The following is a 144179-nucleotide window of genomic DNA, read 5'->3' on the forward strand; positions in this document are numbered from 1 at the left end:
ACAGTCACTGCAAGCTCACTAACACCAGTGCTACTCCTCCCCAAAGAACCACCAACCAGCACCATGACCCAGATCCAAGCAGCACAAAGCAAGAGGACCCCACCTCCATTCCAGCAAAGCAATCCCTGCACTCCTGCTCTGATCTGCAGCTTGATTCTTCCCACCGTGTTGGGCAGGGGCTCCAGAAGCAGCTGCAGCTGGAGCTTTGGAAGCAGCCACTGGAGCTTCCTGCCGCTGTTGCCTGCTGCCCCCAGAGCTGGGGCAGACTGAGCACTTCTTTCACCCAGATCCATCAATTTTCCCACTGACCTGCTCAGTTGTCTTTGTTGTTTGTGGGTTGAGAAGTCTGGTAACTATCACAGCTCAATGATTCAGGGCCCTGAGGCCTGCTCTGCCTGGTCTATGCTGGGCTGTACTCTTGCTCCCAGTACGGTGCAATAGACCCTTCCCAGCAACCATCCACGCTGCCTTGGGCTAGAGACTTGTTTCCCTCTGTTATTGCCTGCGTTCTGTTGCTCTAGAATTTGTTTAGAGTCATTTTTACAGATGTTTGGAGGGATATGGGGGAGAGCTTAAGCAAGTCCCTGTTTTCCAGTTGCCATCTTGGCTTTCCCCACCATAACTTATTGTTCATATTGGGTAAGGTATCAATAATGATGTTGAATTTGTAACCCTAGATGGCAGAATGATGACAATACCCTCGAGAGTAATAGGTAAGTTCAGAGAAGGGGTGGGTTTAGGGAAAAATATGAATTCTATATTGAACATTCTGAGTGTGACGTGCCTAGGGGATATCTAATTCAAAATGTCTAGTAAGCAATTAGAGATGCAATGTTAGAGTCTAGGAGAGAAACTAAGGTTGCCAATATTTATTTGAAAATCATCTGCATAAAGATGATAATTGAATCCATGGCTGCTGATGAGGTGACCAAATGAGAGAGCCCAGAAAGGAAAAAGAAGAGGGTTCAAGACAGTCTTGGTAGGAAGGCAACCAAAAGAAAGTAATGTCATCAAAACCCAGAGAGCAGAGAGGATCCAAGAGGAGAAAGTGGTCAACAGATGCTCAGATAGGCTAAAAAGGATAAGCACTGAGGAAAAGACATTAGATTTGGCAGTTAGGAGATCACTGGTAATTATGAAAAGAATGGTATCAGTTGATGGATGAGATAAGAAGTCAGATTGCTGAGGGTTAAGAAAAGTGTTAGAAGAGAGGAAATGGAAGAAAAGAATGTAGATGGCTTTTTCAAAGAGTTTGACTGAGAAGGAGAGGAGAGAAATGAACTAATTTTAAATGAAATGAATTACTGAATGACTAACCTAGCTAAGTTTGGAATGGTCCATCACCAAAAAGGATGGGCACCAAATGATGAAGGATTTTTATCGAAGGAGACTCATGAAGACTGACTACTAAGTTATGAAGAGACTGTGATCTCCTCTTGTGGAGGAAACACATATGGATGAAATCTTGGATCCTTAAAGCATTGGAGTAAATACATAGGGAGCAGTAGATTCTGACAGTAAATGATGGATTCTGTACTGCTAGTTTGCTAGGCAAGAATTCATGAACACAACCTTGAAACATTAACATCTCTGAGGCTTCATGATTGAGAATAGAAACAAATTTGAAACTATAATTTAATCCCATTAGATTATACATATATATGTATTCAACATGTTAGCCATCCTTTCATTAATATGTACATACACAAACACATATGAATTGTATTTATATGTGTGTATTCATATACATATGTGAGTATATATATACATGTATGTATTATTTTAACTATATATACCTATATGTATATGTATATTATGTAAATACAAATATACTGAGAGAATGACCGTATTTGAACCTGAAAAGTTCTTGACTGGCTAAATGGTGGATTAAATGGTGAATTAAATCTAGAAGACAAAATTCAGTAAAGATCAATGTAAGATTTTGAAATTGGTTTCAAAAAATCACCTGGCCAAAAACAGATTATGGAGACTGTGACTATACAGAATTCTATGTGAAAAAAAGCCTTTGGTCTTTTAGGGGCTTGCCAGCTCAATGTGAGTCAAAGACAATGTAATAGCTGGGGGTGGGTGGGAAAGGTGGGGGCGATATTGTGATTTTATTTTGCCTTTGTAGAACTACAGTACCCCAAAAGAATGAAGTAGAAGTAAGGTTATAGACTAACAGCCACATACCACATCTGGAGACTGAGTTGATCTCTCGGCATATCATTTTAGGGAGAACATTAGCAAGCTCAAGTATATCTAGAAAAGGGTAACCAAAGGGCAGGATGAACCTACATTCTAATCATGTAATTACAAATGCCTCTTTTCTTCTTTTTCAATATTTTTCAGTCATGTCTGACTCTTCCTGACCCCATTTGGGGTTTTCTTGGCAAAGGTCCAGGAATGGTTTGCCATTTTCTTCTCCACCTCCTTTAATTTTTTTTTGGAGGGGGGAAGGCAGGGCAATTGGGGTTAAATGACTTGCCCAAGGTCACCCAGTGTCTGAGTCTGGATTTGAACTCAGTTCCTCCTGACTCCAGGGCTAGTGCTCTACTCACTGCACCACCTAGCTGCCCCAATTTTTTAAAAATTTTTTTTGGAAGGGTACCTCCTATACAGATGAAGAAACTGACACAAACAGGGTTAAGTGACTTGCCCAGGGTCACACAGCTAGTAAGTGTCTGAGGCTAGATTTGAACTCAGGAAAAATGAGTCTTCCTGACTGTAGACCTGGCACTCTAACCACTGTGCCACCTAGCTGCCTCCTAGTGCCTTCAGGATATTTCTAACTGGAATATATATACATACATATTAATTAACTTTGGGGAAACAAAGTAGCATAAGATACAACTCTGGCGATTAAGATATTTATAATCTATTTTGGGAAAAAAAAAAACTTTTAAAAGCTTTCTTTCTCTTTCTTTCTTTCTTTCTCCATTCACAAACAGCAAAAAAACAGACCTTAGAGTTGGGCATTAGGGAGTCTGGATGATAATCCAAATTCTGTGACTACCCAGAAGTAATCATTAAGCAAGTCACTTCTCAAGCATCAGTCTTCTCCATCAAAGGGGGAAAATCATAGAGTCAAAGAGTCAGATAAGGAAACCAGAGAAGGAAATTTCCACTGATTGGGGAAAAGTGGTAAAACAGTCATAGATCAACAGGAGAGGGTGCTGTTGCCACTGCCAAAGTCAAAATTTGCAATGGGGAGTGAGCTCCTCAGCTGTTTCAGGCCCAAAGTCACAAACAGTGGCCAGGGTGGGGGATAGGGGTGACTATGATCCTATATACCCCTGAGAAACGACCTCTGCACTTGATGTTGCTGATTCTTACCTCACAGAAGATAAGCCCAGACCTTCACATTTTGAAATCTATGATGATGCTGGCATTAATGAGGAGAAGGAGGAGGAGAAGGAGGAGGAGGGGGAGGAGGAGGAGGAGGGGAAGAGGGGAGAGGAGGGAAGGAAAGAGGAGGGAAAAGGGGGAGGGGGGAGGAGGAGGAGGAGGAAGATAACTAGCATTTATATAGCAATTAAATTTTGCGAAGTGCTTTACAAATGTAGGGTTTCCCAAAAGTCCTTTCTGCTGCCTCTGCTCCTGATGGCCCCCATGGAGTTGAGACTTGGGAGTGTTTGCATAGGAAATATGAACATGGGGGCCATGTGGTGGGAGGAGGATGGATGGAAAAGGAGAGCACAAGCACCTTTGCAGTCTGAATGCAAGTGAAATCAGCCTATACCTGTGAGTGATACCATCCTCACTTCCCTTCTCTGCACCTTAGCATTCTCATCATTAAAATGAGTGGGTTGGACTAGATGAGCCAGCTGAGCTGCTAGTGCTCCTGTTTGTAATAATCATAACAATTCATTCAGTTGGAAAGAGCTCTGGACTGGCAGTTCAAAGACCTGAATGTCAGCTCAGACATTAACTCTCCATGTGTAACTAACAGGTGGCTTCCTTCCTCAAAGCCTTAGCTTCTTCGTTTGTAAAACAGGGATAAGGACCATCCAGCTCTAATAGAAGGAACGATAATGGCAGCTTGTTAGGACTGGACTCGGTGTTGGGAAGAGCAGCCTCAATGACATGGACAAGTCATTTAATCTACCTGGACTTCAGACCCCTTCTTATAAAATAAGGAATTAGATAGTTTCTAGGGGCCAACTTTGGATCTCGATTTCAACTCAAATTCCTCCTCTCACACTTCTTTGCTGGGTGAGCCTAGGTAAACCATTTCCTGAGCCACAGATATTTCTCCAAAACTATCTAATAATATGTCAAATTGCTTGTCTTCTCAGTGAGGGGGAGGGCAGGGAGGAAGAGAGAGAATATGGAACTTGAAAAAAAAAAGTTAAAATTGTTTTTACATGTAATAGAGGAAAAATAAAACGTTAAATTTGAAACTATCTACTACACTAAAAAAAAGTTGAATAGAGGGAGATCCCATGCCTATGAAATCATTGATCTTTAGTGGATGGATGTAATCCTATCACTTAGGGTTGTTGGAGGGGGAAGCATTTTGTAAACCCTAAAATACTACTAAAATGTTAGTTATTAATTATAAGTCCCTAACACAAGGCACTACAGTGTTAGAAAGGGAATTTTGTGTTATTTTGCCATCTAGCCAGGAAATAAATGCAAGCAAGCTTCAACAGGCTTATTCTGGAATTATTATGCATAGGGAATGTTGCCAGCTTGGGGTAAAGGGTGGAGACTTAGGTGTAGCCTGAGAAATGCCAGCATTCGCTGTATTCTCCATGTGGTTTCAGGCAAGAGTAAAGACTTAGAGGAGAATACCAGGCAGAACTTCCTTTTTGAGGTTGCCCAATATCCATTCATCAATCCCATATTTTCCAAACAGAGAAGCAGCCTCCATTAGCCTATAGCCTGGAGGTATTTTCTTGTCAGTGTAGCTTCAAATACAATATTGAGGATACAGGCCTAGGCCTTAAGGCTATGTCTGCATAATATATGGAGAAATATAAGCCTGGCCAAGTATTTGGTTAATCTGATCAATTTTGATGACCAAACTAGATAACCTGAAACCCAGCAAAACCAGTTTGGTAAACTCATGCAGTGTTAGATGCCTACCTTTTGGCTAATGGGGTTATTAGTCACTGAAAGGCAATTTCCTTTTTTGGAAAAGGAGAGGGTTAGGCAGGATCATCCATAGAGTCCCTTCCAGCTTTAAATTCTAGAGCATTGTACTGGAAATCATGAGACCTAGATCTTAAAACTGGCAATGCTGCTAGTTGTACCATCTTGGGCAAGTCACTCCAAATCATAGACCTCAGAGATTAAGTCATAGTATCATAGATTTATCATAAGGTCATAGATCTCAGAAGTCTTATAGTACAACTCCATAATTCTGATAGATGAGAAAACTGGTAGTGCCTATCAGGGTTAACATCTGAAGTTGAGTCATCTGATCCCAAATCTTGTACATTTTCCTCTGCCCTAGATATAATCTCTTCATTTTACAAACTAGGGGAAGATGGGCAGAATAATGAAATAAGTAACGTATACTGGGTCACACAGTTACTTTACTTCTATGGTAATGGATGCCTACCTTATATTTATATTGAATGCAGTTTGTATGTAAATATGTGTATGTAAATATATAATATGTGTATATATGTATATGTACATGTATGTGTGTATGTGTATGTTCAATGAGGGTAGATTATACATAATATAACATATAGATAAACATAATATATAGAGAGATTATATGATATATATGTATATTATATATAATCTACCCTGATTAAATATAAACTCCTTGTGGACAGGGACAATTTCATTAATTTCATTTCTGTCTCTTTGTTCCCACTTCCTAAAAAGGTACCTGGCATAGAGCATATGCTTAATACATCTTTGTCGTTCGATTAATTAATTGGTCATGTGATATTATGACTCCAAGTATAGTACTCTTTTAACCAAACAATCAATAAAGTCAAAAAAAAGAAAAAAAACACATACCTTAAGGGGATATCACATATAATGGACAGAACTCAGAATTAGCAATCTGGAACTTATGCCTGAGTTTGAACCCTGGCTTTACCACTCACTATCTGTATGACCTTGGGCAAGACTCTGAGCCTTCCGTGACCTTAGTTCTCTCATTTGTAAAATGAAGTAATTGGTTCTGATGCTTCACCTCACACTCAGCAAATTGGCAAAGATTGCAAAACATGAGAACAGGTAATGTTAGAGAAAGGTGTGGAAAGGCAGGAACATTAATACATTGTAAAAGCTGTGAATAAATGCAACCATTCTGGAAAGCAATTTGAAATAATGCAATTAAAGTAGCTGAAATGTCCATACCTTTTTATCGAGAGATTTTCCTTATAGGCATTTGTCCTAAGGTCAGTGATAAAATTTTAAAAAAATTGCATATATGCCAAAATATTTATAGCAGTATTTGTGTGTTAGCAAAGAATTGGAAACAAAGTACACAACTATCAATTGGGGAATGCCTAAGCAAATTGTTCTTTGTGAATATAATAACATATTACTATCATATAGGAAATGGTGAACATGGTCAATATAGATAAGTATGAAAAGACTAAAATGAACTCATGCAAAGTAAACAGTAGGAAAAACAATATATGCAATGACCAAGTCAACATAAATGGAAAGAACAGTGACCACAAAATGATAGCAAATGATAATTATAAAATTATAAAGAACAAAGTTGACCTCAAAAGTTGTTGTTTTTTGTCTTTTCTGGAAGAGGGTCATGACTTTGCAAGCAAATTGGATTTAAGTGAGAGAGGGCTGTGCAAAGTCACCAGCCTCACTTTCTCCTCTGGAGCCATCTAGGTCCAGTGGCAAGATATAGATCAAGATAAGTAAAAATGGCCCTGGAGGTAATAGGAGACCAAGGCCCCTTTAAGCTAAGGTCTTTAACAGATCTCAGTTTGCCTGAGGCACAGCCCATTCAGTGATTAAGGCTAAATAAGAAATGAGGCAAAGAATGGACTCAGTTACCTGGTAAAAAAATAATCAATCTGGGAGGAGGAGACCCTCAAGGTTTCTGGCCCAAATAGAAACAATTGCTATTTACATTCGCTTTGGGCAATCAGGGCCCAAACAATGACCCCAAGGGCTTAGGCTGGGACCCACTACAGGCCAATCAGTGAGAGCCAGAATAATTTGGGTTTAAGACATGGTCCTTAAGAAAGAAATCTATCCCTTAAACCGCAACTTAATCTTGCAAGATTTCAGTGATCAAAATTTACATTCCTGGCCCCAAAGGAGAGATATGAGAAGACACCTTCACCCCTTCTTTGTAGAGAATGGAGGGGGGTGGGGTCCCCCCGGTTTGATAGGTGTGGATTAGAACATAGAACATCATATTGCATAGTAGATGTTTTTATGTACTTATAAGACTTGCTTTTTTTTTTCTTTTTTACCTCTTTCAGCTCAATGCTTTGTTCTAAGGGCTGGCCCTCCGAGAGGAGGGTGAGGAAGTTTATATTCAGAAACCTAAATAATGTAAAAACAAAAGATATCAACACAAAGCTACTTTAAAAGAAGCAAAAGAACATCTTTAAAACTTTTTTTAATTTTTTTTTTTAAATGAGGGACATTGGACTAAAAGACCGCTAAGGTCATTTTCAGCTCCCTATATATGCTGCTATAGCGAGCAGTACCAATTAATAAAATAGCGAAAGGTAACAGCTCTTTTTAAAAACATGTCCATAGATGTGAAAATTGTGATTAGATAAAGTTGCCCTCAACTCATCAGAACAGAGAAAGAAAAACTAGTTCTCACCCACATGCTTGTTTGGAAAGGTGTATTTTGATTTACCTGAGGCTACAAGGATTCCTAAAGTGGAAAAAAAAAAAAAACTGGCGTGGAGAGAGTTGGAGCAGCCCAAGCCTTCTCCTAGTGGAAAGGGTTCATTGGATGGCAGCAATATCTGCCACCTAGTGTTCCCTGATGAAGCTACAACTCAACAGACTTGGAGGAAATGGTGTCTAAGTAGGGAAAGGTTTGGGGGCCATGGGTTAGTCATCCTGAAGGATCTGAATCAACAATTGAGCTCCATCAGTCCTAATGAAATAGAGACTAATTGTTTGGAAACTACTTTATCAACTCAACACATATTTTTAAAATCATTTATTTCTAATACCTTAAAGAAAAGGAATATTGTTATATACTGTTTCTACATGAAGTGGTAAAAGAAAAATGAACCTCACATCAGAATATTAGAATTTGTCAATATAAATGGAAAGAATAAAAAAACAAGACTGAAGCAGATACAATTATAATGAGCAAATGACCTTGAGGAAGAAATAAGAGGATGTATCTCCCTCCATCCTTGGGAGAGTTGGGAGACCTTTACTGTGGAATCCCACATATATTGGTTGATGCATTGGTTAGTTTTACTAAATTGCTTTTCTTCTTTCTCTTTTTTTATTCTTTGTTGCAAGGATAGATAACTTACATAGGGGTAGAGGGGTATATTTAAAAATGAAGGTGATGTAAAATTAAAAGATATCAATAGAATTTTTAACATGTATATTTTATTTTTATTATATAATTTTTTGACATTTTTTTAAAATTTTGAGTTCTGAATTCTGTCCCTCTCTCCAACCTCTCTCCCACCCTTTGAGAAGGCAACAATATGTTACCCATTATACATATGAAGTCATGCAAAACATATTTCTATATTAGCCATGTTTTTAAACAGCAAGAAAAATGAAGTGAAAAGCAACGAGCTTCAATCTGCACTCAGAGTTCATCAGTTCTCTGTCTGGAAGTAGATTGCATTTTTCATCATGAGTACTTTGGAATTGTCATGGATCATTGTATCAATAATGATTTTTAAAAGACCTAGATTTGAACCCTACTTCTGTTACGAATTTGCCACAATGAGGTCACTACAACTCTGGGACACAGTTTCTTCATTGGTAAAATAAGAGAAGGGCTACTATATGATGGCTCAGGTCCTTCCCATCCCAAATGCTCTGTGAGTTTTGCCATTTTCGGAGAGTCATTGATCTAGAACTGAAAGGTCATTAGAGGCCATTGAATCTAACCCACACATTTTACAGATAAGGCCACTGAGGCTCAGAGAGTTTCAGTGACTTGGCCCAGGTTGCAAAAGTAAAATAAAAGAGCTGGAATTTGAACCCAAATCCTCTGACTGCAAATTCAGATTACCTTGTTTAAAGTAGAAGACAGTACCTAGCACAGAGCAGGATAGGTATAGAATTGAATTAAAGGCATACTGTCTCTAATAGTGGCTATTTATGGAGGACTTTAACATTTGCGAAACATTGTTCATACACTATGTCATTTGATCCCCACAACGATCCTGTGAGGTTGGTTCTTCGAGTATAATTATCTTCATTTTACTGATGAAGAAACAGGATGAGAGAAATTAAGTCACTTGTCCATGATCGCACAGCTACCAAGTCTTAGAGGCAGAATTAGAACCCAGATTTTTCCATTTCCCAAGTTCTTCCTTATTTCCACTTTAACATGCTTCCTTCTTTCCTCAAGGTATTTATTGTTAACATGGAAGCAGAAGAAAAGAAACAGAACATTCACAAATGAGAGGAAGTGTGGTTCAGGCAAAGAGAAGTGGGATGGGTACATTAAGACATGGGTTCAAATTCTGACTCTGACACCAATTCTATGATCTTGGGGAGGTCACTTGTCACCTCTGGGCATCCGTTTCCTCATCTATAAAAGCATAAGGTTAGATTAGATGATATTGAAAGTCCCTTACCGCTCTAACCATTGATGTCCTAAGGTCCCTTTCAGGTCTGGCTCTATGGTTCTTTCTGTTTTTAACTGCGGTCAACAGAGTCCCATCCTCTTTCCTTCAGATTCTATAGATGACAGGCCTGCTTTAAAAAGTAATGATAATTAAGTAGGACTAAATGCGGTAGTTGTAGCAGCAAAACTTGTAAAAACCAGTATAAACTAGCTGAAGATGGTGCTAAAAAAAAGAATAGAATGTTAAATGTTCCATGAGAGTTGACTAATTTGTTACATTTTAAAATTTGATATTGCCTTCTTCTATCTGTATTAAGAATAAAAGTTTATGATTTCTTTCTTAAAAATAAGTGACTCTATATGTTCTCTTTTATGACTTTTCAGAGATAAGCATTTATTTTCATAGTAACAAAAGAAATAAAAAATGTTCGTCCAACTACCATTGCCCAGGGAATATAATTCCCATCTTTATTCGCTTTTCTGGTGCCTGACTAGGAAGAATGATATTTGTATTGTACTCTTTTAGGTTGGAAAATGATGTTTTCTATTATGCTATGAGGATATAGTTGACTTAGAAAACATGTACAAATGAATATTCTTACTATAATAAAATTATTGTGCCTAACCAACATTCTTTCCCCCACCAATCTATATTATAAAGATATTTGCATAGAGAGGTCAATGAACTGTGTTTCAGCCTGCAAAAGGCCAAAATAAAGTTTATTATGTATTAGAAATACATTTTCCAACCTTTACTATAAATAGAATTTAGTATATATACATATATATATATTTTTTCTTATAATGAGGTTCCTTGCTGGCAGTATCATATGCAGACTCCTTAGCCTAGTATTTAAGGTCCTCCACAGTTTGGCTTCAAACAATAAACATTTGCTAAGTGCCTGCTACATGCCATACGCTCTGTTAAGTAGTGCTGAGAATACCAAAAAGAAAAAAAAAAAGATAGGCCCTGCCCTCAATGAGTTTATGATCTAATGGATTTAAAATAACTGTTATAGTACCCACACCAGGTTACTTCTCTAATTCTAACTTCTAGGTATAGTTAAAATGGCTAGATGAGGACTCAGAAGCAGAGATTAGAGCCCAACCCTTGATTTTTAAAAACATGAATATGGAGTCTAGAGAACATGGTACAGTGGAAAGAGGAGACAGATCTGGTTTCAAATCCCTCTTCTGTTACTTAGTAGGGTGTAACCTTGGGCAATTCATTTATCCTCTCAAGTATAGATAGGATCTAAGGGCCCTTACAGCTAAAAATCTATGGTCTATATTTTAAGGGACTTGCCCAAGGCTACAAAGGTAACAAGAGAAAGTGAGATTTCAAATAGATTTCAGAGTATGGTGACAGCAAACGGAACCCTATTTTCATTGTGCCAAACTTCTGGTTCTGATCCACACTGTTCATGTGACTTTAAAAAGTTTACTTTCCCTCCCTCTAGGCCTCAGTTCCATCATCTATAAAATGGAGTTTGGAGGGGATGATAAAATGAACCTAGATGATAAGGTACATCCTTGCCCTATAACAAAATAAATTATTGCAGCAAGGTCCCTCTTAATGAAAATAATGATTCCTATAATCGCATGTATTTGAATTTGTATTATCTGAAGTTATCATTCTGAAAAAAAAATGGAAATTAGTTGCAGCCCCATAGAAATCTGCTGTACAAAATCAAATATGCAACTATTTTAATGAGACCTAGATATAAAGCTTTATGCAGCCATGAAGTAAAGATTTTGACTTTTTGAGTGTCTCTTCCCAAAGTGGATGGTATCCCCTGCCTCCCCCTTTACCTCCCCCCTCCCACACCCAGTAATAACAAAAATAGCTCACATTTTGTAGTTAAAATACTTTCCTCTAAACAATCTTATGAGGTAACTCATCTAAGTATTATTCATAGCATTTTACAAATGAGGAAATCGAGGGTGAAGTCACATAATCAGTGAGCAGGGAAGCTAAGATCCCAGTTTAGGTCTGGACATTAGGTCTAACAGCCTGTTCCATTTTAGCACAGTCTCCTCCCTGTCAAAATCTTTATTCACATCTGAGTATAATTTGCTAAATTATAGCAGCTTAAAGGGCCACTCCTCTGAGAGGATCCGGTATTTTATTAGGGATGGAACAAAATCTTAAACAAAGAAATGAATTACTATCTGGAAGTGATCTAGGCATCTGGTTCTTTCCATAGTCAAAGAAGTTTTCATATAGCAATTAAAGCTTACAAAGCTCTTTAAACACATTATCTCATTCAGTAATCACAATTAAATTATTTCCATTTAAAAGCTAAGGCAACTGAGCCTCAGAAAGGTTAATTGAATTGACAGTGGTCATACTGAGAAGCTAAATTTCAGAGAGACAGTTTGATTCTAGGGGTCCCACAGAGCAGAGCAGCTAGGCAGCACCATAGTGCATAGAGTGCTGGGCCTGGAGTCAGGAAGACTCATTTTGCTGAGTTCAAATCTGGCCTCAGACACTTACTAGCTGTGTGGCCCTGGGTAAGTCATTTAACCCTGTTTGCCTCAGTTTCCTAATCTGTAAAATGAGCTGGAGAACAAAATGGCAAACCACTCCAGCATCTTTGCTAAGAGTCAGACAGAATTAAAATAACACAACAACAACAAAACAGTCTGACACATAAAATTTTAAGTTTATGTAGTATTTACATATATAGTTCAATTTGATATTCAAATAATAATTGATATTCAGTGAGATAGATTCAACAATTTAACAGACTAATAACACTCAACTGTACAAAAACCTTGTGCTATATTGATAAAAAGAGAAAATGTGCCCCAATAACTATCCTGCAAGGCACTTTCAATAAACACAAACATAGATGAGTATTATAGAAAGTAAAGAGTAATGGGCAAAAAAGAGATCAGACAAAATTCTCTAGGAACATTTGCAGAAGGAGATATTCAATTTAATTAGAACAGTTTTTCCCTCTATCAGTGAAAATCACAGAACTTCCATGATTCAGCAGATCATCTCTAGGAGTTGAAAGAATTTGAATCCTACCTCAGGCACTCACTAGCTGTGTGATGCTGAGCAAGGCACTGGGACTCTCTTAGCCTGAGTTTCTTCAACTGTAAAATTCTAAGATCAAATGAGATGACACAGTATAAATCACTTTGCATACCCCAAAGCATTACGTATTCTTGTTAGTGAAGCTCGCTGAACTGAACAAGGGAGGTCCTCAGACAACACACCACACAAGTCTACCACTCAGCCTTTATTCAAAGGAATTCCAACTTTGTAAGACCTGGCAGAATTTGCGATTCCCTAACAAAGTCTTCATTAGTCCAAAATCACTTCCATGACACTACGAGCCATCAGGGCAGGACTTCAGAGCAACAGTTAAATCCTAGTTTTGTAGACAAAGAAAGTGAGTCTCAGAGAGGTAGCCTGCCCAAAGTCACATAGCTAGTAAGTAGAAAACTTGGGACTAAGAACCAAATCTTCCCATTCCAGAGTCAGATGTTCTCTCCACCACATCAAAACTCCCTTCCCTAAAATGAGGCATTTAGAGGTAAAGGGAGTTACCCAAGTAGAAGTAGGAAGTTACTTGTGAAACCATGATTCAAGTTAAGCCAAACATCCTGAATTTCCAGTTCAGTTCTCTTTGTGCAGTAGATTATGCAGCCTTTCAAATATGAAAATGAATTCTGTGGGTGAAAGGCAATCATTCACCTAGGGGGCTGGTTCTCAGCTTCCTCAGCATACCTGCCTGGAGTTGATCTGAGCAGGAAGCCTACAAAGAAAGAGTCAAGTGGCACTGCAGTGTGGAACAAGCTGAGCTACCCTCAAACCACTTAGCACATGGCTAAATTAAGTCCTCCACACACTATGAGAATCCCTCCCTGACTCTTTGGCATGCCCAGTAATCAGATTCTAGAACCTGTTTGTGAGGTACACCCTGGCTCATGATTTTTTTTTTGTCCCTGAGGAATGAAGCCAGTGACACAAGTTCAATTAAAATGTGCAAATTATTATGTGCAAAATATCTCTCATGTGCTCATAGGTCATAATATACTTACATGAGAGGGAAATAACTAAGAAGAGGGGTAAGCATTAAAGGAAAGAGATGAAAATAGACAGAGAAGGATAGTGGTATAGACCAAAGCATTGGAACTGGCATCAGTACAGCTGGATTTGAGTCCTGCCTTTTAATCAGTTATCAGTTAGTTGCAGTGGCCTCTGTATACCTTGTTAATATATTTTATCCCAAATGTCTTCATGTAATTTTAAGCTATGAAAACTTCAGATCATTATTGCCAGAGATAGTTTTGCAAGTAGGTAAAATTAGGTAGTTGTTTACATAATACAATTTGAGGAGAAGGCCTCTTTAATCCCTAGGCCTTGGCAGGGAAGGGGTGTCCATCAGGAATGCAGCCAACACATTCTTCAGACTAAAGGAAATCAATAGTGCCCAAGGGAAAAAACCCTTAATGGGAAAGAGTATGTTGTCCAAGTCATGATCAGTGTGTAAACCAGTTGTAAGACCAGATCAAGCCAGAGTCCATTAAAATACAAAATCCAAAGGGAAGGTGAGAACAGAATTTGTAGCAGCTGTCCCAAAGCTGGATTGGTCAGCACAGAATCTATGGGGACAAATGGTCTAGAGAGCAGGAGATACTGGTAAGATGACAATTTGTCCCATTAGACTTCGTTTACCCAAAGAAATAAGCATGGTTCAGTAAAGGGGAAACTAAGTTTGGAACTGAAAGACCTGCGTTTGAAACATGACTCTGCTATTTCCTGCCTCTGTGACTTGAGGTAATTCATTTACTGCTAAAACTTCAATTTCCTTAACTGTAAAAGGGGCTGAATAGATGTAGATGGTCTCTAAGATCCTGTCTAGCTCCTATTGCCTTAGGACAGCATGCATTTATGGTAAGAGCATGGTGACCTGGCCCAGTGTTCCAATGACATCATCTTCCTGTTCCTTTGTACCACCATTGTTATGAGAATGAATAGAGACTTTAAGTCTCCTATGTGCCTTTTTCAACCATCACCACTTCTTGTGGTGCCTGAAATCTCACCATTAAGGTTTCAGAAGCAGGAAAGATAAGTACTCATCTTCTTTTTAAATTGAATTATTTTTATTTTTAACAAAATAATAATTTCCCAACATACTCCCACCAAATGAATTCTTTATTGTTAAGAAAACATTAAGTGAAATTCAACCAACAAAGCAGTTTCATTTTATAATGTATACAGCATTTGGCACCCATGGTCCTCCACTTCTCTACTAAAACAAAGTGTGAAAAGCATTCAGCTACATTCCCCTAAGATGAGGAATGTGAAGTAAGCATGGAATAGGACAGCAATGAAGTACTAATTAACAGAGGGTTACTTAGAGAAGTATCTTACAGGCAGCACAAGGGTTAATTTTATCTAAAGTGGCTAACATTGTTCTTTAGGGATTTGGTGGAAGACAATAAAACTGCAAGAGAGTGAGTCAATGGATGAATGAGAGAAACAAACGCTTATTAAATGCTTACCATGTGCCAAGAGCTGTGTCAAATTCCAAGGATACAAATATAAACATTTAAGACTGTCTCTACTCTCAGGAAGTTTATGTAGGTCCTGGCATACACTAAGCACTATATAAATGTTAGCTGTTGTGATTACTATTATGATCATATTCTGATAGGGAAAAATGAAAACTATTAATAATGGAGTAGGGGCTAAAGGGTGTTGTTTAGGTCAGGGATGCTGTAGGGTTACGGCTACTGATTGACACATCCCTTCTCAGAATGGTAATGTGGATGTGATTACTGTTGACAGAGCAAGAAGAAAGAGTGTGGTAGAGGAGTGCTTAGTCAGGGTGGAGGCTTCAGAATGACAAGGATCAGTAGCATGATGGGTGTGAGGTGGGCTAGGCATGATGAAGGATAACCAATCAGAGCCCAGGACTTGGGGAAGAAGACAAAGCTGGTAGGAGCATGGCATGAAGAAGACTGGGGAGCCATTGAGGAGTGTGAGTGTGCCTGGGTTGAGGCATCCCACAAAAGTGGACCAATGTGGTCACTGTGCTCCTTGAGATCCTGAAGACCTTACCTTCTGGGTAAGTTCTAGTGCTTTGCAAAGGATGTTTGAGTATTATTTCAATGCATATTTCCAAAGGGATGGCTATGGAAACATAGCTTGTCTATCTAGGGCCACGAAAACATCACTGTGAGCCAGTCAAGGATGCAGACTTAGCTATCTACTACTATTCTGAAAGTACACCAAATTTGGAGTCAAGATAGTTGAGGCTTGATTTCCAGGCCTGATGCTACATGGCGTTAGTCAAATCATTTCTCTCTAGGCCTCAGTACACATCTTCAGGAAATGGGGAGGTTACACTTTAGAATTTCTTAACCTGGGATCCATGAAGTGGCTGTTGTCTTAATATATATTTTGAAAATTACATTTCAATGTAAAAGAAGTTAAGAACTTCTCAACTAAATGATCTCTAGCTATGAATCATATGAATCTTTATGTATGACCACTTTAGAGACTTATCTAGTCCTCTGACGCAGAAATCAATTCCATTTGTTCATGAAGACTATCCCAGCTTTTAAAATCTTCTGCTAAAATGAAAATATTACCAACTTAAATCATATTAGGTTCACACTGTAAGAGCAGAATAGAAGTTGACACCTGGCTGGAAGACACGTAAGAGCAAGGGAACAAAAGGAAAAGGAGAGCTAGAAATGGAAAGGGAGAGGGCACAAGGGACGAACTTTACATCATGTTAGAGGGCTTTTGGAGGGCCCATCTGAATGATGCCAGCTCCTCTCTGTGTGCAGCAATGCCATGTCCTATGCCCCTGAACACCCATAAAAATACAGAAACATAGAATGTCGAAGGTGGAAAGTCCCTAGAGGTCATACAGCTCAACTTCCTTATACCACAGACAAGGAAACTGAGTTTTATGGATCAGATTACAAAATTCCTAAGCTCATTCAGTCAGATACACAGAGATACAGCACATAAAAATAACAGAATCACAGAAATTCCAGCTGGTAAAAACCTTAGAGTCTAGCTAACCACTCCATTTTACAGATAAATAAAAATAGTAGTGGTTCATATTTATGTAAAAATTCAATGCTGGCATGGTGATATATGTGTGTGCATACACATATATATACATATATATATATATACTTATATATACGTGTGTGTGTGTGTCTGTGTGTTATGTAAGTGTGAATATATACACATTTTATTTATACATACAGGGTATCTCAAAAATCTTCATGCTTTAGTAGCTTAAAAAATAAATTTAAAAATCTTTGAAACCACAGCTCAGATGAGGAAGACAGGGCAACTATTATCCCTGTTTTACAAATGAGAAAGCTGAAGTCCAAATAGCACCTGCCAATAATAGCACCTACCTCTCAGAGTTATTGTGAGATCAAATGAAAGAATATTTGTAAAGCTTAGCACTGTCCTCGGCACACACTAGGTGCTTAATAAATGTCTGTTCTTTTCTGTCTTCTCTATCTCAACTAGCCTTCCCAAATTCCAAGCATCTTTATGTTCATCCCAGTTTCTCAAAGAGAATGAAAGGCCGTTGTGGTGGAGTAGGAAGAGCCCAGGACTTAAGAGTCAGAAGGCCTGAGTTTGAATCTCAGCTCCTCTATTCACTAACTTTGTGACCTTGGAGGTGACATTTAAATTCTCTGGGCCTCATTTTCTTTAGGTACAAAATGGCAGGGAGTAGAAGGGATGAGCTCAAAGGTACCTTCCAGCTCTAATGTATTGTAATGCTATGAAAGATACTATTTGATACACATTTGATATGGGAAAGCCAAGAGACCTTTCTAACTTTAGCAAGTCTGCTGTATATAAAAATAGCATGGCTGGAACAAATATAAAGTTAGAGACATCGGCTTATCCCCTGAGCCCAGAGTCTAGTCTGTAAACCATCACAAATGACAAGAAAGCTTCAAATGATTTTGATGCCATCATACGTCTTCCCAGGGCTGATAAGCAGTGGCTCATGGTCATTAACCAAAGGGCTGACAGCATGTGGAGTCAGCGGTTAAGGGATGGACATTTTAAGCTGATATTTTAAGCTACAGTCAACAAGGTTTTCTTTGAATATGAAGGAACTGATGATCAGGTTCATGGGTGGGGGAAAAATATCTCTGTTGGAAAAAAATAAAATCCCGAGTTCAACATCACCATTGATGTCCGTAACTACAGAAATGCTCGTCCTACTTACACTGACACAGAGAGTGTTTTGTACGGTGTCGAGTCATAGAGGAGTAAAGACCAGGGGTCTAGTCCTAGTTCTATAACTAACTAGCTTTGTGACCTTGAATGTGTCACTCTGACTCCAAGTTTTCTCCTCTGTAAAGTTAGGGAGTTGGACTATACCAGAGGTTCTTGATGTTTTTTTGTTTTGTTTTTTTTTGTCTCACAGACCCCTTTGGCAGTTTAGAAGCTACTCATTGTTTTAAATCCATGATTTAAGGAAAGGATAAAATTCAATCAGAGGTTAATAATAGGTGTGGTTTTTTTTTCAAATCCAAATTAATGAGCCCTTAATATCTAGTCTTGGAACCCTTATCAGTGGATACCAGGCTAAGAACCCCTAAATAAGATTATCTTTAAGAACCCTTCAACCTTTAACAACCTAAGATTCTATGAAAGACTCTCCCTGGCAAAGACTCTAGTATAGGCAAATCCATCTTGAATCTATCAGTTAATCAAACTCTAAATGAGTTCTTATGTATGTCTATGAGAAGGAGGCAGGCATGTGTTTTCTGAGCTTCATGCAGAAATGTATTTCCACTAACTGACCTCTATAGCTTGAGCCCCTCACTTCTGTCAGATCTCAGTACTGCTCTTCTCTCCCCTAGGGCTTGCTTGTCTCTGAGAGAAACTTGGCTATAGAATATGTTTTGTCAGATGGTTGACGGCAGCAAGGCCCATTTTGCTTATGGACTGAGAAGGCAACTGCTTACACAATGTGATTTCTGGGTCTAAGAGGATGACTTCCTTTAAATACATACACACATACACACACACACATACATATATATATATATACACACATATATACATATGTATGTGTGTATATTTATATACATACATACAAATATATATAGATTATTTATATGTGTGTGTCTCACACACACACATATATATATGTGTGTGTGTATACACATTTTCCTCACAGTTTTTCGATCTAATACTTGAAATTTTCAGATAAGTGGTTGTCCAGCCTCTTCTTCAAGACCTGCTGGGACCAGTAAGATAGATATTCTTTCTGCCCTACCTCTAACCCCTTCACATTCCTACCACAGGGAATCCCTTTGCCTTTGTAGATAGCTTTAATTGTAAGGAAATATCTCCCTGTATATAAAGCAAAGCAAAATGTTTAATTTCTCTTCTACATCATGTTCTTTCAAATATTTGAAGAAAGCTATCAGGGTTGCCCTAAGCTTTCTACTATAAATGACTGATACTGGAGCCTTTCCTGGGAACAGATTTTGGATGATGAATCAGAACAAGAATAGAAATCCCTGGGCACTCAAAGCTAGATGCAGAGTCTAGTTGTGCAGGAAAATGGGGTCAGGGAGGAGTGGAGATAAGCTTAGAGAAAAGTATATACGGCTGACCAAATAGTTTTAAATCAGGCCCTAAATACCAGTGAGGTCGATTGGTTGGTTTTTCCACATATTAAACATTGCAGCCTATAACAGGAGAAAACAGAGTGGGAAGTAAGGATCTCTACTTTACATCTGCTGACCTGTCTAGTTTCAAATCCATAGAAACAAGATGCCCCTAGTGTCCCCTCCCCCTTCCTGCCTCCTTTTGTGTATTGTGTGTCCCCCGCCCCAGGGTAAGATTGTAACCTGAAGGTGTGGACTGTCTTTCTTTTTGATAATAATATCCCCAGGGCTTAGTACCATGTCTGGTACCTCAGTAGGCGCTTAATAAATGTTTACTGGATTGACTTATTATTGGATCAGATCTCATGTGTTGGTGCTCTCAAGTAAAGAGAACCAGACTGGGGGGTTCGAAGACATGATGATAGCCTAAGCTATATGACTACCTCGGACTTGGTGAAGTCAGTTAACTTCTCTAGGCCTCCATTTTTCACGTATTCAAGAAGGGAGATGGACTGCATAACCACCAAAGACTTTTCTAGACATGGAAAGGAGTCTGCTCCTGGATGAGTCTAAAAGTAACTGAAGTTCTGAGCGATGATGCTTTCACTCCTAACAGTCTCTCAGTGTGACACCCAAGGATGACTCTCAATGTAAGTGCTGCAGTGTATTATTATGGTAGCCTTTTTAATGATTGTTTGTTATTACATTAAAGCTTTATTTACAATAAAGTCACTACATTATTACAGTAAAGTTTGTTATTAAATTAAAGTTATTACGGTGTTTGTTATTACATTAAAGCTGTTTTCCCACTGAGGAGGCTGAAGCATTTCAAATTGGAAATTGCGAAGTCATTAATTCTCAGGGTTTCTATACCCTGTCTAGTTGATATCTGTAATGTGAATTCAGAAGTTTTTAGAAAGTGAATTAATACTAGGGGGGAAAATATCCTCCCTGAACCCAGAAATAAACTACAATAAAAATTAAATAGGAACAATGTGATCCATAAAGTGTTTTGTATTAAGTAGTTATTCCAAGCTCAGCTACTGTCCTTTGGCCTTCTAGTCATACTAAAATGGGGATGTTTCCCCTTCAAAACCACTAGGACTCTGCTGTGGCTAGTATACAGGAGAAAGGAGATATTTATGTGTGTCTACATGCATGTACACACACACGGAAATATGCATACATATGTACATTCATACAAAAAATATATATAATATAATCATATAATATTTGTAGCTATAGATAATATGTACATACATATATAATGTGCATGTATGTATTATATACATGTATATGTATGTGTGTGTATGTAATTAGGAGACTTTTAGAGTGAGGGAATATTTTTTGTGAGGGGCAACAGGAGAGATGATAGAAAATGAGAAAATCAGGGGATTATCCAAGACCTTGGACAACCAGAAAGTTCTCTTTTATAAAGCCTCACAGAGAACTGCTACAACTATATTTCTAAAGTGTATTTTAATTACCTTAAGTAGTTTTCCAATTTTATTCATTTGTTTGTTTGTTTGTGGTTCACTCTTTTGAAAGGCAGCGTAGCATCCTCGATACAGTAATGGACATGAAGACCTCGGTTCAAATCCTACCTCAGACATAATAGCTGTGTAAGTCTATCCACTGAAATGTTCTTAGTATGCTTCCTCATTTGCAGAATGAGGGTGTGGACTCGATGTCTAAGGTCCTTTCTAGCTCTAAATCTGGGTTCTGTTCCCTTTACTTATTGTCTCTTGTTTGCTAAATTTCATTTGCCTTCTTTGAATTATACGCGGTCATTAAAAAATTTAATTTGTTTATTTTTCCTTAATTTCCTCAGAAGTTATTACTGTTTCTATTATTTTAAAACAACATCATAAAAGAATTTGCTCCTAATGAAAATCTGTGCTGTTTCTCAATACATCTCAAGTTCCCTGAGGCAGCTCAACTGCTTTGTTTGGGGCACTTGTGATATACGGGAAAAGAGTGTTGGATCAGGAGTACAGAGACTGGGTTTGAATCCTGCCATTTGCTAGCTGTGTGACCTTTGACAAATTGGGCCTCAGTTTCCTCATATGTAAAATGATGTTGAGCTAGATGAGTTTCAGACTCTAAGTCTTATGATCCTACATAAAGATCATGAAAGGAAGAAAGGAAGGAAGGAAGGAAGGAAGGAAGGAAGGAAGGAAGGAAGGAAGGAAGGAAGGAAGGAAGGAAGGAAGGAAGGAAGGAAGGAAGGAAAAAAGGAAGGAAGGAAGGAAGGAAGTATTTATTAAGCACTTACATGTGCCAGGTGCTTTGTTTTACAGATTTTATCTTATTTGATCTTCATAATGATCCTAGGTACAGGGGTGGGGAGTATGCCACCTGGAGGCCACATGTGGCCCTCTAGGACCTCAAGTGGGGCCCTTTGACTGAGTCCAAACTTCACAGAACAAATCAAGTTTGGATTCAGTCAAAGGGCAGCACTTGAGGACCTAGAAGGCCACAGGTTCCCCCTGTCTAGGAGGTAGATATTCTTGTTACCCTCATTCTGTGACAAAATTGATGCAGATAGAGGTTAAGTGACTTGCCCAGGGTCACACAACTAGGAAGAGTCTAAGACCAGATTTGAATTCAGGTCTTCCAGACTCTAGGCCTATGGTTCTGTCCACTGCATTCCCTAACTGCCCTTGGCAGTATGAAACCATGATTAAAGAACAAGAACAACTGGGTTCAAGTCCTGCCTCTAACATATACTGACTGTATGACCTTGGCTTGGGTAAGTCACTTAGCTTCTCTGCACTCTAGGCAAGCAAACCTCTAAGACATTAAGTGGCAGAGATGCTGTCTATCCACTTTGGTAGAGAAGAGTTCCCTTACCTGGCAATTCCCTGTGCTAGTCAAATCATAGGTCAACTCCATCCCTACATAAATACAAACTTTTGATGGAGGCATTTTAAACAGACAAATAAATTCAACATAGAGACCCCAATGTTGACCTTTACACTGCCCCTTCCCTGTCATTTAGCAAATAGTACAGTGACAACTGCATGTAGCCACTGAAGTGGCCCAGAGCACAGCATCAGTGACAGCAGGATAAATCTAGCCTTGACAATGATTCCTGGTCACTGTGGCAGAAAGCATTATACAATAAGCCTCACAGATCGTTAAGATGGAGGCCAACATCGGGGGTGAGCAACCTGCAGCCCTTCAGTCAAAGGGCCGCAGTTGAGGACCTAGAGGGCCACATGCGGCCTTGAGGCCACAGAACCCATCCCTGGCCAAGGTTATTAGAATATGTCTGCTAAGGACCCTCTCGTCCATATAGGTACAGCCCTTTGACTTTACAAACTTTTAGTTCCCTATTGTGGTAGACAGCCACATTACGCTGCTAAGAGAAATATGAATAATGATGTACCTTGTGATCTGAATCTGCCTGGCTTCTTAGTACCAGTTAAAGTCACCTGGCCCAGTTTGCCTTCTTACCTCATTCTTTGAAAAGAGATATCTCTAAAAATGTGATTTTTTTTTGGAGAGGGAAGGTACTTCATATTTTAAGAAATAGTTACACGAAAAAGGCCTTTGTCATCTCTCCTGGCTGAAACTATGGTAAGGATTTCATTAACATTCAGCAATTTATTTTATTTCATTTCAATCAACATTGACTGCTGGGTAGCAAGTACTGTGCTTGACATATTAGGACCTGATGACCTTTCAGTATCTGATTCTATTTTGAGACCAGATGTGATTCTCTGATTCCCTACCAGGTATTGAGGGAGATACCAAGACATGAGAGAACAGAGTGTCGTGGAAAGAACAGAGGGATTGGGAGAAAAGAGACCTGATTCGAAGCCCTGGGTTGGACACTTACTTATTACCAATAACAATACTTGCATTATATACTTCACAAGGTTGTTATAAAAACAGTACTTCTTAAGTCTTAAAGAGCTATGAAAATGTGTTATGGTGATGGTGGTGGTGGTAGTGATAATGATGACGATGATGCTTTAGAAGCTTGCTTCTAACAGCAGAAATTACCATAAGCAATAAGGATAAGGCCTGTTTCTCCTACCTGGTAGGGCCTTCCACGCTCGTGTTAACTATATGCACATATTTTATAGGTGCCTATTTAAGTACATGTTGTCTCTTCCGTTAGAATGACTGATTTTTGTGGGAAGAGATGATTTGGTGGGATTTTTTCTTTATGCTCCCAGCATTTATCATGCTTAATAAATGCTTGTTGAATGACTAATATGAAAATATGTTTTCCATGACTACACATGTATAATCTATATTGAATTGCATGCCTTCTCAATGAAGGGGATGGGGAGGAAGGGAGAGAATCTGGAACTCAAAGTTTTAAAAGTGAATGTTAAAAATTGTTTTTACATGTAACTGGAGAAAAAAATAGTAAATATATATGTATATATATATATATATATATATATATATATTTTAAAACTCAACAAATAAACAAACAAACAAATAAATGCTTGTTCGTTGGTTGATTTAATTTCCCAGGGGTGATTATTTCCTTCTGGGAAGATCAAAAAAAAAGCCTCTTGGAGGAAGAAGTTTTTGCATTAGGTTCTTAAGACTAAGTAAATCTTCAAAAAAATAATTAATAGAGGGAAGGCACCAGAATTAAGAGATGATGGAAAAAGCTTCATGTAAAAGGTCAGATTTTAGTTGGGATTTAAAGGAAGACAGGGAGTTTAGTAATCAAAGAGGAAGAGGGAGAGTGTTCCATGAGCGGAGGACAGCCAGAGAAAATGCCCACAGCCAAGGAATGACAACCATCTAATAAAATCAATATGCAAAAGAAACTCCCACTAAAACATATGATAAATGGTAGTCCAGCCGCTGTTTAAAGACCTCCAAAGAGGAGGAACTATCACTTGAATCACTGCATTCCAATTCTGAACAACTCTGTATTTTAGTAAATTGTTTTCTCCCCTCTAAAACCAAACATACATTGACTTCTTGGAAATTTACAGTCAATGCTCCTGGTTCAGACATCTCAGGCTAGACAGATTAAGTCCAAGTCCCTTCTTCATATGACCACTCTTCAAGTACCACTACCATGTCATCCTTGAGTCTTCTCTTTTCCAGGTTAAATATGCCAATTCCTTCAACTGAATTTCATATGGTATGGATCCTGACCATCTTCCTTTGAACATTCTCTGACTTATTAATGTCCTTCTTAAACCGTGGTGACAAGAACTGAATATCATATTTCACATGAGATTTGATTTCCACCGAGTAGAGTGGAATAATCACTTCTCTAATTCTTTCAAGTTATACACCTTCCTAATGCAGCCCAACATGTAAGAAGAATAATTGTAAAATGAATTAATACAGATTTCAGTGGAGAATAAGAAAATACTGTAGAGTAAGGCAATGAATAAATTGTTTGGACAGAAATTATAATCGACTTTGGTGCTATGTGCATCTGTGTTTTCATTCTCAAGCAACAATGGACTGTGAATGCATAAATATTAACAGCAACTGACAAGTCTATGGCTCTTTCAGATTACAATCACATATGCTATCTTATTGGCCACAACAGTCAAGAGATGAGTAGTATAACGTTATCATCCCCAATTTGCAAGTAAGTTAACTAGAGCTCAATGGGTTTGTGATTTTCTTTAAGATGCAGATTTGTCTGTTGGTTATGCCAGAATAAGAAATAAGGTTTTCTAAATCTGAGTCTTGAGATCTTTCCCTTACCTTATCTCTTATGTTTGCTAGCTTTGTCCTTTAGTACAATTAACAAGCCAGGGAAATTGATTTAAATTGCTTTTTACATCTATCTGTACAACAATGCTACTTGCCACTACTGTGACTACATAAGGCCAATAATACAAGCACACAGGAGGGCTGCTAGCACAGGTTCTTGGATCTGCTTTTCTAAGGAAAGCAACTTTAAGGGGTTTACAATCTCACTTTAATCAAACATACATATATCATTCACTTAGTTCACGGGAAAAAGTCAGCACCCTGAACTTCAGAGAAAGTACAAACAGAAATTCCAAGCAGAAATTATATAAACAGAGCAAATAACACAAATCAACAGACAGGCTTCTCTCTGACCATATCAATACATACATAGTTACCAGAAAGAGAAGCACCAACAACTGGGTTTTTCAAAGCCAGGGGGCTCCAATACCTACCAAGAGTCTTGTCTGGTCAAATCACATGACACTCTTCCAGTGAGTAAGCCCCCAAAACAAAACCTCTCCTCCCATAGTTCTGAGAGTTCTAGTTTAAGGGCTATGCTCAGATTATATAGACCCTTTTTCAGGGCTTGAGGGCATCACACCTCCCAAGAGCTTCACACCTCTGGTGACCTAATTCACAAAATGGTATGGGCCTTCCTACAAACAAAGGCAAGATTCAACCCAAGGCACTTGATTGCCTTACTGCTGAGAAGCACTCCAGAACAAAAGACAACAAAAAGTCCCACTTTGCTTGATATTAAACTATCTCATTTCTTCCTTAAAGTCTTTCATGATCATGACCATTGGACATAGTCTTTTCACTCATCTGAACTTCTATGACATTACCATGAAAATGATCTATACCATTCATTTGGCAGCTGCATGCTAGCATATTATGAGGTATCTTTTCATACACATGCTTAAATATGGTTCCCAAAGGATCATAGAATTTTGGGATTGGAAGTCCTAGCATAACTAATTTAATTTCCTCATTTTATAGATATGGAAACAGGATCAGAAAGGGAATGCACGATATGTCCAAGGTCATAGAGGCTACAGAGCCAGGACTGAAAGAATGATAGAGTCATAGGATGTTAGCACTGGGGAGAAGCCTGAAATGATCTACTTCAAGCTCCTCATTTCACAGATGAAGAAACTGAGCCCCAGAAAGTTGAAGTGATTTGCCTAAGGTCACAAAGGTAGTAAGGATGACAGGTGAGATTTGAACCTGGGTCCTCCAACTCTTAAGTTAATGCTCTTTTAAACACTGTACTATTGTTACCTCTCCCATCTTACCTTATTAAGTGAATTGTCAACTCTTTGAGTGTTCAGACTATGTCTTTTGTATCTCTGCTGCTCAGTAGCTAGCACCTAGCTAATCATAATATGAAATATGGACTTCCAGAAGTTGAGCCAAGATGTAGGAGCAGAGTAGCAGTCACCCAAGCTCTCCCAACATTCTTCTCCAAGCTACTTTAAAATAAAATCTCAGAGAGAATTCTAGAGTGGCAGAGTAACAAAAGTCATAGTGAGACACTCTTCTAACCAAAAACAACATAGAAGGTGGTAAAGAGATATCTGTGACCTGGGGGAGGGCTGGGCTGGAACAGGACAGGGCTGGCCCAGAGCACACTTGTGTGAAACACCAGTGGTGGGACTAGGTGGAGAAAAGCAGCAGAATATTCAGGAGCTCCCAAGCCAGAGATGGTAAGGGGACCAGGCAAATGGTCAGAAAGAGATTATAGGATACCCTTGTTCTAGTATTGGATGCAGGACCAGACTCTGTTTGGCAACTTCATTACCTATATCCACTTCTGGGTCAAAGTTCAAGGGCAGAGAGTGGTACTTTGGGTCAGAAGGTAAGGAAGCCCAGAGAAGCAGTCACTTCAGGCCCCAAGGGATGAGGGACACTGAGGAAGAGTATCATTTCCTGTCCCAAGGGAGAAAGGACCATTCCTGGGAAAGGAATAGAGTGCAAACCAAGACAGCAGTGAACAGATGTCTCCCCAGAACTTACCACCTTGGATGCACTGAAAATTTCCAAAACACCAGAATTAGCTCTGAAAATAGCAATTCAGAAAAGCCTCTCTCCTTCCCCATTCTGGGAACAAAGCCCAACATTAACATAAACCTCAAAATCAAGAAGTAGTGTGGGAAAATAAGCAAACAACAACAAAAAAAAACCTGATCATAAGAACTCTATTAAAATTTTAAAAATCTACTGGTCACCATTTAAAAGAGAATGAAAATGAAAACTCCAAGGAATATTATAGCCAAATTCCAGAGCTCCCAATTCAAAGAGAAAATACTTCAAGCAGACAGAAAGAAACTGTTCAAATACCATGGAGCCACAGTCAGGATCACACAAGATTTAGCAGCTATCTTGTTGAAGGAGCAGAAGGCTTGGATTATTATATTCTGTAAGGCAAAAGAGCTAAAATTACAACCAAGAATAACCTACCCAGCAAAATCAGATATAATCTTTCCAGGGAAAAATGGATTTTCAATGAAATAGAGGACTTTTGAGCATTTCTGATGAAATGACCAGAGTTGAATAAAAAATCTGACTTTCAAATACAAGACTCAAAAGAAGCAAAAAAGGTAATTATGAAAGGGAAATCATAATGGACTCAATAAGGTTAAAATGTATACCTTTTATATGAGAAAATGCTACAGATATCTTCTAAGCACTGTATAATTATTAGGGTAGTTAGCAAAATTCTACATAGAAAGAGGATATCAGAATGAGTTTATTATGAGGATAAAATTAAAAAAAATGGATAGTTGAGAAAGTGGGATACACTGAGGGAAGGAAGAAGGGGGAAGGGAGAGGAAGAATGGGGAAAACTAACTCACATAAAAGAGGTACACAAGAAAGAGCTTTTATAGTGTAGGAAATAATCTGTGTGTGGGGGGGGGGCAAAGCTTAAACCTCACACATATAAACAGAAAATATATACGGACGCGCGCTCTCGCTCTCTCTCAAGCTCTCTCTCTCTCTCTCTATTTCTCTCTGTGTGTGTGTGTGTGTGTGTGTGTGTGTGTATGTGTGTGTGTGTATAGATATCAGGGTGTGTGCATTTGTGTTCCCCTGTGTGTGTGTACTCAACTGGTAATAGAAACCTATCTTACCCAACAGGGAAGTAGAAGGGGAAGATGATAAAATAGAGGATTTATTGTTGTTATTGGTCAGTCATCTTCAGTCATGTTCCCGTTTGGGATTTTCTTTATGGCCCCATCTGGGATTTTCTTAGCCAAGATATGAAAATGATTTGCTGTTTTCTTCTCTAGTTCAATTTTAGAGATGAGGAACTGAGGTAAATAGGGTTAAGTGGCTTGTCCAAGGTCACATGGCTAATAAGTGCATGAAGCCAGATTTGAACTCAGGAAGATGAGTCTTCCTGGCTTCAGGCCTGGCACTTTAATCTATGCATGACCTAGCTGTTGAAGATAAATGGGGTTGGAGGGTGGGGGAGTGATAAAAGGCAGTGGTCAGAAGCAAAACAGACTTTTTAAAAATGACATCTTAAAAAGAGAGAAGGATAAGATGAAGAAAATAGGATAGGAGGAAATGTACAGTTAGCAATTCTAACTGTGAATGTGAATGGAATGAATTCACCCATAAAACGGAAGCATATAGCAGAATGGATTAGAAACCTGAAACCAACAATATGGTATTTATAAGAAATACACCTAAAAGAGAGAGACACACACAAAGTTAAAATAAGTGGCTGGAATAGAGTCTATCATGCTTCAACTGAAGTTAAAAAGGTGGAGGCAACAATCATGATTTCGGACAAAGCAAAGCAAAAAATAAACCTAATTAAATGGGATAAGCAGGTAAACTACATTCTGCCAAAAGGAATCATAGGCAATGAGGTAATTTCAGTACTAAACATATATGCACCAAGTGGCAAAGCATCCACATTTTCAAAGGAAATGTTAAATGAATTGTATGAGGAAATAGACATTAAAACTTTACTAGTGGGAGACCTCAACATTCTGCTATCAGAGCTAGATAAATCAAACCATAAAATAAATAAGAAAGAAGTCAAGGAGTTGAATAGAATTTTGGAAAATTTAGATAGACCTCTGGTGGGGGGGGAGTGGAACTGAATGGAAGAGAAAGAAGTATACCTGTTTCTGAGATGCACATGGAACCTTCACAATGATTAACTGTGGGCATAAAAAAAATCTCACAACCAAATGAAGAAAGCAAAAATTTTTAAGGGACCTTTTTCAAAACCATAATGCAATAAAACTTAGTAAAGAACCATGGAAGCAAGGTTAAAAGCTAATTGGAAACTAAATAATTTGATCCTAAAGAATGAGTTGGGTAAATGAACAAATCATAAAAACAACCAACAATTTCATTAAAGAAAATTACCACAATGAAACATGTAAAAATTTGTGGGATACAGCTAAAGCAGTATTTAGGGGGAAATTAATCTTTAAATGAGTATATCAATAAAACAGAGAAAAAGCAGATCAATGAATTGGGTATGTAAATGAAAAAAAAGAAAAAGAAAAAATTTAAAATCCCTAATTAAACACTAAAATAGAAATCCTGAAAAATCAAAGGATAGATTAACTGAATTGTAAGTTAAAAAGATGAATCAGTAAGTAGAACTAGGAGGTGGCTTCATGGGGAAAAAATAAAATAGATAAATTGTTAGTTAATTTGTTTAAAAAAAAAGAAAGAAGAAAACCAAATTATAGTCTCAAAAATTAAAAGGGCAAATGCACCACCAATGAAGATGAAGTTAGAACAATTATCAGGAGTTCTTTTGCCCAATTATATGCCAGTAAAGCTGACAATCTAAGTGAAATGGAAGAATATTTACAAAAATATATAAATTGTCCATGTTAAAAGAAGAGGAATTAGAATGCTTAAATAACTGTATCTTAAAAAAAGAAATTGAATATGACATCAATGACCTCCCTAAGGAAAAATCCCCAGGATTTTTCACAAATGGATTCAAAAGTGAATTCTACCAAATAGTTAAAGAACAACTAATCTCAGCACTACATAAATGATTTGGAAAAAAATAGATAAAAAAGGAGTCCTACCAAATTCTTTCTAAACCAGCAAGAGCAAAAACCAGAGAAAGAAAACTGTAGACTGATTTCCTTAATTGAATATGGATGCAAAATTTTTAAATTAAATATTAGCAAAGAGATTAAGGCAATATACCACAAAGATCATATACTATGACCATGTGGGATTTATAAGAGGAATGCAGGACTGGTTCAATATTAGGAAAACTTTCAGCATAATTAACCATATTAATAACACTGACAACAAAAATCATATGATCATATAAATAAATTGAAAAAACAGCCTTTGATAAAATAAAATATCAGTTCCTATTAAAAAAACACTAGACAGCATAGGAATCAATAGAATCTTTCTTAAAATGATAAATAATATCCATCTAAATCCAAGAATAAGCATTATCTGTAACAGGGATAAATTTGAAGCCTTCCCAATAAAATCAGAGCAAAAGGTGAAACAAAGAAAAAGCAAAAAAAAAAAAAAAGATAAATCAAAGAAAAGATGAAGCAAAGACATCCATTATTACCACTATTATTCAATATTGTATTAGAAATTTTAGATATAACAATATGACAAGAAAAAGAAATTGAAGGAATTAGAATAGGCCATGAGGAAAAAAACTATCACTATTTGGGGATGATATATATCAGGGCTGTCCAACCTTAGGTTTTTATTGAAACAATAGACAATATATTTTGATTTGCCATTTTGGTGAGAGCTCTGCTGTAGTTTGGCTTTATTTACTGAAGCATTTATGTAAATTTCTATGCTTGCAGGCAGGCTGCATAAATCCCACTGCCGGCTGCGTTTTGGACAGCCCTGATATATATGATGACATACTTAGAGAACCCTAAAGAATCAACTAAAAACCAGTTGAAACAATTAACAACTTCACCAAAATTGCAAGATATAAAATAAAACCACATAGATCATCAGCATTTCTATATACTACAAATAAAACCCAGCAGGAAATGATAGAAAGGGAAATTCTATTTAAAATAACTGCAAGCAATATAAAATACCTGGGAGTCTACCTACCAAGACAAACTCAGGAACCATATGAACACAGTTACAAAGCACTTTTCATACAAATAGTAGTCAAATTCATCTGAAGAACCATAGCAGATAGAATATGAAATGACTGAGGACTGAAATTCCTTCAAAACAAAAGATCAAGAATACCAAGTGAATAAATTAAAAACAACAACAAAAAAAAAATATATATATATATATATATATATATATATATATATATATATATATATCAGTTCCATATTTCAAACTATATTACACAGTGGGAGTCATCAAAACAATTTGGTACTGGCTAAAAAATAGAGTGGTATATCAGTGGAATACATTAGGTACACAATACACAGTAGTGAATGATCATAGTAAAGCAGTGTTCAGTAAACCCAGATCTAAGCCTTTGGGGTAAGAACTCAACATTTGACATAAATTTCTGGGAAAACTGGAAAGCATTTTGGATGAAACTAGGCATAAACCAACATCTCACAATATATACTAAGATAAGATCAAAATGGATTTATATATAAAGGGTGATACCATAAGTAAGCTAGGAAAGCATGGAAAAATATACTTGTCAGATCAATGGATAAGGAAAGAGTTTATGACAAGAAAGAAATAGAAAAGATTATGGGAAGTAAAATAGATGATTCTGATTACATGAAAGTAAAAAGATTTTACACAAACAGATCTAATGCAGTTGAAATTAGAAGAAAACAGGAAGCTGGGGAAATTTTTTATAGCAAGCTTCCCTGATAAAGGCTTTATTTCTCAAATATATAGAGAGAGGTAAGTCACATTTATAAGAATAATATAAGAATATAAGAAAATTTATAAGAACATCATTCCCTAATTGATAAATGGTCAAAGGATATGAATAAACAGTTTTCACATGAAGAAATCAAAGCTATCAATAGTCATATGGAAAAAAAATGTTCTAAATCACTACTGATTAGAAAAATGCAAATTAAAACAAATCTGATCCCACCTCACATCTAGCAGATTGACTAACATGACAGAAAAGGAAAATGACAAATGCTAAAGAGGATGTGGAAAAACTGGGACACTAGTGCATTGCTGGTGAAGTTGTAAACTAGTCTAACCATTCTGGAGAACAATTTGGAACCATGCCCAAAAAGCTATCAAACTCGCATACCCTTTAACCTAGCAATACCACGACTAGATTTATATCCAAAGGAGATCAAAGAAAAGGGAAAAGGAACTATCTGTACAAAATATTTACTCTTTTTGTGGTGGCAAAGAATTAGAAATTTAGGGAATGCTCATCAATTGGGTGAGGGCTGAATAAGTTGTGGCATGTGATTTTGAAGGTATACTATTGTGCTATAAGACATGATGAGGAGGATAGTTTCAGAAAAAACTACTAGGAGAATACTGTACATAGTAACAGCAATATCATAAGGATGATCAGCTGTGAAAGACTTAGCTACCCTGATTAAGACAATGATTCAAGACAATTCCAAATGCTATCCACCTCGAGAGAGAGAACTGATGAACTCTGAACGCAAATTGAAGAAATTTTTTTACTTTATTTTAATTATCTAATTTTGTTTGTGTTTTCTTTTGCACATGGCTAATATGGAAATTTATTTGGCATGACCTCACACGTATAATCTAAATTGAAGTGTTTACCTTTAGAGGGAGGAAAGGCTGAAGTAAGGAAGAGATTTTGTAACTCACAATTTAAGAAAGAAGTTAACATTTTTGCAAGTAATTGGAAAATATTTAATGAAATTAATATTTATTGGCATTTTAAAAATGTATGCAAATGATGACAGGTTTTGCCTTTTTACTTAGCTCATCCTTATATTATTCCATCCTGACAAGTGTAACTTATTTGTTATGTAACACCACATTTTAGAATTCGAGGAAGCTTTTTAACATCTTCCCAATTAAGTTATTCTCATTCCTTTATGTTCTCAGCTGTCTTCCTCCTCAGTGTTTCTTGAACGAAACAATGACAAGAAATGGGGGAGTGATGGGAGAAGAGCCAATTGAACACTCTTAAGTGTTTTACCTTGAGTGGCATCTCTGAACATGGTGCTAAAACATCCCCAACCAGAAGGTGGAATGAGGCATTTGCCACAAAGAGAACATCTTGTTTGTTCTAGGGCAGGTTGTCCATTGTGTGGATTACCCAGATAGACTATTGCCCTGCCCTTAAAGTATTGTATATTGGTGGATGAGACTTGGAGTTAGGAAAAGTTGGATTCCTCTCTTGGCTCTGACACGTACCAGCCTTGTGACTGTGGGCCACTAAGCATCTCAGCGTCATCAAACAATTCCTTAAAGACCATAATTTACAAAAGGGTTGCTAATCTGCACTGATGGAGAAGGTCCCCAGACTGGATGCCCCCTATATTGATGAAATCACAGGCTGGAAGATCTCCCGTAAAATAAATAAAAATGTCATTGAATACGGATGTCAGTACCAACAAGACCAGGTCCCAGGCATTTCACTATGGTTAAGTGACTTCATCTTTTGAGAATTTCTGTGTCTTCATCTGTCACATGGGCATAATAGTACTTCCATTACCTTTCTCTTAGAGGTGCTACAAAAAAGCATCTTATAATCTATAAAATGTTATATAGTTATGAGCTGTTGTTCCTGCTGCTGTTTGTCTTTCATTCCTGAAGGGGACCTTGACATCAAGAAGGTGATGCCATGACATGCAAGGGAATTGGATTTAAGCGAGGGAGGGCTGTGCAAAGTCACCAGCTTTACTTTTGCCTCCCAAGCCATCTGGGCCCAGGGGCCAGATAAAGATCAGGATGACTAGGGATGGCCCTGGATGCAGTGGGGATCCCTGGCCTTTTCAAGCTAAGGTCCTTAACAGGTCTCAGTTTGGCTAAGGCAAAGCCTACTCAGAGATTAAAGCTTAATAAGAAATGAAGCATGGGATAGTTTCTTTAAAAAAAAATTGTTATTATTTCACTCGGCTGTGTGTCATTCCACAGTCTTATTACTTTTTGGATGGAATTCAAGAGAGTAGCTTGATACAATGGAAAGAAAACTTGTTTTGGAGTCAGAGGACCAGGGTTCAAATCCTGTCTCTGTAACTCACCTATGTAATCTTTGCTAAGGTATTTAACTTTGAGGCCTCAGTTTCCTCATCACTAAAAGAAGGAGAAATGGGCTACACAACCCCTAAGTTTCTTCTAGCAATCAATCTGTGCTCTTATGATCATAACCATAATTTTGGTGTAGTAGTAGTAGAAGCAGCAGCAGCAGCAGCAGCAGCAGCAGCAGCAGCAGTAACAGCTAACATTTGTAAAGTACCTACAATGAGCCACTCCTTGGGCTACTCAGCTTCATGGTTATTATTTCATTTGATCCTCAAAACAATTCTCGGAGGTAGATACTATTATTATCCTCATTTTACAGAGAAGGAAACAGAGGCAGACAGAGGTGAAGTGACTTCTTCAGGGTCACACAGCTGGCAAGTGTCTGAAGCCAAATTTGAACTTAGGTCTTCCTGACTCCAGGCCCAGTGCTCTATCTATTGTGCCACCTAAATACGTAAGTGTGAATAGTTTGGGGAAGTAGGGTGAACAGACTTTAAACATTGCCTCGTTCAACCTCCCTGCTTTACAGAAGAGGAAAATTAGTGTCAGGGAAGTAAAAATGAGTTTCCCAAGGCTGACCACTAAGTTTGTTGGCAGTACTTGGGGCTAGACCCTAGGTTTTCTGAGTCCTCAAACTCTTGCTCCTTCTACAACACCCCATTTGGTTCCCAGTTGAAACCAATGCCAGAAATGAGGTTTTTGAATTGTCAATGGATTTTCCTATTCTTGTATTTTCTCTAAGCATTCTCCTCCTGGTTCTGCTTCTGACCTTTTGGAGGTCAGCACCACACCTCAGCTACCATCTTACCCTTGAACTTCCCTCGTCCCTACAGCCTATTCACTCTTCGACTTCCCACATCTCCTGCAGCCTTTTCACTGCAGATCAACATTTGTTAGCCTCCTCCCATGGGTGAGTTTTCCCCAGGTCCTCCATTTTTAGAAAGGTCTAGACAGGCCAACTTTTATTCTCCTCCTAGCTCTGCTTCTGGCTTTCCAAACTGACATCATGCCTCTTGGACAGAGCATGTAGCCTTCCACCATTAGAATGAAAGCTCCTTGAGGCCTGGGATTCTCTTTTTTAAAAAAAAATATTTATTTTTAGTTTCCAACATTCACTTCCATAAGTTTTAAATTTTCTCCCCCTCCCTCTGCCGTCCCTCCCCAAGAAGGCATGAAATCTGATATGTGCTCTACACATACATTCCTATTAAACACATTTTCACATTACTCATGATGCATAGAAGAATTATAACAAATGGGAGAAGCCATGAGAAAGAAAAATAAAATAAAACAAAAAATAAAATAGTCTGCTTCACTTTGCATTCTGACTCCATAGTTCTTTTTTTGGATGTGGATGGCATTTTTCATCATGATTCCTTTGGAAATGTTTTAGGTCCTTGCATTGCTGAGATGGGCTAAGTCTATCAAAATCAGTCCTCACACACTGTGGCTGTTACTTCTGGTTCTGCTTACTTCACTCAGCATCAGTTCATATCAGTTTTTCCAGGTTTTCCTGAAGTCCACCTGCTCAACATTGCTTATAACACAATAGTATTCTATTACATTTATATACCACAATTTGTTCACCCATTCCCTCAGTTTCAGTACTTGGCCACCACAAAGAGAGCTGCTATAAATATTTCATATATATGGGTCCTTTTCCCATTTTTATGATCTCTTTGGGATACAGCCCTAGAAGTGGTATTTCTGGGTCAAAGGGTATGCGCATTTTTATAGCCTTTTGGGCATAGTTCCAAATTGCTCAATGGTTGGATCAGCTCACACTTCCACCAACAATGCATTTGTGTTCCAACTTTCTCACATCTTCTCCAACATTTATCATTTTCCTGTTTTGTCATGTTAGCCACTCTGATAGGTGTGATGTGGTACCTCAGAGTTGTTTTGATTTGCATTTCTTTAATCAATAGTGATTTAGAGCATTTTATATGACTATAGATAGACTATAGATAGCTTTAATTTCTTCCTCTGAAAACTACCTGTTCATATCCTTTGACTATTTATTGGGATTGTCTTTCTTTTTGCTTATATCCCCAGAACTTATTTTAATGCCTGTCACATAGTAAATGCTTAGTACATGCTTGTTGCTTTGCCTTTCCTTGGCTATCTGGATAACTAAGGGTTGGCTATATTATCCAAATAAAGAGCCTTCAAGACTTAGAACAGAAACTTGAAGAAGCATTCTTTCAAAAGATTCATAAACAACTAGTCATTCAGGATATACTGTGAAGGCAGAGACATGTTTCCTGCTTCCTTTTAAAAAAAATCTCGCAGTGGAGATATTGCATTTCATTTCCTTTCATTATCATCATCATCATCGTCACCATCATCATCATCACCACAACAACATTGATAAGTGGCATTTATATAGTAGCACTTTAAGGGTTGTCTATGATGAAAAGTCTGTAGTACGTAGTTAGAGACTTAATAGAAACTCCACAAATGGCTGATTGATTGTTTGATGAGGAAGACAATGAAACTGCCAAGATAAGCCCTTCCTTTTCCCTTCCCCCACCTAATTTGATCATTAGCCAAGGGATTCATATTTCATAAAATTACTTTGTTGGGAAGATGAGTCATTATGAAAAGGTATTTTAACTCAGTTCACAGGAATACTCATTCTCAGCACACCTTCTGGAAAAATCAGGGAGCTGTCATGGAAAGATTTTTAGATTCCCTGTGAAAAATACCTAGGCTGGACCTCAGTTCCCTTATGATCCCAGTTTGTAAAATATGTAAAATAGTTGTAGTAATATTTGCTTATTATTTACCTCCCAAAATGAGGATAAAGTATGATAAATGGTTATGAAAGGCTTTTGCCACCTTAAAAGCATCCTATGAACAAATGCTACTATTATTATGTTCCTAAATACAAACAAGACTTTGACTAGGTGGGGAAGGGAATGGGGAGAACTTATTTTTGCAGTCTCATTGTCTTCTGATCAAATAATAAACCAATCAGCTCTTTCTGGAGTCCCTACTAAGTGTCTAACTCTGTGCTACAGCTTTTGGGGTATAGACAAAAGCTATAAGACAGCAATTGGCTAAAATGAGCTTTGTTCTGATCTAGTTGGGAAGAGATGCTGCATAAGAAAGGATAGTATGTTTTCAAATGCTTATAGTAATGTAGGTAAATGCCACATGAATTTGGTAAAGGAGAGTGCATGTGAATTAGAGTAACTTGGGGGAGAATTCAGAGAGGAATTAGAACTTGAAAAAGGCCTTAAAATAAGCCTTTTTCTTATTTTTTTTTTAAGCAAAGACTCCTTAGGAAGTCTGGTGAAGCTTATGGATCTCTTCTCAGAATAATTTTAAATATTTGAAGGAAATGCTAAATTTCAGATAGAAGTTAGTACAATAAAAGGTTTTTTCAGCCAAGTTCATAAACCCGCCTGAGATCTACCCATGCACCCCATTTTTAGAACTCCTTCCTTAATGGATGGGCAGAATTTGGATAGGTGAAAAACCTCAGGAGACTTACAAGATAATCTCCTTGAAACAACACTGTGAGGCAGGTAATACAAGTATTATCAGTCTCACTTTACAGATGAGGAAACTGGGGCTTGTACAGGTTAAATCATTTCCTGAAAGTTACCTAATTTTTAAGACCTAGACCAACCCCCAATCTCCTTACACCAAATTCAGTTTTCTCTTCACTGAACCCAGCTGCTAAGTATGTGACAATGAGTCTTCATTAAGAGTCCTAAAACTTAGATCAATGTGGGTATGGGACACCTTTCATTTTCAGTCTTTTGTAGCTGCAGATTATATGCAGAAAGGAGAGAAAACAAAGCAAAAGAAAAAAACAAAATTTGCTTTCAGGCTTTACATTTTTTCCTCAATTGACTACCCTAAATTTAATTATGAAATTAATGTGGATGTTGTGAATATTAGATTTATATCACTTACGGACATTAAAACTACCGGAAAGTAAATACAGTTCAAAGAATGAATAGTGAAATTCTCTAATCCTCAGTCAAGTTTGTGGTAGGAAAAAACAATGGATTTGAGGGTCATAACTTAGTTCTGAATCTGTTTACACTGCCTACTAAACTGTATGACCTTATGTAAGTCATTACATTCCATTTGAATTTTAATTTCTTTGTCTGAAGAATGAAGATAATACTTCCACTATCAACTTCACAGATAAATTTATTGATTCAGCCACTATTTTTGAAGCACCTACTCTTTAAGATTGTAAATTGCAGAGAAGGTGCCAACCTTTAGCAGTGAAGGAAGCTTTCTCATCTGTGCATTCCCTATATCAATGAAATCATAGGTCCAGTTCCTATCCCCTATGCACAAAGGAAGGGTGGTATAATAGGTAGTGAGCTGATCAGAGAGTCAAGAAGAAACAGGTTCAAGTCCTACCTCTGACATATACTGGCAGTGTGACCCTAGTCAATTCACTTAGGGCCAGATAATGTTATGAAACTTCAAGATACTGAGCAGATACATACCTGCCTTGCTTGAAGGAATTTCCTTAAGACAAAGTCTTAATGCCAATGAAATATAGGACAATTTAACAAAAAACAAAATATTTTGTTAGGTACGAGTAATACAAAGATAATTGGCATTATCCTTCCCCCCTCATGCAACTTATAATCTAGCAAAGAGACTTTAACTAAGATAAATATTCAAAACTGTACTATAATTATAATGCTGAATAGAATAGAATAGAAGCATAGCATGGTAAAAGGTTCTATTAGAGGAGATACCATTTTTGAACTGTGAGAATCAAAGAACTATACAAGCTTTGTAACTATAAAGTGCTATAAAAATCTTAGATATTCAAAACAACTCTTCAGTACCACATTACACCTGTCAGATTGGCTAACATGACAAAACAGGAAAATTATAAATGCTGGAGAAGATGTGGGAAAATTGGAATACTAAGTGCATTGTTCGTAGAATTGTGAACTGATCCAACCATTCTGGAGAACAATTTGGAACTATGCCCAAAGGGCTATAAAAATGTACATACTTAGCAATATCACTTCTAGGCCTATATCCCAAAGAGATCATACTAATGGGAAAAGGACCCACATATACAAAATATTAATAGCAGCTCTCTTTGTGGTGGCAAAGAATTGGAAATTGAAGGGATGCCCATCAATTGGAGAATGGCTGAACAAGCTGTGGTATATGAATGTAATGGAATACTATTATGCTACAAGAAATGATGAGCAGACAGACTTCAGAAAAACCTGGAAAGACTTATATAAACTAATGCTGAGTTAGGGGAGCAGAACCAGGAGAAGATTGTACACAGTTATAGCCACATTGTACAATGACTAACTTTGATAGACTTGGCTCTTCTCAGCAATGCAAGGTTCTAAGACGACTCCAAAAGGCTCACAATGGAAAGTGCTATACTCATCCAGAGAAAGAATTATGGGGTCTGAATGCAGATCAAAGCAGACTATTTGCTCTCCCTCTTTTTTGTTTTGTTTTGTTTTGTCTCTTCTTTCTTGTGGTTCATTCCATTGGTTATAATTCTTCTTTACAACCAGATTAATGTGAAAATAGGTTTAATATGAATGTATATGTAGAGGCTATATTAGATTGCATGCCACCTTGTGGAACTGAATGTTATAAACTAAAAATAAATTAATTTTTTAAAATATTAGCTATTATTGTTACTATGACAGACCCTTGTGTGTCCATGGGTAAGTCACTATGTCCCTTTGACCACAAATGTAAAATAAAGGGGTTGGACTAAATGATGAGTTTCTGTGACCTGGGGACAAATTCTCACCTCATTAACTTGAGTTTAAATCTGGACATAGGACAAAGCTTTGAATGGAGATGTTATCAATGCCATCCTTTAATGCTATCCTCAAAGTCCTTCTAGCAAAATGGAAATGGTATAAGATTTGAAGTCAGAAGATTTAGTTGTGAATACTGGCTCTGCCACTCACTATGTGACTGCTGTTTTTTGTTTTTGTTTTTTCCTCTTTTTTTGGTACTATTGTCATTTTTATCATAATGAATCAGCCTATACATGAGCACATATTTCTCCATTTACTTAAGTCTGTCTTTATTTAGTGGATGGTATTCTATAATTATATTAATATAGTTCTTGGTAGGTGGACTACAAGTTTTTTATATAAAATGTGGGGGTTTTTTCTAATTTATTTTTTTTCTTTTTAACTTTCGAGTTCCAAATTCTCTCCCTCCTTCCCACCCCTCCTACAACCACTGAAAAGGCAGGTAACATATCAACTATATATTTGAAATCATGTAAAACACATTTCCATATTAGCCATATTTCCAAAAAAGACAATAAAAATAAAGTATTATGTGACTTTGAACACGCCACTTAATCATTCTGAGATCAATTTCCTGACCTATAAAACGAGGTAGTTTAATGTGGTCATCTTTAACCTGACTTTCAGCTCTAAATCCCAAGATTTTTGGTTGAACTGGGGGAGGGACAGAAGGCAAGGCTTCATGGAAGATGTTAGAAATGTTCAGGGAAATATGAGTAATGGATTCATAAAGGACAAAGGTACATTGTTTTCATATATATGTATATATTCATGGAGTTGGACAGATTTATTTTGGGTACAACAAAGGTACTGTGTTCCATGGTGTCGGGAAGAAGTCAATCATTTCCTCTCTAACAATGAGGCTACCAGGCTAATTAGAAAATGAAGAGATGAATGAATTAAAACAATACTTTACCTCTAACCCCATCAAATCAGTAGATTTGTTTACAGATACAAATATAACATTTACAGCATAATCGTATCCTCTTTGTTTGGTCATATTAATAGAAAACTTTCACAAAGGACAAATAATGATGGGCAAGTCACTTTCTCTGTGTGAGTTTCTATATCAGACTCATAGATAATAAGATTCAGAGCTGGGAAGGACCTTAGTCCAACCTCCTTCTAATAATTAGCATTTATATAAAGCACTTCAAAGTTTGTGAAGTGATTTACATGTTATCCCATTTGATCCCCACAACAATCTTACAGGGGATGGGGAGGGAGTGTCATTATTAGAACCATTTTACTGATGAAGAAACTAGGGTTGAGGTCACACAGTTAAACAAGTGTGAGGCAGGATTCAAATCCAAGTCTCTCTGATTCCAAATTTGGCATTCTAGGCAGTGTGCCACATAGTTTTCTCATTTTACAGTTGAGGGAAACTGAGGCACAAAGAAAGAAATTTACTTGTTCAGAGTCATATAATCAAAGGCTGTTTTTACTCCAAAGCCAGTACTGTGCCCACTATGCCTTGCTGCCTCTACTCTGTCAAATATAAGGACTGGCATGGGTGGTCCACGCAAGCTCTAAAATCTATAGTGGCATGATTGACTCCAAATGGGATGGAACACTGCAGATCTACTGTGATCTGCTTTATAAATGAGATTCTATACCTAGGCAAGAATGGGAAGTATGCAATTACTCGGGGCCTATAAAGCCTCACACAAAATGAGGGCCTTTTAAAAATACATTTGATGTTTAAGGTGATTCAGCAGCAAGAGCTATTAGTGTGCTGTGTAAATCAGGGCTAGGAAACTTTATTAAAATTGGATTTTTAACCTGATCACAATTTCCCCTGCTTATAAAGAATCCCATTGGACTCCTTAACATTCACATTATTAACCTGAAGGATTCAAATAGCTATTATGAGAGTATAGGGTGCACTTGCTTAATATACACGGGACACCTACATCTTCTTATTGATTGTGGGGATATAGAATTCTCGCTTATGTGAGGGAGGGTACACATAAAGTTAATCTGGGTACTTAAACAAACTTCTCGAGAATTCTGTTCATACTTTTCTTTGACTTTATCTTTTCTCTACCTTGGCCCTCAAAAAGAAAAAAAAAAGATTCAATGAAAGTAATAATAGTTAGGGGGTAGGTGCTATTAATATTCCCATTTTACAAATGGGGAAACTGAGGCAGACAGCATTTAAGTGACTTGCTTAGGGTCATGCAGTTAATAATGTCTGATGCTAGATTTCACCTCTTGTACTCCTGATTCCAGGTCCAACACTCTACCAATTGTGCCACCTAGCTGCCTAACCCCAGTATAGAGAAAAAAAGCTGGACCATATGATCAAAATAACCCTGGATTAGAAACAATGACACTTAAGCTCTAACTTTGAGTCTGCTGCTGACTGTGTGACACTGGTGAAGTCAGGTCACTTCTTTAGGACTCAGTTTTCCTCATCTATAAAATAAGGAGGTCAGAGTAGGTATCAATTAAAGTACCTTCCAGGAGTTAGATTCCACAATCCTCTGACTAGAATATGAATCAGCAGCTTGGTTATTTAAAGTGGCCAAATTGCTGCAAAGCTGCTCCATTCTTTGCTTTATTTCACCCATGAAAATGGGCAATGCAAAGGCTCAAGTTGCTATAATTGTTAAACCACTTACAAGATGCCCACTGCCCTTTGTCTCCTGATCATCACTTCTTCTTGTATTGTTCCATCATTATTGTTTATGTTTACCTTGACCCAGCTTGAAATGCTCTCTCTAGTACTGAGTAGCTATGTGAACATCAGCCAAAGAAACCAGTATTTATTTAGTGCTTCTGTTATGATCCAGGTACTGTGCTGGGCACTGGGGACAGCAAGTTAAAAATCAAATATTCCTTGCCTTCAAAGAGGTTATATTCTATCTAGCTTTCCAAACCTCCATTTTTTCATCTGTAAAATAGGATGAGTATATACCTCTCAAAATGGTTATAAGGGAAAATAGTTTATAAATGTCTAATTGTCAAAAAACATGAACTATGACTAAGCGTGCCAATATGGGGACCTCCACCAATATAAGTGACATTGGCTCCATGACTCCATTAAGCATAAAGCAGGGGTTCTTAACCCAGGGTCTGTGAATTTCTCTTTTGAAAACATTTTGATGACTATTTTTCACTATAATTGTCATTGTACATTTAGGCATCTGAAAACATGATTCTGAAGAGTCTATTGGCTTCATGAAAGATCTCAGGGGGTCCATCCCACATACATGTTAAGGACCCCTGCCAGAATTAATCTTAGAGAGTTACTGTAGTTGAACATTTCATCCCCCTGCAGCCATTTGGATAATAAACTTCTTTAAACTTAGCAAGGCTAAGGTTGTCAGAAGACAACATGCAGTCTATCATGAGGCTTGGTCTTAAAGCCTATAAAACCTGGTAACATCCGACTTCCAAAGCTTATGTTCTACCTAATATGATTGGCTTCACCAATCCAGGGTCATCTGCATAGCTTTTAAGTTATTAGTGATAGAACTTTGGTGAACGATGTGCAAAATGTGACCTATTATTAAAACTTCTTATTCAATTATAGACTCATTGAGGGTAGGGATCAAACCTTATATGCCTACAGTACTAATTTATGTCCTACAGTACTGTGCAAGAAATACTAAAGTCCCTGAATATGTAAACTGAAAATGGACATTTCAGGTTTCATCTAATTCTCTAACTTTACAGTTGGGACAATCAAGGCCCAGAGAGGTCAAATAACATATCCTAAATCACAAGGATAATGAACGATAGAGTACTGAAAGGGTTGAATCTAGTTCTCAGCTCCTAGTTTAGACTCACTTGATTGATTTAGGTAACTGACAAATATAGTTAATATTTTTTTCAAGAAGTGTGCTCAGTTTAATAAATAGAACAACAGAGAATTAGGAGTGAGGATGAGGAGATGCCTAGGAACTGCAGATATGATTCTGCCCTGACTACTATGATAGTAGGCAAGTCACTTAGCTTTGTTATAACCCTGTCAATAAAGGTAGAGGCAAAACTTATCTTTCTACATTTCACATATAAGTTGTAAGGACAAGATCACACACATATATGAAAGCACTTTGAGCTTTTTAGGACACAGTTCCAAAAAGCCTAAAGTATTTATGGGCTCTTTTCTCCTTGAATTTGTCAAGCATGCCAGTTCAACCTTGCAGGGTGGTTCTGAGCCCGAATACCCATGGGTGGGTCACCACCATATTCTAGCTTTATACAACTTTCCCCACATAACCCCATGTCTCAAAACTCTGAATTCCTCACAATGATAGGAGGAATATAATTTCTTTTTAGAGCCGATGGAGATGAAAAGCCAGAGATTTTCAAAATGGGACTTTAAAGTGATTTTCAAATTTGCATTTTCTACTTAGAATCATCTGCCAACATTTAGCCTGGAGAAAAGAATTAGCTGTGGTCATGGAAATCCCTAATAGCTTATGATGTCAAAATTCTGAAGTTTCAGCTATAGAGGTATCACATTCTCAGTCTTATTTGGCAACAGGGAAATATCTGCTTTTGTCGGCCTGGGAAGAGGATGCCTGCATAGTCATTTGAACTAGTTAAAACTGTAAATTTCTCATTGAAATATCTTGACAAATGAAATGTTTTTAATGTCCTTTAAAAAAAGAGAATGAAGAATTCTAAATAAATGAGGTTTAGGAGATTATAGGAATTATAGTTGGGAGGGACCATGAGTCTGATCTTCATTTTTTAAGTGAGAAACTGAGGGCCAGTGAGGTGAAATTGTTTGCCCAAGAGGTGTAAATGAAGAGCCCTGGTGGTCATTTATTCCAATACAAGGAAATCTAGGCCCAAAGAGTTCAAGTGACTCACCCAAAGTCACATTGATTATAATCAGCAAATGGAGAATTTGAACCCAGATCTTTGGATCCCAAAGTCTAGTGTTGTACATCCTACACCAATCTGCCGGAAGTCTCCTAATAGCTATTTATATGAATGTCTGATAGATCTAGTTATGCACATGTAGAATATGTGTGTGTAGAGCTAGTTATACACACATAATATGTGCATAACACAGGTAATACACAAACATGCATTTAAATATGAATTTACACATATGCATACATATACATAGACACATGTATATAAATATGTGTATATATTTGTTCATGCATAAGATATGTTTCCATATACCTGCACATACAGATATATACTTTGAACTGTTCCACTTGTGAACTATTCCTGATCTTCCTGTGAGAGTGTGCTCTAAAATGATAATGATAATAATAATGATGCTGCTGCTGCTGGTGATGATGACTGTGCCTTGGAGACAGCTTTCTTAAGACTCAAACCTAGTTCTTTACTAAATCTTAAGTTGAACAACTTAAGTGTGGATTTCCTCAGAACCACACAAGAACACGTTCGTCAGTGGGAAAGGAGAGTTTTACACACACACACACACACACACACACACACGCACTAAAGTCGTAATTTGGATTCACACGTGAAAGCATGCCGGCTCCAATAAACCCTGAATCATAAAGAGCAAGGCGGAAGAGAGTTCTTAAATGGCGACAAGCAGGGCAGAAGCCCCGAACTCTCTCTGGGGCCCGAGAGCCCACCGGACCGGTGCTCCCTGCCAGTCACAGAAGACGTTTGCAGCCTCTTCCCTTCCTTTGGGCTCGTCCGGCCTTGGGCTGTGCTTTGGACACCTTGGAAGGATCATTGGCTCAGGTCCCCAGTTACCTGGAAGGGCGGGGGAGGGGAAAGGTGCGGGGCACTGAGGCGGAATGGGGGAGGGGGCGGCTAGAATCTTGCCCCGGATCCTTTAGGTGGGTCAGCACAGGCAGGAGGCTGGCCGCGTGTGCTCCCGGGCTCGAGCACAGGCTCAGGCTCTGCGGGTGGAGGAGCGCGGTCCCCCAGAAAGCTTGACTTGCAGCAGCGCTTCCCTTGCGACGCTTCCCCTCGGAAGGGAAGCTGGGGAACTGGAGGCAAAGACTATCTTTCTCTTCTTCCCTTTCCCACGCCCCACCGGACCGCGGCGCGCGGACCCAGGGACAGTCTCAGTTCTGCCTTCCCCAAGGTGGAGACACGGAACCCTGGTTTTCTTTTCCTGCCAGTAGGTCTGGGGAGGGGTGGGGGTGGGGGTGGGGGTGCTGAAACCAGAGCGGCCGCTTCTAGTGGGCGGGGCGGGCTCGCCCATTGACGTGCACTGGGGAGGGAGGGAGAGAGGGAAAAGGAGAAGGAGGGCAGAGGAGAGTGGAGAAGAGAGGATAGTTTGCAGAGCGAACTCCAGCGAGGCTGTGCAGCGAGAGCAGCCACAGCACTTGGTCGGCCGCACCTGAGCCGGCTGGGCAGCAGCGGGCGCTCGTGGTCCTCCTCCCTCTGGGGCTCTCGCCCTCTTCCTCCTCCTCCTCCTCTTCCTCCTCCTCCTCTGTCTCCTTCTCCTCCGCTTCCCCGTGGGACCAGGAGCTGCCAGCCTCCAGCACTCGGTCTCCCACACCATAGCAAGAGCACCCGCTGCCTCTCCAAGCCCTTCTGCCTGCGTCTCTGCGCTGGGGCCAGCAGAAGCGGCGAACCTCTGGTCTCCCCCTACCTCTATCCCCGTGCATCCCCTTCCCTTCCTCCCCCGACACCCTCCACATTCCTCTAGCCCCAGCATATACCGCAGCACCCCCACACACGCATCCACGGACCCAACCCTCCAGTCTTGGAGGGTTTCGCGAAGATCTAGCCCCTGTCTGCCTCCCTTCCTCCGTCCACTTCTCTCCAGAGTTGCGCCGTGCCCCATGGCCCTGGCAGAGGGACGTCTGCGGGACGCCGACGGACTGCACTGTGCAAGTCAGGTGAGTGACCCCAGCAGGAGAGCAGGATCAGAAAGAAGCGGTTGCTCAGGGACCGACTGTCTCAGCAACAGAGTTTGCAGAGGCATGGCCGTGAAAGGGTGTCGAGTGCACAAGGTCCCTGAGCAGTTGAGAATGGACTTCTCCCTTCTTGGAAGTAACAACCCGGGACGACAGGTGCTTTAAGGCTAGGACTAGAGCCCAAACAGGAGGGGCGGGGGCGGGAGGGGAGTGCAAAGGGGGAAAAAAAAAAAGGGAATGGCGAGGAGTGTGGTTTGTCCCCAGCTCCCTCCCTGCTTTCTTGGCCTCTTTATGCCCCGAGGGTTAAAATCTCTACATTGGGTGGCATCAGGACTAGGAGATGTGGTTGCTTTGATTCTGTTCAAAGGGGGTGTTGATTTGTCTACATCTCTAGAATCTATCCCCGTGCCTTCTTCCCGGAGGACCAAGCCATGTTCGCAAGAGAAGCATCGCTGAGCCAAGCTGTGATGCTTAGGGATGTGAAAGTGGGGGCTATTTTAGAAAGTCACTTGGTATGGGGGGGTGGGCAGAGAGTCCCTTTCTTCTTGAAATTCGGATGGAGAAGGGAAAGAAGACAGGACGAATTTTCATTTTAAAGGAGGTAGGTTTAGGCTTCAGTGAGGATAGCATCTTAGTGCCCTAAATGCTACACATGAAAAGATAAATTAAAAACTCTACCTCCACACCTCCAAACCCATTTCTATGTCTGGACGATATCAATGATGAATGCTATGGGTAATAGGCGGGACTCGAACCCAGGTTAGAGTAGTGTATACACCTCCTCAGAAAGAGCTTGAGGGTGTTCGTAGCCTTAGCTGAACCTCCTGGATGCAAACTCAGTTTAAGATATACCACTGTTACCCTTGCCTTTACGAAGGATCGGTCCCAATTTGGCTGTGTCAAAGGGAGGGGTGGCTCTGGCAACCCCTACTGCTTGCAGGTGGAGGTCTCTGCCCTTGGTACTTTACACAGCCCCGCTGCTGTGTGGCTCACATGCCATACATACAGTGTCTGTGAAACCTGAACTGTCTGGGAAGCCGCCAGGTGGGATGGAGATGGGGAGCCCGAGGAAAAGGAAACCTCCTCGGCAGAGGTGGCCATGTCTTCAACTCCCCTCCTCTTAATCCTGTCTTATCCTATAAATCGTTCATATCTTCCCATCTCCCGTATGAGTGCATCCCATTCTGTGGTGGTCGCTGAGCTGTCCCTTCTGCTATGGATGAGGCTCATTGATCAACTGATAGGATTTGGTCTCCAGATCCCCACACTGGACCCACGTTAACTGCAGGTTATTTTTATGCACACCTTGTGTACAGGCTTTTGGATTTGAGGGGACTCTGGGGAGATCACTGCAAATCCAGTCAATTCAGCCAGTCCTCCCTCCCGGAGCCAGTTTTTTTTTTTTTTTTCCAGGCTGGAAACATTTGAGATAAGCGATTTAGAGAAAGGAGAGGAGGGTTCAGGCAGCAACACCAAGATCTTCCTCACTGAGTTCAAGAAACGACTTAGATCGTTGCACAGCCCCAGATGGGCTGCTTGTGAGACATACATTAGATCATTGTACAGTTGGTGCTGATAGAAGGAAACCTACCTTTGGGAAAAGGCAACTGCTGCTTAATTACCTTGATAGCTTGAGCAAAGCGAAGGAGACTGTGCAGATGATGGTGTTGTCCAACTCCACTTTCAGGCCTTAATTGTCTTCTTTTTTCTAAATTAAGGCCTTTTTTTTCGAGTGCAAAAGGGAGCTCTAACTCAAAGCCTTATTTTATCTTAATAAGAAAGCAAACTTTTTTTTTAATATGACTGGCTTTTCTAAAGTGTGCTTTTGGTATATATAGAATACATTCTCCCTGAATAACCTTCTAGCATAGAGATAAGCTGCTCAGTTAAATTCTAGGGCACAAACTCCCCTAAGTTGTATAAATTGCCACAGAGTATTCCCACCCTACAGGCTAGACACCTCAACAGTTAATCAGCCCTGAGCCCTTTCTTTGTCCCTCCTATTTTGGGGGGTAGCACAGGATTGCCAGAATTACATATGGAAATGAACTATTATCTTACATAAGAATTCTCTAGCACCAGGCAGTGAAAGATTGGTCTATGTACTGTATTTCCCAGTGCTTGCTTAGGGGATCTCACTATTTCAACTGGGCTTGACATGGATCAATATATTCATGACTAAGCACCTTTAGCTGAAGCAGTTAATTACAGCCAGTATTAAGAAGTGACAGTCCTTTAGGAAGATGTACTAGGGAACATTTGGCAGAGAAACATTTCTGTGAAGAGAGTGAAGCATGGCATGTGGAATTTTTGCTCATGAGGCAAGGAGTTGATACCTTGAGATGGGGGTCTGCTGGGAGGAAAGAGAGATACAAGAAAGGCAGATGGCTTGCTTTTAAAATTCTCTCACTTTAGGCAACTTTACTCACTGTTGATAGAAACTTAAACTTTGAATTTTTGCTTGTTTTCAGAAGTCTTTCATCAGGAAATCCCTTGTATTTCTGAATCTACAAAGGTAGAATAAAAGCAGAAGTCTTCGTAATGCTTGAGTTTAAAAAAAATGATGGTGATTAGAGGGGTTTGGCTATAAGCAAACTTAGGCAGTTTAATACTCTTGTGCCAAATACAAGGGAAGAGGAATGCATGCTTTCTCATTGTCTTTTCTCTATTCACATCCTAAAAGCATTACTTCACATTGAATAGTCTTTGCTCTGATGGAATTGGAGTTTGGAATTTCAGAGATCTAAGGAGATTGTATATATCATCTAATGGAAATCTGTACTGAGGTTACATCGTTAGGACATTTTGCTAGGCTCTTTTTTGGGGGTGCGGGGAGTTGTCCTAATCTACTGAACAGTAACTCAAGAAGCATGTTATTCATGCTTTCTTTTCTCAGAACTACTGATTTATAGGATCACAGAATTGGAAGAGTCCTTAATACAAAAAAAAATAGAGCTAGAAAAGACCTTACAATACAGAATATATGAGTAGGAGAGGTCCTTTGAGACCAATGAACAGCAATCCCATAAAAGTAGAAAAGAATGTTGGATGTGAAGTCAAAGACCCTGGATTGAAGTCCCATTGCTGCCATTTATTGTCCATGTGACCCTGGGCAGGTCACTTAGCCTCCTTAACCCTCAGTTTCCTCATCCATAAAATGAGGGGATTAGAGTAGATGACCTTTAAGGTTTTTATGGTTTGGATTTTGGTTTTTTGCTACAAATCTACAATCCTGTGAACATTCCTCATAGAGATGAGGCAACAATGGCTCATGTAATGTGCTCAGCGCAATATCAAAGAGTTGGTAGCAGAGCTGGGAACTTTATCTATAAAATGAACTCTGTGAGATCCTGTAGTCAACACCTCTTGACTTTTTCTTCTCTAGAGCTATGTTTTTATTTTCTCTGCTGTTTTCTTCCTTCCTTTTTCCCTTCCTTCTTTCCTTCTTTCCTTCCTCCCTCCCTTCCTTCCTTCCTCCCTCCCTTCCTTCCTTCCTTCCTTCCTTTTTCCTTCCTTCCTTTCTCCCTTCTTCCCTTTCTACCTTCTGTCCTTCCTTCCTCTCTCCCTTCCTCCTTTCCTTCCTTCCTTCCTTCCTTCCTTCCTTCCTTCCTTCCTTCCTTCCTTCCTTCCTTGATGTGTTTCAATGATATAAATACACAAGAGAACCAAGAATGGGCATACTATCCTGATAGGCGGGGTAGAGTCAGGGAAATACACATAAAGCCAGCACAGGTTGTTTATATGCATGATCTGACTTTAAATATAGTTAATGGTATGATGCTTACACTATCTCCTTTCTCCTTACATTCTCTCCCCTTGTTCTGTAATTCCTCAAATACTCAAAATCTATGTTCCAAATTATTTATGGGGTTTTTTTAGCTAACTTATATATAACTCACTATATACCAGAGTACTAGGCCCAACTTAGTTAATGTGTTCTACTTTAAAGTGTTATTTTTGTGTTCTGTATACTGCTTAACCCATATCATTTCAGCCATCTTAACAACTGTCTCAATGGATTAAAGTTTATATGTAATAATGTAGGATTTTATCCATCTAATATGAAATACATAGTTTGGGATTGATATATAGAAAACAGATTTTATACTTTCCTACAAAATGCTCATTCTTTATTCTTGCTTCCCCTGTTAGAGGGTGAATACTGGCCTGTTGGCCCATGGGTCTGACCTAGTCTTCTATTCCTTATGACCTTGTATATTGTGCATATTTTAATATTAATTTAAGAATTAGTTGAAAAGTAGTCTGGTTATGCTTTACTAGGAAGTTCACTAGACTAGTGTTCTTGATGTCTGAGCTCCAGCCTTGACCTCCATCACAAATAGTTGTGTGACCTTGGATGAACCAGCTAATCATTTGATATTTGGTGAGCACCCAGACTGTACAACAGCATCTAAGTTGTACAATGGATGGAGTGCAGGGCCTGAAGTCAGGAAGACTCATCTTCCTCAGTTAAAGTTTGGCCTGACTGTGTGACTCTGGGCAAGTCACTTAACCCTGTTTACCTCAGTTCCTCATCTGTAAAAATGAGCTGGAGAAGGAAATGGCAAACCACTGTAATAGATTTGCTAACAAAACCCCAAATGAGGTCACAAAGAGTTGGACATCAACAGACTATACATGGGACTTTCCTAAGTTCCCACTCAACAGGGAAGAAGGATGAAGTTTTCTTTCTCCAATACCCAGCTTTTCCCTCTGACTTCTATAGGTCTATCACTACAAGTCACTCAAGCTAGCAAATGTAATACTTCTCTTGAATTAAATTGACTAAGCACTTAACTGTGTGAAGTGCCATTGTGCTAGGTGCCGGGGGAGGCAAGGTTTAGGAAAGGCCTTGCTTTGACTTTCTTACTCTTTCACTTCCCAATTGCAATCATTGTTCAAGTCTTTTTGATGCTATTTCCACAGTCTCTCTGAAATCTGTTCCCTCTTTTCTGTTCCCACCATTAGACTACTAGTACAGAATCCAATGGTCACCTGCCCTGACAATTGTAATGCCCACCCCACCCCACACTGGTATCTCTAACTCTCACTCTGATCCCTCCAGTGTACATAGCATACCATCACCAAAACCATTCAGTGCCTTCGAATTGCCTACTGAAAAAAGTTTAAAGCCCAGAAAGAAATTTAAGGGAGAGTCTGGAAACTATGCTGTGGTAAAATTAAGAGTTGGGTCGGAAGAAGTAGGCACAAGTCCTTACTAGGCTGTGACTTATGGACTAAAACATGAGAAGAATAACGATTATGTGATTGTTATCTCAAAGGGTTGTGGCAATAAAAAAATCATCGTAACTCAAAGGCTCGATTAAAAAAAATTAACCATTTTTATTGGAGGCAAATGCAGGCAATAAGACATATACAGGAAAAGCAGCTAACAATACAAGATTGAACGGTTAGAACAGAAGATAAAGAGGGCAGGAGTTCAAAGGAAGGAGTAATTTCTGCAATGTTCAGGGAAGACTACCAGGAAGAAATGTAACTTGGGCTGAGTCTTATAAGCTTTTGACAGGCTTTACCTATTTTGAGAGGAGAAAGGGAAAGGACGCTCTAGAAAAGAGCAGCATGAACAAAGCCAGGTATTAGGGAAATTGAACTGTATATTCCAGGGATGATGAACCACTTAACTTGTCTGTGATTAGTGATCAAGAAATCAATCAGCTTTTATTAAGTGCCTGCTATGTGCCAGGCACTGCACTAAAAACTGGAGATACAAAGGCAAAAGACTACTCTCAGAAAGCTCAGTCTCTAATGGGAGAGACAACATTAAAAAAAAAAAAAACTATGTACAAACAAGCTATCTACAGGATGAATAGGAGATGATTAACAGAGGGAGCACTAGAATTAAAGGGGATCAGAAAAAGCTTCTTGGAGAAGATAGGATTTTAGATGAGACTAGAAAGAAACCAGGGAAGCCAGGAGGAAGAGATAGTTAGGAAGAATATTCTAAGCCTGGGGAACTGCTTTTTAAAATGCCCACAGTCTGAAGATGGAGGGTCTTATTCCAGGAATGGCAAGGAGGCCAGTGTCACTGGATTGGTGGAGTAGCAGGAGTGAGATATAACATGAATGGAAAGGAAGGAGGAGGGGCAGGTTGTGAAGGGCTTTGAATGCCAAGCAGGATTTTACATTTGATCCTGGAGGTGATAAGGACCCTCAGGAGTTGACTGAATAGGGGAATGACATGGTTATTAGGAAGAATAATTTGACAGGTGAGTGGAGAATAAACTGGATTGGGGAGAAACTCAAGGCAGGCACCCACTTGCAGACTATTGCCATAGTCTGTCCATGAGGTGATGAGGGCCTGCTCCAGGGTGATGTCATTGTCAGAAGAGAGAAGGAAGAGGGGGTATAACAGAGAAGTTCCCAAGGCAAAAATCAACATTCTACTGACAAAGTACTTCCTCTGTCACATACCTAAAGTCTGTCCTGCAGACTTCACAGAGGCTTCGTTTGAAGCTCCAGTCAGATTAGGAATTTGAAAGCACTTTGAGATATAGAAAATGCTATACAAATGTTAGGTATTTTAATTATGCATAAAATAAATGTTTGTCCTTATCCTTTACCTCTCCCCTATTCCTTTTATGTTTATTTGTATCCACTGTCGTGGCCTGTAGATTGTTAAGTACTCAGCAAATATTCCATTTCTATTGAATATTGATTGAATTTAGAAGCAGCCTGGTTGCAGTGGATATGGTGCTGGGCTTGGTGTAAGGATGGCCTGGGTGCAACCCCTTGCTTTTAGTAGTTAGATGACTGTCTTCCAGTCACTTAGGCTCTCTGCTCCTCGGCCAATTGGGTAGGATTCCTCTACAGTCACAGATGGGCTGGGACTCACCTCTGCTGAAGAAACCACAGTCTTTCATTTTCTTCTCTTCATTGAATTAAAGTGCAGGAGGCATCAGCTAGGACTTGGGGATTCTTTTTGTTCTACTAAGATTCTTAAATGACATTTTTAATGGCATTCGAAAAGTGTAGAAAGTTATACTGATGACATAAATGGCAGATTATGAGCAGCCAAGTACAGAATCAAATAGATATTTTTCCTCTAGTGGGGAAATCATTCTTTGCAAGTAAATGAGTTTTTTATTTGTTTGTTTTCATTCTCTGAGGCTGCCAGAGAACTATAGTTGTGCAAGGTACCATTAAAATCTCTCCTCTCCCCTCCCCTCCCTTCCCCTCCCCTCTCCTCCCCTCCTCCCCCTCCCCTTCCCTCCTCTCTCCTTCCTTACCCTACCCTTCCCCTCCTCTTCTTTCTCTTCTCTCTCATCTCTTCCTTTTTTTATTGGACCTATGATTTTATTAATAAAAAGGTAAAGAACAAAGTAGAGAATTTCTTAAAGTTGCCCAGGGCAGTGAGTGGTTAAGTAAGTTGCCCAAGGTCATGCAGCATGTGTTTTGTTTTGGGATTTTTTTTTTTAGATCAGAGACATGAACTTGAGTCTTTCTGACTTTGAGGCCAATTCTCTATCCACTATGCCATGCTGCCTTGCACATTGTAGGCTCTTAATAAATGTTTATTTAATTTGAACTTTGACATCAAGCAAGGTATAAAACAGAGAGACACATGATCCCCTAAGGTGTTTACTATTGTAAAGTTAGCACTAGGATTCCCTACGGATAGTGGTGTCCCTATTCACAAATGACATTGCATAAATTGCACTAAGCTCTGAAAGTTTACAGATCTTCTTCTGCGGGATCCATAGAAAGGGGGAAAACGGTCTAACCATTCTTATAAATAGAAAAACAATGGATGAAAAACGTGTACCACCCAGACAAGGACTTCACAGGTGTTCCACTGAGTTAGCCCATCAGTGATTGACAATGAGCTGAGCCTAGAACTCAGTAGTTGGAGGAGTTTTAGCTGGATTGCATGGCAAATGGGCTACGTTTTCAACACTCAAGCTGCTCTGTGCCACAACAGCTCACCTCACAAACACCATTCTTTTCCGAGTGTTGTTATGTGACTATAACTCTTAGAATGCCCAAATCGCAGATGAATCAAAACTTCAAGTAATCCAGAAGCAATAGAAAGTTATGTGGATGTAAACAACCTACAAAAAATTACCAGTGATGATTAACAAGTAAGAATAAACCTGAAAGACATTATCAAGGACCTATATGGCCAGAAAAGGAAGTGAGCCTTTCCTTTAAAAAGGATGAGAGATAATAGATGAATAGCCGCATTGGTATCCTTAGATATTAAGAGACCCAGAGAAAATCTACCAATATAGTTGAAGAATCCTCTCTGAAGGATTTATAGAAAGACAAGTAGGGGAAGTCACGGAAAAATTGTAATCTGCATTGGTAGAGGGGGTAAACATAGGGATAAAATCAGCACTCCGCTAAAATACCAAAGTGCACATTCAGTTCTGTACCTTTGAGGATAGGAGACTTGCTTAGAATCAGATTGGAGCAGGAATAGACCTTAGACATCATATGGTCCAAATCCTTTCGCTTACAGATGGGGTAACCGAGGCCCAGAGAGGCAAAAGGACTTGTCTAAAGTCAATTCAATTCACCAAATATTTATTAAATACCTAAGATGTTCCAGGAACTGTGCCAAGCACTAAGGATATAAAGACAAAAATGGAAAAAGAAAAAAAAAAGATACCTACTTTCAAGGCACTTACATTCTTCTGGGGGAGAAACATGTACACATCTAAATAAAGAATGCTTACAAAGTAGATACAAAGTATTTTCCAATTGGGCTGAGAACTGGTCTAATGGAAGAAGTATCTCCTGAGCTGAGCCCTGCACAGAGCCGGGAATTTGAAGAAGTAGAGATAGTGCATTCCAGGCATGGGGGGAAACAGAAGGAGGTGGGAAATGGAATGCAGTGTTTGGGGAATAGTAAATAGGCCAGTTCTACCAGCATGTGGAGTTGCAGAAGGAAAGTAATTTGAACTAAGTATGAAAAGATAGGTCACACAGCTATTCAGTAGCAAAGTCAGAGCCACAGCTAGAATTCGGACCTCCTGACTTTTGGCCCTGTGTTCTTTCACTACATTTTAAAGAATCCCTGACATCGGGCCCTCAATTCAACCAGGCTGAATAGATCAACCTGAACAGTAATTCCTCTGACAGTGGGTTGGGGAAGGAGGTTATTCTCTTGGGCCAGATCACTTATGCTCCTCTGAACTCACCCTTTCCATGTCCATGCTTAATAATATCATGACGCGTTGCAGGCCAGCACCAACATCTCCAGACTCCAGCTCATAAAATCAGGCTGAGGAATAGCTTTGGGGATATCTTACCTCTCCGGTACATTGAGCCCATCCAGTAAATCCAGAAAACTCATTAAATGCATTTGGTGCATTGTCACCACTCAGCCTTTTTAGGTACAAGGTTTACAAAATTCAAAGAAAAAAGTTTTATTTATAGTTTGAAGAAAAGAAATTGAGCTAATACCAGAGCTCTTGGAGAATGATGTTATCTGTCCATGAGAAGCTAGCTCATCTCCAAAGACCTACATGTTCTCTCATTTGGTCTTGAGGTAGATTAGGGTCTGAGGAGACAGTACCTCGTATAATTTTCCCCCTTTTGCTTGTTTGTCTGTTTTGAGGGGTTTATTTTTTGAGTATCATTGATGCATTTGGTCTTTCTATCACTGTCATTTTTGGATTAAAAAACCCCACTCATAACATACACAGCTGATGAAGCTTCCCTTGGAACAAAGAAAAAAAAATAAAGGTTAAGTGAAACCAACCAACATGGTGATCATGCTTGGCAATCTATAAAACACCCTACCCCTATAGGCTTCTACCACTGCAAGGGGAAGGTCTCTTCTAGTTTACAAAACACTCAAAGAGTGGTGTTAGGGCTGCTTGTTGTTGTTCCTTATGCTGTTCTGGGTAGCTACCAGGAGGTGGCATCAGTACCACTCCCTGGCATGGTTCCTGATCATGGTTCCTCTAGCTTTTCTGCATAGTGTAGGCAGCTTTCTCATCCTGTACTGATATTCCTTTACCAGATATGGACAGAAGGAAGAAATTTTTGAAGGTTCAACAAATTAACAGCATATTTTAACCAGTGGAGAGAGAGAATCAAACCAAATAAAATTCCAAAGTTCACTTTCTAAGACCTGACTTCCTTAGGTAAGGGAAGAGGTCTGTATTGATCCACTCACTTATAATTTCTTAACATCAGTTTTCTCAACTGTAACATGCACATGGTGTCTTCCTTACAAGACTTAAAGGAGATAATGTATGTGAAATGCTTTGCAAACCTTAAAACACCGTAAAAGTGTCCATGGTTGTTATCATCAAAATAAGTGAATGATCAGCCAGGCATTGAAAATTCTTCACAATCTTTCTGTACCCTGCCTTTCCAGGCTTTTAAGCACTCTGTGTTCTGAACCATTTGACCTACTGGTCATCTCTTATGCATTAAGTTAATATTTAATAATAATTGTAACAAGGAAGCCAGGTGGCATGGTGGATAGTGTGCTAGGCCTGGAGTCAGGAAGACTTATATTCATAAATTCAAATCTAGCCTCAGACACTTACTAGCTACATGATCCTGGACAGTCACTTAAGCCTGTTTGCCTCAGTTTCCTTGTCTGTAAAATGAACCGGAGAAGGGAATAGCAAACCACGCTAGCATCTTTGCCAAGAAAACCCCAAATGAGGTCAAGAAGAGTCAGACATGACTTAAAAAGGACTGAATAACAACAAATAATAAAATTATTATAACTTGCATTTACAGAGCACTTTAAGGTTTTCAAAATGTTATATTTTAACATGTTATGTTGTCTTAGCATTGCCTCTCCAGCCTTTTGGAAGCCCTAGCTTCTTTAAGCTTCAGCTTAGATGCCCACAAATTTAGGGTGAAAATGATCTTAGTGGTCATCAGTCACATTCCCTCATTTTACAGATGAGAAGCTTTTCCCAGTGAGGCTGGTTGTTTATGGTCACCATCATCTCAAATTATCATGTAGGTATAGACTTCTCAGTTGACTTTTTGTATCCCTTCAGTACAATATAAGCTTCTTGAGGACAGGGGCTACTTTGGGGCTTATCTATCTCCCTAAATATAAGGGCTTGGAAACAGTGGGTACTTAATGTTGGGTTGAATTAGATTTCCATTTTTCCTGGCATGGATGTAATCAGGCATAGACCATTCTGGCAGGAAAAGACTGTTGAAGGTGTGGACCCATTTGAGTAGGGAACAGGCAATAGTTTTGTTCAAAGCTACAGAACTAAGGAACTAAAATTCTCAGAAAAAAATAGTTTAAAGTATTTCCTTTCCCTTTGTCCATGGAGAACTTTCATTTCAGCACTTTTTGAGGCACATTTTTTTCTGTCTTGTTGAGCTTCTCTTCAAATTCCTGCCCATTTAAGAGTATGTATATATGCCCCAGTAGGTTTTCCTATGTAAATGCTTTCTCTCTTTAGTTAAAAAAAGGAACAAATCAAAGCTCTGTATCAGCAGTTCAAATACAGGAGGAGAAATGCAATTGCAGATGTGAGGGAAATGAAAAGCACTTTAGATAGCTGTGCTTAGAAAAATAAATACATGAGTGAAAAGACGCCAAAGCCTTCTGAAAGCCGCCTCCAGAAGGCTCCCTTGTACTTCATTCAGCTTAGTTCAGGAGCCCAGTTTTCCCTGGAGCCTGGGGCATGTTTCAAATCTCTGGATGCTGCTTGTTGAGTTCTGTGAACCAGAAACCAAGGGAGCTGTCCTAGTGGACAGTTTTCAAAGCTATAGATGGTACAAACTGGAACACATCATAGGGACCATTTACTACAGGGATTCTCAACTTGGGGTGGCGGGTGGCATCTGTGAACTTTATTTTTTTTTAATATTCTGTTAACTTCATTTCAATATAATTGGTTTCCTTTATAATGCCAAGCATTTTAAGCATTTAAAAACATTATTCTGAGAAGAGGTCCATAGGTTTTGCCAGACTAACAAAAGGTCCATGACTCGAAAAAAAAATGATTCTAGTCCAATCTTTTCATTTTACAGAGAAGGAAACTGAGACCCACTTTGTGACTACTCCTCTTGCCTCTTTTGAGGGGATGGGGGAGTGGGGGAAGAGGTTACAAAGTGAATTAATGGCTCAAGTTGTTTGAGAAGTTAATTGATCTTAAATTCATCCTAGTAGAGAAGGAAATGAAAAATGGAGAAAGGGTTACTCAGAGTTCCTATGTTTCAGACTAAATAAGAAGCCAAGATTTGCAAGTTTGGTGCCCAGTAAGATAGAACATTTTTTTTTATTAAGTACTTACTATGTATCAGGCAATGTGCTAAGTGCCAGACTTACTATGTATCAGGCAGTTTACTAAATGCAAACTAAAGAGACAGCTACAGTCACATTCTAATGGCACAAGATAACATATAAAGGGAGATCCAAAAAAGGGTGCGGGGAGATCAAAGGTCATAAGCTTCATAGTACTTGAATTAAGTCCTAGACCTGTTTGGAAGTTGCTTCAACTCTGAGGCCACTAGGGCAGATCTGAATTTACCAAAGCATTGTCTCTTTACATACAAGTGGGGTTACGAGGTCAGCAGTGATGGCCTGTCATTGGAAAAACTAATATAATAATCACAAAGGCACTGTTTAATACATCAAAGGAGTAACTGCAATGTTGAAAACTTACACTATGAATTCATTTAGTCTTAGAACAATTTTAAGATAATAAAACTATTTAAAAGACTCTCAGAGATGTTACTGTGGAGCAGGTGACTTCATGTTCTAAGTTTAGTAAAAAGAAGAATTCCCATAAGCATGACCCAAAGCAAAATAGTTGTTTTCTCTTCCAGGCAATATTATGGTTGAACATTCCAATTAATAAGACTGTTGTTACAAATAAATCTTCTAAATCATAGTTTTAGTTTTCCTAAATAATACCACTGCTTTGTTTATGGCGATGTTACATTCTTATACCCTCTCTCCCTCACACTCTCTCTCTCTCTCTCTCTCTCTCTCTCTCTCTCTCTCTCTCTCTCTCTCATACACACACACACATTGGTCCAAATATAGGTCTTCCCTAATTGGTTTGCATTAAACCTGTTTGACATCTATAATCATGCAGGATGAGAAAAAAAAGAGAATAGCAATGAAAGTGTTGAAAGAAGATATAATTGATGATAAAATAAATGAAATATTATTATTTGAATGGAAGGAAATATTAAAAAAAACCCAGCAACTCTTTTAATGAAATTATTTTACAGAGTAGATCTACACTTTCTCCCTTTCAGTGGTATTTTATTTTAGGGACAATTTTTTTTTGGGAAAATATATAATAATATAATATAATAATTATATAATATATAATTACATAATAATATGTAGTTCAATGAATGTGAGTAAAAATACATACATGTAGTAGCACTGCATTTATCTGATGGCTTTATTTATCCAAAATACAGGCAATTGCAAAAGGAAGCAAGTAAGTTTGCTTATTGGATCTGAGTTTCCAGAATGGATTTCATCGTTTCCTATATTAATGATATCTATAAGAAGAGTAATCAGCATTTTTTCTTGGGGAGTCATTCAGACCAGAATTCAAGATGGACTTACTCAAATTCTATTTAAAAACAAATAAACAAGTGAGTGTATCTTCTGGTTTCCTAGCTAATAAGAGGAATTTGGGAAGGCACACAGATAGCAGAAGGAATGAAAGCTAATAAACCTGTAGCAAAAAGAGACCAAAGAAAAAATCATGCCAAGTATACATGAGAACTCCAAACGACAGAAGAACGTGAGGTCATTTAGAAAATGGGTGCAACAATGAAATGAAACATTTATTAAATAAACTCATTTTGAACTCTTAACTCCACTCATTAAATCTGCTAGGGATTAGAGATACAAAAACAAAACCACAACACACACACACACACACACACACACACACACACGCGCGCGCACACATGCACACACGTATGTATACAAGTTATTTCCCAATAGATTTTATCTTTATCCATATAGAAATATATAGTCTAATGAGAATTAAGATGTATGCATGTAGGTAGACACAAAGCATATGCAAAGAAAATATAAATTAGAGGTGAGGGGGGTGCAGTACTTGTAGCTCAGGGGACTACGTGAAGGTTTGGGATGGGAGACGACGTTTTAGCTGAGCTGGAAGGAAGCTGGAGATTCTAAAACTTTTGGAGGATTGGGTACAAGGAAGACATTCAAAAGCTCTGAGACAGGAGATGGAATGTTGTGTGTCATGATTGTTGTGCCTGAGGAATAGCAAATAGGCTAGATTAGTTGTACCATAGGTTGGTATAAAGGAGTGGAAGTGATAGGTAATGCCTGGAAAGGAAAACCAGAGCCAGATTCTCGAGGATTTCCTCTTCCATCTGTCCCTTCCTTTCCACTTACATCACCAGCCCAGTTCAGATCTTCATGACCCCTTACCTGAACTATTGTAATGGGGCTTGACCTAGTCTGCTTGCCCCATCTTGCCCCATTTCAAACCATCCTTCACACGATGGCCAAATTAATCTTCCGAATGCCTTACTCTAATAATATAGCTCATCTTGTAACATAATCATTATCTGGCTCCATTCTAACTCCTCCATCCATATTTCCCATCCATCCTCTGAACGCACTCTAAGCCAAGTGGATTTACCAGTTATTCCTTGATCTTGTCTTCCTCTCCCCTATGGCTATATATTTTCCCAGACCATCTTCTGTGCATACAGTGTACTTTCACCTCTGCCTGTTAAGCCCTCTTCTTTCAAGGCCCAGTTTGGGGCTGCCTCCTTTGCGAAACTCTTCCCTCAGAACAGAAAGTGATTTCTCCCTCAAATTCCCCATCAACACTGTGTCTATATCTCACTTTGCCCTTATAATAGCAGTGCTTGTACCATCTTATTTCTTCTACTCCTCCTCAAGAAAGTTATCAGCTCTCTGTGGACAGATGTTATTATTCATCTTCGTGTCCCCAGGGTCTTGTAAACAGTAGATATTTAATAAATTAATTGGAGATGTTTTGATGAGTTGGTGGAGAGGAATCTCACCTTGAAGAATGTTCTTTAAAAAGAATCAAGCAATTGTCATCCAGAATAGTTTCTCTCTCTCTCTCTCTCTCTCTCTCTCCCTCTCTCTCTCCCCCTCCCCCTCTGGTGATAGGGTCCCATTACCTATAGGTGGCACTTACCTAACATGTTACTAACATGTTAGCTGTTATTTAAAATAAAAATTGATGTCAAAGTTCTAAGATAATGGGCCATATTTGATGAGTTTTTTTTAATTTTTTTTATTTTTTTTATTTTTTTTTATTTTTTTTTAATTTTTTTATTTGATGAGATTTAATTGGATAAATGCAAAGTTTTCCACTCGGGATTAAAAAATCAACAATATGTGATAGAGTTGGCGTGGGTGAACCACAATTCAGTGACTTTTAGTGCACTGGAAGTTCTATGAAGTAAGTGACATGGCAGTCAAAGAAGTGGGCCTAAACCCAGATTCCATTAGAGAAGCCATATTCTCTATAATGAAGGAGGTCATAGTCCCATTGGACTTTGATCTAAACAGACCAGATCTGAAGTGTTATACTCACTTCTCGATTTTATTTTAAGAAAGTACAATAACAACCTAGAGGGCATCCAAAGAAGGGCCACTACTATGATGAGGGTATGATTATCCTGGAGAATAAAAGACTTAGAAAAAAACATGACAGTCTTCTTAAGAATTTGAGGTAGCATAGTTATAAGGCAAAGAAGGATGAGAATAAATATCTATAGCAGATCTCCTATGAGCCAGACACTGTGCTAAGCACTTTATAAATATTATCTCATTTGATCCTTACAACAACTCTATAAGGTAAATGGTATTATTATTATAATTTTACAGGTGAAAAAACAGAGGCAAATAGATGTGGACTTGTCAATAAGACTGTTTGTACCACAATTTGTACTCGCTAGTTTGCTCCAAATGAGTAAATGTCTGAGGTGAACTCTGATCTTCCTGACTCTGGGCCGAGTGCTCTATCTATCTACCATGCCAACATCTGCTTTGAAGAACATTGGTAATAGTAAAGAAGCTCTATGCTCAGATTCCAACTCTGATGCTTAATGCATTTCATCTCTTGGCTTAGCCTCTCTGGGTCTCAATTTCTTCATCTGTAAAAGAGGAATAATAATAATAATAATTCTCGTAATATTTACTTTACAGGGTTGCTGTTGGGAAAGTGCTTTCCAAATACTGAAACACTATATAAATTAGACTTGTTATTATTCATGGGTAAGATGTATTGGAGTTTTCCCATTTGCCTTAAGAGTCCAGATCCAGGAACAATGTGTGAAAGATTCAGAAGCATATTGGGGATCAATATAAGGAAACACTCTGAATACTTGTCTTGGAGAAATCTAATAGTGGAATGGACCATGTCAGGATGTCATGGACTTCCCATCACCAGAGTTCTTGAAATGAAGCTTGGGTGACAGCTTGTTGGGAATTCTGTTAAAATAATTTGTGTTTAGTTAGAGTGTGCACTATAGGCTCTCTAAGTGGATCAAAAGATTTTATCTTTAGATACGGAAAGGAAATCAAAAGCCATCTAATCTTATCATCTCATTTTATAGCTGAGGAGACTGACTTAGGCACAACATAGTTAAGTTACTTGCTCAAGGCCACCAAAATGGGCAATAAATTGCAGAGCTACAATGGCACAGCTATGTCTTCAGATTTCAATTATCTATGCAAATGATCTCTTCCTTTAAAATAGAGCACAACAGAATGGATTAAAAGCAAACCTCCAAGCTCTCAAAACTCCCCCAGCTTAAAGAAATTTCTTTAGGGGGAAAAAAATATATATATATATAAAATATATAGATTATGTATGCATATTGAAATGCTTCCATTAAACACACACACACATACACACACACACACACACTCCAACACACTTACACTTCAAAGTTTGAGAGAGATGCATTGAAACTTAAAATATCATTGTGGGACATAATGCTGAATTGAATGCTGAATTGAAAATAAGAGAATCTGGCTTTGAATTCTAACTCTACTATTTCTTACTTCTGTGACAAGTCACCTATCACCTGTGGGTATCAGTTTTCTTTTCTATAAGATGAAGGGGTTAGAATATATTGCCAAGGGCCTTTCCAGCTCTAAGTTCTCTGCTCCTATTCTAGTAATCATTCAGTAAATATGTATTGGGTACCTCAAATGTACAAGGTACTGTGGCAGATTCAGAGATGAATAAAACATGGCTACTGCCCTTAGGGAAGTTATAGCCTTGCAGACTTAGGACAATGAATTCATGTCATATAGATATGAATGTACTTTAATATTTCAAAAGGCTTAGGATTTATTTTTAGTTTGGGGAATCCTTCCTCCGATCATTCAACAAGCCTTTATTAAGCACCTTCATTCATACATTGTCCTAGGCATGAGAGATATACAAACAAAATTGAAAAATGTCCTTGCCTTCAAGGAGCTCTTATAGTTTAGAGGAAAACAACACATGAAAGGTAAACATATAGGTAGACATATGATATACCCAAATTATAGACAAAGTGATTTTGGAGAGTAACAACTAGAACTTGTGGAAAGGAAGCAATCAGGAAAAGACTCATAGCAGCTGGTACTAAGATGACTGTCTTCTGGGGCCAGTCTAGCTAAGTTTGGAAGAGTTGATCACTGGAAGTTGGCCATCTGGTAAGGATTTTTTTCAAACACATAAACTCATAAAACCTATGTCTAACACATAATGAGATTTGTAATGTGGGGTTACTTGAGGAGATTCAATCAAATTCCAGTCACTGTGAGTGAATTATGGATCCTTGAAGAGGTAAATAAATATCTTCTGTTGAAGAATATAGAGAGAACTTGAGTTCCCAAAGTTGAATCTCTGGAAATAAAATGATAAAATCAACAGCAATTTGTGGAGATTAATGATAAAAGACCCAATCAGTCCCATTGTCCATCTACAAGGTTATTGAGTGACTAAGTATTACTTCTCTTCAAAAATGCAAGATTGCAAGAAGTAAATAGAATTGGTGATTGTTAGGGTACAGAATGGCCTTCCTGTAGCTCACATCTATGTAACTTATAGGACCATCCAAAAGTAGAATGGGCCATTTTTGAAAGATATCACCTGCGGCCTACAAATAGATACTGGACCTGTCAGAGAGATACCATTGATTGGATTGCGGCATGAGTTGGACTAGAGGACCTTTGTGAGTACTTTCCAAGTCTGAGATTCTTTGATTATTACTAAGCTAATGGAACTAGTCCTACAAGCAGAAAGGAGTAGGGAAAGCATTCCAGGGAGGATGTACTGAGTGAGCAAAGGAATGATCATAATATGTTCCAGAGACAATGAACAGCTGTAGACGGTTGGTGCTGCCTAGTAATAGTTTAAAAGGCCTGAGAGTCAAAGGGATCAAATCAGAGAGGACCTTCAGTGTCAAGCTAAGAACATAGTGGTTTACCCTCTAGGCAGTGGAGAGTCCCATAAGACTGGTTTTTGTTTCTTTTTGCCAGGGAATGGTCAAAGTGATGTTTTGAGAAGATTCAATCGGCAGCTACGTGAAGGATAGATTGGAAATGGAAAAAAATGGGAGAATGCGCTTGTTCAGAAGCTACTGCATTAGTCCAGATGAGAGATGATAGGGACATGAAGTCAAACTGGGGAAATGGAAAAAAGGTACTACAAAGGAAGAATTGCCAGGACATAGTGAGTGATTAGATATAAGGAGTAAAGAAAGCAAGGAGTCAGGATTATTCGAGGCATGTCTCCTTGGCATCCCTGAGAATGGTGTTTTTATTAACAGAAATTAGAACTAAGCCTTGAAAGCAAAGAGATTTAGGGTTTAGGAAATGCAGTTGGGTGTGCTGCGTATTGAAAACCAAAACAAAAACAATGATCTGGGATTCAGACCTAAGTTTCAGTCCTGACCCTGCCACGAACTTATTTGTGTGAGCTTGAGGAAAGCACTTCCCTTTTCCTGGCCCCTGCTTTCCTATCTGTGGATTGAGTTGTTTGAACAAGATAATGGCTAAGTTCCCTTTCTTCTCTGACCCTATGAAGGACTTAATTATTACCTTAATGAGTTTCATTCTGGGGCATGGAATCTATGGGTTTTTCCCAAGATAAAGGAATCAGACTTCCAGGTTGTGTAGATTCTACCACACCATGGTCCCTTGCAATGTCCTATTTTCATAGAAATATTCTTTATTCTCCCCACTCTTGTCTCATATTGCAAATGCTATTATTTTCAGAAATATGATTTTTCTTTTTAAAAAACAAGGTGAAAGATTGTGGTTGCCCTTTCCCAATCTCCAAACACTTTCCCTTCTCTTTACATCTCCCCCCATCCAAAAAAAAAATTATAGTTAATGACTTCGTGATAGCATCAGGCAATTCATTAGGAAACCTCTGATGCATGTCATCAGCCTCCCCTGATTTAAACAAATCCATGTTTGAAAAATAATCAGCAACTGCTTCTTTTCTTATTTTAATTGCACTTTATAATCTCCCATTAAAGTCAGTGCACAAGCTAATTGTCTCATAATAGTTGTCCTTTTTTAAAAAAATTAAAGACTGAGGGTTAACACACACACACACACACACACACACACACACACACACAAATAGACATCCAATGACTGTGTCATTGTTATCCCTCTATTCTTCCTTTTCCTCTCTAAGACCAGGGGAATGTATTTCAGGTTCTTCTCCTGTGTGACATAGAACAACAGAGCATTTTCCTTTTCAGTTAAGGAACATTTATTAAGTATATACTGTGTGCCAGGCAATGTGTTAAGTGCTGGGAATACAAAAACAGGCAAAAAATATGGTTCCTGTCTTCAAAAAGCTCACAGTCTAGTGAGGAAGACAATATGCAAACAACTATGTACGTACAAGATACAGACGGTGTAAAAATCGAGGTAATCTCAGAGGGAAGGCGTTAATTAGCAGCACAGAGACTGGAAAAGGCCTGCTACGGTAGGTGAGATTTGAGCTGAGCCTTGAAGACATCTTGTTTTGTTTCTTAAAAGATACAACTTTCTTTTCATCTTGAAAGTCAAAACATAAAATGAATAACAAAAAACAACTAGAAAATCCAGAACACAATGAACAGAAAAGGGATGAAATTGTGTCCTCTTTTTTTCTTTATCTATTTCACGATATTGCCAACATCTTTGCTGATAAAATGTACATGCTTTTGGCTGATAAGGATGATAGAGCTTCTGTTCAGTCTATTTATTTAGAAAATTATAATTATGTGATTCGGTTTGATGAAAATGCTCTTTAATGAATCAAACTTATTAGAAAGTTTTTCCCTACTTAAGCAGCTGTAGAAAAATCATTGAGAAAAAAAAGTCTGATCGTGTTCTTTAAATATCCGTTTAACTTATGTGTCTCTATAAAACCACCCTCCTCATTTATTTTGTGGAGTCTGATGAGAAAGATACCCCTGCTCCCCTACACACTGGTCCTTCTCTGAGGCTAGACTCAAGGACCACATGCTTATAGGGAAAACGAAGGTGATTTTTAAAGAAGTGAAACAGTTTGGCAGATTGGCTTTATAAGGCTACTTTTACCAAACACACTGCAGTAAGTTTTATTCTTTTGACACCTTGGAGAACTTATTCTCAGGGAAGTCTCATTCTAACTGACAAATTGCAATACCTCATGGTGTGTGTTAGCTTCATTATTACATTAATGGCCTTGAGAAGGTAGAAGAGTAGCAGGCTGCAATGAAAACTTAGCTCATTCTCAGAGTTATAACCCTGGACGTATATGTGTTTTTATGTAGCATCTGCCTTTCCTGGGTAGCTTATATGGGACATTATACGGATGAAAGCCCCCATCCATCCCACTGTCAAATTCTTTGGATTTAAGATGAGAAATTACAGTTTAAAAATTCTTTCATGTCAAGGACATCCAATTGCTCCTCATTTGTTTTCCCTAATAAAATTTTGCTCTTTACTTTATAACAAAAGATGAAAGGAGTATAATAACAAAGAAAGAATAAATGTATAGTCAGTTTGAAGAATAAGCTGTTAAAAAATGTCAACTGATATCTCTGGAATGATCACTAAAAACTCATCTTATCTAAATTCTAGATTTCCTTTCCAAGATACACTTTGATAGGTGATGGGCCCACGTTTACTCTCTCCCTGACCCCCACTCCTTTCAGTAGGCACTTATTATTATTTTTTTTAATCAAATACACGTGCTGCTCATTTGGAGTTTTTCCTTAACTAATGATGATGATGATATGATAAGTAACTAAATGGCTCAGAGGATAGAGTGCTGAGCCTGCAGCCTAAGTTTAAATCTAGGCTCAGACACTTACTAGCTGTGTGACCCTGAGCAAGTCACTGAACCCTGTTAGCCTCAGTTTCTTCATCTGTAAAATGAGTTGGAGAAGGAAATGGCAAACCACTCCAGTGTCTTTGCCAAGAAATCCCCAAATAGGGTCACAAAGAGTTGGTCATGACTGAAACAACTCAACAACCACAAAATAATAATAACAAACATTAAAATTTTCATATATTAATCTCTTGTGAGCCTCAAAAAAACAACTCTGTCAGGTATGAACTATAAGTATTTTTAGCTCCATTTTACAAATGCAGTTGTGAGGGCTCAGAGACATGAAATACCTTGTCCAGGATCATTTAGCTAGTAAGTGTCAGAAAGGGGATTCGAACCAAGGTCTTCCTGACTCCAAATCCCTATACCCTACACACTATACCAAGAGCAAGTCCATTGCTAAGCGTGGCAGATCCATGAAAAGAGGCCATTTTTGACTGGAAGTTATGCTTATTTTATTTACACTGATCAAAGGACCAAAAAGAAATCTCTTCTGAAACTTTTCCTTGGCAATTGAGAATATAACCATATTATTGAGAATGTAAATGTGCAGAGAAGTATCACAGTATAGTAGAACTGGACATAAGAAGAATGAGAATCCAGTGCAGGTTTTGCTCCTTACTGTGTGTAGGGAGGCAGCATGGCCTTGTAGAATGGGCATAGAACTCAGAACCAAGAAGACCCGGCTTTAAACTTGTCACAGATACTTACCACCTTGGTGGGCCAGGAAAATACACTCAACTGCTCTGTGCCTCAGTTTCCTGATTTGTAAAATGAGAGCACTGGACTTTGGTGGCCTCTGTGGTTTTTTGCCATTCTAAACCTATGATCTAAAAGTATGGACAAGTCGCTTCACCAATCAGAGCCTCAGTATACTCAGCTGAACATGGACAGAATAATATTTGCACTAGAATCCGTGCTTTATTATTATGAGGAAAGCAATTTTAAACCCTAAAGTATAATACAAACATATTCTGTTGTTATTTTTGCACCCGGTCTATGGAACTTTGAATGAAGGATGCCACGATTTGACAGGCCTTATAATTTTTTTCTTGATTTGTTGAAATGATTGACTTATTTGGCAAAGATTTGAATATTTGATCTCTGCTGTGGTAGTATTCTGAGTATCTCATTGTTCTTATATAACACTTTAAGGTCTGTGAAGTGCTTTGTGAATAATAGCTCATTTTATCCTTACAACAACCCTGAAAGGTAGTTGCCATTAACATCCTCATTTGACACATGGGGAAACTGAGACAAGTGATTTGCCCAGAGTCACAGCTAATAAATGTCTGAGGTGGAATCTGAACTGAGGCCTTTCTGCCTACAGGTCCAGCAGTCTGCTCACTACACCACCTACCTGTCTATGACTGCCCAATGATTGTTAATCAATTGAAAAGAACTGAAAATTATGGAATATTAAATTTAGAAGGGACCTTAGATAATCGATTCTAAACTCTTCATTTTACAGATGAGGAAACAGATTATTGAAGTGACTTATCCAAGAACATGTGGAGAGTTACTGGCAGAGCCCAGACTAAAAGCCAGATCTCTATCCCAAACTGGTGCTGCTTCCATTTATGTTATGCTTGCCTAGAAGTTATATTAAGGGGAGAGCATTACATAATAGTTCTACTTTATTTGGCCCGAATTAGTTAAATTCATCCTTACATTGATAAGATTTACTGGAGATTGGCAAATATCCATTTCCCATAGGCAAAACATATAGTATGTACTTAGTAAATATTTACAGAATATATCATTGATTTTCTTCACCTTCTGTCAGGTTGGTTCCAATAATTAATCAGTGGCTATAGACTTCATTAAAAAATATACTTTAAAAGTCATCTTATGTCATTAATAGAAATAACAAATGTAAGTGAAGCTGATAATTAACTTTGCTTTGTGTTCCTGTTAGATGAGATGAGAAATGATTAGAATTTCAATTTAAAAGGGAGAAAAAAAGGGATTACCAAATTGAAGATTGGGTCAGGTGCGAGGAGTAGGCCTTGCTCTTCTTTCTATCAGGTCTAGCATTAGGTGTCATCTGTAGAATTTTAAGATTACGGAGTTCTCAAGACATGTATGCATTGTTTTAAATAAATTAATTTATATAATTTTTAAACTTAATTGATAAATTGAATCATTACTCATTTTATAGATATTGAAGCCTTAAATTGAAGGTGTTGTCAGACAGGATTACTTCATGCTTTATTTGCTACCATCTGCTGGAAATATTTGTTATTACAACCCAGCTTTATTAGGTTGATGGAGGAGGAGGAGGATTTTTTTTAAATCCTTCAACTGGTTCCTTCTGATGTTGCTGTTTGTGTCTATGGCATCAACAGTCTCCCATATCCAACCTTGGGAAACCAATTCTACTTCTCAAGGCAGTCCATTATGCTTTTGGATAATTCTGACTCTTTGGAAACATTTTTCCCCCTTACCTCTACCCCTTTACATTAAGCCTACATTTTTGTTTTTCTTAGCAACTAACTCTTGCTCTTTTTTCCATCCTCTAAGAAAGCAAAAAAAAAAATCTAATCCCTCTTCTATTGATCAGGTCTTCAAATACTTGAAGATAGTTATCACTGCGTTCTAAGTCTTCTGTTCTATAAGTTCGTATTTATAAGATCATATAGCATGATCTTTCCATGATCTGGAAACTATCTAGTTCATCTGTGTATTGGTTCCTGGAGATGAATATAATACTCTAGTTGTAGTCTGACTAGGTCAGAAGCCAAGAGGGATATTCCCTCTCTGTTCCTATACGCTGCATCTCTCGATACAGTCTAAAATATCATTAACTTCCATGGCTGATATATCACATTACGTTTGCATTCCACTAAGACCACGAGATCTTTTCCAGACAAATTTGCCATTTGCTTTGTACTTATGAAGTTAATTTTTGGACCCAACTGTAAACTTTTGCTTTTATCTCTATTATATTTCATCTCATTAGTTTGGATCCTGATTCTTATCATCTGGGGTACTAACTCTCCCTCCCAGTTTTGAATCATTTGCAAATTGAATAAACACACTGTCTGAATATTGATATAATAGTTCTCATATTAGTTATTGTATCCAATCATGTAACAAAGTTCTGTTGCTTCTGCCTCCATATTTTCTTGCATATGTCCTATTTCATTCTATTTTTACTGCTGTGACCCTCATCAGCCCAACAGGACATTCCAATGGCCTTCTGTTGGTCATCCTATCACTTTTCTAACAAGCCTCCCCTTTGGGAATTCTTCTCAATTCTCCAATTCATGATTCACAAACATGTGCATTTTGGTGAAGATCTATTCATATTAAATCTCTGCTCAAATCCTTTTAATGGGTCTCTATTACATCCCACATGAAATTCAAACTTATTTCATTCAGTAGCAATAGAGAGTAAGTTTGTATAATTCTTTTTCAGTGTATGTACATACATACGTAAATTTGGAAATTAATGGATAATAAATTTAGACCTTATTAGTCATTTAGTCTAAAGCTTATTTTACAGGTGAAGAAACTGAAGCTGAAAGAGGTTATGTGACTTATCCATGGTCACACAGATTGTATGTAGTAGAGCTTATATTCAAAGGCAGATCCTCACACTTCAAATACAGCATTCTTTTCATTGTACCATGTTAGTGTGTTTGTGTTGGAAAGGCAGTATGAAATAGTGGATAGAGAGCTGGCCTTGAAGCTAAAAAGATCTGGATTCAGATCCCACCTCTGACACATATTGGGCTGTGGGAATCTAGGCAAGTCATTAAACCTTCGATGCCTTAGGCAACTCTCTAAGAAGATAGAAATTGTAGAGCATGGTGCCAGCTGACCTTGACAAAGGTTGTTCTTTCATCTGGGATTTATCTATACGAGGAATTACAGACCCAGTTCCTATACTTATATTGTGTATCCATGTTCTATATAGTTTTAATATGTGGACATGTATATATCTGTTTGTATATGTTATACACCAAACACAATTATGTAAATTGCACACATAGTTATGCCATTCATTACTATACTTCTCCATATGCTTACACTTAAAATCAAGAATCTTTGGGTTCAAATTTAGCTCTAACATTTACTAGCTGTCTAAGTCTGGGCAAATCTCTTGATTTTGATTTAAGTACCTCCTTAGAATTTCTCTACTAAGGCTTACAGGAGGGGGTAGTTCTGAACATGAAGTGGGCATACATCATTTGTATGCTCACTCTCGGATGGATATTCTGAGGTGTCCCTAGATTTGAACCAATGTAACCAGATTCAAAAGGGAACTTGAGACACTGAGTGCTGTAGGTTTCCTCAGGAGAGAAGGCTCCCCCAGCAGCCAAAGCCCATGTTTGCTTTGCATATTTACCACCAATTAAGACACAGGTATAAAATTCATTGACCTTTGTCTTGTTTGCAATTAGATATATTGTACAGGCTCATATTCATGCTGAAATCAGATATGACCGTGCATTTCAGAGGACTTTTATCTCTGAAAGTTTCCAAATTCAACCCAGCCTCAAGCATGTTCCATAACAGCACAGGCAGAAATCAGTCCTGTCTGGCAGCTGAAGCCTGCCCGCCCACCAGCACATCCCCATTCTGCTAAGCAGTACAAGGTAATGAGGGCCCCAGCCCACCCTCTTCTCAGGTAACTGTGTCAGTACTTGACAATGTCAGCATGTTGGTTTCTCTGATGTAGGATTTATTTAGGTCACCACAACCCAGGTTACAAAATATCTGAAAATGAAAATGGGTAATTCAGAGCTTCTCTTTATGTATCCCTATGACCTCCCCACGGTAGAGCACCTTTGGTTAAAGCCCCCTAGGAAAACATTTTAAAATGGTTCCTGACCTGTCATTAGCTTTAATTCTTCCAGGACGCAGACCATTGTCTACTGACAGCATTCAATAACTCATTCAGGCCCAGAAAGATTATAGCTAAAAAAGCTGGTCTATGTAAAAAAAAATACCTCAGGGTTCTTATAAAATATATTTTAGTAATTTTTTTTACATCACTCATATTTCCCAATATATTTCCCCACTTCCCTTCCCAAAGAGCCAACTCTTATGATACAGAATAAAAAGGTTTGTTTTAAACTAATCAAAACTGAAAAACACATTGAATAAATCTGACATTGCCAGCACTGGCCCTCACATTATTCCCTACTTTTGCAGAGTGGGTCAGCCTTGCTTATTTTATTTGTGCCGTTTTATTCCAAGTGTTCTCTTGTTGTTCCTTTTGTTTACATTAGTTTGGCCACTGTGTACATCTTTTTCCTGGTTCTTCTTACTTCACTATTTATCATTTCATAAAAGTCTTCCCATGTTTCACGTATTGATTATATTCATTGTTTCTTAGTGAAAAGTTATGTTCTATTCTATTCACATGCTATAGAGATTTTTAAACTAGTGTCTGTTAACTTGTTGTTTTTCTTAAAAAAAAGCTTGATTAGTGTATTTCAACATAATTGGTTTCCTTTCCTTTGCAATCCATGTATTTTTAAAATACATTTAAAAACAATATTCTAAGAAGAATTACATAGGCTTCTCCAGATAGCCAAAGGGGTCCATAGACTGTACACACACACACACACACACATACACACACACACGATTAAGAGCCCCTGATGTTTACTGTAGTTTGTCTAGTTATGCCCCAATTGATGGACATGTACTATGGTTCTGCAACCTTTGTTTGCTACCGGAAAAAGAAAATAATGCCACCATAAGTATTTTAGTATATATGGATCTTTTTTTTACATTGACTTTTTGGGGAGTATATGCCTAGTATTAAGAATGAGAAATATGGATCAAAGGGCATGGGCATTTTAAGTCACTTTCTGTTCATAATTCCAATTAGTCAGTCAACAAGCTGCAATTAAGACAATACAACATTCCAGGAACTGTGCTAAGTGCTATAATATTTTTAAAAAGACAAAAATATGGTCTCTTCCCTCAGGGAGTTCACACATCAATAGAAGAGAGAATATAAATAACTATATGCATACTATATACATATACATATTTTCACATACATGTGTATATGTGTAATGTTTTTGGAAGGCAGTACAAAGAGAAAAGAATTAGCAGTAGGAGGGCCTAGGCAAACGTTGTAGAGAAGGTGAGATTTGAGCTTATTCTTAAAGGAAGTCAGCCATTCCAAGAGGAAGAGGTGAGCAGGGAGAGAATGCCAGGAATGAAGTATAGTTAATGAAAAAGCTTAGAGTTTAAGATGGAGTGTTGTGTGTGTAGTATAGCTGGATTGTAGAGTAATAATAGTGAACCTTTATATAATACACATTATTTCACATATATTATCTTATTGCATTCTTATAACAACCCTGGAAATTCTTGTTACCGCCCAATTTTACAAATGAGGAAACTGAGGCAGTATTTAACTAACTTGATAATAGCAACACACCTAGTTAGGGCCTGAGGTAGGTTTCGGGCTCAAGTCTTTATGACTCCAAGTATAGCACTCTATACACTATGCCACCTAGCTAACTCTATTAATAACTAGCACTTATATACCACTTTAAAGATTACAAAGCCCTTTATATATCTCATTTGATTCTCAGTATATCCCTGAGGTAGAAGCTATTATTACCCCATTACCCCATTTTACAGATTAGGAAACTGAGGCTAACTGGGTTTAAATGACTTTCCTACCATGTTCATACATTAGTGACTATCTGAAACAGGATGTGAACTCAGGTCTTCCTGACTCTAAGTTCAGCTCTCTATCAATCACACCACCTAGCTGCTTCTAATATGTGGAGAGAAGTAAATTTTAAGCAGACTGGGAGGGCAGGAAGGGGTCAGTTTTTGAAGGACTTTAAATATCAGGTAGCATTTTATATTTGGTTTTGGGAAATATGGAACCATTGGAGTTTATTGGGAAAAATGGGGTGACATGGTCAAACCGGTACTTTAGGAAGATGACTTTGATATCTGAATGGAGGATGGATTGGAGTTGGGAAAGGTGATCACAGAGACCAACACATGAGGTGATAAAAGTCTTCATCATGGTGGTGGCTTTAACTAGTATTAAATATATAGAAGGGCATATACTTGGGAGATGTTGTGAAACTTAACACCAGTTGGGATATGTGGGGTGAATGCCAGTGAGACTGGAGACTGCACCCTTTAGCAGCAAGTGTTGTCCTAAGAATGTTAGGTGGAGGGAAGGGGAGCATTTGGGGGGAAATATAATGAATTTTTTTACATATGTTGAATTTAAGGCAGCTATGGAATAGCCAAATTGAGATGCCCAAAAAGAAGTTGGTAATGAGAAATTGGAGGTTAGTAGAGATTAAAGCTAAATATACATATGAAAATCAACTAAATAGTGATGACAGTTGAACCCATGAGAGCTAATGTGGTCACTAAGCAAGATATTGTAGAGGGTGAAAGGAAGAGGACCCAGGAAAGAGCCTTGGGGAAAACCCATGGTTAATGTTCATGACTTAGGTAAATATCCAAAAAAGGACACTGACGAAGTAAACAGAAAAGTAGAGGGAGAGAGCAGTCTCAGAAAATCATAGGGATGAGAGGGGATCCAGCAGAAGCTTACCAGTGGTGTCAAAAGCAAAGATATCAAGAAGAATCAGGAATGAGAAAAGGCTGTTCAATTGACCAATAAAGAAACAGTTAATGACTTTGGAAAGATCAGTTTCAGTTGAATGATGATGTCAGAAACCAGATTATAGAGAGTCTAGAAGCGAATCAGAAGAAGTTGAGGCATCTAGTATAGATGGATAAGATTGGATAAGAAAGAAGAGATATACAATGATAGCTAGTGGGGATATCAAGTGAGGGTCTTTTAAGGAAAAAATAGACATGAGCACATTTGTGGGCAGCACAAAAGCAGCTAGTAGATAGTGAAAGATTAGAGCCTAAAAGGAATGTGAATGTGATAGAGGGGACAATCTGCTAAAGGTGACAGGAAAAGATGGGAACAAGGGTTCACGTGAAGGGGCTTGCCTTTGGGAGAATTAGTGCCACCTCTTCATGTGAGAAAGAGGTAAAGGAGGACATTGTGGAGAAAAATGAGTGATGTGAGATGAGGAGGAGCAGAGAACACTGAGTTCTTGGCTAAATGTACTTAGTTTTTGTTTTGTTTTGTTTTGTTTTGTTTTGTTTGTTTTGTTTTGTTTTTAGTGCAGTATAAGGCAAGGTTCTTAGCTACAAACCTAGAGGAACGGCATGTGATGGGAGGCTTAAAGAGGCTTGTCTAGTCTGTTTCATTGATCTACTTTCATATTTTTAAACTAGTGCCAAATTGTTTTGACTAGAGGCTTGAGGTCTATAAGTGATATTATTATTTTGTTCCTCCAAATGATGAAGCGTTCTTTCTACAGTGGAATTTAAACATAATAGGAAACAGTAATGTGAAATCATGGTTCCCCCAAACACAATGAAATTGATACAAAATGTCTGTAGTGAGGGAAATGCCAACCCCATCGTACTCTGCATGATCAGATCATAGGTTCAAGTTGGGGGAATCACATCTTAGGAAGCTGATGACCAGATGAAGGGAACTAGAATGGTGAGGGGAATATTTGCTGTATCCTAAGAGGATTGGCTGAAAAACCAGAAATGTTCTGCCAGAAAAAGATAAGACTTAAGGGAGATAGCATAGTTTCTTCTTGTAACAGAAGAAAGATTAGACATATTTTGTTTAAAGCCAGAGAAAAGAAATAAGATCAACAGATATAAGTCTAAAATAGATGGATTTAAGCTTGATGTGAGGACAAACCTCCTACCAATTAGATTTATTCAAAAGCTATATAGGCTGCCTTGGGAAGTAGTGGGCTTCTCTCTTACTATATGCATTCAAACAAAGGATGATGGAAGAGTACTTGGCAAGGACGTTACAGACAGAATTCATGATTTGGTTGGATGTAAATCTAGATTCCATTCCCTTTAATAAACATTAAGTACTTTTTATGTTTTATGGCACTGTGGAAATCATGTTGGACTTGGGTTCAAATGGCCACCCTGGCAGTTATCTGTGTGACCTTAAGGGGTCACTTAATCTCTCTAAACTTTGGTTTCTTTTGTAGAAAGCAAGTCTTGGCCAAGGTGACCTCTAAAGTCCCTTTTACCTCTAAATCCATGATTCTCTGATCCTGTGTTAGTCATTGCGACAAGTGCTAAGGATGTCAGATGAACAAAGTCTCTGAACTGAACACAGGTCCGGCTAGTTCCTGTAAAAATCGCAACAGCGATGGGCAGTCTCAGTACTAGGAGTTGGCTGAGGACCTCAGCGAAGAGCACTGTCTGTTGCTCTCCATGCTTCCCCCGGATTCAGCTCACTCACTGCTATCACCACCATCACCCTCTTCGATGTTGCTCCATGTCTCAATATAGTTACATAACTGACCAGGCTCCTGAACCTATAGGTTTTATTTGGGCACTCATTTTATCATTTATAGCAATCATTGCCAGTTCTTGTCCTTCTTGATCAAACTATCCTGTGGCCCTTTATTTTTTTTCCTGCCATGCACAGGGCTTGGGTCCAGAATTGTGTGGCAGAAGATTGTCAGTGTTGTAGAGGCAGAGAATCAAGGTAACCTTGTGAAGGAGGCAGCATGTCAGTTGGGTTTTGAGGGGAGGGCAAAAATTCAAGGGAAAAAAAACCTAGGTCCATTTCAATCATATGAACAGCATGAGCAAGCACAGAGGCAAGAGATTACAAGAGGATGTGGGGATCAGAGATGCCATTTGGATGGTGTATGGAATGATAGAGCCGAGAAGTATCTGATAAGTCTGCAAAGATAGTGATGTCATCTATTGTAGGGGGTTTTAAGGGGCTTGGACTTCATTTGGAAATGAATAGGGAGCCACCTAAGAGTGGTTTTTGTTAGTATGTTCAGCTTAAGAATGCCATAAGGAGGTCTATCTACAAGGAAAATTATTGTGGCATCAGGTGTAAAGGTAGGAGAGGAAGACAAAAATGAGAGCCAAGTCAAGCCAATAAACATTTGATATGAAGCTGCGGTGTGCCTAGCACACAGTAGGGGATACAAAGAGAACCAAAAAATGGCCCTTCTCCAGGAGGTCACTGTTTAAAAGGAGAAGATAGACTGACAGAGGGAACTTTCATGTAATCCTTTTAGGACTGAAGAGGAAACAGCTAAATCTACCTTAGTATTTCAGACACTGAAGATGATGGAAACTTATTAAAATTGTGTGGCCTGACCTTTGAGGGGGTATATATCCTGAACCGAACCTCGTCCTACCCCTAGCCCAATTACCATAAGTAAATCCAAACAAAACCTAATGTCAACATTTATTGAAGAGTGTCATATGTAGGCAATTTTGAGAAAATAAATATTTATGCAGCTCTTGAAATATCAATGTCCTTTCTGAGACTGACAGGCACCAGCTGAGGCTTTTGTTTCCTGCTTTCTGGGTTTCAGAGATGACCTGGCAAATATATCCATTTGACACCATTACAAGAGTGATCTTAAGCAGTCATGCAAAGATGGAGAGGGAGATCCTCCTGACTCTTCTAAAGATTAGTCGTATTTGCCCAGAAGGACGACTTGCTAGGAAGGGGCAGTTCTATTTTTACCCTGTCTACTTTCAAGTAGGCTGCGTGGCCCAGCAATTTAAAAATAACTTACTCCTATGTGTTAGAAAAGAGGCCAAATTTGAATGATGATAACGGGATGAGAAAATGAAGCCAGTCATGTGGCAATAAAGCAAGATGGTAGATAAGTGAACCCCCAAAGCGAAGGGTCCCCTGACACCTTTGCAACATCAGGAGAATGCAAGAGAAGCCTCCAGCACATTGGGTGGTCCCTATAATAATCTTTTGGGAGTGCATGGACACTGACAAGACCCAGGATGGGGACCCATGGGTTGGCTATAATTTTCAGGATTCGAGGAGCTTCCAAATCCGTGAGATCACAGAACCATTTGAGTAGCGGAATATTCACATGATAGAACATTGCAAAGATGGAGGGGCCCTTGAAGGCTTTTTACTTTAACCCTTATCTCAAGTATGAGTTCCTTCTAAGAGAGATGCTATCTGTAAAGATTACTGGGCCTTGCTATCCAGTTTGCCACAGAAATCTGCTGTGTGGTTGTTGTCGCCACATTACAATGTGACTCCTTGGGGGAGGAGACTACGTGTTTGCCTTAGTATCCCCCAGTGCTTACTTAGCACTGTGCATGTGACATAATGAGTCCTAAATAAATGCCTGTGGGAAGGGGGATGGGAAAGGAGTAGGCATTTATATAGTGCCTACTATGTGTTAGGCACTGTGCTAAACGGCTTTATAGATATTGTTTCATTTAATCCTCACAAAACTCTGCAAGGTAGGTATTATTATTATCCCCATTTTAGCCTTCAGGAAACTAAGGCAAATAGAGGTTGAATGACTTGCCTAGGGTCACACAGTAAATTTCTGAGGTGGTGTTTGAACTCAGATCTTCCAGACTCCATGCCCAGCATTCTACCTACTGCACCACAAACTAGCTGGTGTGAACTGACTCAGTGCATAGTTTTGCATATACTAAATAATAAATGCTCTCTCTCTTGCTTTTTTTTTCACTTCCTTCCATCCTTTTCTCTTTCTTCCTCCCTTCCTTCATTTCTTTCTTCCTTTTCTTTCCTTCTTCCCTTCCTTTTTTCTCCCCCTCCCTCCTTCACTTCTTCCTTCCTTCTCTTCCTACCTTCCCCACTTCTCCCTTCCTTCCTTATTTCCTTTTTCCTTCCTTCTTTCCTCCCTCCCCTCCTTTTCCTTCCTCCTTTCCTTCCTTCCTTCCTTACTATGTCCTTTATTTATGAGGAGTTCAATTTGGGCTCCTGGCCCTGGTCTTCATTTTGCATTGTCATATTTACTAGAAAAACCTAGTGGTTGGAGAATTATAATAATTTTAATAATATTTCAATATTTTTATGGATCCATGATGTTGCCAATGTGGTTTCCCCTCTAAAAGGTACAGATCACAACCTGACCATCCTTTCTCCTTCTATACAATTCCTGCTCATAACCTCCCACAGTTCTACCATAATGGGTCCATCTCATGTCCTGGAGTCCATTCTCTCCATCCTTCAACATGACATGAGAGAAAACCTGACCTTTGTCCAGCCCTTTAACATTTACAAAGTCCTTTCCTCACTACAGTCCTGTGAGGACAAGAGTTCTCTGAATACTCTTGTTTTCATTGCACTTATGGGGGATCTGAGGGTCAGAGAGGGGAATGATTTACTTAGTCACATCAAGTAAGATGAAATATCAGTAACCAAATCCCACTTTCCAAATATTAGGGGGTGTGTGTGTGTGTGTGTGTGTGCGCGCGCGTGCGCGCGCGCGTGTTCTACTTTACACAGAGTGCCTTGTGGCTATTGTGAAAGGGGATCGGGGGTGAAGTCAACCTAAAATTGAACTGAGGATCCTATATAATATAGGGTATCCCAAAAGTCTTAGTTCAGTTTTTAAAAGCTATACAAAATATTTAATATCAATATGTTAATATCATATAGGCTATTTAAAAACTTGGTTTTAATAATTTTAAGCTATTAAAGCTTAAAGTCACACTAAGACTTTAGGGACGCACTGTATAAGACACCCACCCTTTCTCCCCTATCCTCTCTTCCACACCCAGACCTGAGATAGTGGAACATCTAACAATGTTCTGTTTTACCCCTTAAGAGCATTTCCAGGTACTACAGTTAACTCATGGTCTTCATAGTCTTGGTTTCATTGCACAACACCCTTCATGTTCACTCTAAGCAATTTAAAGGAGTTATAGATGCAAAACGGTGAAGTGAATAGCCCAGGGTCACACAGGGAGCAGGCGCTTCCTGTTTCAGAGCCAGAATAGGAACTCTGGTTCTCAGCCTCTAAGGCCAGAGCTCTTTCTGCCTCATAAGGTATATCAGAACTGTGAAAGTTTAGGATAGATGAGCAGGCACCACAGGTACATCACACTGACCCTTCTTCCCTGTCACACTAGTGACATTTTGTTCCAGCACACATTCCTGTGCAAGGCGGATGGAAAATTATAGACATAATTACATTTGAAACCCAGTTTCAGATTGTGAATTAGGTAATAAAAGAGACACACACACACAAAAGGTCTCTTTGTTCATGGGGGTTGTCTTCATGCCTTTCTATGGTAAAATAGTCAACTGTATAGTAGGCATTTGAAGGTCCTCTAGCTCTTCTCCCCCTCTTCCTTTTCATATGTATTTGGCACCTAATTAACAACTCCCCAAGAGTGCTGAACCATGTGATAAATGTGAACCAAGTGTGACAGAAGGCAAGGAATCTTGTCTTTTGAATTATTGAAACCCAACTAGAGGCATCCCTGCAGGTCAAAGAAAATCGAGCCCCTTCCTCCTATCCTCCCTGTTCCCTATGTCTACCTTTAAAGGGAGAGATGATGCCCAATAAACCTAGCTACCAAGTTAGATTCACCTTCTCTATTGTCTTAGGCCTTTGGTCTTCAAAAAAAAATTACAATAATAAGAATTATAGAGGCACTTATGATAAATAGGGATTGCAGAATGAATGTTCCCTAGGTCTTCTTGGATTTCTTTAAAGTTCATTTCCGTATAACCTTATTAAACTAAACTTGATAAATTCCAGTTTAGAAAGTCTGTTGTTGATGGTCCTCTGGGCTACTTGGAAGGCTTCCTTTTTTATCCCCCTCACTATAGGTGTTCTAACCCTAAACAAGCCTCATTTACGTAGAGAGGAGATCAGTTTATTGTGGCTAACTCCTTCAAATTTCAGAAGGCTTGACAACACATTCTCCACAACAGCTGTTGCAAAGCGTTTCTTCTCTCCTAAAGCCCCCAACTCCTTCCACTTCCCACTCAATAAACATAAGTAGTTATTATAGGATGGTAAGGAAAGAAGTCAGATTGCAAGAGTGAGGGTTGATTGGGTGGGGAGTAAATGGGGACAATGAGTAAAAGTTCCTTCAAGTTTGACAGTGAGGGGGAAGAGAGAGACAGGGTGATGGATTGAGAATACAGCAAACCCAAGGAAGGTTTTGGTTTTGTCTAGTTTTCTGGTCTGTTTATTTGCTATTGCTGTTTTTAGGATACAGAAGGACTGAGTATATTTGTAAGCTAAGTGTAAGGAGCTGGCAGAGAGGAAGAATTTGTAGATAAATGGGAGGGGAGAATGATCCTTGATGGGGCAAAGTCAGGAAGGTATGTAGTTGAGCGCATGGGTGAAAGGTTTTAGCCTTGCCAAGGAAGACAACTAGTTGAACCTCTGAAACTGGACGGAATGAGGACAGGGTGGGTTAGGACACTAAGAATCTTGAGGTTTGTCAAAATCAGATGGCCTCAGTCTTTTGTGTAAAGAGAAAAGAAGGCTAGCAGCTAAGAGTTAGACAGAAGTAAAAGGAGTTGGGCGTTTTTTTAAGAGATCAGGGAAACTTTACAACAGCTGTTGTAAAGAAGGTGTTGCCAAAACTTTTAAAATTTGAACAAGATAGCAGCAATAAACAGATCACTTTCTCATTTAAATGAATGGTTTTATGGATTGTATTACAACCCTCATGGAAAAGGGAGGGGGGAAATTTCCAAGCAGTGAAGATTGGGGGGCTGGGGGTGGGGTGGTGTGGACTAGATCATTAACTCTGAACAAACTGACTTTCCAAACTCAGATTAATCAAATTTGGTTGAAGTAAGGATTATATGGAGACAGACTTTTTAAGTAACTTGAACAGATCTATCTAACTTTCACATAATAATCCATCTTGTGACAGTATGAACCTCTACCAGTTTTGTTGCTATTTTCATTGAAGACCAAAGACATAGGAAGGTTTGAAAGCCAATCTAAGGTGGCAGTTAGGTTTTTAGGTTCCAGTGTGAGTGAGTGCCACAACTGTGCTTTGTCTCTTCCCATAAGGCTGGAGAGGGTGGTGATTCAAAAGAAAAGTTTACCTGTCAATTTGGTTTGCAGAGCGCTTTATGTACTTTATTTCATTTGAGTTTCATATCACCTGAGCAAAGTAGATACTATTATTATCTCTCACTTTAAAGACATGAGAACAGAACAGAGGCTGTGGGAAAGATCCATCTTTTCATATTCAGCAGGTAACTGAGAAGCTCTGCCTCTACAGCAAGTTACCCCTCCACCACCCCTCACCCCAATTCCAGTTCTCCTGGAGTCGAGACGGGAGGAAGGGGTAACAAATCAATCCCACCACCACCACCACCACCACCCCTCCAAGAGTGTGGCTTTTTTCCTAGTAGAAGTTGTGGAGGAAGGCAGGCAAGGTCCAAAAGAGAGAGTTTAATTGGGAGTACACTCATGAGGCCATAGCGGGTGATCTACTTTCCCCAGCCCCCAAGGACATGGGCCTGCCAAGGACCTACCAAGGTGTGAACTCTGGTTTTTGGACTCTGATTTCTTCCCTAAAATGGAAAGGTCATGCCCCTCTCCCCCCTCCCCAACATATTGGGCCTAAGCACAAAGGCCCTGTCCCTCGTTTCCTCAAGTAAGTTACCACTCTAATCCTTCAGTGCCTAACCTGAGACTTGGCATTTCATAGACTTATAATGCATGTCAATTTTTAATTAGAATTTGATTTGGCCAAATGAAGTATAGTAGGGAAACAAAGGAGTTTTAAGTGCCCAAGAAAATTTGGCCACAATAATTATTATTGTCATCATAATTATAATTGATATTTATGTGAACATATTTATGTGAATGTTAAGAGATTTCCTAACAGCCCTGTGAAATGTATATCAAAATTACAGAAAGGTCAAGCAATTTTCACATTTAGCACAGTTAGGATTCAAACTCATGCCTCTGGCCCTGGAGTCAGGAGGACTTGAGTTCAAATGCGGCTTCAGACACTTGACACATGTATTAGCTGTGTGACCTTGGGCAAGTCACTTAATCCCAACTCCCCTGCCAAAAAGCAAAAAAATAAAATAAATAAAAAACAAAGTCATACTTCCTGAATACAGGTCCAGGGCTCTTTCCACTACTACATATTAATCTTTTAAAATGCATCCAGCTCTAAAACTTGTGGTTCATTTATTCAACATATTTTTGTTGAGCATTGGTTATGTATAATTCACTCTGCTAGGAACTGTGGATCAAAAGATAAAAGTTACACACTCCTCACAATGAAGGAGTTTACATGATAGAACATGAACATGGATATATACCAAGTCATTTCTGGGAAGGAGGAAACTGGCAATTGAGAGAATCATAAAAAAAAGTCAAAGTTTCCACCTCTATCACTGTCAGTAGCCCTGTCTTTGATGGAATTCTTTTCATTATCAGCCTATCATGTTACATAAGCATTGTTTCTTACTTATCTGCATTGGCCCTCAGCGCCTAGCACAATGCTTTATATATCATAGAAGCTCAGCAAATATTTGTTGAAGGAGTGACTCAAGTAGTTGCTAATAGTTCTCAGGAAATCAGTGGAATATACTGCAAAGGATAAAGTATGTGTTTTGGTAAGCAATGTTTTTAATTAGCCCTTTCCAATGAATAGGACGAGGTTAACCATAGACTGCTCAATTCAGTCATGCAGACAATATTCAACTGTCTTCTCCCCTGTTTAACGGTAATCTCAGAGGTAGCTCTGAGCAAAAATACAAAAATGGTTATACTGACTGCTAATTCTGAGGTCATATCAGTACAATGCAAAAAGTAATAGGTTCATTTGGCCAATCCAGTTGACCTGAGCTTCAAAAAGGAGTGGAGTTGGACTGAATGGCTCCGTTGTTCTGTTGTTTGAACTCAGTGGTCAATTCATTTAAAATGCCTGCAAACAGAAGGCATGGCCTTATACCTACAGGAACAATGTGCCCACAGTTTTCTGGGACAATCACCATTCAAGAAAAGAAAGCAACACGGTTTTACAGAAGATGCGTCATTTGTCAGACAACAAGTCCTTATTTAGTTTCACTAAATGTGGTCATGATATTTATGCCACAGTTTTATCAGCTGTTCTGGTCTCACTAAAGTATTATTTTTTTTGTTTGTTTTAAATTTTCTAATTAGAGAATTATTCTAGATCATCTCCAAGGTCTCTTCCTGCTCTAAAGGTCTGTGATTCTCAAAGGCCAACATCTCTTTAATTGTATTACTGCTTAATATACATTCAAAAATCAGCAAACCAAATTTGTATAACAGAATATTAGCCCTGCTGGTTTGATGACAAGACAGGGCCTCCTAGGTTCCATTTTCCATTTGTGCAGTTTGAAAAATTTTCACTCTAATGAAGCAAATTTCAAATCTACCTTGATTAATGATGATAATAGCTCATATTTGGGTAGTACTTTGCAAAGTGATTTCACATATATTATTGCGTTTGATTCACACAATGGCTCTCTGAAGTAGACAAGTACAGGGAAAGGAACTGGAATGGAAAATGGACCTGTAATTAAATTAAAATAAAGAACTCCTAGATGAGAAAACCTCCTCTACCAATGTAGGTCGATACTTTATAGTCTTAGAGAACTTCCTGGTGCCCTGAGAGTCAGCCTGTGTCAAAGGCAGGGCCTGAACCTAGGTCTTGCTGCCAATTCTAATGGCTGCCCTTTTGAGGGAGGGGATGCAGATATTAGGGAGCCACATTTTGTTCATGAGGAACCAGGCTCAGAAAGATAAAATAAATTATTAGTAAGACACCAGAAATTGAACCTAACATCTTATTAATCTTAGGCTAATAATCTTTTTAATACACATACACATATACCTTTAAAAGGTAGTCTATTTTTAATTTTATCTTTTGTTGTCTATCACCTGGATTTATGAATATACTCCTCCTTGCTTGCTCCCCTACCCATGAAGGTATCCACTACAACAAAGACTGAAAAACAAACGAGGAAAGAGGCCCTTCCCTTTTATTAAATGCCTACTATGTTCCAGGCATTATGCAAAGCACTTTGCAAATATTCTCATTTGATACCCTGGGAGGTATATTGTTATGCTCTCCATGTTATGGTTGAGGAAACTGAGGCAAACAACAATTAAGTGATTTGCCAAGGGTCACACAGATAGCAAATATCTGAGACTGGATTGGAATGAACGCAAGATTTCCCCGACCCCCTAGCCCAGCACTCTGTCCAATACAATGCCTCGCTTCCAGTTCAGCCAACCTATACATTGACTTCATCAGGGTTCCACATTCGTACTCTCTAAGACCACAATCACCACCACTTCCTGAAATGAGAAGATGGAGGTACATTTCTCAACTCTTCTTCAGGGCCAAGCTTGGTTATTTTTCATTCTTTCACATTGTTGTAGTCTTTATATATATTGTTTTCTTGATTCTGCTTATGTCACTTGTAAATATATTTACATATATATATATAAAATATATCTATGTCTATTATTTCTATATATATATATATATATATACATACATACACACACGTGTGTATGTGTATATATGTATGCATACCCACATTTTTTCTATGCTTCTGAACCAGGCAAACAATATATTCGATGACTACAAAAATATAAATAGAAAAAAACAAAACAACCAAGCACTATAGATTTATCATGACCAAGCTTGGCCTCAAACAATAGATGACAAAATGCACTCTCCTCCTTTCTTGGCAGAGATAAGGATGAAACATATATACTGTTAGGATTGGTAGATGTGTTGGTTAGTTCCAGAAAACTATTTTCTCCTATCTTTTCCCCTTTGTAAGAAGGTAATTGTTCTCTACATAGAAGGGAGGGAAAAGAAGGTGCTATACAACCAAATATATAAATAAAAATTAAAAAGTAAACTTTTCAATGCATCTCTGAAGTCTTCATAACATTATGCCATTGTATTCTTGTATCATAATTTAGCCATTTTGCACTTGATGGGTAAATGCTTTGTTCCCAGTTCTTTTCTTCCAGAAACATGATACTTCTTTTTAATTATAAGGAACTAAATAGAGTCTCTCCTGTTCAAAGGGAAATTTCTCCCTGACTCCATAAACACTAAATTTGTGCCTTTGTATCAAAACAGTAGTGCCATCTGATATTTATATGTCTCTCCCCTAAAACTTTGTTTGATTGCCCCTTTATGTTCTAGAGATGACCTCAGTTTCTCAGTCTATACTAGGAGAGTATAAGCTGTATTGGTATAGCAAGCTGGACATGTTTCCACTGGGGATCCAATGATAGATTAACTGTGTGTTTTACCTGGGGGATGCCCCAGGTAATTTCAGAAAGATGCACCACCTCAGGCCACCAGGTTATTAATTATTTTGACCAGAGCTACTCACAGAGATTTTTTTAAGGCATCGCGTAGGCAGGGATCCACATTTGGCAGAGGGCTTATCCACACACAGATATTTTGCCCCTTTGATTTTCACATTTTTCCTTGGTTAAGAGTGCAGAGAATTAGCTGGATGAAAATCTCATATCTCTAATTCATCTTAATTTTGCCAGATTTGGAATACTACATGAAAGGTTCTCTCACTGCTCCCTCCCCCCAAAAAATAAAATAAAAAGGAGGGAGCACCATACTTTTGGCATCTCATATACCACTGAACATTGTCATTGAACTCGTAGTAAGAGACTCACAAATAAGGGATCCCCTTCTCTCAATTCCTACTCTTTTTAAAAAATATTTAATTTTCCCCAATTAGACGTAAAAACAATTTTTAACATCTGTTTCTAAGTCTTGAGTTCTGATTTCTATTGCTCGTTCCCTCCCCTCCCCCCTCCTTGAAATGGTAAACAATCTGATACAGGTTATATGTGTACAGTCATTTGTGCAAGAAAAAGAAAGAAAGGAAGGAGGGAAGGAGGGAAAGAAGGGAGAAAGGAAGGAAAGGAAAGAAGGAAGGAAGAAGGGAAAGGAAGGAAGGAAGGAAAGGGAGGAAGGGAGGAAGGGAAGAAGGGAGGGAGGGAGGGAGAAAGAGAGGGAAGAAGGAAGAAGGAGAAACCTAGTATGCTTCAGTCTATACTCAGACAACATCATTTCTTTCTCTGGAGGCCGATGACATTTTTCATTATGAGTCCTTTGGAATTGTCTTCCACCCCTACTCTTAAATAATAAGATTGAATTTATACAAATATTCAAGGGAAACAGTCACTAATAAAAATGTTTACTAATGAAGATCATTGACAAACAATAAACACATAAGGAATGAATAATTAATAGTGTGTGACATTCATACTTAATTGCAGTGAACATTACTGATGGTGTTAGCATTCCCTTGTACAGATGTTGTTGCCAAAAATGATCTATGATATGAGTACCAACCCTGAATAGCACAATTACTGATATTATCCACAGCTTCTATTAGCTGCCAAAGCCTACGTCTGGTCATCTATAAATAAGACTTGACAGATACTGGAGTTCATTCTGGGTCCATTCAAACCCTTGTCTTATTAAATATATAACCAATATAGTGTTTTGCAATGCTGAAGCTGGAAGGACCTGAAGGACATTGAATGTCAAAGCTGGACATACCTTTCAAGATAAAGAATCAAATCCCACTCCCTCATTTTATAGAGAATAAAAGTGAGGCCAGGAGAGGGAAGTGACTTGCCCAAAAGTTAGTTATTCTGGCAAAGATGTTAAGGCTTCACTTGTGTTTCCCAAACTAATCTCTGTCTTACTTTCTTTTCCAGTAATATCACTGCTTGCCAGATATATGTGACGTGAACAAGGAGGAGCTGTGTGAAGGCCTTTCTATGCAGCGGTTGCTTCATGACCCCCCATCCAGTTGAGTGAAGCTAGACCAGTGTCCACCATGACAGTACTTGTTCTGGGAGCAGTGCTGCTAATCCTCCAACCACAGCTAGTGCCTTCTTATCCTGCCACCAGCTCTAAAGCAGAAGTCCCTTCTGAAGCTGGACAGAAAGAGCTCTTAAGGAAAGGCTCTCTCAAGAGTGACTTCCAAGATGGTGCTCCTTTGAATGGATCTAGCCAGCAGCTCCCACAAACCATCATCATTGGTGTGAGGAAAGGTGGTACCCGAGCCCTACTAGAGATGCTTAGTCTGCACCCAGGGATAGCTGCTGCTGAAAGTGAAGTCCATTTTTTCGACTGGGAAGATCATTATGGAAATGGCCTTGAGTGGTACCTCAGCCAAATGCCCTACTCTTTCCCTCATCAGCTCACTGTGGAAAAAACCCCTGCATACTTCACATCGTCCAAAGTGCCTGAGAGAGTTTATAATATGAACCCATCCATCAGACTGCTCCTTATCCTGAGAGACCCCAGTGAGCGAGTTCTGTCTGACTATACTCAAGTGTTTTATAACCACGTGCAAAAACACAAACCCTATCCATCTATTGAAGAGTTTCTCATCAAAGATGGTGAGCTCAATGTGGAATACAAGGCAATAAACCGGAGCCTCTATTATTTTCACATGCAAAACTGGCTCCAATATTTTCCGCTAGATCACATTCACATTGTAGATGGGGATCAACTCATAAAAGACCCTTTCCCAGAAATAGAAAAAGTAGAGAGGTTCTTGAAGCTATCTCCACAAATCAATGCTTCGAACTTCTATTTTAATAAAACAAAAGGCTTTTACTGCCTAAGGGACAGCGGCAGGGACCGGTGTTTACATGAGTCAAAAGGAAGAGCACACCCTCAAGTGGATCCCAAATTACTTAATAAACTGCATGAATATTTTCACGAGCCAAATAAGAAATTCTTTGAGCTCGTTGGCAGAACATTTGACTGGCACTAGACTACCAAGCAACACTCTGAACCTTTCTACTCTAAGTTCTGGTGTATGTCTAGGAAAGACAAATAATAATAATAATAATAACAGAGGGCATTGAAGCTATAATTTATTTGTAAAATCCATAAATTACTTATGTACAGTATTAGATTCACAATTGCCATATATACTAGTTATATTTTTCTACTTGTTAAATTGAAAGCATTTTGTATTGTTTTTCATGGTTGTTAACATGGTGTATGATGTCTCTATATGAAGGAACTAAAATATTTCACTGCATAAGATTGGCTAGAGACTGTGTTGTCCTTCTCAGTATAAAATCCATTTGTCCCCAATACCTGAGGCAACCAGCAGTTTGAGACTGCAGCATCCAGACCCCTTTATTACTTTCCAATGGAAAATTGCTTGTGCATTATGTTTCTCAATCTGTTTTTTTTTTTCCCCTGCAGTTCTTTTAATTTTTAATGCCTCACTGTGGTCATCAGATTTCTTTGACTTGCCTCATAAAATAATGTATCTTGCCTGAGATGCCTTATTATTCGCAGAAGTAGCACTTTTTCCCAGACTGAAATGAAATTTGGCAAATATCTGAGTGTGGGCCTCAACCCTGTGTAAACTTTGTATGGATCAGAGAGCATCTCATAAAAGCTGACCTTTTGAGGTCAGTGGATATTTTTGGCAGGCTACTGAAGTCTATGGACCCTTTCTCAGAATAATGTTTTCAAACACATAAAATATGTAGGATGTCAAAGGAAGCCAATTACATTGAAATATAGTATTATATATTTACACATATATGTGTGTGCATATACATATACATGTATATATGTGTGCATACACACACATAAACCCTGGGTTAAGAACCCCTGTTCCAAGTAGTTTGTCTCTGCCCAAACATGCCATCCTGCTCACTTCTGCACCTCAAAAATTTGAGAAGTCAGCATCAGCAGTGGGAGAGAATAAAGGCCCCAGCTCTCAGGATAGTTTTTGATTTATCCCAAATGCTCATACCAACCCATTTAAAGGAAGCCCTACTTAAAGCAAGCCCCAAGTAAAGCCTTGGTACAGTGGAGAGAATTCTGGCTGTGGAGTCAACAGACCTGGGTTTGAATCTCAGCTCTGGCAAGCTGTCTGTGATCCTGGGCCACTAAGATCAGACAATATTAAGTCAATGAGCCATCACTGCACCTGGGTATTTGCAGCAAAGGAAAAAAAAAGTGATTTTTCCCTATGACCTTGTGACCATCTCTCTGGGCCTCAGTTTGTTTGTCTTTAAAATGAAGCTTAACTAGGTGATTTCTAAAGACCTTTCTGAATATAATTCGTAAGATCCTGAGAAGGTTCCCTCTTTTGGTAGCTAGATTATGCCCATCCAAATCAGTCACCTGTTCCTTAGAGAGAGAAAAAAACAACATAGAAAAGCAAACTGTGAATTTGGTTTACTAAAGAATAACCTCATACAGTCTATACTGCACCATTGTGTAAGGAGTACTGGTTTGGGAGATTGGAGACCAGTCTTGATTCTACTAATAGCTAGCTATAAGATCTCCAGCAATCCACTTTACCTCTTTGGCTCTCAATTAACACATTGATATAAAAAGGGACTGAAGTTGGTCATCTCTCAGCCCCTTTCCAGATTTAAAAATTCTATGACATGCAAGGATTGACCCGCTCAACCTCCTGATACCTAACAAACCAAATTTGTTTCCTAGGCCTGAAAGCTAGACTATACCTCTGACTTTTAGGATGCAAACAACATGCCAGGGCCCTTTCTTGTATATGAAAGTAGCGACTCCTGGTAGTACATCATTATTCTTGACCTATTCTCTGGGTTCCTATGAAGTGTGAAGCTGATCAAGCATTAACCAGATTGGAGACTCCCCTAAGAATTGTGAGATGAGTGAATCACCACTGTATGCTTCAGCAGGTCAATTTGGAATCTGGCCTAGACCAGACTGCTTCCCAGGAGTTGTGCAAGGGTGGAGTGAAAACTCCTCTATCATAAGGGAACACCCTTCTGAGGACTTGCCCTCTCCCTTGGGTGGTGGAAAGAATTTATCCTCTTACTGCTATGAAAAGGAAAACAAAACAAAACAAATAAACAAACAACCAAAAACAAAGGATTGGGAGTGACAAAGCTCAGTTCTAGTCCCAGCTCCTCAGCTCTGCCACCATTTTACTACCTGACCTTGGCAAATCCCTTTACTTCTCTGAGACTCATTCTTCTTGTCTATAAAATGAGAAGGGTGGACCAGGTAATTTTAAAAGTGACTTAGAGTCCTAAATCCCTTAATTCTAGATACTAAGGCCCTTCCAATTGTCATTTTTTTTTGTTCTAAGGTTCCTTCTAGTGCTAAGATTTGATATCTGTACCTGTGTATAAGAGTTGTAGAAGACTTATCCATTGCCCCCAAGGACCAAACAATTTATTTGAGGCACTAAAAAGAGGTATTAGCCATAAAATGGAGTTGAATGAAATGACCTCTGCTCTCTTGAAGGTTAGCTGCCAATGAATTTCACAGTAGATGCTTATAAGTGTTTATTGATTTTAATTGAATTTGCCCCTTAAAAAATGAGGGAAGTGCTAAATTGTGGGATACTGACCATACACACAAAAATAATTCAGAGAGAAGTGAGCGATCAAAATGGACCAAAGTAGTCAGAGAAGGTTTCCTGGAGAAAGTGGGACTAGAGATGGAAGGTAAGGATGGGTAAGATTTAGGTTGTATAAGAGGAAAGGACAGAGCATTCAAGCAAAAGGAATAAAGTCAAGGAAGTCAGACTGTATATGGTGTATGTCAGGTCAGGGGTGCTTTAGAGAAACCAATGTAACTAAAGCCCAGCATGGGTGTTGGAGTATAACTGATTCCCCTCTTTTATGATGTAATGTTTCTACAAGATTATTTAGACTCTTAAAAACCAGGTAAAAGGAAGGACTTGATGAAGCAGGCAAGAGCCATTTTTGTGGTCAACAAGAAAAGAAATCCACTGAGTATTGGCATAACTGGAATTTTCTCCATGAAAGCATGTTTTCTGAAACATTTAATGAAAATTTTTGAATGAAAAATTTTAAAATGAAAAGTATTCAGTTCTCCTTCTTCTTCCCCCCATCTTCTAGATTTTCCATATCTTAGGTTCAGGGTGCCATTACAAGTTGACATTAAATAAGTGTTAGGTGGTGCAAAGTAATTTCTCCTTCACCCCCATTCTGATAGTACTTCGTGATTCTAGTATACTTCTTTTAAGTTTGGTTTGTCAATACTTATGTACATGACCTACCTTCCCAATAGAATCTAAGAGTCTTTGAGATTAGAAAATAAACCTTGAATCTTACACAATATCTAGCACAGTGTTTTGCAAGTATGAATGTTGAATTTTGTTGAAAGCCAGGATTACACTTACCGAACTAGAGAACTAAAAGAATAACTCCAATAATTTAAGCCAATAGAGAAAATTTAGCTTAATATTGTAGGCAAATACAGGTTCATCTGAGCAATAATTTGAGTTATCCAGGTTCTTCAGTCTCAGACCTGGCTTCAATCTGCCCAATTATTTAATTAAAAAAAATAAATAAATGAATAAATAAAGGAGAAACCTTGATCTCTCTTACTTATGTCTATACTTCATTTCAGGGTATGCAGGCTCTTACACACAGGGGTAGCCGCAACATGAGTTTGCCAACATGTTCCTTGAACCAGCATGATAAATTCTGAGGAAGATAGGCTTCTACCACTTCCATTCATTAATCATGTAAACACTGCTAAGTAGACGATGGCTACAGAGAAGTGTCATTAATTCCTCCCTTAGGAGCCAGCCCTGCTCTGATTATTCATTCAGACCTCTAGAAGGGCTGATAGAAATATAAGTGAGAAAGGAAGGATAATTCTGAAAAACAATGAAGGAACCTGAAGGGCACCATGACAGAAGGAAGAGAAAGAACAAGTCATGAGACTCACTCCCTCATTTGACAGATGAGGCAACAGGTCCAGATAAGGAAAAAGGGTGACTTTTTCAAGGTCTTGTGATGCAACCGCTGTGCAGATGATTATTTGGTCTCTCCATCTTCACTGCCTCCACTCCCACCCGCCCCCATCTATCTCCTAGGACTGCTTTAAGAGCTCATCAAACCATTTCCATCAACACTTTGATTGTTAAGATCCAGCCTCATTTCTTGTGTTTGCTCACACTGCATTTCATTATAGGCCAACTAGCTAGTGTGAGAAAAAGCTATGTTTAGAGCAAATTTCCTGGTCTGCTTGGATACCTTTGCCTGATACAGACATGCACTTTTATAGCCCTTTATGAAAAGACTAGACCAAAAGTCAGGAAAACTGAATTCTTGTCTGGCTCAATTACCCTGCAAGGTGTATAACCTTGGGCAAGTGGAACCACTACTCTGAGCTTATGTTTTGTCATCTGCAAAATTAATGATCTGATCTCTCAGGCCCCTTTCATCCAACAAAGTCCATGTCTTTGTGGCTTTAGGATTTCAGCTGATGAAAAAGACCCAGAATGAGATTTGATACTAAATATAGTTATCCCTTCCCTTTTGTGACTTTCCCCATCACAACTTCCCCCATCGTGGTTCTCATATATTGCGGGTCAGCATAAGAAATTAAATGACAGTTTGGGGGAGTTTTGCAGAAGCCACAGACACGTGAAGGCCAAGACAACACAGAAAAAGTTTAGAAATTCAGAAATGCATAAAAGATGTGTATACTATTGTGTAATATTGACCCAAAATTTATAATAAGGTACTGTAAACACCCTATAAAAGAAAAAGAAAAAAAATTCTTCTCTGGAATGAAGGAAGGGCAAAAACATTTTACATGGATTTTCCAGATTGGGCCCCTAACCCCCACGATGTGGAAGGGATAACTGTATAAGAAGACCCTTATAAGGTACTCTATAGAGAAAGCCAAATATATAGTTTTACTCTTTCTCATTTCTATAATTTGAAACACAAAGGAATGTAGATTTAGAACTGGAAGAGAACCTAGATGTCATGTAGTCCAATCCCATCATACGACATAAGGAAACTAAGAACCAAAGATTAAGTGACTTAACCAAGGTCACCGCCATAATAACTGGAAAGGTGAGTATTCAAACCCAGTATTTGGTTCCACCAAACAACTTTCCAAAATTACATGCTTATATCTATATCACCAACGTGAGACCCACAGCGGCTGCTATGAATACGCTGGTGTATTCCCAGGTTTGAATCACAAGATAGAACAGACTCTCTTCATTGAAGACAAAACCAAAACATTTATTCAAATGCCAGGAAGCCAAATCCATCATAGCAACAAAGAAATCTATACACATTATCAAAGTACAGCAGCTTCTCCAAGCCTTCCCTCCACGGGTCCTCCCCACAATCAAACTCCCTTCAGCAAAATTACTCCCTCTTTCACTTATGCTAGTGGCTCTGCTCTCTCTTTGTCTCCTCTCCCTCTCCAAGCTCCAATTCACTCCCACTTCCTGCTCCACCCATTCAGCAAGCTCCTCCCACCACAGGCTCATGTGACTCAGGCTTCCATGTGACTCAGACTCATGTGACTCAGGCTTCCATGTGACTCAAGCAGGTCACATAGGCCTATTAATGGATGGGAAAGATCTTCCCATCCCATTAACAATATTCCCATTCCATTAACAATACAATGCCTGAGAAAATATTTCTGTTTTCCACATAATTTAAACCTCACATAGTTCTATTTTGTTTCATTTTAAGTATCTAGTTGATACAGGATCTATATAACTCTTTTCTGCACATCTACCTCAAAGGAACATTTAAAAAAAATATGTATTCATACATATATATATATATGTACTCATACATATATATATACATATATATGTATATATATACATATATGTGTATGTGTGTGTGTATATATATATATATACACACACACACACACATATATATAATATATATATATATATACACATATGCTTTGAAGAACCACACTGGTGGACTGTTAGGATGTCTGCAAAGGTTAATTCTGTATTGAGCCCAGGAGAAATGATGAGAAAAAGACAGTCATAGAAAGGTGACAATAGTTTTAACTATTTGCAGAAAATGTAACTCGAATCAGTTGAACATCACTAGACCCCTAAAAACACAATCTTACCGTTGCAAAGCAAGACGGTTTCTGTACAGAGAAAGATGGGCCATGAAGACGCTCCCCTAGAAGGCTATAATGCCAAAATATTTCTTGAACTATGCAGGTACTTAAGGGAAGGCCTAAATCAGACAGCCCGTAGAAATTCAAGAATCTGAGAATTGTTAATGAACTCAGAGGTTCGCCTAACTATGACCTGAAGCAGTCATTTGCTCTCAAACATCCCCATGTAGTGGTTACTTAACATCTTAATAAACAATGGCAGCTCTGGGCAGCTAGCTACCTCATAAGACAGTTTTATTCCATTTATTGTAAAATTTCATTATTCCTCCTAAAGGCCAAACTACCATACATCGGTCCTAGTTCTCTGCTTTGAAGCCACATGGTTCAGTAGAAATGGAGAAGAATGTAAGCCTTTTATTGGGGAGGGGGGAAAGAGCAGGATCAGAGGAAGTTGGGAAAGGATTATGTTTGGTTTTACTTAGATGAAAATGGCCAGTTCTCTATTCATTTCAGGCAGTAGAGAGGAGAAGGAGGTAGAGTATTAGGTTTGGAGTAAGGTAAATGTCTTGCTTCTGACACCAGACAAGTCCCTTTACCTTAGGCAACTCAGGATTTATCAACTGAATCACAGACTTGTGGAAAGGATTACCAGACCAAGAATTCTGGGAAGGGACAAAAAAACCCAAGTCTTTCCTGTATTCACCTGTTTAGTTATATAAAGGAGGCAAAATTCTTTTTGCCTTAATTTCATTTCTTTGTTAGCAAGGTCCAACATTCTGCATTTTTCCCCCTCCTGGTGCATCGCAAAAATTGTTTTGGAGGTTTTGAAGGTTAGATTCTAAAAGAGATTATAAAATCAGGTGAATATTACTAAATATTTGAATCATTTTTATTTGTGTTGCAGAAAATCTGATTTCCTAACATGTTTGAAATATTGACAAAAGGCTCTCCATGATTAGAAGAGCAGTGTGGGGTAGTGGAAAGAGGGTTGGATTTAGCACCAGAAGACCTGGGTTTGAATCCTTGCTCTGCCTTGAGTAGTGACCTCTATGACCTTGCACCTTAACCTTTCTGAGCTTCCATCTTATCACTTATGAAATAAGGTTAAACTAGATCAGAAGTTCTTAACCTTTTTTATGTCACTGATTCCTTTGTCAGTCTAGTGAAACCTATAAACCTCCTCAGAATTTTTTTTTAATAATTGAAGGAAATGCTAAATTTTATTTAGATGTTAATGAAAATAAAGATGACTGTGTATTTGTTTTCCTAAGCTCATTTATGCTCTCAAATCTATCTCTAGACTCCAGTTTGAGAACCTCTGTACTAAATGATCTCTCTGAGATATCTTCCAATGTTAAATTCTGCCCTTCTAACTACAAAAAATGTTATTTTATCACACTTTGAGTTTTAAGTTACTAGCTGAGAGGCAGCATATTTTAGTGCACATAATGGTAGGTAGCCTTGGAGTGAAGAAGCCCCACATTCAAATCCTGCCTCAGACACTGTTTCAACAATCCGGCTAGCAGCTGCTGTGGGGGTTTAAAACCAACAACAACCAGCTCACAGAATGCTGTAAGCCCAGGTTCTTTTGATCTGCTTTACTAAGGAAAGCAACGTTAAGGGGTTAACAATCTTACTTTAATCCAGTATACAAATATCACTCACTTAGTTCAGGGAAAAAAACCAACACCCTGAACTTCAGAGCAAATACAAACAGACCAAATATAATTCATAGTTACCAAGAAAACCATCAACATCTGACTTCAGCCTGAAGGCCCTTAGAGAGGCTGCCCAGAGTCCCACACCTACAGGAGTGAGAGCCTTAAGCAAATAACTCTGTTCTCTCTTTTTATGCAGTTTCAGATGTCATCAAATGTCATCTGAGTGACCAGAATTTAGGCTCTTACTATTGGCTCTGGAGTTAGCACCTCCCTTCATTGGTCCCACCTGGAGCCCTACCTTAGTTACCAATTCACCCACATAGGCCTAGCATCTAATAGATAGGGGTTTGGGGCCTGGGATTTAACACCTGGTAAGGCTCAGTCAAAGACACCCAACTTAATTGATATTACAGACACTTACTGGCTGTGTGACCCTGGGCAAGTCAATGTAATTTTTCCAAACATTAGTAAAATGGGGAAAATAATAGCGCTTATCTCCTTGTTGTAAGGACAAAAAGGAAACTATGTAAAACAATTTGCAAACCTTAAAGCTCTATGCAAACATCACATCTGCTTGTGCCCATGCATCTTCTTGTCATCTACTGCCCTGCTTCTTACCACCTGGACTATTGGCCCTCCTGACAAGATGCTCAACGTCTTGGAGGAATTAATCTTCCCTGAGAATTGGGAGCATAGATCTTTGGAACTCCTGCCCTGGAGATGTCTTAATTGCAAAGTCCCCAACCTCTCCATTTCTAGCCAGCCTCAGACCAAATCATGCCTTACAAACCTTCCAGAATGCCACTCAGGGCATCTTGCTATTTTCCCCACCTCGTCCCCAACATTTCCCTCCTTTCTCTTTCCACTTACTGCTCTGGACACAGAAATCACACTCATACCATTTCACTTTATGAAAAGGGCATGACAATTGACTGTGCAATGGAACAATTGTGAGGAATCCCTATGATCCTTGTAGACTAGAACTCCTTTTCCTATCTACCACTCCTTTATATCTGTTGTTTTCCCCTACGAGAAAGCAAGCTCTTTGAGGGCAGGGACTGTCTTGCTTTTTTTTTTTTTTTTGTATCCTCAGTACTTAGGATATGCCAGACACCTAGGAAGTACATAAATTCTTTTAAACTAATCATGCCAGTTATAATTAATAACAATAATAGTAATAGTTGCATTATTATCACATCCAATTTGAGGTTCATCTGTTTAACTCATTTCTCACATGTTTGGACATAAGGCTTAGAGTCTTAGATCCATGCGATCATAAGATCAAAGATCTAGAATTAGGAGGTATCTACTTTTACAGAAGAGTAGAGGCCCAGAGTGTCTTTGTTATTTGCCTCAGGTCACACAAATAGTGGCAGAGCTAGAAGGCAGCAACATGGTGTCGAGGGAAGACTAGGCTCATGAGTTAGGAGACCCGAGTTCTTCCCTGTCCTGGCCCTCTCCCTTGCTGGGCAATTTTTATCCAATCTGACCATCAGTTGCCTATCCGGGAACAAGTTGGATTAGAGGTTCTCAAGGGTCTCTTCCAACTCATACTGTGAGGTCAGCTAGTCCAATCCACAAGGATTCTAAGAACTGGAAGGAACTTTCAAGATCCCCATGTCCAAGCTCTCAGGATCAAGGGAGTCTAAGATTTAGAGCTCAAATACTGTTTTCCCTTCCACATCACAGGGGTTAGGGGTACGGCACCACTATGATCTGGAAAATCCACGTAAAAATTTTTGGCCCTCCCTTCATATCAGAGGAAAAAGTTTGAATTATTATGCTATTAAAAGATAAAATATGTTGATATTATACAACACTATAGGTATATTTTATGAATTTCTGAGTTTCCAACTTTTTCTGTGTCATATGCTGGGCTTTGCATATCGTCTGTGGCTTCTGCAAAATTCCCCCAAAATTCCTGTTTAATTTCTTATGCCAACCTGTGATCTATCTAAACCAGGACAGGGAAAGTCACAATGTGGAGGAGATAACTGTATGTACCATTCAGTACAATCTCTTATTTTATACCAGTGAGGTCAAGCGACTTACTTACACAGTCACATAGCTCGTAATGGTGAGTCTAGGGTCAGAAACGAGGTTTCCTGAGTCCTGGCTCATTGTTCTTCTCCCTTAAACCTCCCATTGTGGCAAATAAACTGTTGAGCTGTTCTTATATTCTTAAAGTTTATGATGTTTTCCAACTTCCCCAATCATGGAGGAGTTCATTATTATGTTTCTATAGTCTGTAGTTGCTACCTTCTAATAAAAAGGTTAACTTTTTAATTGCTCTTACATCAATTACATAACCAGCCAGATCCTCCCTGGGTATAAATTTCATAAATTATTGACACCATTTGTGAAATGATGACCAACTACCAAACTCATTCCAAGTCACAAAGGAAAACAAAGCCTACTGGGGCTTTGGATATATCATTTACTGACGTCAGCATTTCATCATTGATCTCTGGCTGCACACTTCAAGTTGCTTATGGTCCCGTGGCGGTTTCATAATATTTTGTTCAGAAGAATCTCTATGCAACTACTTGTCAAATGCTGAAGCCAGAGGTTCTCCTGCCTTCCCTGAGGAGTTCTCCCATTCACAATAGCTTCCCTGGAAGCTTTCCATGTTAGTGATTCTCTGGCCAGAAGCCAATTTCTCAGGAAAGGTGATGATTGATCTACACTGCAGAAATACCTTATATTTTAGGAAACGGAAACTTTCAGTTTTATTAGTCTGACTTCTGGGGGTGAAAAATACAAATCTGTACCTTTCACCTCTCCCTCTGACATTTTTGTGAAACTCAGTGAACTTGGAGGCAGGAGGATTGGGTTCAAGTCTCAGCTGAGGAACTACCTTCTTTGTAAATGTGGACAAGTCACTCCAATAATTTGAGCCTCAGTCTCTTAATCTGTAAAATGAGGATAATAGCACTTGTAATACTCCCTCTGCAAGGGTTTTGTGAGGAATAAATAGCATAACATATGAAAGTCATTTTATATTAACTATGTAAAATCCTATATAAATGCAATCTGCCATTATGATCATGATTATATTCTCCCGAAGCATGGGGGATAAGAAACCTTTCTTTTGTGTCCAATCCTTTGGCCTTTGAATTAATCAAACATAAACCAGAAACCGTACTGGGGAGTTCCTGAATTGTTACATGAAGCCAGGCCTAAACAAGACTGTGCAGGAAACAGAACACCATTCTTCTCTCCTTCAAACTAATGTGTCTTCTCCCTGGCTATACCCCATCCTGTACACTTTCTATACACTGTACATTTGCCCAAGCCTTCTATGCCTACCACCTCATTCTATCTGTTGTTGTTCATTTTCAGTCATATCCAACTCTTTGGGACCCCATTTGGGGTTTTAATGGCAAAGATATTGGAGTGGTTTGTCATTTCCTTCTGTAGCTTATTTTACAGATGAGGAAATGGAGGCAAACTGGATTAAATGACTTGCCCAGGGTCACACAGCTAGTAAGTGTTTGGGGCCGTATTTGAGCACATGTTTTTCTGATTCTGGCCTAGGGAGTAGACTTCCTGGTCCTAGCTCTCCGTCATTCTTTCTAGGTCTGGATTATATATCCTTCCCCCTGAACCAACAAAAAGGATAGCTAGGTGGCACAGTAGATAAAGCCTGGGCCTTGAGTAAGGAAGATTCATCCTACTGAGTTCAAATCTGGCCTCAGACACTTACTGGTTGTGTGACCTTGAGAAAGCTGCTTAACCCTCTTCACCTCAGTTTCCTTCTCTATAAAATGAGCTGGAGAAGGAAATGGCAAACCACTTCAATATCTTTGCCAATAATAGCCCCAAATGGAGTTACAAAGTCAGATGCAACGAAAAAATGACTGAACGAAAGAGCCAACAAATTTTACTGATTCTCTGTCATATCATGGTGAACATTTATTTTGCGCATGGTCTAGCAGAAGGTGCTATAGCAAATGCAGAAGAAGAATAGAGAATCATTGAATCATCAATTTAGAGCTAGAGGGGTTATCTAATGCAACTTCCTCATTTTCTGGTTTATCCTTGTCCTGAAGAAATTTGACATTTTTTGAGATGGGGACAAAAACCTATTTCTTGAATCAATTCTAGAACAAGATAAGTATAATAATTAGCATCCTTAGCATGTGATTTGGACAACCAAGACAAAGAGAATTCAAGAAGGGAGATTCAATATAGGCTAGAGATCTTAGTACATGAGATCTGGGAGATACTTTAGAGGTTTCTTAGTCCAACTCTGTCCATTTACACATGAGGAGGTTCAATAACAGAAGGAAATAGTCAATTGCTAGAGCTCTCACAGTAAGCCAGAAAGATATGAAAATTGGTACTTTAAGTCACTATTTCCAATATGACCTAAATGCTCTGTTCTCTAATCTCTGGTCATCATATCAGATACTAAATTAGAGATTTATACTGTATTTACCAGAAATGCCATATCTAACAGTTTGAGAAACCGTCCCAATTGGGAAAGTGAAGACAAAATATTGTGGCCTGAAATATCAGCATAAATGATACAAAAATCCTTCCCTTTCTTGAGTTATTCTCTTATTTCCAATTATTTCATTTTCACTAAATCATATGGATTATGGAAAAGTGGCCAACAATATCCAAAGTTACCTTTCTGTTAAACTATTTTTTTTTAAATTGTTATTCTTAGCAGACTTGGTTATATTCTTTTTTTTTTAAGTGATGCTGAATCCTGGGGTTTATAGTTAAAAGTGAACCTTAGAGTTTACCTAATCCCATCCATTAACTTTACATATAAGGAAAATGAGGGACCAAAGAGATTTCAAAAAGTCACTCGCTCACAGATACATGGAAAGGTGACTGAGCAGATGTTTGAACTCAGCTCCCTTTTCCAATTTCAAATCCAAGGACTATTCTATTATATCATGGAACTTGTCAAACGTCAGGCTGCCTCTCCCTTTTAGCTCAAGCACATGGGTCTGAATTGAGCTCCCAAGGTAAAATGGTTGCCACAGGCTTAGGAATTTGGATAAACAGGAAAGGGTACAGAAGACTCTGATGTTTCCTTGGAAATAATGCATTTTTTATGCTGTATATCTGACTGTAGCTAAACTAGATATAATGTACCATTCTTATTGAAGATATATGCATATTCATGCCTCTTAAAAAAAAAAACTTTCCAATTGAAATGTTTGATGGTAGGTTCTATTCCCCGGGGGGTGGAAAAAGCCTTATGGAGGTTTTAAATACTTGGAGCTCTTGGTGGTACCAGAATGTGGGGAGTAGGGTACATAGCCAGGGGGAGGGAATTGCAGAGAAAGAAGGATTTTCAAACACTGTGAAATTTTCTGTTCTTTGGCAATTTCCTAATTCAAACAGCTTCAATTTTTTAAAATGTCACACATGAGATGTACTATAGATAGACATTAATAAACATGAAAGTGTTTCTAAGTTTGGAAAAATGGTAGTGAATAAAGTTACAGGTACAGAAAATACCGGAATGCTTAGTCCCTTCACCATCCAAGAATCACTTCCCTGACTTGATGACATTTGCATAGACTTCTGAATAGCCAGATTTGTGATGATCCCCTAGGCCAGGGAAGATTCTAGGTCCCATGGTGAAACTGAAGAAGTTTGTTTTCTGTATTCTGAAGCATCATAAACTGTAGGACTTTAGAACTAGGAGGGCATTTAGAGATCATCTGATCATATAATTTAAAATGTGAGCATTAGAAGGGAGTTCTTTGGTCATTTATTCCATCACATACCTCCAGAGAAATCCTTGCACCAGAGAACTCACAAGAGGTCAGTCAATCAAATATTTATTAAGCACATTAATTTATTCAATTAATCTAGCTTAATTAAGCATATCATTATGCTAATCTCATCAAACTTTTGCTTTTGATCTCATGACAAGAGTTTATTCTACTCTGGGATTAGTATTTTCATTACCCCGCCTTCTGACTTTTGATCCTAACCCGTCAGGGACTAAGCAGAACATATTAGATCAGGTAGGTAGCACAGTGGCTAGGACACTGGATAGCAAATCATCAATCAAGACCTGAGTTCAGATCCTGCCTCAGAGGTATACTCTCCAGGTGACCCTGGGCAAGTCACTTCATTGCTTTCTACCTCAGTTTCCTTATCTACACAATGGGGCTGATAATAGCATCTGCTTTCCACAGTTGTGGGGATGAAACAAAATGTAAAGCACTTTGTGTTATATAAATGCTAATGATATTACATCTCACCCCTCTTCCCTGTAACGGTTTTTAAGATGTCTAAAGAAAACTCCAGTGGGCCCCCCGAGCCTTCCGTTCTTGAGGTTAAATGCCTCTGATTCCTTCATCTGATCCTCATATGGCATGTTCTCCGGGAATTTCCCTGCCTGTTTGCCTCTCCCCAATTTATCAATGTCTTTCCTCAAATGTGTTGCCTTAGACATGACCCCAGAGCTCCTAATGTCCTGCAACCATTTCAGAACACAGCCACTGGGACCCTCTGTCATCTGAGACAATACACTTCCCCTAAGATAGCCTATGGGTTCATTAGCTTTTCTGACAGCCATATCATGTCAGTGACTCACATTAAACGGAAACTAATTGCTTATTTTCAGGCAGACTGAAATTTAGGAGGCTGTCATCCAACCCTGGTCCTTTTCTTACAACTCTACACTGGAAATAGCATCACCAGAAGCCAGAGGAGCTCTAACACGAGAAAGAGCTAAGGCACTTGACTCTGGGACTTTGCAATTGCTACGATCATTGTCTGTCCTGTTACTTGGCATGGACCCTCCCTTCCTCCCCTCTTTGCCTCCTCTTGCTTTGAGAATTGTAATCAAATCCCCATGAACAGGGCCTATAGAAAGATTATGTTAATGGATTGTCTTTTTGTTCCACTCTCAGTCTTTATGAATTAGCAGAATACAACTCCTTTCCCATATCCTTGCTTTCCTGGATCTGTTGTCTTTCTCTTTAAACTGTAAGCACCTTGGGGGCAGGCACTGGTTCATTTTTCTGTTTGTATCTCCAGTGTTTAGAATAGTGCTTAAAGCCAGCAAGCATTTAACAAATGCTTTCAATTGGTTAATTGATTCATTCATTCACACACTCATCCATTAATTCATTCATTTTTATCTTTTGAAAGCATGATTTTTAAAATGGATTTTTTGAGAGCTTTTGCTTTTAATTACCTGCATTTCCTTATGACCCTCTGTCCCTTGAACTTCTTACTTAATGCCTTCTACAATAGAGCCTTAATGCCATCTACATAAGGTTTCCTTATCTCCTTATTTTGAGCATGGAGAAATAGTTATTTTGGGATAATCATGAGGACCACCTGGAGGATTCTCCCCTGGATCACAAAGGGGTTTTTATATCTTAAATGATGTGACCAAGGTATGAATTCTTTGGGGCTTAATCTAATGTCCTTTAGGCCCTGGGCTTGTGGGCCTAAAGTAACTACCATTTGGACTGGGGCCAACAATATAATGTACAGTGAAAAAGATAACACTGAAAAAATGAGCCCCATCTAATTTATCAAAGCTTGCATATATAACTGAAACAAAAAATGGAAATTTGGAAATATTACTTTTATTACGAATTTGTAACAATGCCCCTTTAATCTGGAAAGAACTATAGCATAGACATGAAAAGTACGCATACCAGCAGCTTAAGATTAAATCATGACCTTTGACATTTATTTCTACCTGAGAAAATTATGATTTCAGAAGATTAAAACAAAGCAATGGAGATACTTTTGCTAAAAAATCAATTAATTAATTAATTAACTCTAGTAATTTTTGTGGGGGCCATAAATGGCTACATGCCATGAAATATTAAAAATTAAAAAGACCAGAAATTACTATGATTAGAGTCTATAAACATGAAAAATACAAAAAAAAACATGTTTCTTCATGAAGATTCAAAATACTAGTAGATAGAGAAGGTACTTTCTTAAGAACAAACAAAGTTAATTCAAACCAATCAAAAAGCCATATTAGTTTTCATAGCAGACAGGAAATTTAAAGGACTCCTTTCCTCATTAATTGATACTTTAATATTTCCATGTATACTGATCTCATTACTATACAGGTTCCCACCACCAGCACCTTCTCATCTTGTAGACCTTTTATTGATATACTTTGATAAATTCCCAAAGAGAATCCGCCTAATGCACTAGAGGCTTATTTTGCAATTACTATTGTGCAAAGCAGTGCAACGTTTGGGCCACTCATATTTTATCTCTCACTTTCACTATAAGACCTGTCTAATTTCTTTTCTAAACATACCATCTTTGATAAAGCTTTTAGGTAATTTATGGTGCAATTCATTTATTGCTGTGTGCAATAAATTATTTAAACCGTCCGCACACATCTTTCTATTGAACCTGGGTCACCTGAAATTGAGAGTCTTTTCAGATCCTGGTGGTTTCCATGATTCACAACCATATGGTATCATGAGGAGAATACTGTTGCTTAATAAAAGCCCTTTTTTTTGGTAATGGAGTAGCTTGGGATCTTTCAAAGTCCCATGGAATTTATTGAATGCAATCCAATTCAATTTTCTGCTCACACTGAATTCTGGCTCAAGCTCATTGTCCATCTTCAGTGATTATCTGATGTGCATTTATACATAAAAAACTGAATGAACTTGCTTTTTAAAAAAAGTATTTAATATTTTATTTTTCCCCAATTACATGCAAAAATAACTTTTAACTTTCATCTTTAAGATTTTGAGTTTCTATTCCTCTCCTTTCCTCCCTCCCCACCCCCTTCGTTGAGAAGGCAAGCAATTTGATGAAGTGTGTATACATATATATATATATATATATATTTGTATATATGTATATATATATGTTGTCATGCAAAACATATTTCCATATTAATCATGTTTTGAAAGAAAACACAGACCAAAAAAAGCTTCAAGAAAAATTAAAAATTTAAAAACTTCAATCTGTATTCAGACACCATCAGTTCTTTGTCTGGGGATGGATAGCATTTTTTTTTATCATAAGTTCTTCAAAGTTGTATTGGATCATTACATTGCTGAAAATAGCTAAATCATTTTATAATATTGCTGTTACTTTATACATAGTACATTTCACTTCTTATCAGCCCATGCAAGTCTTTCCAGGTTTTTGTGAGAGGATCCTGCTCATCATTTCTTATAACACAATAGTATTCCACGATAATCACATACCACAACTTGTTCAGCCATTCCCCATTTGATGGGCATCTCCTCAATTCCCACTTTTTTGCCACAAAAGAGGTATTATAAGGTTTTTTTTGTACATATAGGTCCTTTTCCTTTTTGTTTTTTTCTCTCTTTTCCGATACAGACCTAGAAGTGGTATTGCTAGGTCAAAGGGTATGCATGGTTGTATAGCACTTTGGGCATAGTTCCAAATTGCTGTACAATGGTTGAATCAGTTCACAACTCCACCAACAGTGCATTAATGCTCCAGTTTTCCCACATTGGGGAAAATGACAAATTGTCATTTTCCTTTTCTGTTCTATTATATAATCTAAAAGGTATAAGGCAGTACCTCAGAGTTGTTTTAATATGCATTTATTGAATCAATAGAGAATTAAAGCATTGTTTCATCTGATCATTTCATCTGAAAACTGTTCATATCTTTTGATCATTTTTAAATTGGGGAATGGCTATCAATTTTTATAAATTTGACTTAATTCTCTATATCTTTGAGAAATGAGGCCTTTGTCAGAGAAACTTACTTCAATTTTTTTCACAGATATGATTGTTAAATGTATTTTCCTCCATCCTATTCCCTACCCTGTTTATTTTATTCTCTCTCTCCTTTTATCCTGTCCCTTCTCAAAAGTGTTTTGCTTCTGACTACTACCTCTCCCAATTTGCCCTCTCTTCTATCACCTTCCCACCCTTCTATCCATTTTCCCTTCCACTTTTCTGTAGGGCAAGATAAATTTCGATAGCCAACTGAGTGTGTATGATATTCCTTCTTTGAGCCAATTCTGATGAGAGTAAGGTTTACTTACCACTCCCTCTCATCTCCCCCATCTTCTCCTCCACTGTAAAAGTTTTTTGTCCCTCTTTTATGTGAGATAATTTACCCCATTCCACCCCTCCCTTTTCCTTTCTCCCAGTGCATTCCTATTTTTCCCCCCTTAATTTTATTTTTTAGGTACCTTCCCTTCATATTCAACTCACACCTATGCCCTCAGTCTATATACACCTTTCCTGCTGACCTTCTAAGTTGTCTTTGGCTAAAAGTTTATTTCATGCTGTCCTTTTGTGGGTTCTGCCACTCCAGGAATTGTTTTTACAGCATTTTTTAAAGGTATTCAGAGGAGTTTTGGTGAGAGCTCAGGAAAGTCTCTGCCTTTTCTCTGTCATCTTGGCTCCACCTTTAATTCATTATTTTTTTCGTGTGTCAGAGGTTTTTCTTGGTTTGGTTATTTCTTTTTATGATTTTTAAATTCTCTTTTAAGGATTTCTGGTAGTTTTTCTCTGTGTGGTGCAATTGTTTTTTAAATGAGTACTGACAAGGCAGGCTCCCTTGCAAACCTCATGAACTTTCCATTACCTTATATAAGTGTACCTTATAATTTGGGCAACGTGTGTTCTTTGAGTTTTACCAGTTCCATTGTTCTTAAATGTATCTTCCATCACTTTCTCAGCCTCCTCACCATCATTCCCATCATCCCCATCATCACTGTCATCATCATCATCATCATCCCTGCCATTCTCTCTGCTACCAACATGGTATTGAAGATGCTTTCAGTCCTATAAGAGATAAGCTTATATCCCAATGCTTTTATGCAACTAAAATTAATAATAATAACCTGGCATTTACATAGCACTTTAATGTTGTCAAATTACATATATATATATATATATATATACATACACACACATATATACACATATATTTGACCTTCATAATAACCTTATGAAATTGGTGCTAAAAACCCCATTTTATAGATGAGAAAATAGCAGCTCAGAAAAGTTGTGACCTGCCCTGGGTCACATAACAAATACATGTAACTGGCAGTATCTAAACCAAGGTCTTTCTGACTCCATGTCAAGTACTTTACTGACTATTTCTCACTGCTTCTATTAAAAGACCTCAATTGAATTATAGGGAGCAAACATGCATATTCTTGTTCTGCTCAGACATGGTGATGTAAACTTGACTATATACTTGTTTAATTCATGGGGACAGACTTCATCATCCTTTGCAATAGAGTAATAACCTTCCCTAGCTTTTACACTGGTCACTTGGGAAAGATTTTATAAAGTGATAAAACTAATGGTGTATTAAATTGAGGTATTGATATTGAAGACCAATGAGCATAGCCTAGGATGAATAAGTAATGAGAGACCTGTTATACTGCTATGAGAAAATCAGAGTTTAGCAGTGGAAACAGAACACTACACTACACAGTTCTGGATTGCCTTATCCGAAAACAAAATTTGGGTACAGAAACACTCTTTTCATTCCTAGAAGCTGATGTTTCCTGGATTGATAGGATCTAATATTCTGAAGGGAGTTTCCAGTCCATCTTGTTCATTTCCATTCAATACACATTTATTAGGGTTCACTCATGTCAGAACAATGTGCTAGACATTGGGGAAGCTACAAAGTCTACATGAGTCATCGACTCTGCCTTCATGGGTTTTATCATCTAGCAGAGAGAGATAGCTGGTGTGGCACATAGGCTTTATTTATGCATTAGAGGAGTTCTTTTATGCTCTCTCAACTTGGAGGGACTTCTAATCATCATACATAGTAGAGCAGTTGGCACTGAAATGGCTAGATTACTGAAGACCAGAAAAATGTGTAAGAAAGCAGTTTGGAGGCCATGACATCAGCACAGAGGCGTGGCAAAAATGGTACCAAGGAGAGTAGAAACCCCAAGCTCAGTACAGGGAAAATACATGCTGTCCATACTCTTCGCACAGAGATGACATTCTCAACAGCAATAATGCACTCTCAAGAAGCAATGTATCCAGAGGGGAGCTACAAAGAACATGATAATATCACCAAAGGATCTTGACATGCCTGCTAAATTAGACATATGACTTGCCCAATACACATGGGCTTGTTGTTGTTATTGTTCTGTCATTCAATTTTTTCCAACTCTTTGTGACCTTGCAGGGGCTTTTCTTGGCAAAAATATTAGTGGTTTGCCATTTCCTTCTCCAGTAGATTAAGACAGAAATTAAATGACTTGCCCAGGGTAACACAGGTAGTGAGTGTCTGAGGCTGTAATTGAACTCAGATCTTCCTGATTCCAGGTCCAGTACAACTGCCATGTGCCACCAGCCCACCTGTGGACTGACCAAATGCGTCTACCACATGCATACCCTTCACAGTTGCATTCTAGACATAAGACTGCTGTGAGTGTTTCTTATCCATATGTGCCATGTTCACATTTCTTTCTATTCTGTTCTCCTTGAAACATTCTGTGGCTACATATTTCCTAAATTTGTGTCCCTATGTGTGCTCTCTGATTCCATTTGTTTAGTCATACATTGGTGGTATGGTTATCTGAGGAAAGCATTCATCATATGTGCAGGTGAAGAAGGGAACTTTTACTGACTCTGTCCTTTGTGTGATCAGCCTACATTGTTTTATGCACATCAGGAATTCATTGATATATCAAAAACTAGGATCATCTTTGTAATCCTGATAGCACCTAGCAAAGTACATAATAGAACCTTTATAAGATTAATTAATAGATAGGTAGACGGATGCGTAGATAGATAAATTGATATGACAGATACAGATAAATGATGAATGATAGCGATAAAGATATATAGATGATGGATAGATGATAAATAGATGCTAGATAGATAGATAGATAGATAGATAAAAACATTATGGAATAAGCATATCAAATCAAAGTTCCAATATGTTCCAGATTGACTCTACAATAAAAATAACAAACCTGCATGGCACTTTATGTTTGAAAAAGCATTTTCACATGTTATCTCACAGGAATCCTGTGAAATAGAAAGCCTACATATTATTATAAGATTATATTATTATTATATGTTATTGTAATTATATATTACATTAGATTACATTATATATTAATTGTATATATATAATTATGTATTGTTATAATTATTATTATAATATTCAAAATGATTCCCTTGAGATGACATAACTCATAAATAGTTCAGCATGATCTCACAGTCTGGTTTTCACATTTTGTAATCCATTGGGCTTTCTTTTTAGTGCACCATCTTGTTTCACTAAGACATCCAACTACTACTCTATGGCCCTACGGGAATAGCATACCTAGAAGATGAAAGGACTTGGAGTCAAAAGATCTTAGTTCATGACAACAGATAAGTCTTTAAATTTCTCTTCTCTTCTGTTTTTCTCACTTGGAAAATGGGGATGATAATTTTATGAGTTTCCACGTCATCATATATAAAATGAGGGAGTTGGGGTAGGTGAATGCTACGGTCCCTTTCAGCTAGAAGCTATGGACTGTGAACCATGATATTTACTGTACCTAACCTACTTCTACTTCCTTTTGGCTCATTCTCTTCTAAACACTCTGCAATATATCTTCCAACCCCCTCATTCAACTGAAATTCAGTTCTTCAGAGTTACCAACTACCAAATCTAATGGTCTTTTCACGATCTGGATCCTTCTTGACCATTCAACATTTAATTACCTCCTCCTGGATATTCTCTCCACTCTAAGTTTTCATGACACTACTCACTCCAGTTTCTTGTGTTTTTCTGCCTACTTCTTCTCTGTCTCCTTCCTGGTTTTTCATCTATGTTGTATCCATTCACCATGTGCGTTCACCAAGAATCTATCCTGGACCCTCTTCTCTTTGCCTTATATTATCTCACTCAGTGATCCTACCAAACATAAGTGTTTAATTATCATCTTTATGTAGATGATTCCTAGATCTATATATCTCATCCTTCTTTCTCCTGAGGTATGAATTCCCAAGTGTCTCTTGGACACTTCAAGCTAGATATGCTATGAGCATTTGACACTCAACCTGTCTGGGAGAACACTAAATGCTCTCCTCTTCAAAGTTTTGCTATCAACATTGAATACATCACCACCCTCCTGGTCACAACGTTTATGTCATCCTTGACTCCTTACTCTTACTTGTCTTACATATATCCAATCTACTGACCATCTTATTATTTCTACCTCTTAAATGTACCCTTCTCTTCACTTGCATAACTGCAACCCATGTATATTCCCTCATTCTTCTAGCCTGGACTATTGCCGAAGCTTTCTAACTAGTGTCCATGCCTCATATTTGTCCCTATTTTTATTCATCTTCCAATCAGCTGCCAAGGTGAATTTGCTAAAGCATAAGTCTGAGAGTGACATTTACCTGCTCAGTGAATTCTAGGCAGCTCTCTATTAACTCCAGGATCAAATATAAACTCTTCTTTTGGACATTTAAAACCCTCCATAACCTGGTCCCTTTCTGCCTTTCTATCTTCTTACATTGTCCTCCTCTCTACCTCCTCTATGATCCAGAAGTGTTGACCTATCTGTGACTCTTCAAGCCCAAAATTGGTTCCCACCTCTCTACCTTTGCACTGGGTGTCCTCCATGACTAAAATGCTCTGACACCTCACCTCTGCCCTTAGTTGGCCTGGTTTCTTTTAAGACTCTGCTCAAATCCTTCATTCCACAGAAGACTTGCACCCCCACCTCTAACTGCTGATGACTTCCCTCAAATTGCCTTCCTTTTATTCTGTATTTATCTTAATTTATCTTATGTGTAAATAGTTGTTTATGTATTGACTCCCCTATCAGAATATATGGTTTTTGAGGGAAGATTTTTTTTGTAGCCTTTCTTGTTATCCTCAGTGCCTAGAATAGTGCCTGGTACCTCATAGCAAGCTTAATAAATCATGGTTGACCAATGGGCACAGGGTCTTTGTGAAGAATAAATTATATATATATATATATATATATATGTGTGTGTGTGTGTGTGTGTGTGTGTGTATGTACACATATACACATATATATGTATGTGTATGTATACACACATATATACATATATATTTAATATACTGAAAATTAAAATAGAAAAAAAAGCCATCATGACGTAACCATTGGTATCAACCTCACTGCTTAGCCTGCAGACCAGATTACAATGTAATCAGTAAATCTTTAGCAAAGTAAATACAAATACAATACAATTTATATACTGTTAATCTCTGGTTTTCTAAGTTAATATTCAGGCAACAGAGATCATCTTCTATTTGAATTTGATACTACTAATCTAGATCATCTATTATCTTTATTGGTTAAGTTTTCTACTAAAAAGTTCAGATGAGTTTCTAATCTACATAAATAGCAAGAGTTTCCATACTGGGATTTCTCTACACTGATGAAATCTAGGGCACCATTTTCTAAAACATAATCACTTTACAGTTATTCATTAGGCCTGGCTCACCTTTGGACATTTCATAGACTGTGTGGCACTGATTCTATTTGTATATTTACTTTGCTGTTCCTTGTTTTATATATTTTGAGGACATGCTAGACTATCTGGCCCCAAGTGATGGTGGTAGTAGAGAAAACAGATGTCATAGCTACTGTGTGGGTAGTCTTCTGTCTGCTGAGATAGAAAAAGAGAGAGAACAAGAGAAAAAGCAAATGAAATAAAGTAAACCAACAAGTGTTTACTGAGTTGTTTTTATGTGTCAGGCATTGTTAAGCAGGGGAGAAGGAAGGAAAGGGGGAAGGAAGAAAGAAAGGAAGGCTTTCAAAATGGGCTTACCCTTTGACTCAGCAATACCACTACTAGGTCTGTATCACAAAAAAGATCAAAGAAAAGGGGAAAAATATATATGCATATGCATATGTATATACACACATACATGTATATACAATATATACATATACACATTATATACACATACATATACATTATATACACACACATATATACATATACATACATATATATTCTTTTTGTGGTGGCAAAGAATTGGAAAATGAGAGAATATCAATCAATTGGGGAATGGCTGAACAGGTTGTGATATATAAATGTGATGTGATGCTATTGTGTTATAAGAAATGATGAGCAAGATGGTTTCAGAAAAATCTGGAAAGATTTATGTGAGCTGATGCAAAGTGAAGTGAAATGAACAGAAAATTGTTCATAGTAACACCAACATTGTAATTATGATCATCTATGAAAGACTTCACTTCCTTAATCAAGACACTGATCCAAGAAAATTCCAAAGGACTCATGATGAAAAATGCTATCAAACTCCAGAAAGAGACTTGGTGAAGTCTAAGTGCAGATTGAAGCATACTTTCTTGTTTTTTTTCCCCTGCAATGTGGTTTATGTGAATTTTTTTTTAAATGTGCTCAGCAGAAGAGGAATAGGACATATTCAATATGGAGCTTCTTAAAGGAACAGTCTCATTTTAATGAAAGTTCATATTAACTAGCTAGTTCTCAAGATGGTAGATAAATAGATAGATAGATAGACAGATAGATAGATAGATAGATAGATAGATAGATAGTCAGTCTAAGGTCTGCATGAAAAAACTGCCTGGAACTCTTCCAATCCATAAATTCTGCTAAAACTCTGGGGCAATAACACATCTAGCATAGTTGCCTAAATAGTCAAGACACAAAAATATCAGGAAGAAGCCCAAAGGACATGAATTTACTGCATAGTGTATTGCCATATGCATTATCTTAATGAATGTACAAAGATTGTGTGGTTTGATGGCCCATTTAACTGCGGAGGAATTAAATACACACGAACTGTGAATTGATTAAACCAGAGTGCTCTGTGAAATGAGTTAGCATTCTTAAATATGATTTTTTTTTTAGATTTTGTTAGGACCAATTTTGTTTCTGTATAAATGTATTCCTGAAAAGATAATTGAAGCAATTTAGGACGTATGATTCAATATGCAAATATTCGCTTTCCACTCTCTTTTCTATTTCTATATTTCCATTCTCTATCTGCTTGTCTGTCTAGCTACCTACCTGCGTATTACTCTCTGTCTCTGTCTCTGTCTCCCTGTCCCTCTCTGTCTCTCTCTCCCTCTCTGTCTGTCTCTGTCTCTCTCTCTCCCTCTCCCTCCCTCTCCTTCTCTCTCTCTCCCTCTCTATCTCTGTCTCTCCCTCTCCCTATTATAGTACTTAAACAGCACTCACAGAAATAATTTGTTGGAAAAAAGATTTCAGAAAAGGTGAATTTTAATAATATATCAGTAATAACAAGTTTGATATGATTCAAAGGTTAAGATGGAAGGTCCTTTGAGCCCACATCACACATAAACAAGAATCCACTTTAAAATATCTCTGAAAAATGGTCATCCAAACTCTGCTTCAATATATGACACACCCCTCCCCCTCTGCCTCCCAGCAATGTGATGGGGAACTCATTACCTCCTAATATAACCCATTCATCCACTCTTGAATGGCTTCTACTTTCTAATTTTCCTCTTAGTATCCAGCATTTCCCCTCCCCCATCATAGTTGCCAAGCTGATATTCCTAAATCACAGGTCTGACTATGTCACTATCCTCTTCAAGAGTTTTGGTTGTTCTCTCTTTCCTTTTGGATAAAATATAAACTCTTATGTTTGAATATTGAAGCCCTTCACAATTTGGCTCTGGCCTACTTTCAGGATGGATGCACATTGCACCCCTTCATAAACTTCATGTGCTACCCAAACTGACTTACTTGATGCTCCCTGAATGCAACATCACATCTCCTGTCTCTCTGCCTCCCAGGTCTTGAATGTATTTCCTTTTCTTTTCCTAGTTTCCTCTCCCAGCTAATTTTTTTTTTGCATTTAATTCTGCCCCTAATGATATATAAGTTCATCGGGGCGGAATGCTTTATCTTTGTAACCTCAGAGCTTTATGCAATTCTTGGCATTTAGTAGATATTTATTAAATATTTGTTGAATAAGTATATGAATGAAGAAAACAGTCATGGTCCTCAAGTGTTCAAAGAATTTACCACCTAAATAGAGAAGGCACAGGTAGAGTGCAGTTCTATGTAAAGAATTGAGGATTTGGAGTTAAAAGACCTGGATTTGGAGGTGGAGGCAATATGGTAAAGTCAGAGACTTGCCTAAGTTCTCCCCCAAACCCCTACAAACATCTTTAAATAATGACTCTAAGCAAATTCTAGAGTGACAGAACCCACAAAAAGATGGAGTGAAACAATTTTCCAGCCCAAGACAACTTAGAAGGTCCACAGAAAAGGTCTGTTGTACCAGGCTGAGAGAGGAGTATAGGCCAGCACAGACTGCACCAGGGCAGAATGGGTCCCAGAAAACCAGAAGCAGGCCTTGGGAGCCATGGAATCAGCAGCAGCAGCAATTGCTTCAAGAACTCTCATCCCCTAGTTGGTAAGGGGGTTGAACAACTGGTCAAAAGGAGATTACAGAGGTCTCTTTGCTAGTGCTGAGGCAGGACTCTGTTGCTTTGCCCATAATCAAATCTGGGTCTCAGTCCCGGGTGGCAATCACAGGGTGAGGAGGAGCACTAGCATACCAGAGCTTGCCACATCACGGTTCCAGGAAATAAAAGAGTGCTTGTGATCACTCATAGATCAGAGCACAGGCCCAGGAGAGGAGTAAACACACCTCTCCTTATGTCATACCACCTTAGAAGAACTGAAAACTTACAGGCCCCCAAGAATATCTTTGAAAACAGCTGCACAAAGCCCCTGAAGAATGGAACACTGCATTCTCCACCCTGGAAGCAGAGCCCCACTTCAGCAAAGAGCTAAAAGTCAAGAAATAGGCTGGGACAATGAGCAAACAACAGAAAAATATTCTGACCAAAGACAGTTACTTATGATGACAAGGAAGATTAAGACATACCTTCATAAGAAGATAACTAAGTCAAAGCTCCTACATCCAAAGCCTCCAGGAAAAACAGGAGTTGGTCTCAGGGCATGGAAGAGCTCAAAAAGGATTCTGAAAATCAAGTAAGAGAGGTAGAGGAAAAATTAGGAAGAGAAATGAGAGTGATGCAAGAAAATCATGAAAAATGAGTCAACAGTCTGGTAAAGAAGACAAAAAAAATACTGAAAAAAATGACACCTGAAAAAACAGACTAGGTCAAATGGTAAAAGAGGTACAAAAGTTCACTGAAGAATAAAACTCCTTAAAAAGCAGAATTGGCCAAATGGAAAAAGAGGTATGAAAACTCATTGAAGAAAATAATTGCTTAAAAATTATAATGGAGCAAATAGAAGCTAATGATTTTACGAGAAATCAAGAAAAAATAAAACAAAACCAAAAGAATCAACAAATAAAAGACAATGTGAAATATCTCATTGGAAAAACATCTGACCTGGAAAATAGATGCAGGAAAGATAATTTAAAAAATTACTGGACTACCTGAAAGTGATGATCAAAAAGAAAGCCTAGACATCATCTTTCAAGAAACTATAAAGGAAAACTGCCCTGTTAGTCTAGAATGAGAGGGCAAAATGGAAATTGAAATAATCCACCAATAAGCTCCTAAAAGTTATCCCCAAAGGAAAACTCTCAGGAATATTATAGTCAAATTCCAGAGCTCCCAGGTCAAGAAGAAAACATCGCAGGCAGCCAGAAAGAAACAAATCAAGTGTCATGGAACCACAATCAGGATAACACAAGATTCAATAGCTTCTACATTAAAGGATTGTAGGGTTTTAGATATGATCTTCCAGAGGGCAAAGGAGCTAGGATTACAAGCAAGAATAACCTACCCAGTAAAACTGAGTATAATCCTTCAGGTGAAAAAATGGATACTCTATGAAATAGAGGACTTTCACGCATTCTTGCTAAAAAGACCCAAGCTGAATAGAAAATCTGACTTTCAAATACAAGACTCAAGAGAAGCACAAAAAGGTAAACAGGAAAGGGAAATCATACGGGACTTAACAAGGTTAAATTGTTTACATTCCTGCATGAGAAGGTGATATTTGTAACTCATAAGTCCTTTCTCATTATTAGGGTAATTAGAAAGAGTATATATAGACTGAGGGTATAGGTGTGAGCTGAATATGAAGGCACGATACCTAAAAAATAAAATTAAGGGGTGAGAGATGTATGTATTGGGAAAAAGGTAAAGGGAGAGGTAGAATGGGACAAATCATCTCACATGAATGAGGGAAGTTAAACCTTTTACAGTGGAGAGGAAGAGGGTGGAGGTGAGTAAGTGAACCTTATTCTCATCAGAATTGGCTCAAAGAGGAAATAACATATACACTCAATTAGATACAAAAATCTTTCTTACCCTACAGGTCAGAAGCAAAAGACTTTTCAGGAGAGACAAGGGCGGGGGTGGAGAGAGAGAGAGATTGAGAGACAGAGAGAGAGAGAGAGAGAGAGAGAGACAGAGAATTGAAGCAAGGCCTCATTTCTCAGACATATATTGAACTGAGTCAAATTTATAAAAATAATGGCCATTCCCCAGTTGACAAGTGATGAAAAGATATGAAAAGTTTTCAGATGAAGTAATCAAAGCTATTTATAGCCATATGAAAAAAATTCTCTTACTATTGATTCAATAAATGCAAATTAAAACAACTCTGAAGTACTGCCTCATACATTTTATATTGGCTAATAGAACAGAAAAGAAAAAACAAATAATGGAGGGGATGAGGGAAAACTGGAGAACTGATACACTCTTGGTGGAGTTGTGAACTGATTCAACCATTCTGTAGAGCAATTTGGAACTATGTCCAAAGGTCTATAAAACCATGCATACCCTTTGACCTAGCAATACCACTACTTGGTCTATATCCAAAAACAGATACAAAACAAAAAGGGAAAGGACATATATGTACAAAAATACTTACAGCAGCTCTTTTCTGGTGGCAAAGATTGGGAATTGAGGGGATGCCCATCAACTGGGGAATGGCTAAACAAGTTGTGGTATGTGATTGTGATGGAATATTATTGTACCATGGGAAATGATGAGTAGGATGCTCTTGGAAAAACCTGGAGAGATTCACATGAGCTGATACAAAGTGAAATGTACTGTGTACAAAGTAACAGCGATATTGTAAGGTGATCATCTGTGAATGACTTAGCTATTCTCAGCAACACAATGATCCAAGACAACCCTGAAGGACTTATGATGAGAAATGCTATCCATACCAGAGAAAGATGATGGTGCCTGAATACAGATTGAAGCATACTTTTTTTTTTACTTTTTAAAATTTTTTTCTTGAGTTTTTTTTTTTGGCCTATTTTTTTTTTCTTTTACAACATGACTATTGTGGAAAAGTTTTGAATGACTACACATGTACAACCTATATCAAATTGCTTGTCTTCACAGTGAGGGGCATTGGGGAGGGAGGAAAGGAGAAAATTTGGAACTCAATGTTTTAAAAATGATTGTTAAAATTGTTTTTACATGTAACTGGGGAAAAATAAAATACTAAAGAAAAAAATTTCAATTGTTTTTTAAAAAAAAGACCTGCATTATAAATTCAGTTATGTGCCTTACTACCCTTTGGCAACTCACTTGAACATCTGTACACCTCCTTCTTCATCTGCAAAATGAGAAAGTTGGACTAGATCAAGTGTTCTTAACCTGGGATCCATCATCTTGTTTTTAAAATATTTTGGCAACCATATTGTAATGTAAGTTGTTCCTTTTGTAATTCCATTTATTTTATTTTATGTAATTAAAAATATAATTCTGAGATAGAGTCCATAGGTTTTACCAGACTACCAAAGGGATCAATTATACAAAAAGAGTCAAAAAGCCTAGGATTTGATGATTTCTAAAACCCTGACAGCTCTAAATTCTGTGAGAAAGCAAAAAAAAAAATTTTAAAAAGATAGGAATATCATAGTATTTAGAACTGAAAGGGATCTAGAGATAATCTAATCCTTGACTTTCAAATTCTTTGATTTTAGGATCCCTTCACATCCTTAAAAAAATTATTGGGAACCCTCCAAAGTACTTTTGCTTGTGTGGGTGATATCAATCAATATTTATTGTTCTAGAAAACCAAAATTGTTAACATTATTATGAAAGTACTTTTTTAATTCATGGATTCTTATGGCTTCCTGGACCTCAATTTGAGAACTGCTAATCTAATCAGACCTCTGCTTGTTACAAATGGGAAAATTGAGGCTTAGATAAGCAAAATTACTTGCTCAATAATACAAAGCTAATAAATTACACAACCAGGATTTTAATGTAGGTTTTCTACTTTAAATTCAATGATTTGAAGTACCTGGATAGAAAAGCACCATGGGATTTGCACAGGTTTTGATAAAGAGTAGATTCCTTACCATGACTAAGGACTTAAAAAATATAGAACTAATTTTGAGGAAGGAAGGAAGGAAGGAAGGAAGGAAGGAAGGAAGGAAGGAAGGAAGGAAGGAAGGAAGGAAGGAGGGAGGGAGGGAGGGAAGGAAGGAAGGAAGGAAGGAAGGAAGGAAGGAAGGAAGGAAGGAAGGAAGGAAGGAAGGAAGGAAGGAAGGAGGGAAGGAAGGCAGAAGGGAAGGAAAGAAGAGGGATATGGAGTAGTTGTAGGTTGAAAATGAAGGAAGGTATTGTGTGAATACCTTGATTTTTTTTTTCTTTTTGGCTTTGGAAATTGTTCTCCCAGTAACTTGTGACATGTGATGTGATCATAACTCAAGGTAGTTGGGTTTTGCTTGTCAAATTCATCAGTTGCACAGGGAGAAAAATAATAGAACTAGGAAATCAAAACATTTTTTTCTGGTCACCATCAACACATGGGGGGATGTCAAATATGGAAAATGATTCCAAATAAAAAAATTTCCAGAACTCTGCCTCCAAGTAGCCATTGGTACAATAGAAAAAGCTGTCATTGTCCCTTGCAGTGTACTGTTCTATTCTAGGCACCATGCTGTATAAGGGTATTAACAAGGTAGAAGGCAAGCAGAGGAGGGGAAACCAGGACAATGGGGGTTTTTTAAAGCTGAAAATTTAAGTAGGGTGTGTCACTAGTTTTAGAATTTTACCCCTCCCTGTTGGGTCACATTTTAAAATGATGACTCTCCTGAATAGGGCCATCTGTGTACAGAAAGCTATGTCATCAAATGAGTTTTTTTGAGGTCAACACAAATAGCTCAGGGGGAAAAAAAAAGATTCAACTTTCTTTTCACTGTTGCTGTTTTATCATCTACTCTTGGCTACCAATGAGTCATCAAACAGGACAGGTACAAAAGAGATGATCTTTGGAATTTTCCAAGTCTTGAACTAATTCCTATGATGACCTCTGGCAGGTGACCTCTCAGAGTGCCTTTGAAATCTAAGTTTAACTTGAAGATTCATTTTACATTCTTAGCATGTTCTAGGCAAGTCACTCTGCCCCTTCCCTAGAAGCACTCCCTCTTTATCTCTACTTGATGCAATATACTACTTGAAGATAGAAGATGTGGGTACAAAATTATGTTGGCTAAATCACTTAACTACCCTGGACTTGAGTTTCTTTATGAAACGAGACATTTGTTTTAAGGGCCTCCAAGGCCCTTTTCTTCAAAGTCTCAGCTAAAGTACTACTTTCTACAAAAAGCCTTTTCTGGTCCTCCTTTATCTTAATGACTCCTCTCGGAGACAACCTATAATTTATCCCATACATATCTTGTTTATACATAGTTGTTTTCGTGTTACTTTCCCTTGAGAGATCCTTGAGATCAGGGATTTTATTTGTTTGTTTATTTATTTATTTAGTCTTTCTTTGTAGCTCTATCTCAGCACAGTGCTTGATAGTAGGTGCTTAATAAATCCTTGCTGAATTAATCAATGACCAACTTTGATAGACTTAGCTCTTCTCAGCAATGCAATGATCTAAGACAATTCCAAAAGACTCATGTTGGAAAATGCTATCTACGTCCAGAGAAAGAACTGTGGAGGCTGAATGCAGATCCAGGCATACTATTTTCCCTTTTTGTTTTTTTTTTTCTTCTTGTGGTTTTCCCCTTTGGTTCTAATCCTTCTTTACAACATTACTAATGTGGAAATATGTTTAATATGATTATATATGTATGACCTGTATCAGATTGCACACTGTCTTGGGGAAGGGGAAAAGGAAGGAGGGGGAGAAAATTTAAAACTCGAAGTCTTATAAAAGTGAATACTGAAAATTAAAAATAAATAAATACATTAAAAAAGAATAAATCCTTGTTGATTTGATTTAACTTGACTTCTTGCCTTAGGTCTGTAATTCTAGCATGCCTCTTCAGGGTATGATTCAGGGGCTTCCTGTATGAAGTTTTCCCTTGTTCCTGAACCTGAAAATAATTTCTCCCTCCAAATATTTTTCTAGGATATTTTGAATGTCCCCTTGAATGCTATCACGTTTCACCTAATATCATAAGTATTTGTATTAATATATTACTCATCCTATTTGGTTACAAGCTCTTTGAGGGTTGGGACCATGTTCAGTTTTATCTTTCTTTCCCCAACACGTGCCTTCATGTAGGATCAGCTTTACATAAACTAGTCACTTAATGAGTATTGAACTTTAGTAATGATGACTAACATATAGACAACTGGTAGGAAAAATCCCCACATCAAAATGAATTGAGTTATAAAGAAAAAAAAAGCATGAAGTGGGAGGAGGTACAAGAAAACTCAACCAGCTAGAATTTTCTCAGCTGCTCTGCTGAGCTGAACATTTTAGATAACAGATGAGCCCCTTCAGTATTCACTATTTTAGAAGGAAATTTTTCTACATTTTATATTGTTTTCTTCATTTTCCATCTGGCTTCGCTACTTTGAAAGTCTTTTTCTTCATGACCACAGAAACCTCATCATACTGTAAGATCGAATCAGCTTTGGTACTCATGCCTCATCAGTACCATAATTTATCTATCCCGGAGGTTCATGGAGGGTGGCAGACCTCCATTTAAGGAGGGAACCAAGTGAGCAATCTCTTCATTTCTCACCAGGCTATACTTTTTGTCTTCCTTTTGTGTCTTGTTTTCTTCCCTTTGATTGTAAGCTCCTCGAGGGCAAGGGAGAACTTTTTTCTTATTTATATCCTCATCACTTAGTATAGTACCTAGCACATAATAGGTGTTGAATAAATGTTTATTGACTGGACTCTAGCACACTTTCTTAAACAGAGCATGATGGATGTTATGTAACTTCTTAATATGAATCATTGACATTTACATAGCACTAGAATGCTTACAAAGTGCTTTACAATATGTCATTTGGTATTCAAAACCATTCCATGTCGGTGGGGGCTATTTTTAATGCCCATTTTATAAATCAGGAAATTTAAGTTATCTGAAATTAATTGACTTGCCCAAGATCACACAGCTAGTCAGTGTCTAAGATGAGATTCAAACTCAGACCTTCCTGATTCCAAGGCCAGCACTTTATCCATTATAGAAACTAGCTTCCTCTTTTTGGTGGCTCACTTCATGATTTAACATCGTCATGGTGAATTATTTGAGTGAACATAGGATTTAGAGGTGGAAGATAAGTTAGAGAAAATATAGTTAATTTTATATGGAAAAACTTAGGCTATTGGAGAAATAATTTGCCCAATAGGAAGCAAGTGATAAGTAGTAGTCAAGATTCAAAATTCGTTTTTCGGACTGGGCTGTAACAGAATGAGGCCTGAGGGAAAGAGAGAAATGTAGAGGGTTTCTTTTTTTTTTCCCCCATCTATTCTAAATAGTACTAGACTCATAAGCTCTTTTTGAGTACTTAAATGTCTATTTTTAATAGTCTTTTTTTCTTTTTCTGGTTTTACTCTCAATGTCAGACTATCAGCTGTTTTTGCTGTTATCAACACATGTATTATTACTTCTATTCAGTCTCACTTTTAGTCAATAGTAAATAGTCAATAAACATTTATTCACTAAATGACTACTATGTACCAGGCACTGTGCTAAGCACTAGGGACACAAAGAGGAAAAAGAAAGACCGTCCCTTACCTCAAGGAGCTTACAATCTAATGCAGTGTGTGTGTATGTGGGGGGGACAACATACAAAAGAAAACTGAAAAGGGGTGAAGGGAAAAGGAGTGTCAAAGAAGTCCGCAATGAGCTCAGCCTAGGTGGAAAATGAAGACATGTGAGAAGGGATACCCATCTTGTCCCCTGTCCTTAAATGGAGGAATTTATGACTCCACCCACCAATCAAAGGGGCAGAGGGTTCTTTTTTAATATGATTTTCTCAGCTAGAAAACCATAAGCAAGTTTAGAATTTGGAGTAAAAATAGAGTAAATAGCTTCAGAGTAACAACTTTAAGTTTTGGTACATGGATTTTGTGATATGAGAAGAATAAGAAGAGAAAAATCTTATGGAGAAAGCATGGTAAAACTCAATTATCTGAAATCTGGGGGGATTGAATTCCTCTGCATAGCTGGGCTTTCCAGATAATAACATTAGTTTACACTGTCAACTCACAGACCTTCTTTGATTCTCTATTATGATCACTTAAATTGCATCAAATAGATATAAAGTACTTTCTAAACCTTAATATGCTATATAATGCCAGCAAATACAATATTAATTTCAACTTATTATTATTATTATTCACTTACTATGTATAAGACAGAATTACAAACATTTCAGTCCAGGGCCTAAAAAGGAAAAGAGTATCTTTGTCAGAATTTTCACAGCTCTGGCTTTTAATGAGATCAAGGTATATAGCAGGGAAGGACTGGAAGGAGTAATAGTTTGAAGCTCTTAGAATCCTCCTGATGTGAGATACTTCTTGGGGAAGGGCTTCAAATACACAAAAATGGGAAATAGGCCTGTCACAGGCCTTTTGGGACATCAAACTTTCAAGGTAACTCTGTTCTTGGGGAAAATGGACCAGAGACCTTACTAGTAAGAATCTAAACCAGAGAGCCTGGGCTCGGTTGAGAACTAGAGTTTCTTAATACTGTCAAATTCTAGTGGAAGAAATGTCAGCTGGAGTCAGGCACGTGTCAGGCACATCTGTCCCAAAGTCAAGAAATATATGATCGAACATATTGGCAAAATGATTGTTCAACTGCCATAAATTGACTCCCTGTGCCTTTGGCCTTTTATAATGGTTGGAAGCTCGAAGGATCACAGATGTAGATTTTGAAGGGTCCTGAGGGGCCATCTCATCCAATGGCCTCATTTCACAGAAAGGAAACTGTGGTGTGAACATACTGTCACCCCTCCCAACTCCTTCAGGTCATTGAGGCTTCAGATATAGACACCTGGACCCCTGCTAGTACCCTGTTCTACACCAATTTAACAGGAAGTTTGTGTGCGTAGCACAAAAGGCTGTCCCCCTTAGGGTGTTGTCACAATTCCTGACAGTTCTTTAGTGTTTACTGGATTCTGTTAGGGAACAGGTACCCACTAGGTAGATTAAAGACAAGAAATAAACCCTGAGGACACTGGCTCAGTTTGGACCATAATAATTGACTAGTCAGGGAGTCGACCTGCCAAAATAGCAACAGACAAATGATGGCAACACTTTTAACTCCAAGATGTGCTATTGTATGCACGTACAATACCCAGGCTGAAAAGGAGGGCCTGATAGAACTCTCCCAGGGAAGTAGTCCAATGGGAATAGGGATGTAGGCCTGAATAATTGTCATAGGGATGCTATGAGTTTTTAGATGGAAATGACAGACCCTGTAAGACAACAACATCTCTCAGATAACAGATATGGTTGTAGGACCACTGGACCTCTAGGCAGAAGACCTGAGTGAAAGCAAATTGGGGAAAAAACATGAAGAAAGAAGGATGAGTCTGAAGATGAACTTGGTCCTGTGTTATTATAGGATAAACATGAGCCCTTGAGTCTGAAAAGCTGGATCTTTTTTCCTGGATCTAACAGTTACTGGCTATATGCATTGGAGTAAATCAAGAAACTTCAGCAAGTCTCCATTTCCTTATCTACAAATGGTAGAGTTTATTGAAAACTGAGAGTTGTCAGAACTCAATGGTTTCTAAGTGATTATAGCTCACACTTAGACACTGTCTTGCAATTTACAAACCCATTCCTCAATGCAGTCCTATGTAGCTGGTTCAAACGCTATTTTCCCCACTTAAAATATTCAAAGACAGAGTCTTAGAGAGATAAAATGACTGACCCAAGGCTTTTAAGTGTAAGAACTGGAATTCATACCCGGATCTCTTGACTTCTCACATTCTTTTCCATACTGCCTCCATCAAACAGATGTCCTTATGGTCCACCCAGTGAATTCCAAATTATGTTATGTGAACTTTCAAGTGGTGAGAGACAGAGGAGCAGTAATTCAGAGGGAAGTAAATAATATCCAACTCTAAACAAAAGCATAACTGGAAGCATAGACTGGATACAATCAAATCTCATCATCTACCTCTTGCCTGAAGACCTTGAAACTTCAGCCAGCAAACCAACCTCAAGGACAACCAGCCTGTCTTCCTTCAATCTGTGTTTGTCAATGGACTGGAAGACTAGACCTATTGTTTATCAATATGGCCCCAGTATCATTAGCCATCCTTTCATCTGTTTTCCTCTTTTGCCCCCAGCTGGAAGGCAGGAGAGGAGAATGCAGATCACCTGACTTACTGTTCTGGTGACTAGAGCCAAGTTGCTTTATTCACTTGGTAACCTTAGGCATTTAAGCCTCTCAGAGATTTCTATTTCCTCCTTTGTCAAAAAAAGAAAAGCCAATTGTACTACCTGTCACAGGATAATTGTGAGGATCTTGTGAGGTAATGGGTCTGAAAGTAGTGTGTGAAAGTCAGCTGTTGTCAATACTTCTTTGTCCCCCCAACCCAGTGGGCTGGTAGTCTTCTTACACTATACAGTAGTTAATTCTCATTCACACATTCCGTGATCCAGCTGCACTAACTTATCTGCTCTTCTTGACACATTATGGTCCATCTCCCACACGGTGACCCTGGAATGATCTCCATTCTCATTCCTTCCACTTAGTTCTCCTGGCTTCCTTCAAAATTCCACTCAGATCCCACCTCCTTCAAGAAACCTATGCAATCCCTCACCACTCCCTTACCCCATCCTCCACCTTCTCTTGGAGATTGCCTTTCACCAAGAAACATATTATTTGTACATATTACATATGAATAGGTATATATTTATGAATATTACATATGAATGCAAATATATGAATAGGAAGATATTATCGATGTCCATAGTCATTTACATGTTGTCTTCCCTGTTAGAACACAAGCTTCTTGAGGGCAGAGACTGTTTTTGCCTATCTTTGTTTCCTTAGTTCTCACCACTTTCTATTGTTGTTTTTAGTCCTTTCCAGTTCTGTCTGACTCTTTGTGACCCCATTTTGGGGTTTTCTTGGCAAAGATACTGTAGTGATTTGCCATTTCCTCTTCCAGTTCATTTTATAGATGAGGAAACTGAGGCAAACAGGGATAAGTGACTTGCCCAGGGTCACACAGCTAGTAAAGGCCTAAGGTCAGATTTGAACTCAGGAAGATGAGTCTTTACTCATTCACTTCACCTAGCTACCCACTTAGCTTATCACTTAGTAAACACTTAATAAAAGCTTGTTGATTGTTGATTGTTGACTAGCATAGGGCTTTGCAGGTAGTAGGTGCTTTATTGCCTCAAAAAGTGGAGCTGCTTTTACCTTAGATGACAAAACCACTTCTGAAAATACCTTGGGGACAATAGGGGAGGGGGACTGGGCCTATTTCCCTCAGTTGGCCCCACCCCAATACAATAGAAAACATCTTCCTGACTGATTTGGTGCCTTCTTGCTTCCTCTTTCTATTCTCTTTACTTTGGGGCTCTCTTTCTGTCTCTGTTCCGCATATGCTCAGTCTCCCCACCACGTCCAGACCCACCCCTCACTCCCCTAGCCAGCCATGCCCCAGATGTGCCTTCTTCTTCCAAATTATCCTTCACCTGACTCACAGCTGAATGTTCCTGTGTATGCACCCTGGCTGCAAAGGATTCTATAATTCAATAGAAGGCTAATGTCACCCAGCTTCTGTTGCATGGAAACTCTGTCACAACATCTCCTGCCTTCCTATTGTATGGGGGTGAGGCAACAAAGCAAAATGGGCCTAGTCCCTTGCCTTATGGATGTTTTCAGTCCCAAATGTTTTCTCAAAAATCATCCTTTGCACTAAGTTGAAAGCAGCTTCTTGTGAGGTTCCCCCCACCCCCACCCCTCATTCTTGGCAAAGCTGTTTGTGCTTAAGTTACGGCCCACCAATATGTCATTCCTTACAGAATAAATGAGAACTGAGAGATCTTTTACTTCTGCCAAAAAACCTCAAGGAAAGGGGGTGGGGAGGGGTGAGGGAACAGGTTATTAACATCTCAATGAGATTAGAGAATCTGAGTTTAAAAATGAGATTGGGTGATAAAAAGCATATTCTTCATAAATATTTAACCTCTTTCAGCATGACAGTAATTAGAGAGTTGAGTTCCACACTCTGCTGCTAGAGGCCTGTCCTAATTTTTGAAGTGAACCCCTCCTCTCCTTGGCTTCATAATGTTACTATAAAAAATAAATCACTGGAGTCCAGGAAAGTAAAATACTATATTGGCTTCCCAAGTTTTACTTGAAATATGTGGGGGAGAAAAAAAAAAGATGTTCCTTAAATTGTGGCAGTTAAAGTCAATATTTCCTTCAATTTGTTTTCACTTCTGAGGGGAGACAACTATGCTACATGAACAGTCAGCTGTGGAGGCTGAGCACATCCAAGCAGAGACTGCTTTGGATTGTCATCAGATGAAACATTCTAACAGTTAAGCCTACGTATATTTAAAGGAAGTTGTCTGTCTTCTCTGAGCCTCAGATTTCTCACCTGAAAAATGGGGATAATACTCTTAGCATCTACGTTAACTGGTTGTTATCAGGATCATTAGATAATGGCTGGAATCTTTCAAACCTTACAGAATTCTATGAGTCAGTTATCATTATTATTATTACAGATAAGGATAAAGATTTGACTGCCTTGGCACAGGGACTTGGAGTTCCCTCTAACAATGCAGTCTTACACGTTCTTGGCAATTTATAGTCCTAGGGAATTTCCTGGGAAGAGTTTAAGGGACTTTCCTGGGATTATACAGATTATACAGGATTATACAATATATATCAGAGGTGGGAATTTAACATAGATTTCCCTGGCTTAGAAGCCAGCTATCTATCCACTAAGTTACACTGCCCATTATTATTATGATTAAAATAATTATATTCACAAATATGATAATGGAGATTAATTAGTATAATAAACAGTAGAATGTAAGAGGAGAAAAGAAGGTATACAAAGTGCTCTAAGAAAACATGGGGGAGCTAAGATTACTCTCCTCTGGAAAGGTCAGTGAAGTGCTCATGGCAGAGGTGACGTGAATCAGTCATGAAGAAACAGAATAGTTACAACAGATAAGAGGTATGAAGATATTCTGTTCCAGTAATGGATGATAATCTTTGGAGACCACATGTAAGTGGAAGCTTGAAGAACAAGAACAGGAAACAAGTAATGGTCTAGTTTGGGTAGAATGTATGGGCAATTAGATGGTGCAATGTGAAGAGGATTGGACTTAGAGTAGAGAAGACCTGAGTTCAAATCCCAGTCTCAGATACCTACTAGCTATGTGACCCTGGACTGGTCACTCAACCCCTGTCTGCCCCAGTTTCCTCATCTGAAAATGGGCATAATAATGCCATCTAACTCCCAGGGTTGTTTGTGAGAACAAGATAAGATATCCTAAAACTTTAAAAATTTTAAAGCATTATCTATTTATAAAAAACTACTACTACTACTACTACTACTACTACTACTACTACTACTACTACTACTACTACTACCACCACCACCACCACCACCACCACCACCACTACCACTACCACTACCACTACTATCATTACTATTATGTAAAGAGAATAATTTGAGCAGGAACCTAATATCTCCACTATCTGTGAAATAAGTTTTCTCCCCTTCTGGTTTCCTATGACATCAATTGTATACATCTCTGCATGGTAAGGGAGCCAGCAGGGTCCAGGGACTGGATTTGGTTTAGGGCAGAGTAACTGTATTGGTGTTACAATGATTGGTATCATTCATTAGGAAGTTTAAATCAGACAGAAAGCTCTCTGGCTAGAAGATAATGGAACAGTAAGAAGGGAACTCACTGGCTTTGAAATTGGACCTGGGTTCAAATTCTTCCCACTTTCATTTAAGTGCTATATGACCTTGTGCAAGTTAATTAATTTCACTGAGCCTCGGTTGCCAAAATTATAAAATGAAGGTGTGAGCCTCATGGTCCCTTTAATCTCTAAATTTATGACATTAACAGGGTAGTAGTGGCCAAATCCTTATTTTGAGTAGAGGGTCCTAAGTAACTTGCCTTCACCTACCCCAGCACCCTGGGTGAAACTTACACTCTGAGAAAATGTGTTTTCATCAAACTCTTCCCAACATCTCCTCAAGTGACATAAAATCATATTAGTTGGAGAAAATTTATCCTAATAAGCAAACACCACTATAAAAATGGTGAGGAATAATTTCAGTTATCTGTTCATTAGTTGAATTAATTTAATATTTGTGTGCATTGTGTGTTTTCTTTCTTTCTTTTCTTTTTCCTTGAAGGTCAACGTTCCCTTAGGGAATTGGAAATTTTGCTAGGGGGAGGAAGGAGGAAAGGAGAGGTAATTTGGAATACAGGGGTCTTATGGAAAAAAAAAACAGGATTATATCTGGGGCTTTGGGTAGAGTGAAGCATGAAAGGACTGACTGTTAGCCTAGAGGAGAAGAGAGAAGATGCCAAAAGGCAAGAAAAAGGAGCAAAGAAAGAGAGGTGGGGTGAGATCAAGGACAACTTTCATCTCTCTTAAACTTTGGCTAGGGTGAATCCTGCCTTCCTTCCTACTTCTACTTAGGAATAATCATCCCTCAATAACTAAAGATATTATTCAACTCTTGTCAAGTCACCTAACCACTGAGGTCCCTTCCATCTTTAGAGCTTGCAAGTACATGATACCACAATCTTCCTTTCCCTAATACATCCACACACCTCTATTACCTTCCCTAGGTTGTGGATGTAAGCAGGGATGGACAGGATGAGGTTCTGTAGTCCTGGGACATGAACCCCAACACTGTCAATCAGGGGATTAAATCTGTTTTCCTCCCTCCACAAGTGCTGCTATCTGTTGTCATTTAGAAATCTTTCTATTGCTATTCCTTAGTTGTTTCATGAGCTGGTTTCAAGGCATGGGTTAGAGAAAGAAGGAGAAGGTTTACTCAAGGCTTTGTTTTGCTTGGCAGGCAGAAGTTATATGAAGAATTATTTTATAGCTTGTGTGGCAGTGTATATGGACACCTTAGGGAGAATTATGGTTTCATGATCCATGTCATTCTAGGATAGAATAGAATAAAGACCTTAGAAAATCTACTTCGGTGCTTGGCACATAGTTGGTTTTTGTCTTTCATTTTGAAGAGGACCAATGCCACATCACAGGGTGATGTCTTGGCTTATGCATAAATTGGATTCAAGTGAGGTAGAGTGCACCGAAGTGTCACCTTCACTCTCTTTTGCAGAGTCATCAAAGTCCAGTGACAAGACAAAGTCAAGATGACTGATGATGGTCCAGGATTCAGTGGATGACCTTGGCATCTCTGATGTCTGATCAAACTTTAAGTGCTCCACAATGCCTGTTTTGGCTGCCTTTGTGGCCATTGGAACAAATTGTTCCCATCTGTCCAATATGCTGGAGGAAGTCTTCACATGCTTGGAGGAGACACGTCCCTAACTCACAAAAGGGTTTAGCCCCATCAGTTACCCTCAATCTGGTTTAACCTGTCTGCCAAGAGGTTTACTGGGGTAAATTGGCACCTAGTAGGTGCTTAATAGAGGCTGGTTGATGTGAAAAGAGCCAAAACGGTTCTTAGAGATCATCTAGTGACCTTAATAAAAGGGGTTTGTTTCTGTAAAACTTGGACTCAGTCAAAAGGCTACACCCAAGGACCTAGAAGGCCACATGTCATTCCCCACAGGTTCCCCACCCTGATTCTAGTCCAAGCCTTGATTTCATAGATAAGTCCTAAGGAGGGAAATATCTTTCCCATGATGACTTCCTAGGCCAAGGTCTAGGACTAGAGCTCAGGTCAGCAAATTCTTAGAGTAGTGCTTACTCAACTATATCATGATCCCCTTTCGGAATGTTTGTGAATTAAAACTGAGAAGACTAATTGTCATGTTAAGTGATTAGTTTTATTCTCCTCCTCCTCTATCCTCCTTCTCCTTCTCCTCCTCCTCTTTCTCCTCCTCCTCCTCCTTTTTTTTAAAGAAATTCCTCATATAGGAACATCTGTTTCTTTACCTACAAGCACACTGAATACCAGTTAGAGTTTATAGCCTTATTAGACAACAGGATTGCTGAGGATATTGGAATTATCTGTCACACCTGGAACAACTGTCCAGAGGTGCTAGCTAAGGGTTATAGTAGTGTCAGGGTCACCAGTCCAGACCCCAACTTAAGTTTTATGTGCAAAGTCATAGTGTGACTGGGTAGAATTGATTGGTTCCTGTAGGGTCAGGTACTAGGTAAAGAGGATAAAACCTTTAACCTTTTAAAGAGACAGAAAGGCATTGGTAAGAAGATGTCAGCTTACTTGAGGACAAATTGGAATACACCTTGAATACAGCAAATTGTCAATTAATGGTTCTGGCTTCGTCTGACTTCTGTGAATTTTCCAGGCCTCCCTAAAGTGTTCATTCACTGCCACAAAAGCTACAATTATCCCAGAACTTTATTAACATCTGTAAGTCCAATTCTTCTCTATTTAGAATGAGAAAATATGAAATCTCCAAGGGAACTCAGAGGTCTGCAGGATCCCATTCTGAGGCAGCCCATTTTAAGTTGGAACAGCCTTCATTTCTTCAAAGTTCTGCCATTGTTCACTTGTTTCTTTCTGTATATTGAACCAAAATCCTGCATGTAGCTGTTTATTAACGGATTCATTAATTGGCTTGTAACCAGAGCTATTTACTATTGACATTATCTCGTACCCCTTTCTCTTGAATGAGGATCCAAATACCCCAGCACCTCAAACCCTAAGCCCTAGGATCCATTGTCATCTCCAAAATATTTGGGCAGAGCCAAGGCCATTAGGACCCTGAATGTCTTCCATCATTGAAGATTTTGAAGAGAAGGTCATCCTCTGCAATCTTGCATAGTTTGTAGCAATTCTGCCTTAAGTGGGGAATAGAACAGAAAATCTCTGTGGCCGCTTCCAGGCTTTGAATCTATTATCCCTTTGGGAGAAAATAACTCTGAACTAATTAAATTGGAAATCTACCATTATGCTACTCTACCATTAGATATATGTATCCGTTTATTTGGCTTGACAAAAATTTATTAAGCACATACTATATGAACAATATTGTACTACGTGCTGAGATCCAAAGACAAAATGACACATTCTCTGAGGAAACTGACACTCTAATGGAGGATGGAACACGATGTTTTTACAAATAAATATCACATAGAGTAAGATAAGGGAAAAGGAGAAATAAAGACAAAGTACTCTCAGAAACTTTGGGGAAGAAGAGATTATTTTTATGGAAGACTTTATGGAGAAGATGGCATATAAACTGATTCTTGAAGGAAAAGAAAGATCTCCACAGGCAGAAATGAGGACAAAGTTCATTCTGAAGGGTGGCCAACATGAATGTTTAAAGATGAGCAATGATAGGACCCATTTAGCCTGGACTATGTAGTACATGAATGGTGCACAGCCAGGAAGCTCCATTCAGAGTTCTTCCTGATCATGATTGATCACCATCCTGCAAACTATCCAAGAGGATTCCTCTGATAGAAATACACAGGGGAGCAGACAGGACTGGAGGCCAGCCCCATGGGTGCTTATTTGTCTAAACGGGTTTTATCTGAAATGGCTGCTTAACATGAGTGCACACATAGTGGGGCCATGATCAATCTAAGGCATGTCATCTGAGGCATGTTCAGGTGTGAATCACTGGACAATTTAGGGTATATGTTAGTTGTTCAGGTGTAGGTCTTTGTCACTTTGTGAAGATACAGAGAGTGGGTGCTGGGGCTTGCTAGAAACTGGAGCACTCTTCTGTTACTTCAAAGCATGAAATTAAATGCATGAAGCATCCAAATGTCGATCCCCATGGGTCTGATAGCATCATTTCAGAGATTGTAATTGTAATCAGTACAATATTGTTCATATAGTAGGTCTTGCATATCAACCACATGATTTACACAATTCTGGGCCCTCAGTGGTTTGTTAATATTAAAGATAGTTCATGAAATAGTACAAATGGACTTAGAGCTGGAATATGAGAGCACATATGTGAGTGGTCCCTTGCTAATTATATGAAAGATAGCTGGAAAAGAAGATTGAAACTAAAATACAGAAGACTTAAATTTTAGTCTAGGGAATTTTTATTTATTCTATGATCAATGTAGTCATTGAAAATATTATGAGCAGGGGAGTGATATGGTTTACACCTGGTTTTTTTGTTTGTTTTGTTTTCTTCGGAAATGGTGAAAAGGGATGCAAAGGTGGAAAAACTCAAAGTAAATAAAATAGTTAAGTGTTTTATTATACTTATTACAGATAATCTGAGTGAGATGTGATGAAGGCCGGAACTACAGTATGGTTGGTGAGTGGAAAGGTAGGGAGATTGCTAGAGGCATCATCGTGGTAGAAATCACTGGTTGTAGAACTGGTCTTGGGAAAGAATGTGTCAAGTAGGAGACATTTGTTCTCCGATTCACAAAAGCTAGAAAGCCAAAGAATGTCGAAAGTTTTTCAATTCAAGGATCTTCCACTTAGCTTCAGGGAGAGAGCTGATGGATCCTTCTTATAGCAATATAAACAAACTTTTCCAATCCATCAGACTCAAAGGAAAAAAAAAGAAGGAAACTGGAAAGTGATTACTGACACTGAACTAAGGTTTGCCCTGAACAAAAAAGGTAAGATGAGACTAGATGCAGGAGTTTTATGATTCAATTTCAATATTCAACAAACATTCAATAAAGGGTTAAGCAGTTTACTGGGGCGAGGATATATATATATATGTATGTATACACGCATAAATATATGCATATTTACACATGCAAAATATACATGAAAAATACAAAGCGATATCAAGAAGAAGGAAGAGAGAAAGTCTGGGGGCATCAAGAAAGGCAGAAGTTGTATTCTGAAGGAAGATGTGGCTTCTAAGAGATGGAGAGAAGAAGTGTAGTGCAGTTCTGCAGATAGGAGACCACCTGAGCAAAGGGATGGAAGTGGGAGTCGGGACATTGCTTGTGAAGAACAGTAAGTAGACTGGTTTGGCTGGACCATAAAGTGAGTGAAGGGGATTAACATAGAATAAGGCTGGAAAGGTAGGCTGGAGCTCTACTGTTTCATATATTATTAATTGTAAGAATGTATATAAAGTACTTTGCAAAAATAAAGACTGTTTCAATGTGAATTATGGTCATATGGAGCAAGGCCATTTTGACTGAAATGAGGAGTGTGTGATTTTAATTGAGGCTAGAAAGGCAGGTGGGTAGGTAATATTAATTAAAAAGCTTTAAATGCTAAGTTTAGGGTTTTATCTTTTCCCTTAAAAGCAATAGAGTCCTTGAAGATGTTTGAGGAGGATAGCAGCACGATCAAATCTATATTTTACTTATGAATCTATGATTAGAGTCAGAGAGTCTTCGAGTTAGAAGGATTCAAACCACATTTTACATATGGAGAAACAGAGGCCAAGAGAAGTGAAGGGACATATTCTTGGTCACCCTGAGCAAGACCCAAGCCTGGAACCCAAGTGTACAACTTCCAGTTCATTTCTCTTTCTACTGCAACATCAAGGGTGTGCTGGTAAGCGTTTAACAACCAGCTCTTCAAAAAATAAAACGTACTATGGGGCAGACTTTAAGTTTAATCTGTTCTGACATTGTCTCCAGTACTTTCTTAAGTCTAGATAATCAACAATTAAGCCTTATTTATCCATTTGCCTATTTCTGAGGTTTACATGGCCAGGCAGAATTGGTTTGAGCTGGCTTAAGTACATCCCTGAATCTAAGCCACATTGCCCTAAATACACATCTCCACATCTAATTTCCCTGTAGTTCATCAGCTATTGAAAGGCTAAAAAACAAATTCACACAAAAAGAAAGCAAAAGCACCTGTTTTTAAAAAGCAAAATCTTCAGTTTATTTGGTTCACAGCCAAATGTGTTTGTTTTTTGGAGGGTCGGGAGTCTTAGGAGCTCTATGTGTGTGCACCATATGGCCAAACGTACACACAGCCCCGCCGCTGATGAATTCTGAGGAGACATTTGTGGATTGAGTCCCATTATCAGACTGTGCTTTGTCTTCCTTAGGATGTGGTCAGACTTTAATAAGACGGATTTTATGCAAACTGGTTCCCACCTCCCCCCCTACTTGTAAAGCCCTGGAATATTCAGATCATCTCCCAGAATGAACCTGCTCATGAGGAAGCTGTCCATATTACATTCTGGTGTTGGTTTTGTTTATCCTTTTCAATTTTGTGCTTCTAGTTTCCTATTATTTCCCTGACACTCCTGGGAGACTTTCAGAATTACTCCTCAAAGAGTTCTGTTAATAACTCGTCAGCTTTGAAACTCATGTTATTTTGATAAATCTTCATAATGATCAACACATTTGTCCTCACGCCTACATGGTCACTTATATCCCTTCCAACTCTGCCTTACAAAAATGATTCTTTATTTTAAATGTTTGATGTCTGTTGGTTCAAATTCTCGAGGAGCCCTTCACATCTCAGATTCGAAAACAAGTAAAATCCTACAGGTAGAAACCCACGTGGTCTAATTGCCTGACCAATGAAAGAGCACTTTCTATGTGATCCCCTACAAAGGGCCATTTTACTTCTACCTATTTGGCTCTCCATAAGTCACATAAGTCACTTGGGGCAGCTAGGTGGCTCAGTGGATAGAACACAGAGCCTAGAATCAGGAAGACTCATTTTCCTGAATGGCCTCAGAGACTTACTAGCTGTGTGACCCTAAGCAAGTCAATTAACCCTGTTTGCCTCACTTTCTTCATGCATAAAATGAGCTGGAGAAGGAAATGGCAAACCACGCCAATATCTCTGCCAAGAAAACCCCAAACGAGGTCACAAAGAGTTAGATACAACTGAAAATGATTGAACAATGACAACAAAGTCACTTAACCTCTGGACCTCAGTTTCCTTATCTTGAAAATGAAGGTACTGGAATACATGATTTCTAAAATCCACATCAGTTCTAATTTCTAGTTAATGATGATAATCAAACAACATCAGCTTTATGCAAGGCTTTAAAGTTTGTAAAGTATAACTATATTTATCTAACAAAGCACATACTTACACAAATATGTGTATGTATGTATGTATATGCATGTATACATAGCATTTCCAAAAGTCTTAGTGCAATTCTATAACAAACACACATAGTGCAATGCTATCACACACACACATGTAGTGCAATTCTATCCTGTACGCACACACATATATGTACACATATACATGCATATGTACACACATATGTATGAATATTCTTCTTGTGATCCTTCTAATAACCCTATGAGGCAGATGCTATTGTTGTTTCCATTTTGCAGATTAAAAATGAACCTCAGAGTGGGTGAGTTGTTCATGTTTTTAATTTACTAAGAATCTAAGGTGGAAATAAAACCCAGCTCTTACTGGTTCAGAGTCCATGTTTCTGCTACTCCATGCTGCTGTATGATCAACTGAATGTCTGCAAGTGATGGGGAGCTCACTGCTTCACAAAGTAGTCCGCTCCACTGTTATTAGTGTTCCTTGCTCAGAAGTCCATCCTAGTTCTGAGCTGAAATCTAGCTTTGGATTCTCAAATGTGAAATGTTATAAATTCATTAGGATGCTGTGGACCTACTTTGAAAATAAATTTGGTGAATTCTCATCCCCAGTTATCTCTCTCTTCTTAAGAACCCTGAAATCTATTGTCTGAATCACCTCATCTAGATGTGTTGCATTTTGATATTGTCGGCATTCAAAACCTTTTGCCCAAAGAGAATGAATACCATGGATTAGCATTCATGTTTAGCAATGGTTTATGCCAAACAGAGACACTGCTATTGAAAGGCAAACAACTGAAGAGTGACATTGGAGCATGCCCGAGAGCCGCCATGATTAGCTCTGGTTTGTGCATGTCTCTCATCTATTCCCCACTTTCCCAATTGGAGAAGCCCATGGTGAGGCTAAGCTGCCATAATGATCCTACATCCGTAATGATCATGCATTATGTAAGCATTATTGAGAACAGAATAAAGGAGATTAATGGGTCTCTCAGACCGTCAAGTAGTTTGTTAGTAATTCCAATAAGTTAACATTTTGGAAACTTCAAAACTGAATGTGTTCTTCAGCAGCTGCGCTATCCGTCTCAACAGGAAGTCAGTCATTAATATAGCACCTGTGTGAATGAATATGCAAATAATGATGTCAATTACATGAATGGAAAGGTTGTTTTAGGGAGGACAAGAAGAAATGGAAAAAAATACAAGTGGCTTCTATATGGCATATGTATTTATGGCACATTGTAAAGAGTCTCTGATATGCTACCAGAAGGGTATTGTGTACTGCCATTTAAGGTAAATTGATATTATTTTTTCTCCAATAATAGAAAAAGTTTGTGAATTGGAGCTTGAAGGCCTGGGTTTGAATCTCAGCTTTGCCTTTAATAATAATACAACAAACTCAGATGTATTTAGCAATTTGAGATTTACAAGTCTCCTTATACACAATGCCCCATTACCTTGTCTTGCTTAAGTGACTTCTTTAACCGAGAGATATGGAAAAGTTAAGACCAGGCAAACTCAAAGCTCAGATCCCTTCCAGATCATGCATCCACCATGTTACCCCTGTGTTTTCTTTGATATGACTAACATTGATAGTATCATTTGTTTCAGGATCTAGAGCCACTCCAAAATTGCTTTTTGCTTTAAATGATTTTACCTTATGGGTATTTTTTTTTTTGGGTACAGATTGAAATCATTCCATGCCTTGCAATTGAAGCTGGGCTTTGTGAGTTGCTGTGGCCAAAATATGATGATCCCGAGTCCGAACTTATGCTGTTGAGCCTGTCCAAACCTAGCTAGAATGGTCTTAGAGTCTTTCCAGATGATGAGGAGCTCCTGGAACTTAATACTGTTTGGGAACCCAAATCATACCATGATGAGGCATCAGAGGAAGCCTTTTCATTACCACATGTACATTGCAATGGGTGTAGATTTTGTCAGAGAGGGGAAATCTTGTGGGGAATTCACAGCTATGATCCTAAGAAATGCTTGTTGAATGCATAGATAGATTAGAGCTGGCCTAAAGAACTACCTAAACAGACAATGAATTTCTTGTTTCTGAAAGGGTTCAAGTTGAAGGAACCCTTGTCAGGGCTGTCATAGATGCAGGCATTCTTTCATTAGGTAGAATTGAACTAGATCAGCAATATGTCTTCTAATACTGAAGAGAAGCTTCCGTTTCCAAATAACCCTTAGAGGGAAGCCCCTATGGGATCAGAGGAGCTAAAGCTGAAAGGGAAGCTAGAACTGAAAGGTTGGAGGTCTCATCATTCACTGAGAGACAGAGAGGTTAAATTACCTGCCAAAGATTATACCTGGTTGAGGAAAGGAGAGTGTTAATATCGGAAAACCATGATATCATAGAGACAGCCATGGATTCACAATATCTGACTCTGCCACTTACAAGCAGAATTATATCAGTTGGGCAGGGAGATTGTGGAAGGGGTAAAAGAGTAAGATACTTTCCTTCTAGGTTATAGGATTCCAGAGAACAATCTTCCAGTTGATCTCTCCTATTAAATGATCGATATCTGGCCACTGGACCCAGATGGCTCTGGAGGAGAAAGTGAGGCTGACTTTGCACAGCCCTCCCTTACTCAAATCAAAGTCAATTGCAAGTCATGTCATCATCTCCCTGATGTCATGGTCCTCTCTGAGAATGAAGGACAAACCACACACAACCTATTAAATGACTTTGGACAGACCATCCCACATCCGTGAACCCTAGCTTTCTCATCTGTAAAATAAGGATGATGCTTGCACTGTGAACAATAATACTTTCCTCATGAAGTCATTGTGAGGAAAGAGATTTGTAAAGTGTCAAATGTTATAGAAGTGTTAGCAGCTTTTACTGCCAAACTTGCGATCAGGGTATCAGAGCATACAGTACAGGGTTTCTGCATGTGAGTTTTAGATCTGTTTTGAACACATAATGTTAATACTTACTTTCATTTCTATAAGTGCTTTTGACTTTTCAAAAAGCTTTCTGCATTATCAGCTCATTGAATCTTTATTATAATCTTGTGAGAGAAGGAGATATTAATATGCTAATATCTGTAGATGGAAATATTGTGACACTGAAAAATCAAGTGAATTGTCCAAGGTCTCTTAATTGAGAGAGATGGCCTAGACATCCAGCACTTGAACTTCCCTTATCTTTATAGGACTGTATCTTCCTCTTCACCCTTTTCCAATCTCTACTACATCCCAACTGCAATTCTGCCCCACTGCTTGGTATATTGGCATTTTGTCATGCTTTTTCTCTGCTCCAGAGCCACAGTATTTCCTTTGTAACCATCATTAGATTGAGTTTTAATGAATATTCATTTTTAATGTCACAGATATTTAAAAATTGACCTTCCCACCACTTCTTTCCACTAAGGATATATATGGATATATCATATATGTGTGTGTGTGTGCATGCATGTATATGTATGTGTATGTATATATGTGTGTATATGTGTATACACACACATATATGTGTGTGTGTATATATATATATATATATATATATATATATATATATAAATATAGAATTCACATTTATATAGTTCAGGAAAAAGAAACTCCCCCAGTAGCCATGTCACCAAATGTATGTTGAGTTCAGCTTTTAAGTTAGTCACCTCACTGTTAAGAGGTGAGTGGCTGGCTTCTTCATTCATCTTACTCACAGTTTATCATTCTGTTGATCAGATTTTTAAAGTCCCTCAAAGTTATTTTCTTTATAAGGTTGCTATCATTGTATAAATCCGTCTCCTAGTTTTGTTCTTTTGTCTCTAAATCATATCATAAAAGACTTTCCAGTTTCTTCTATAAATCTCCATTTATTTCATTATTTCTATAGTGCAACAACATTCCATTACATCCATATGCTACAATTTGTGAATATTCTAAGACCAATTATATACACTGGCACATATGTGTCCAAATGCTACCCTTCCATTTTTAAATCTCAAAATTTTAGAATCATAGGATGTTAGAGCTCGGAAGATCTTTAAAATAAAGAATATCAAAGCTTGACATTCAGCTAGGTGCCATAGTGGATAGATTGTTGGACTTAAAAATAAGGAGTTGAACCTGAGTTCAAATTCTGCCTTAGACTACCAGCTTTGCTTTTTTCTTTTGTCTGTTAGTTATGTCTTACTCTTTGTGATCCCATTTGGGGTCATGAAGAGTCAGACATGACTGAACGACAACAACAAATTTTAGGGACAGCCAGGTGGCACAGTGAATAGAGTGTCTGACTGGAAATCAGGTAGACACATCTTACTGAGATCAAATCCAGCCTCAGACACTTACTAGCTGTGTGACCCTTGGTGAATCATTCAACCTTGTTTGCCCCAGTTTCCTCATCTATACAATGAGCTAGAGAAGGAAAAGGCAAACCACTCCAGTATCTTTGCCAAAAAAACCTCAATGTGGTCATGAAGAGTTGTACACAATTGAACAATCAACTGTATAACCTTGGGCAATTCACTTAACCTTTTCACAACCTTATTTTCCTAATCTCTTAAATGGAGATAGTAACAGCACTTACCTCAAAGGGAGGTCATGAGGATCAAGTTAGAAAGTATAATGTAAGGGGCAGCTAGGTGGCATAGTGAGTAGAGCACTGGCCTTGGAGTCAGGAGGTCCTGAGTTCAAATTCAACCTCAGACACTTTACACATTTACTAGCTGTGTGACTTTGGGCAAGTCACTTAACCCCAATTGCCTGTCTTTCCCCCCTGCAGAAAAAAAAGAAAGAAGCATAATGTAAAAGATTTGTAAACTCTGAGGTGCTATATATATCCTAGCTATTATTATAAGATAAATAATTACAATTATTATTAATTATTGTCACTATGAAGGATTTTAGCACAGAGAACATCAGAGCTGGAATGAACAAAGAATGTTAGAGCTGGAAGGGACCTAACAACACAAAATGTAAGTTAGACAAACATGACCTTAGGGTAAAGGTCAGAGCTCCCAGGGGTCTCAGAGAGATTAACCTTCTCTTCACTATACAAAAAGGAACATGAAGTGCAAAGTTTACCCAAGTTCCCACAGCTGGTTAGTGGTAGATCTGGACCACCTGACTCTCAGATAGTGTTATTTCTGCTACACTATCTCACTGACTATTAATTCCCTTGCTTCCCAGTATACTCAGGCAAGGGAGAGGGATAACAGTTCAGTAGAAGCAACAGAAGGAGAAGAGCAAGGTGCTCCTCTTCCAAGTTAAGAAAAGCCTGAGATGTATGTCCAGGTCATCTCCCCCCCCCAATTAATCGACCTTGAGCTAGTCACTCAATTTTTCTTCTAGGCCTGGGGCTGAGATTTTGCCCTCTTTGTCAAAGGGTTGAAAGGTAGCAATGGCCCAATTGAACATCACCTTGAAATGCTTCACTAAACGACTCTGTTGGGTGTTCCTTATTAAGTAATTTGCTGCTGAAAGTTCTGCTCCTTCCTGGGCTGCAACATTGGAACAATTTCATTATGCTCGAGGCTTTGGGGCTGTATTATGTTAGTGATTTGTCTTCCTGGCAAGGATCCTGCAGTACTTTCCTTGTTGTGCCTTGATAAGTGTCTCTGAACTGAGGGAAAACAATTTGTACAACCCTCCCCGTCAATTGGAGGCTGAACCGTGGGACTGAACAAAGCCATGGACTCTCCCATGGTGCCAATTTGCTCTTATCAAGTGCAACAGAGAACGTCCCAAGTTGCATTGCTGGGAGAATATGAAACCGCTCATAACAAAAAGAGAAAACAGCTATTCAATCAGCATTATCCACTGTAAGCTAGGCCAGTATCGATTTCAATACAATTATGCCGTGTTATATCCACACAACCATATGGTTCTGCATCGACCGTTTCTGTTATATTAATTTTGCAAGTGTGTGTAGCTTAAATAAATAAATAAAACTTTTCAACTTGCTGTATCTTTCTTTATTTTAGAGCATGAAGGAATTCCCTGATTAAAATCAGAAAGAATCTCTGAGATCACTTTATAGTTTCCAAAGTACTCTTGTACATAGTTTCTGATTTGATGCTTCCAATAAAATCATGGATTAGACAGGACAAGGATAAGGCCTTCATTTGACAAATTCACAAAGACAGATTAAGAGAATGAAGTGATTTGTCCTATGTCGCTAACAAGTGACAGAGTGTAACTAGAATTCAGATCCTCTGACTCCCAGTCAAATAATCTTTCCGCTACACCTCATGGTATCCTATGGGCATATGGAGTGATTAGTAGGAACAGAATTAGGGAATCCTTAATTTTTGGTCGAGTGTATTTGCCATGTTATGATGTCATTGGGCAGTCATGTTTGTTTTTTAACTTAAAGAGTGGGTGGAAACTGGTCAACAGCATCAAGAATCAAATAAACTACACTTAGACCCAAAGGTACGTCCTTACATCTGACCATCCCTAGTTCTGAGAAAGTGTTGATGAGTTCTCTTAACCAACAGTTCTCAATTATTTAAAGAATCTCTTCCTACAAGAGCATCTTGGAGTAGAAAACTGCATGAGATGTGCAGGGCTATGTATGAAAATCCCACTCCTTCTGGTAATGTTCTTGTGGCTTATTTTTCTGTCTTTGGCAAAAGTAACGGAACGTTTATAAGATACTGAAACTTCTGAAATTAAAAAAACACATGCATTTTCATGTTTGGCAGAGCATTTGGCAGTCAAAATTTAGAAGTCTTCACAGTCTGGTTTTAGCCTACCTTTCTAGACTTTGTAAATTCTCTCTCTCTCTCTCTCTCTCCCTCTCTCTCTCTCTCTCTCTCTCTCTCTCTCTCTCTCTCCCTCTCTCTCTCTCTCTCCTCTCTCTCTCTCTCTCTCTCTCCCTCTCTCCTTTTCTCTCTCTCTCTCTCTCTCTCTCCCTCTCTCTCCCTCTCTCCTCTCTCCTCTCCTCTCTCTCTCCCTCCTCCTCCTCTCTTCTCCCCTTCTCTTTCTTCCTCCTCCTTCTTCTTTTGTCCATCTCTCTGTCTGTCGCTCTTCCTTCTCCTCCTTCTCTCTCTCCTCCTCCTCCTCCTTCTTCTTTCTGTCCTCTCTCTGTCTCTGTCTTTCTGTTCTCTCTGTCTCTGTCTTCCATCTCTCTCTTTCAGGTTTGTTTCCCTTCAAGCACCTTTAAGGCAGGGACTATTGCTCTTTTCTTTGCATCATCATTTCCCTGCCTAGCTCCATGCATATAGTTTGTGTTGAATATTCTTTTTATTTTATTAAGAATTTGATTTTATTTTGTTTTGTTTTCTTCTATATCCATTTGAATAAATATCCCATGTCTTAATCCTATCAGATTATGTATCCATAGTTTTAGAGCTAGAAGAGACCTCAGAGTTTATCTAGTTTATCTTACAGAAGAGTTA

At 38.4% G+C, this 144179-nt stretch overlaps 1 protein-coding gene across 1 annotated transcript; it reads left to right on the forward strand.

The window, feature by feature from the left end:
• Window positions 1–46194: 46194 nt before the first annotated feature.
• On the forward strand, window positions 46195–92786 carry HS3ST1 (heparan sulfate-glucosamine 3-sulfotransferase 1). The gene is made up of 2 exons (XM_036762450.1): window positions 46195–46817; window positions 88729–92786. The coding sequence occupies exon 2, from the start codon at window positions 88851–88853 to the stop codon at window positions 89796–89798; it is 948 nt and encodes a 315-aa protein (XP_036618345.1). The 5' UTR covers window positions 46195–46817; window positions 88729–88850; the 3' UTR covers window positions 89799–92786.
• The last annotated feature ends 51393 nt before the right edge of the window (window positions 92787–144179 follow it).

Source organism: Trichosurus vulpecula, chromosome 6 (assembly GCF_011100635.1).
Source record: "Trichosurus vulpecula isolate mTriVul1 chromosome 6, mTriVul1.pri, whole genome shotgun sequence".
Taxonomy (NCBI): Eukaryota; Metazoa; Chordata; class Mammalia; order Diprotodontia; family Phalangeridae; genus Trichosurus; species Trichosurus vulpecula.

What these genes read in the sequence shown, in the direction of transcription:
- HS3ST1 (XM_036762450.1), top strand. Translation starts at nt 88,851, where the DNA reads ATGACAGTACTTGTTCTGGGAGCAGTGCTGCTAATCCTCCAACCACAG.